The 142,469-nt window shown below is 48.2% G+C and overlaps 2 protein-coding genes across 3 annotated transcripts; one reads left to right on the forward strand and one right to left on the reverse strand.

The window, feature by feature from the left end:
* The first annotated feature begins 5,662 nt into the window (after nt 1-5,662).
* On the forward strand, nt 5,663-71,001 carry LOC149434652 (protein mono-ADP-ribosyltransferase PARP14-like). Of its 2 annotated transcripts, none has more exons than XM_089663564.1 (17): nt 5,663-5,945; nt 7,270-7,403; nt 14,799-14,832; nt 22,267-22,470; nt 24,281-24,517; nt 34,463-36,720; nt 43,431-43,667; nt 50,876-51,097; nt 51,212-51,278; nt 51,631-51,780; nt 52,942-53,004; nt 53,865-54,041; nt 56,841-57,047; nt 59,661-60,290; nt 62,279-62,415; nt 64,124-64,298; nt 67,858-71,001. In XM_089663564.1, the coding sequence occupies exons 4-17, from the start codon at nt 22,359-22,361 to the stop codon at nt 68,145-68,147; spliced, it is 4,962 nt and encodes a 1,653-aa protein (XP_089519690.1). In that variant the 5' UTR covers nt 5,663-5,945; nt 7,270-7,403; nt 14,799-14,832; nt 22,267-22,358; the 3' UTR covers nt 68,148-71,001. The 2 variants fall into 2 exon arrangements, with proteins under 2 accessions (XP_089519690.1, XP_089519691.1); XM_089663565.1 differs by lacking the exon at nt 5,663-5,945 and adding an exon at nt 20,882-20,968 and having other exon boundaries at nt 7,203-7,403.
* A 31,609-nt stretch (nt 71,002-102,610) lies between these two features.
* LOC149434653 (protein mono-ADP-ribosyltransferase PARP15-like) lies at nt 102,611-116,527 on the reverse strand. The gene is made up of 3 exons (XM_089663553.1): nt 116,423-116,527; nt 107,740-107,914; nt 102,611-102,900 (listed from the first exon to the last, which is right to left on the reverse strand). The coding sequence occupies exons 1-3, from the start codon at nt 116,525-116,527 to the stop codon at nt 102,611-102,613; spliced, it is 570 nt and encodes a 189-aa protein (XP_089519679.1).
* Nucleotides 116,528-142,469: the final 25,942 nt, after the last annotated feature.

Raw genomic sequence — 142,469 nt, forward strand, 5'->3', positions numbered from 1 at the left:
CAACCCCCCTCCCTGCATAATGACACAGGGTGGGGCAAACTACATATAGTAACAAGAGACACCAGCAGACAGTCCCATCAGGAGGGAGGGCTGCTGGAGACACCCCCACCAAGCCAATACCCATAAACACATACATCCCATAATAGTTGCTCCCAAGCAAGACACACAATAGAACAATGGGATGCAACCACATGGCACCAAACACTCCACAACCCCCCACCCCAATATTAGGGCAGATCACCCTGTACCCCTAACAGGCACAGGGTGACTTACACATAAGAGGGATATGGGGAGCTGAGAAAGGGGTCTCCCCACCTCTCCAAAGTGAGCTGTGTTCCATGGGCCCCCCACCCAAAGTGACTCCTGTCACACATACCATTATACACATCCCACCATTATACACATCCCACCATTATACACATTATATACATCGTATCATTATACACATCATCCCATCATACACTGTATCATTATATACATCCTATTATACATTGTATCATTATATACAGTGGGGATGGAAAGTTTGGGCACCCCAGCTAAAAATTTGTATTAATGTACATAAAGAAGCCAAGGAAAGATGGAAAAATCTCCAAAAGGCATCAAATTACAGATTAGACATTCTTATAATATGTCAACAAAAGTTAGATTTTATTTCCATCATTTACACTTTCAAAATAACAGAAAACAAAAAATGGCGTCTGCAAAAGTTTGGGCCCCCTGCAGAGTTAATATCTTGTACTGCCCCCTTTGGCAAGTATCACAGCTTGTAAACGCTTTTTGTAGCCAGCCAAGAGTCTTTCAATTCTTGTTTGAGGTATCTTTGCCCATTCTTCCTTACAAAAGTCTTCCAGTTCTTTGAGATTTCTGGGCTGTCTGTCAGCACGGCTCTTTTAAGGTCTATCCATAGATTTTCAATGATGTTGAGGTCAGGAGATTGTGAAGGCCATGGCAAAACCTTCAGTTTACGCCTCTTGATGTAATCCCCCGTGGATTTCGAGGTGTGTTTAGGATCATTATCCATTTGTAGAAGCCATCCTCTCTTTAACTTCAGCTTTTTCACAGATGGCATCAAGTTACCATCCAAAATTTACTGAAATGTTATTGAATCCATTTTTCCTTCTACTCGTGAGATGTTCCCTGTGCCACTGGCTGCAACACAACCCCAAAAGCATGATTGATCCAACCCCATGCTTCACAGTTGGACAGAGGTTCTTTTCATTCAATTCTGTGCCCCTTCTTCTCCAAACGTACCTTTGCTCATTCCGGCCAAAAAGTTCAATTTTACCCTCATCGGTCCACAGAACTTGTTTCCAAAATGCATCCGGCTTGTCTATATGTTCATTTGCAAAGTTCAAACGATGATTTTTGTGGTGAGGACGTAGAAGAGGTTTTCTTCTGATGACTCTTCCATGAAGACCATATTTGTACAAGTATCTCTTCATAGGGGAATAGTGTACCACAACTCCAGTGTCTGCCAGATCTTTCTGGAGGGATCGTGCAGTCAAACGTGGGTTTTGAATTGTTTTTCTCACAATCCTGCGAGCTGTTCTGTCTGATATTTTTCTTGGTCTTCCAGATCTTGCTTTAACTTCCACTGTTCCTGATGACTGCCATTTCTTAATGACATTCCGAACAGAGGATATTGACATCTGAAAACGCTTTGCTATCTTCTTATAGCCTTCTCCAGCTTTGTGAGCGTCAACTATTTTCAGTTTCAGTTTTCTAGACAACTGCTTAGAAGAACCCATGGTGCTGATTGTTGGGGCAAGGTCAGATGAGTCGGGGCATTTAAAACCTTTGAGATTGACATCACCTGGTCTTCCCAGACGAAGATTGAGAACAATCCATGACACTGGCAGGTCTCAGCTTGGCAAAGGGGGCAGTGCATGCTATAAATTCTGCAGGGGGCCCAAACTTTTGCAGACGCCATTTTTTTGTTTTCTGTTATTTTGAAAGTGTAAATGATGGAAATAAAATCTAACTTTTGTTGACATATTATAAGAATGTCTAATCTGTAATTTGATGCCTTTTGGAGATTTTTCCATCTTTCCTTGGCTTCTTTATGCACATTAATACACATTTTTAGCTGGGGTGCCCAAACTTTCCATCCCCACTGTACATCCTATTATACATTGTATCATTATATACATCCTATCTCTCTAACTCCTGGCATAGAGGAGGAAAAAATGTTTAAAAAATAAATAAATATTAAAAAAATAAAATAAAAAATAAAGACAAATACCTAGATGAAGGTTTGTTCTAGTTCAGTGCCAGGGTAAGTGTTAGGGTGAAAGGTCAAGTTTAAAAAGTCAGGATTTTTTTATTTACTATTTTAATTGGTGTCAGTGTGTTTTAGGTAAAAAAAAAAAAAAAAACAACAAAATGCGCACTGTTGTTTCTGGGCTGTACTACAGATACAGACGACAAATAGCATCCACATATTTGGTATCGCTGCGATCATCAAGAGCTGGAAAATGTATTTTGGGTTGTTCTTTGGTGGTCGGTTACGGTAGTAACAAGAAACACACTGCTACATTTAAAAAAATGAATTTTTTTTACTATTTTGGGCCAGTTTTCCTTTGATAAAATATATCCATTACCATTTACAACCAAATGAAAGCCCAATTTGTACTGAAAAAAAATTACGGTGTAATCCACCCGGATGTACGAAGTCGTTGTGATGATACGGACGGTTTTACTAACACAGGTCAACGTTGCAGAATTGTGCTTAGGCATTAAGATTTGTTTCCCCCTCAGGAGTGACGGGGTTAAGGAGGGCTGTGGCCGGGTTGGGGGGGGGGGGGGGGGTAGTGAGTAGGAGAACATAGTAGAGAGGATATGGACAACCTCAAAGCAGCAAGAGTGGGCCACGGGGCAAGGCCACCAAGTATGGAAATGACAGCCAGGGTCGGAGCAGCCCCCTAAAGCAAGCGGAAGGGTAGGAGGGGGGGGGGGGGGGGGATATGTAGCTATCCGAGTGGCAACCATGTACCACCTCATAAGCCCCTTGTAATTGGTTCCTAGGGCCGCTATATTTTGGGGAGCCAATTTTGTATCTAACCAGATATCATCCCAGTCAGTGGGATCCAAGTCAAGACCGAGGTGTCTCTCCCGTCTTGCTGCGTATTGCATAGATGAGGGTGATGGAGGCAATGCTGTATTTAGGTGTATTTCTGTTGCCCCAGGCAACACAAAAATTGGCAACCCCTCCTCCCCCGCAGACAGAGCTTGGCACCGACCAACCCCCGTGGAGAGAGACTGACATTGACCAATAACACCCCTGTCCCCCCACCCAAGAGAGCCTTCCACTACCATCGCCCCTCAAACACCAGACGCCCAACCCCCGGCAAGAGAGAGAAGACACTCGCTTTCACAGCTCCGAACATCCCCGGGCTCTACATACACCATCAAGCAGTCCGCAGTCTCTTTCGGTTCCCACCTGGACCCCATGTTGCGTGTGTGTCCCTTCCTCCGTCTCTTCTTCCAGGGGGTGGTGCTGCCCCCTGAAAAATGTCTCCCTAGGCAAATGCCTTGTTGTAAATTCCTCCCTGGCAAAGGCCACCCGTAGAGCCAGGAAAGAAGCCAGCCCAGCAGAAGGCCTGAAGGCCTAAGGGGAAAAGAGCACTCTAGTGGGAAACTGGATTAGCTCCATACCCGGGACTGTTCAACTTACTGTGTCAGGCACTGGATCCCCTTGCCCAGGGATTCCCTCAGGCAACTGGATAAGAGGAGGATTTATCTGGGATCTGGGGGGGGGGGGTATACTAGGAGAGGCTGGAGAACTCTCCAAGTAACGACACTCTTCTATGGACTTGTAGATATTTGCTAAGGAGTTTTTTTGCTGTTCCTTAGTCTCAGTCTCACTCGATTCCCACCTGGTCCCCATGCCACGTGTGTCCCTTCTTCCGTCTCTTCTTCCAGGGGTGGCGCTACCCCCCCACCTGAAAAATTCCACCTTAGGCAGATGCCTTGTGGTAAATACATCCCTGGATGGAGGAGCTAATAACTGAGAATGAAGTGTAGACATTGGGTCTCGGGCGTGTGGGTCGCTCTTACAGAACCGTTCAGATCTGGACATATCCGGTGAGGAGGAATCAGTTGGTAGGTTGGGTGTGAGGAAGTTCTTGAGTTCAGAGCCTGGAAGACCGAAGGTCTCACATAGGATGGGACGGTTTAGAAGGATTTGGGGTCGTTAGCTTGTGGGCCCGAATGAGATTGTTGAGGGCCAATTGTGGGAGGCAGAAGGGGATGTCCAGGCTGGGGTGAAGGCGGGGCTATGAAGGAAGGACAGGAGAGGATTATGGGACAAGTGGCTGTTTCAGCTCACATGACACAGACTTTGTCCGCTGTTGTCACCATCAGGAAACCCGCCCTGAGAAATGCCAGGCAGCCATCACTGGATTGCATGGAAGAATGAAGTGGCTGCAAAGTGGCTGCAGGAGATCAGCAACACCGAGATGCAACAAACAAAAGGTGACAACATGATTTGTTTTGACAATCCTCCATGACACACAGTTCACAGAACAAGCTAAGAACCATCCAGTTGGGGCCCATTCACACCAGCGTGCGTGCGTTATGCATGGTACAATGTGAGCCCGCAGGTGTGCGCTGTGTAGGGGGTGACATTTGTTGGTAAAAGGAATTGAACTGCTTATCTGTTTGTATTTATAGGTCACAAAATGATATTTCCTTCATCTTTATTAAAGTGTAGCGTACGGTGTGGGGGTGACACCATGGGATGTACGGTGTGGGGTGACGCCATGGGACGTACGGGGGGGGGTGACGCCATGGGACGTACGAGGTGGGGGGGGGGGGTGACGCCATGGGACGTACGAGGTGGGGGGGGGGTGACGCCATGGGACGTACGAGGTGGGGGGGGTGGGTGACGCCATGGGACGTACGAGGTGGGGGGGGGGTGACGCCATGGGACGTACGAGGTGGGGGGGGGGTGACGCCATGGGACGTACGAGGTGGGGGGGGTGACGCCATGGGACGTACGAGGTGGGGGGGGTGACGCCATGGGACGTACGAGGTGGGGGGGGGTGACGCCATGGACGTACGAGGTGGGGGGGGTGACGCCATGGACGTACGAGGTGGGGGGGGGGGGTGACGCCATGGGACGTACGAGGTGGGGGGGGGGGGTGACGCCATGGGACGTACGAGGTGGGGGGGGGTGACGCCATGGGACGTACGAGGTGGGGGGGGGGGGGTGACACCATGGGACATGAGGTGGGGGGGGGTGACGCCATGGGACATACGGAGAACTGCCTTGTCTGTGTGTTGGGGAAGACTTCCCAGCATGCCGTGTAAATGGGTCCATCTGGTTTGTTGTTCTTGTCTGTATCCCAGAATATGTCGCCTTTTAGTTCCTCTTTCTTCTTTATCTGTAACTTGAAACTTTGTAACAAAAAAATAGAACTTTAGAGGAAACAATGTTTCTATTTCCTTGTGTCTGAGGATGGATGAGGATTCTGTGTACTAATACTGAGACCTCCTCCGCCTGTCCATTACACCCTCCCCCCCCCAATGTACCATAATGAACAGCAAGTCCCAGCAATCCCTCATAGAAAGTCAATGCCGGCTGCAGGACCTGACACGGAACCTTTCCTGGAGACAGAAAGTCATGTGACCTGCAGTAAAAGAAAGTGAAACTGTCTTTGGAGTTCATTCTTCATAACTATCCTCGCCCAGAAAACAGCGACCTCCACACCCCACTTGGCTGTACGACCTCACCTACCGCTAACCGACCCCCACCATGGGGGACAGCAGGTACCTGCACCCTGTGGCCCTAACCTGGAGCCAGGGGCCACAGAAACTGAAATAGCTGAAGAATAAACTGCAACTGTATTTCGGGAGTAAAAGTAAATCAGACGGAGGAGAGTGTGAGATCCGAGACAGCGACTGCAGCCCGGGGTACATCACCGTATACTTCAAGGAGGAGAAAGGTAGGTACTGGGGTGGGGGCATTATAATATACTACTAGAAGGAGGGGGCAGGTAAGTACCGAGGACTGGAGGGGATCCTCATACACTACAAGGAGGGGGCAGGTAAGTACCGAGGACTGGAGGGGATCCTCATACACTACAAGGAGGGGGCAGGTAAGTACCGAGGACTGGAGGGGATCCTCATACACTACAAGGAGGGGCAGGTAAGTACCGAGGACTGGAGGGGATCCTCATACACTACAAGGAGGGGGCAGGTAAGTACCGAGGACTGGAGGGGATCCTCATACACTACAAGGAGGGGGCAAGTATTGAGGACTGGAGGGGGATCCTCATACACTACAAGGAGGGGGCAGGTAAGTACCGAGGACTGGAGGGGATCCTCATACACTACAAGGGGGCAGGTAAGTACTGAGGACTGGAGGGGGATCCTCATACACTACAAGGAGGGGGCAGGTAAGTACTGAGGACTGGAGGGGGATCCTCATACACTACAAGGAGGGGGCAGGTAAGTACTGAGGACTGGAGGGGATCCTCATACACTACAAGGGGGCAGGTAAGTACTGAGGACAGGAAGGGATCCCCATACACTACAAGGAGGGGGCAGGTAAGTACTGAGGACAGGAAGGGATCCTCATACACTACAAGGAGGAGGCAGGTAAGTACTGAGGACTGGAGGGGATCCTAATACACTACAAGGAGGGGGCAGGTAAGTACTGAGGACTGGAGGGGATCCTCATACACTACAAGGAGGGGGCAGGTAAGTACCGAGGACTGGAGGGGATCCTCATACACTACAAGGGGGCAGGTAAGTACTGAGGACTGGAGGGGGATCCTCATACACTACAAGGAGGGGGCAGGTAAGTACTGAGGACTGGAGGGGATCCTCATACACTACAAGGAGGGGGCAGGTAAGTACTGAGGACAGGAAGGGATCCCCATACACTACAAGGAGGGGGCAGGTAAGTACTGAGGACAGGAAGGGATCCTCATACACTACAAGGAGGAGGCAGGTAAGTACTGAGGACTGGAGGGGATCCTCATACACTACAAGGAGGAGGCAGGTAAGTACTGAGGACTGGAGGGGATCCTCATACACTACAAGGAGGAGGCAGGTAAGTTCTGGGGACTGGAGGGGATCCTCCAGGCAGGTAAGTACTGAGGACTGGAGGGGATCCTCATACACTACAAGGAGGGGCAGGTAAGTACTGAGGATCAGAGGGGATCCTCCAGGCAGGTAAGTACAGGGGGGAATAGAGGAATGTAGGAAGGACAGGACTGTCTGGATGGTCCAATATACAATATCTGGGAATCTTCTCTATCGCAGCACGAGATCGGGTTCTGCAGAGGAAGGATCATGAACTGAAATTACCAGATGGAACGACATTACAGCTGGAAGTCCGATTACCGGAAGACACACAGAGTACAACGACCTCCCCACCCCCACAGGACAAGCCTGAGGTAAGTGTTGGGGTACGGGGGGGGGGGGGGGAGGGGCTCACAGGGGTGCAGGGGGGGCTCACAGGGGTGCAGGGGTTCAGTCTTGGCCGATGTTGATGCCACCTCCGGTCTCTGAGCTCACATCTTCCATATATATGAGAACTAAATGTCACCACATTGAGGACTTTTATGGCCCATGTATGGAAGGGGCTCATTCTGTATATCTGTCAGAGGGGGGCTCTCCTCTCCTGGATGATGCTGGGCACATTGTGCACCAAACATCAGGCAACATCCATCCGGTCATCGGCTCAAATCCCAACCACGGCACCACCTGCCTGGAGTTTGCATGTTCTCCCTGTGTCTGTGTGAGTTTCCTTCGGTTACTCCAGTTCCCTCCCCCATTCCAAAAACATGCCGGGAGGATAATTGGCTCCGGTCTAAATTGTCCCTACTATGTGTATGTATGAATGTGAGTTAGGGACCTTAGACTGTACGCTCCTCGGGGGCGGGGACCGATGTGAATGTACAATATATACATGTATAGAGCTGTGTGAATTGTTGAAGTGTAGTAGACATGTAGGAGGAAATTGTCCAATACTGAGGAGGAGAGCAGAGAGAGACGTGTTGCCTGAACCATGAATGGTAGAGGGGTCTTCTAGTGCCAGGAAGCAGAAGGATAGCTGGGACAGGGAGTGAACATGGAGAGGGAGCAGACAGGGCATCTGAGCATGCTCACTGAGGGTGTACACCTGACTGGGTATAAGAACCCTCCAGTACTTCTGGGAACGGACAAGAAATGTTCTTTTTATATCCTATAGTTCAGCTTTGTCCCGACCCTTCATACGAAGACAGATATGGGCCGGTCATAAATTGTCACTTTGTAGAAGATGGCGACACCATCGCAATGTAAATGTGAGTCGTCTTTAGTCTGATCCTTCATACATACAGTTGTGCTCAAAAGTCTCCCTCCCCCGGCAGAAATTGTGAAATTTTGGCATTGATATTGAAAATGTGACTTATCTGCCAAAAAATGTTCTTTTATTGAAGGATGGTGATCATATGAAGCCATTTATTATCACAGAGTTGTTTGGCTCCTTTTTAAATCATAATAACAGAAATCTCCCAAATGGCCTGGATCAGAAGTCTCCGCCCCCGGGTTGGAAGTATCCGCCCCCAGATCAGAAGTCCCCGCCCCCCGGAATGTTCGGCCTTGGTACAGACACACAAGGTGACACACACGGGGTACAATGCCAATTAGAGGTTAATGTCCCACATCTGTGGCTTTTTAAATTGCAGTCAGTGTCAGTGTATAAATAGTCGGTGAGGTTGTTAGCTCTCAGGTGGAAGCACTGACTGGGATAGATACTGAGCCATGGGGAGCAAACAAGGTAATGGAACTTTAGAAAGATGGAAAAGGACATAATAAAGATGTCCAGAGACTTGAATATGCCGGTCATCAGTGTTACATCACCTATTAACCCCTCGCCTACCAGGCACTTATACCCCCTTCCTTACCAGGCCAATTTTCAGCTTTCAGCGCTGCCGCACTTTGATTGACAATTGTGCAATCATGCAACATTGTACCCATATGAAATTTTGATCATTTTTTTCTCACAAAGAGAGCTTTTTGGTGGTATTTAATCGCCACTGGGCGCTTTACTTTTTGCGCTATAAATAAAAAAAGTGCAAAAAATGAGGAAAAAAAAAAAAGTTTGTTTCTATTATAAAATTTTTCAAACAGGTAATTTTTCCTCCTTCACTGATGTGCGTTGATGAGGCAGCACTGATGGGCACTGATAGGCGGCACTGATGGGCACTGATAGGCGGCACTGATAGGCGGCACTAATGAGGTGTCACAGATAGGCGGCACTGATAGGTACTGATAGATGGCACTGACTGGCATCACTGCTGGGCACTGACTGGCGGCACTGACTGGCACAACCGCTGGGCTGCACTGGTGGGTGGCACAGGCGGGTGGCACTGGTGGGCACAGGTGTGTGACACTGCAGAGTGGCACAGGTGGGTGCACTGCTGGGCACAGGTGGGCGGAGCTAGTGGGCGCACTGCTCGGCACAGGTGGGTGGAACTTGCGTGTGGCACTGCTGGGCACCGATCATCAGGGCACTGATCATCAGTGCCCTGATGATCGGTGCCGATCCCCGCTCTGACAACTGCCGGTTCTTGGCAGTACTTTCCTCACGATCTGACAGCGTGAGGAAAGTGCAGCCGAGAACCGGCATTTGCATTTTCACGGTGATCAACGTGTTATTGGACACCTCTGATCACGTGGTAAAAGGCCTCTGTGATTGGCCTTTTACCACATCACGTGATCAGCTGTGTCCGTAGGACACAGCGATCACGGAGATCGCCGGGTGCGCGCCCCCTGGGGCGCGCAGGAGAGCGCGTTCTGGGAGGACATCATATGACGTCCACTCAGAACTGGCCGACCGCAGTGTAGCCGTCATTCGGCTATCTGCGGTCGGCAACTAGTTAAGAAGTGGAAAGTTCGGGGATCTCTTGATACGAAGCCAAGGTCAGGTAGACCAAGAAAGATGGCAGCCACAACTGCCAGAAGAATTGTCCGGGAAAAAAATCTTTAAATTTAGGGTAGATGAGAATGAGGTGATTGTAGCCGTATTAGTGCACTTGCGACAGAAACAATGGAGTACTGACGTGATACTTTTTTTTATTTGCACTAACATACAATTTTAAGGACAAGCTTTCGGGGAGTGTCCCCTTCTTCAAGGTCCAAGCAGTGCTATCAGCATCAGTATTAGTACTGCTTGGACCTCGAAGGGGACACTCCCCGAAAGCTTGTCCTCAAAATTGTATGTTAGTGCAAATAAAAAAAGTATCACGTCAGTACTCCATTGTTTCTGGGGTAGATGAGAAGGAATCTTTAAGTTTAGGGTAGTTGATAACTGTCAAAAGTCCTGCGTAACAAGGTAACGGAACTTTATAAAGATGGAAAAGGACATAAAAAGATGTCCAAAGCCTTGAATATCCCAGTCAGTGCCTTTACATCACCTATTAAGAAGTGGAAAGTTCGGGGATCTCCAGATACCAAGCCAAGGTCCGGGAGACCAAGAAAGCTTGCAGCCACAACTGCCAGAAGAATTGTTCGGGATACAAAGGGAAACCCTCCATAGGTCACCACAAGAAAAATCCAGGCTGCTCTGGAAAAAGACGGTGCGGTTGTATTGAAGGAGCACAATGTGAAGACGCTTGAACAAAAATAAGCTGCATGAGTGAGGTGCCAGAAAGAAGCCTTTACTGCATCAATGACACAAAGGCCCGGTTAGGCGTGTCAAGGTGTTGTCAGGCATATTGTAACCGGGCTTTTTTGTGTCATTGATGCAGTAAAAGCTCCACGCAGCTCATTTTTGTTCAAGTATCACCGTATTGTACTCCTTAAAAACAACCTTCTTTTTCCAGAGCAGCCTGCATGTCTCCTGAGGTCACCTGTGGGGGGTTTTTCTTTGAGTCCTGGACAAATCTTCTGTCAGTTGTGGCTGCAATCTTTCTTGGTCTACCTGACCTTGGCTTGGTATCAAGAGATCCCCGAACTTTCTACTTCTTAATAGGTGATTGAACAGTACTGATTGGCATATTCAAGGCTTTGGACATATTTTTATGTCCTTTTCCATCTTTATAAAGTTCCATTACCTTGTTACGCAGGACTTTTGACAGTTCTTTTCTGCTCCCCAGGGCTCAGTATCTAGCCTAGTCAGTGCTTCCACGTAAGAGCGAACAAACTCATTGACTATTTATACACTGACACTAATTGCAATTTAAAAAACCACAGATGTGGGACATTAACCTCTAATTGGCATTGTAACCCGTGTGTCACCTTGTGTGTCTGTACCAAGGCCAAACATTCCAGGGGGCGGAGACTTTTGATCCTGGGGGGGGCGGAGACTTTTGATCCTGGGGGGGGCGGAGACTTTTGATCCGGGCCATTTGGGGGATTTCTGTTATCATTAGGTTTTAAAAAGGAGCCAAACAACTCTGTGATCATAAAGGTCTTCGTATGGTCACCATCCTTCAATAAAAGGATTTTTTGGCAGATCAGTCATATTTTCAATATCAAAATTTTACAATTTCTGCCAGGGGAGGGAGACTTTTGAGTACAACTGTAAATCCCTCAGTGGATGGGTGGTGGACCCAACCCTCAGGAGTGCAATCTCAACTTCTATTAAGATATACTAGACCCCTGAGAAGGCTCGAGGTTTGGGAAAGAAAAGCAGATATCTTGACCAGCCTTTTTCAACAAGGGTGCCCAGGAACAATGGGGTGCCTTCAGGTTTCTTCTGGGGGGGGGGCCTTGGAAAAATGCCTAAAAAATGGCCAAAACGTTGTATACAAGCCAGCGGGGTGGATAAATCAAAAAAGCCAGAGGTCTTTATTGTCCACCGCTGCAGCCTTCCACCTGCTGGTGTCCTAACATCCAATGATGTCATCTGTTGATAAGGAAGACATCAGCACAGCATCCTTGTTTGCCCGTCCCCTGCCCCTCTCCATCAGCTCTGGGGTCACATTAGCTGAGTGAGGGAGAAGAGAAATATTGGATTGCTAGTCAGTACCAGTGTGCAAAGGTGTATTTGCTTTGGAAGAACAAAAAAAAAAATCACATCTAATGTTGGGTGTCCTTCGTGGTCTGATGTAGGTAATACTATTCATTTTGTTTTTTATATCTGTAAGGCCTATGAAATGTGTCGGTCTTGGACCCTTTGTTTCTTGGATCATTTTTACAATAAAGCATCGTTGCCCAATTGCCAGGAACATGAGAAGTGACCGATGTCGTTTCTCTAGGCCAAAGGAACAGTCACAAGACATTAGACTGCTTAAAGCAAGATAAGAACTTGTTTGTGGGATTGAACGTGTTTATGACGTCTAGAAATGTTACATTAGAAGATAAGAACTTGTTTAACCGCCTCCCGCCCGCCCTATAAGGAAGTGACGGGCGCAAGGCGGTTCTCTCATTCTGGGAGGACGTCATATGACATCCTACCATTCTTACCGCGCATGCGTGGCTCCGGGAGCGCGCAACGCGGCGATCGGCAGTGCACTGTGTCCCTCGGATACAGCGGATCACCGTTCAATGGAAAGAGCCGAAGATGTCGGCTCGGTCATGTGATCAGCTGTGTCCAATCACAGCTGATCACATGTAAACAGGGAAATGCCGGTTATCAGCATTTCTCTCCCCACGAGCTGTCACGCTGACAGGAGAGGAGAGCTGGTAATCGACATTCCTCAGGGGGGACATGTACACAGATCATCAGAGTACTGATGATCAGTGTGCCCTGATGATCAGTGTAGCCCCAGCAGTGCCACCTGTCAGTGTCCATCAGTGCCAGCTGTCAGTGCTCATCCATGCTACTTGCCAGTGCCCATCAGTGCCACATATCAGTGCCCATCTGAGCTGCCTTTCAGTGTCACCCATCAGTGCCGCCTATCAATGGTGCCAGTCAGTGCCGCCTATCAGTGCCAGTCAGTGCCGCCTATCAGTGCCACCTTTCAATGCCCATCAGTGCCACCTACCAGTGCCTCCTTATCGGTGCCACCCATCAGTGTCCATCAGTGCAGCCTATCAGTGCCCATCAGTGCAGCCTCATTAGCGCACATCAGTGAAAGAGAAAAATCACTTATTTACAAAAATTTTATAACAAAAACTAAGAAAATGTTTTTTGCTTTCTAAATTTTCAGTGGTTTTTGGTTTGTTTACGAAAAAATAAAAAACCCTGAGGCGATTAAATACCACCAAAAGAAAGCTCTGTCTAAAAAAAAAGATAAATATTTCATATGGGTGCAATGTTGCATGACCGCGCAATTGTCATTCAAATTGTAATAGCGCTGAAAGCTGGAAATTGGCCTGGGCAGGAAGGGGGTAGAAGTGCCCGGTAGGCAGGAAGGGGGTGGAAGTGCCCGGTAGGCAGGAAGGGGGTGGAAGTGCCCGGTAGGCAGGAAGGGGGTGGAAGTGCCCGGTAGGCAGGAAGGGGGTGGAAGTGCCCGGTAGGCTAGTGGTTAAAGATGGCTGCTTGCTTGAGAAGATAGAAATCTTTAAGTTTAGGGTAGATTAGAAGAAATCCTTAAAGTGGAGTTCCACTCATTTTATCAAAAAATAAAAGTCAGCATCTACAAAAACTGTATCTGCTGACTTTTAAATAACAGCCACTTACCTGTCCCTCGGTCCCGCGGTGTGTCCCCCTGCAGCCGTTTCACTGGCCGTTCTGGATTCCTGGAGGGTAGCATCTTCAGTGTGGGCCCCTGGCTGTGACTGCTTGCGGTTTCACAACCGGGTACCCACTGCGCATGCGTGAGTAGAGCTGCGCTTCATGAATGGTCCTGTGGTCTTCTGGGACCTGTCACGTGTCTCAGAAGACTATGGGGAGAGAAGGAGGGAGGACACCTTCCATTTCCGATTGCCTAGGCGATCCGACCGCAATTGGGAGCCAGTACCTGTTATATTTGGGTACCCGCTCCCTCCGCCCCCCGAAGGCGCCAATCCTTAATGGGGAGCAGTCCTTAAAGCGGAACTTCCCCTTTTGGGTGGCGCTCCGCTTTAAGTTTAGGGTAGATGAGAAGCTGATCTAAAGCAAAAATGTGACTCCTTAGATAATGTTGTTTATTCAATATAGTGGCTGGACGTGACTGTTATTATGGAACCTTTCTGTTAGCTCCTCCTAGAGTGGGTGTGGCGCCCGCCCACTTTGGGAAAGCTGCCAGGAAAAAGGGTTTGAAAGCCGAGAGTTTAAACGGGATCAATGGGAGCCTTCCTAGCAGCAGGGGACGCTCTGACACTGGGACTCTTGCCAAGGCTATATGGGCTCATCGATTGGTCGCGTTTACGGCTTCCCCGTGATCCCCTGTGCAGTATGGTTCCGTTGGCGTCTGTTCCTTCCCATCTTCCCATAGCTTTGGCAATGTATTAATTCTATGCTGTGACACTGTCCAATGATGTGTCTATTTCCTGCTGTAATGCTCACATTATTATTGGTGTGTGTTATTATGCAGATTGTGATGACTATAAGATAGATCCTCCTGTGTGTCGTGTGATAATAAAAGTGGAAGTTTTGACAATGCAAGAATATTGCAGTTGGATTCTGTTATTTCTTGGAGTGCCGAGTGAATGCTATGATGTGCCAGGGAAGGTGTTCATTTGGTAGAGGGTCTTTCACATGCTTAGAATAATTAACGGTGTAAATGCTGATTAAAGGTACCTGTGTGACTACCTGTCTATTGTGTGTATATGACTTGCTTTTAGTTATTGCATCCAGCATTGCATTACAATATTTTAGAATGGGGTGCCTCATGACACGTGTATAATTGTAAAGGGTGCCTTGACTGAAAAAAGGCTGAGAATCACTGATCTAGATCTAATGTGATGATTTTATGTTTTTGTTTTTTTTTTTGCAGGCTTCCAAAACTGAGAAGAGCCAGAAACTCCCAGGTAACTGAATATTGAATTTACAGGAGTGCATTCCAACTTATAAACCTCCACAGGAAAGTATCTATAGCAACCTTTCCCCATCAGGGTTCCTCCAGAGGTTGCCCGGGGTTTGTGACTTCTGAGTAGTGATCTGTTGATGCCCATATAATTCTGCCACCAACACAACTCATTCTCTCCACTGACCACCAGTGCAAGGAATCCCTTCACCAACATAGGATGGAAAAGGCACCACAAAGCTGTAGTTATCAATATTAAAAGGGGTTCCCCAAAACTTGAATATTCTTTCAAGGATTGTTCCATAGGAAAAAGGTTGAGGAAGGCTGTATTGTGCTGTGCATATGAAATAAAGACAGTCCTCTGGAGGGTAATATGGTCCCCAAAACAAACACTGAGTAAAAAGGGCAATATGCAGTCAACACACTGGCAATTATGACAATGTACCGGAAATAAATATGTAAATGTCACAATACCCCATTGATGATAATGTGATAATTTGCTGCAATATCCAGGTGATAATAGCAGAACAAGGCAGCCCAGTATGCCTCATGAACCCCCAATCATTCCTTCCCTGTACTCAAGGAACTGTGGGCAGTGTGTGAGCCACTAAGCCCCTCTCCCTCCATATCCTCTCTGTGGCCACAGTGAGGTATTGGAGGAGACCAAAGGTCAATGCCACCATCTCTGTCTTCTCTACCTTGGAATATCGGGAAGTTATAAAATAAAAATGTGTATGGCTGTAGACTGTGGGATGGAGGAAGGCCCAGGAGGTTAGTACCCAGAGGGACGTCGAGAGCGAGAGAGAGAGCGAGAGAGAGAGCGAGAGAGAGGAGGGGGGGGCGGAGAGAGCGAGAGAGAGAGCGAGAGAGAGAGCGAGAGAGAGGAGGGGGGGGCGGAGAGAGCGAGAGAGAGAGCGAGAGAGAGAGCGAGAGAGAGGAGGGGGGGCGGAGAGAGCGAGAGAGAGAGCGAGAGAGAGAGCGAGAGAGAGAGCGAGAGAGAGAGCGAGAGAGAGAGCGAGAGAGAGAGCGAGAGAGAGAGCGAGAGAGAGAGCGGAGGGGGAGCGAGAGAGAGAGAGAGAGAGAGAGAGGAGGGGGGGCGGAGAGAGAGAGAGAGAGCGAGAGAGAGAGAGAGAGAGAGGAGGGGGGGCGGAGAGAGCGAGAGAGAGAGAGCGAGAGAGAGAGAGAGAGAGAGGAGGGGGGGCGGAGAGAGCGAGAGAGAGAGAGAGAGAGAGAGAGAGAGAGAGAGAGAGAGAGAGAGAGGAGGGGGGGCGGAGAGAGCGAGAGAGAGAGAGAGAGAGAGAGAGAGAGAGAGAGAGAGAGGAGGGGGGGCGGAGAGAGCGAGAGAGAGAGAGAGAGAGAGCGAGAGGAGGGGGGCGGAGAGAGAGAGAGAGAGAGAGCGAGAGGAGGGGGGCGGAGAGAGAGAGAGAGAGAGAGAGAGAGAGAGAGAGAGAGAGCGAGAGGAGGGGGGGCGGAGAGAGAGAGAGAGAGAGGGGGGGACGTAGAGAGAGAGAGAGAGAGGGGGAACGTAGAGAGAGAGAGAGGAGGGGGGAACGTAGAGAGAGAGAGGAGGGGGGGAACGTAGAGAGAGAGAGGAGGGGGGGAACGTAGAGAGAGAGAGGAGGGGGGGAACGTAGAGAGAGAGAGGAGGGGGGGAACGTAGAGAGAGAGAGGAGGGGGGGAACGTAGAGAGAGAGAGGAGGGGGGGAACGTAGAGAGAGAGAGGAGGGGGGGAACGTAGAGAGAGAGAGGAGGGGGGGAACGTAGAGAGAGAGAGGAGGGGGGGAACGTAGAGAGAGAGAGGAGGGGGGGAACGTAGAGAGAGAGAGGAGGGGGGGAACGTAGAGAGAGAGAGGAGGGGGGGAACGTAGAGAGAGAGAGGAGGGGGGGAACGTAGAGAGAGAGAGGAGGGGGGGGACGGAGAGAGAGAGGGGGGCGTAGAGAGAGAGAGAGAGAGAGGAGGGGGGAACGTAGAGAGAGAGAGAGGAGGGGGGAACGTAGAGAGAGAGAGAGGAGGGGGGGACGGAGAGAGAGAGGAGGGGGGGACGGAGAGAGAGAGGGGGGCGTAGAGAGAGAGGGGGGCGTAGAGAGAGAGAGAGAGGGGGGGGGACAGAGAGAGAGAGGGGGGGGGACAGAGAGAGAGAGGGGGGGGACATAGAGAGAGAGGGGGGGGGACATAGAGAGAGAGAGGGGGGGGACATAGAGAGAGAGAGGGGGGGGACATAGAGAGAGAGAGGGGGGGGACATAGAGAGAGAGAGGGGGGGACATAGAGAGAGAGAGGGGGGGACATAGAGAGAGAGAGGGGGGGGACATAGAGAGAGAGAGGGGGGGGACATAGAGAGAGAGAGGGGGGGGACATAGAGAGAGAGAGGGGGGGGACATAGAGAGAGAGAGGGGGGGGACATAGAGAGAGAGAGGGGGGGACATAGAGAGAGAGAGGGGGGGACATAGAGAGAGAGAGGGGGGGGACATAGAGAGAGAGAGGGGGGGGACATAGAGAGAGAGAGGGGGGGACATAGAGAGAGAGGGGGGGGGAGACATAGAGAGAGAGAGGGGGGGGGACATAGAGAGAGAGAGGGGGGGGGACATAGAGAGAGAGGGGGGGGGACATAGAGAGAGAGAGGGGGGGGACATAGAGAGAGAGAGGGGGGGGACATAGAGAGAGAGAGAGGGGGGGGACATAGAGAGAGAGAGAGGGGGGGGACATAGAGAGAGAGAGAGGGGGGGGACATAGAGAGAGAGAGGGGGGGGACATAGAGAGAGAGAGAGGGGGGGGACATAGAGAGAGAGAGAGGGGGGGGACATAGAGAGAGAGAGAGGGGGGGGACATAGAGAGAGAGAGAGGGGGGGGACATAGAGAGAGAGAGAGGGGGGGGACATAGAGAGAGAGAGGGGGGGGGACATAGAGAGAGAGAGGGGGGGGGACATAGAGAGAGAGGGGGGGGGCATAGAGAGAGAGGGGGGGGGCATAGAGAGAGAGGGGGGGGGACGGAGAGAGAGAGAGAGAGAGAGAGAGGGGGGGACGGAGAGAGAGAGAGAGAGAGGGGGGGGGACGGAGAGAGAGAGAGAGAGGGGGGGCGGAGAGAGAGAGAGAGAGAGGGGGGGCGGAGAGAGAGAGAGAGAGAGGGGGGGGGCGGAGAGAGAGAGAGAGGGGGCGGAGAGAGAGAGGGGGGGGGCGGAGAGAGAGAGAGAGGGGGGGCGTAGAGAGAGAGAGAGAGATGGGGGGCGTAGAGAGAGAGAGAGATGGGGGGCGTATAGAGAGAGAGAGAGATGGGGGGCGTATAGAGAGAGAGAGAGAGGGTGGGGGCGTATAGAGAGAGAGAGAGGGTGGGGCGTAGAGAGAGAGAGAGAGGGTGGGGCGTAGAGAGAGAGAGAGAGAGAGAGAGGGTGGGGCGTAGAGAGAGAGAGAGAGAGGGTGGGGCGTAGAGAGAGAGAGAGAGAGGGTGGGGCGTAGAGAGAGAGAGAGAGGGGGGGGGCGTAGAGAGAGAGAGAGAGAGGGGGGGGCGTAGAGAGAGAGAGAGGGGGGGACGTAGAGAGAGAGAGAGGGGGGGACGTAGAGAGAGAGAGGGGGGGGGGACGTAGAGAGAGAGAGAGAGGGGGGGCGTAGAGAGAGAGAGAGAGGGGGGGCGTAGAGAGAGAGAGAGAGGGGGGGCGTAGAGAGAGAGAGAGAGGGGGGGCGTAGAGAGAGAGAGAGGGGGGGCGTAGAGAGAGAGAGAGAGAGAGCGTAGAGAGAGAGAGAGAGAGAGAGAGAGAGAGAGGGGGGGCGTAGAGAGAGAGGGGGGACGTGGAGAGAGAGAGAGAGAGAGAGAGACACACACACACGTCGAGAGAGGGACGTCGAGAGAGGGACGTCGAGAGAGAGAGAGACGTCGAGAGAGAGAGAGACGTCGAGAGAGAGAGAGACGTCGAGAGAGAGAGAGACGTCGAGAGAGAGAGAGACGTCGAGAGAGAGAGAGAGGGAGAGGGAGAGGGAGAGATGAACAGCGACTGGCAGTGCCTGGCCGCAGAGAGAGGCTCGGAGGCAAATGCAGTAAGCACAAGTTCTCCAAGGAGCTTTGGCAACAATCCCTGTGCTGTCCTTCTTCCTCTGGAACCTTTTCCTACTCTAAGCACATTCACCCTATCAAGTGAGCTCCTGTCCCTAACCCAGCCACATGCAGAATGCGTGCCAACTGCAGTGAGCCAGAGCTTTTTGTAAGTTCTGCCCTCACTAAAGATGGCCACAGAGGTCACCCTGGTGGAAGTGTCCAATTGGACAGCAGTCCACCTCATGATACATACAGAGGCCTAAGAATGGATATTCCTCCCAGGGGCGGACTGACCATTTGAAATCTCGGACACTGCCCGAGGTCAGTAGTTAGGGGTCCCATGAGATGCCTCTGGTACCTTTTTCATAGGCTTTTTTGAGTTTGGGCAAGAACACAGGGGCCCCATGATCCCCTATTGCCCGGGGGCCCCATGAGTTGTCAGTCCGCCCCTGATTCCTCCTGTCCTCCACTCTCCCTGCAAGGTGGATGCAACAGCATCTGTGTAGGGAAGTCAACTTGCACCTGCCTACATGGCAAGCAAAGAACTTGCACATGCTCAGTAGCAATTTTATGGACTAATTATGTAAAATGCACAAATGATGTTGTGTTTCCTAAGACTGTGTGCTAAGAGATGGTTGGCCACCCATTTTGTGCACCACTCATGTCCGTTTGCCAAATCACATGTCACAATGAGCATATACCCCCCCAGTCGCCATCTTGGACAAACCTCTTCTTATCCAAGGAAAACCTGACCATTTGAAATAGTAACCCTTGTAGAAGAAGAATATTTTGTCAGGAATAGTGAAAGTGATTTTCAATTTTTAGGAGGAGGCAGGATAGACATCCCTAAAGAGGTTTCCAAGTATCCACTAAAGGTGGACAGAGTAGGACAGATTGCGGTAGAGAGTTCCAGAGGATGGAAGATGCTCTGGAGAAATCCTGGAGATGGGCATGAAAGGAGGTGATGAGGGAACTAGTGAGCAGGAGGTACTGGGAGGAACAAAGAGGATGGTTTGAGTGATATTTGGAGATGTGGCTGGTGATGTAGCTCGGGGAAGCCTTTGTATGTTGTTCTTAGTAGTCTGAATTTTATTCATTAGGCAAAGGAAAGCCAGTGGAGGGATAGGCAGAGAGGAGAGGCCGACACTGAATGGTTGGTGAGGTGGATGACTGGCAGGAGCATTCATGATGGACTGAGGGTGGGATGGCTTGTGTAGAGGAGGCCAGTAAGGAGGGAGCTGCAATAGTCAAGGTGAGAGATAACAGGGGAGCAGATTAGTATATTGCTGGTGGAGTTGGTTAGGAAGGGATGTAGTTTGGAAGGTTATGGAGCTTAAGGCGGCAAGATTTCGGCATTGATTGGATGTGAGGCTGGAAGGAGAGGTCAGAGTCCAGGGTTACACCTAACATCCTGGCATTAGAGAAGGAACTAATAGGTTTTGATCTTCATGAAAATGTTGGGGGAGGGGGCAAATATCATGAGCTCAGTGTGTGACCTCCATACTGATATGTCAGATTTGCGTGTCATCAGCATAGAGATGGTATTGGAATCCACACATTGTTATCACGTTTCATACACCATAGAATGTTATCACTTGTCCATAATTATCAGCAGTGGTTGTGGTGACCTTCAGTATCTGCAAATTTCAAGCAAATGGGCAAGATTTCTAAGCTGTCCACATACGGTCAGGGTGGTGGGAAGCGGGTTGGGGTAACAAATGTAGAACTACCCCCTCAAGGGTTGCTTAGTCATTTTTGGGTTCCCTCTCAATCTGGACCTCTTGTTGAAAGCCCAACCTCTGCTGACACCACCGTGCTCTTGTGACCAAAGTAAATCGCACCTGTAAGATGGACTCACACACAAGTCAGTATAGACCAATATGAACTTTATATTGGAATTAAAGGTAACTTGGTCAAAAAGAACAAAATGACACTGATATATGCAGCAAATATAATCACTCTTAGTAATTGTGAGCAAAAGTAACAACATTCATCATAAAGCAACAATAACTAACTATAATTATCAGGCCGGCTTTCAGAATCAGTCCACTACCTCCAATCTGAGGAGACTGCTGAATCCCCCAGTGAGCAGAAAAACAACCAACAAGAAACAGGTAAGCTCACTGAGGGTCCTCAGAACTAGATGGCAAGGATTAGATGTGAAGGAAAGAGAATTCTCATTTGAAATTGAGCACTGTCCCTTTAAGAACACTACAATGTGTTCTGCGTGCTCGTTGAGGCCCAGTTGGTATGAAGTTGAGTTGAGGTGTGGAATATAGTTCCTTAGGACAGCAACACAAAGATAGCGATGGAACAAAGGAGATTTAACACTTTTCCTCTTGATGGTAGCAAATTAGGGTGGGGTCCCCTTTAAAGCACTAAACACAGGGCAGGCTTGAAGTAATGAATAGCAACAATTGGCATACCTGTCAATGGAAAAAAAGACAACTCCCTCTGAATATCAAAGGCAAAATGATCAGTAGAAGGAATCCTGCTTTGTTGGCATTGCTGTATCCTGGCCTGCAACTGTATGTCCTGCGGTCAGCTTGTAGAAATAAACTGTATTGCAGATGTGTCCCAACAATGGCGGCTGGGAGAACTAGGCCACAACCTGAAGGGATATATGTAATGTTCACAACTATGTGTAGGCAGATAGCTGAGGTGGCAAACTGTCAGTATTCACTCGGTTAGTGGGTGCATGGGTCTCTCACCCGGTCAGAGTAGTCTGGTAGATTGTAGCGGTCTGTCTTTCTCTACAAACGGGGTCAGTCCCTGGACTCTCCGGCTCAGACTCGGCATCCCGTCTGGTCTCCTGCTCTCAGATTGGCCTGCTGGGCAGCGTGGCGGACCTGGTGGTCAGTAGTCTCTTTCCGCTCTTCCTCTCTCCAATCCTGGCTCCATGGCTTAGTTCAGCACACCTCCTTCTCCTTCCATCTCTCCCCACGCTCTCCTGACCAATCTCCCGGGCTTTTGATATTTATATGCCCCGCCCACACGCTACCCTTCCTGGGAAATGTAGTTCCTGACTGCCCTGCTCACCAGCCGAGTTCTGCTATTTAGCTTACTAGTCCCAGAGGGATGTTCTGTCCATGTGAGTGACCCTGAATGGCAGGCCACCATCATCTAATGTCCATTTTAATGTATTGCAAGTAATAACATTTCAATGGGTTCCACAAATGACAGGTAGAAAATGTACTTCCAGAAAAATAAAATAAACTGCCAACTGTTCTCATGGGAAACAGACAAAGCCGAGTATGTTCTGGAGGAGGAAGGAGGACGTTACCACGACCCATGGCTGAGCTTTATATGTACATAACGGGAAGGATAACTATGGATGGTTGGAGATAGTTGGGACAGAGCAGTAATATGTCCATGTTTAATGCAGTTTTATCATTCCTTCCAATTTTTACAGGGAAGCCAACTCCAGAGAAAGAAGAGGTGTCACCCAGCCACTCGTCCTCTCTGGTTCTGATTGAGAATATCCAGGACAGCCACAATCCTGAGATGTTAATCCTCCTGGTGGAGAATATCAGTGACAGATCCATGGACACGGACTTCTACATAGAGAGGATTCCGGAGATCCAATCTGCCGTCATCACCTTCACATGTGATATAGGTCAGACACCCAACAAAGTCAACGATTTATGAACAACTCCATACCAAAGAAACAAATTCCATGTTTTATCTTAGAGTTCTTCTTAGAGAGCAGAAGATGACATGTGATTGGTTGGTTTGGGCTGTGGAAATATTTTTTTCCTCCATTTTACATTAATCAGTGACTTGATGTGAGGGAAGTTGCAGGGCCAACATTTGGAGAAGGACCCTCCTGTGAACTGCTCACTAATTCTTTACCATGCTAGACAGTCTTGTGAAGGCGTCCAACCCTAACAGGCCTTACCTTGTGCGGCCGATGTTTGCACCATTATGGGGGTAAAATAAATAGAATAATTGCACATATGAACTGCACTCCACAGATTGGGAACCACTATTGACGTATCGCTACCACCGGCATCCAATCAGTACCAAACCAGGCAGGAGGCATGCATGTATTGTAATGGGGTTTGCTCAGCAGCAGGTGTGTGTGACCCCCTGGGAGAGTTCACAACACAAAAAAACAGGCAGAGCAAAACAGCAGTGTAGGTGCAAAACAAAAAGGTGCAGTTTCTTTACACTATTTACAAGAAAAACATCAAACAAAAAAGAAACATGAAATTAAATCTTTGCCAACTTGGCCACTTACTATACAATAGCTTCCCTTGCTATTCACTAGGTACAGCCTAATGCTACACCCAGTCCCTATCAGTTGGGGGCTGCCCACACAGGCCTTTGTCTCACCGCACAGACAAGTCTGGCACTCCCCAGTCTACTCAGGCACAGATCTGGTTCCAGGATGGAGCAACTCCCTAAGCAGGCTGGGAAGTTTTATAGAGGCCCTAATGAGCCGACTACCTTCAGCTGGGCTCATAACCTCCCTGCTGAAGGCTCAGCACTTCCCCTAGTGGAACAAATCCACATATAGCCTGAATCTCAGACAGATATAAATGCCGTCCTGGACGCAACCAGGTGATTTTACCTGACTACTGTAACAGTATAAAAGCCATATAGTGATGGCTTTTATCCATTTTATGAAGCCCATCAGGCCCAGTAATGGGACCTCTCTGAGGCTTCAGACAGCAACTTTCAGGGCCGATTCGTACCGGAACATGCTCCTTCCCGTGTGTTTCCTACATGTTCCCATGTGGTCCAGTTTTGCAGCCCATTCATTTGAATGAGCTACAAAATGCACTGGAATGTGGAAAAAGTACTGCAAGACCTACTTGTTCAGCACACACTGCACCAAATTGCATGGAACTACCGTACCATAATGCACTGCATTTGTGAGATGCATTTGGGGCGTCATTAACAATTCATTGGCCCCCACACACTGTGTTTTGGTGTGCACTGGCCCTCAGGCTAGATGGAGAAACTGAGCAAAATGTAAAAATGCACATCAGGACAAAATAGAATACAAAACATAGTCAGTACATCTACCCAGTACATACACTTTTCCTTTTCCCTTTTTTTTTTAAACCCTTGGCACTGGCACCTCCCAGGCCTTTCAGGGGGTTTCAGATGCCAGGAGGCGGGGTTACTGATCATGTGACCACATGTCACATGATCAAAAAGCTCCTGCATAAATGTTGTTTTATTACGGACAGTAAACTACCACATTATGGCCATTAGATGGAGCTGGGGAGCAAAGGAAATACATACATCTTTGTAATAAGAGATACAATGTAACAATTCTAGAGAACACTAGAGGGAATCAGCACATAAATGTAACCCAATAGTTCCATGATCTGTAAGCAAATGCCAGAATACTAAGGCTGGGCTGGGAATATATGTGTATCTACGTATTCACTGGGATGTGATGTCTCTATTCACAGATATTGCAGATTTCATTGAAAAATTCTCTGGTAACCCAAGAGTAAAACAGTATAAACTAACAGCAAACAGTCTGGAAGAAACCAGAAGTGTCCGAGTGGAGGGGATCCCCCCCAATACCCTGGAGGACATGATCACACTTTACTTCGAGAGCACAAAGAACGGAGGAGGGAGTGTAGAAGATGTGAAGATGTTATCGGATGAAAGAGCCGCGCTGGTCACATTTCACCAGGCAGGAGGTGAGAGGGATAGACGTTGAGGGCACTGGGGGTGGGGGATGGTAATGTCTGGGGCAGGAAGGGGCAGACCTGATACTGTATATTGTCACGCTCAGGGCCAGGACAAGGGGTGGTCGGGAGGGGTGGCTGCTCTGGGCGCAATGGTTTGCTGTAGGGATGGGGATGCCCTCCTTCTGTTACAAGGCTGACAGGAGTAGTGACAGCGGCATCACCACTCCTGTCAGCCCAGCGCTGGGAGTGGCGAAGGGAGAACCAAGAGGCAGCACGGGCTGTGTTCTCTCTCCCACTCCTTCCTACCTCTTGTGGTGGGACCGCATTGCGAAAAACTGCGCACTTCCAGGTCGATGCAAAACCTGATCAGGAGCTGCACAGCGATTTTGACAATTGACAGCTGTGCATTGGATCCCCTAACCTTGTACATCATGAAATGGGGGGAGGGGGTGCATTTTGGCGTCTTTGCCCTGGGCACTGGATGACCATGTCCCGGCACTGGATGACCATGTCCCGGCTCTGGATGACCATGTCCCGGCACTGGATGACCATGTCCCAGCACTGGATGACCATGTCCCAGCACTGGATGACCATGTCCCAGCACTGGATGACCATGTCCCAGCACTGGTCATGCTCTGCAAGAAATCAAGCACTGGCAGCAAGGGCCACAGAGTTCCACCTACTTACTGCATATTTAAGTGCTGAACACATTCTTTATTGAGGAGCCATAGCTGTACTTTATGTTTCTTTTCTCTTTAACTTCCCCAGAACATCACTGCAAAGGACACCTAAATCTCTAGTAGCCTAACCTCCCAGAAGTGCTATGGTAAAGGCTAGAGAGAAAACAGAGAGGCTTCATTGTATTAGACTTTGTATTACTATTCCAAAACTTTACTAAAAGCTTCACCAATACAAAAAAGCCAATATTTTCCAACTTCTTCATTTTCAGCTTGTTTTGCTACAAAAATGATACTATAGAGCCGGGTCTCCAAGCTTTCTAAGCAAAGGGCCAGTTTGCTGTCTTTCAGACTTTAGGGGGCCAGACTGTGAAAATGTCCCGGCATCAGTGAGAGTAAACAATGCCCCATCCTCAGTGTCATTGCTCCCCATCATTGGTGTCGTTGGGAGGAATTGTGCCCCATCATCACTGCTAGAGATGAGCGAATTATTCAAAAATTCGGTTCGGCTGATTCGCCGAATTCGCCGAATAAATTCGCTTCGAGCCGAATATATTCGCTGCGAATTTAACTTATAAAAAGGGTGTTTCTAGGCTTCAGAGAGCCTTTATATTAGTGCAGAACACTGTACCTTTAATTTAAATGCCCTTGGAGTCTGCTGGGGAAGAGAAATAATACTGTCAGTCAGTATGACATGCAGATGAGTGCCGTCGATCTTAGAATCACCGCACACTTCACTCATTTGGGCAGTCACGGGGCCAAAACCAGAGTGTGGAGCCACAGTGTGGCGGTGGAGGCAGCAGCAATGGGAGGCCATACAGCACCCTATGACAAAATGGAACCCACCAGCAGTGTGAGGAGACCTGAAAGTGGCACATGGCAGAGTGTGGCGATGGAGACAGCAGCAATGGGAGGCCATACAGGGACCCATGACACACTCTGGACCTGGCAGCAGCATGAGGAGGCGGTACAGGGGCCCATGACAGATTACGAGCCTGGCAGCAGCATGAGGAGTCGGTACGGGGGCCCATGGCAGATTACGGGCCTGGCAGCAGCATGAGGAGGCGGTACAGGGGCCCATGGCAGAGTGGCGGTGCGTAAGCAGCTAAAATTGAAGGCCATACAGAGGCCTATGTTAAAAAGTCCCCCCAGCAGCAGCGTGGGGAGACGACTATCAAGAGTCCAATGGCAGAGTGGCGGAGCAGAAGCAGCTTCAATTGAAGGCCATACACAGGCCTAGCTTTAAAAGTCCCTCACAGTTAATTCCAATAACGAACTCTACTCCTCCGTGCAATCTACTTACGAGACCCTGGGCAGGTCTGGGTCCAATTTGTGGTAGAGACTGGTTTTGTTCAGCCATGCTTGAGCGAGTAATAACAGGTCTGTGCTGCCCTTTGGTGTCTGGCTTAATGCGCACAACACTGAACGTCCCAGCGTTTGTCAACGATTTGCCGTTAAGTGATGCAAACCCGCTGAACCACGTTCATGAGGAGCCGGTACAGGGGGCCATGAATCAGTATGGACCTGGCAGCAGCGTGAGCAGACGACAGAGGCACATGGCGCAGGGTGGCGGTGTAGGCAGCATTATTCTGAAGCCATACACAGGCCTAGGTTAAAAAGCGGAAGCCGTCAGCAGCGTGAGCAGACGACAGAGACACATGGCGCAGGGTGGCGGTGGAGGCAGCAGCAATGGAAGGCCATACAGCACCCTATCACAAAATGGAACCCACCAACAGTGTAAGGAGACCTGAAAGTGGCACATGGCAGAGTGTGGCGATGGAGACAGCAGCAATGGGAGGCCGTACAGGGACCCATGAGACACTCTGGACCTGGCAGCAGCATGAGGAGTCGGTACGGGGGCCCATGGCAGATTACGGGCCTGGCAGCAGCATGAGGAGGCGGTACAGGGGCCCATGGCAGAGTGGCGAAGCGTAAGCAGCTTAAATTGAAGGCCATACAGAGGCCTATGTTAAAAAGTCCCCCCAGCAGCAGTGTGGGGGAGACGACTATCAAGAGTCCAATGGCAGAGTGGCGGAGCGGAAGCAGCTTCAATTGAAGGCCATACACAGGCCTAGGTTAAAAAGTCCCCCCAGCAGCAGTGTGGGGAGACGACTATCAAGAGTCCAATGGCTGAGTGGCGATCCGGGAAGTCAGCGTTGTGATTGCAGATGCAATGCAGAAATTCTATGAGGTGATGCCGTGGGTGCGAAGAAGATCATATACCGTCGTACTTTCATCCATAAGACGGAACAACCTGCGAACCGGGAGCTTTATTGCCCTGACCCGCTGAGCAGCTTCTGGGATACCCAAGAGTTTGGCTTCTGTGGGGAATATGGTTGAAAACTGAAACTTAAAGGCATGTTGACGGAAGGGCACCAGTGTCAGTGCTCCGGAGGGAATATAGCTTCAAAGCTGACACTTAAAGGTATATCGACGGTCAGAGACCACAGGAAGTGGAGCTTGCGTCTTAAATCGACTGAATGTGGCAGACGTGAAACGTCTACGGGCCGTATATGAAACGGGTTGTTCCTCTTTCTGGAATAAGTGTTGGAAATGGCCACTCTTTTTGGTGTGGCGTTTTGTCTATTTAATTCCAATAACGGACTCTACTCCTCCGTGCAATCTAGTTACGAGACCCTGGGCAGGTCTGGGTCCAATTTGTGGTAGAGACTGGTTTTGTTCAGCCATGCTTGAGCGAGTAATAACAGGTCTGTGCTGCCCTTTGGTGTCTGGCTTAATGCGCACAACACTGAACGTCCCAGCGTTTGTCAACGATTTGCCGTTAAGTGATGCAAACCCGCTGAACCACGTTCATGAGGAGCCGGTACAGGGGGCCATGAATCAGTATGGACCTGGCAGCAGCGTGAGGAGACCTGAAAGTGGCACATGGCGCAGGGTGGCGGTGGAGGCAGCAGTATTCGGAAGCCATACACAGGACTAGCTTAAAAAGCGGAAGCCGTCAGCAGCGTGAGCAGACGACAGAGGCACATGGCGCAGGGTGGCGGTGGAGGCAGCAGTATTCGGAAGCCATACACAGGCCTAGGTTTAAAACTGGAACCCAGCAGCGTGAGCAGACGACAAAGACGCACATGGCAGAGGATGGATCTGGCAGCAGTATGAGAAGGCGGTACAGGGGCCCGTAACACAGTGTGGTGATGGGGGCTACAGCAACTGGATGCCAGAAAGTGGCCGATTGGGCTATATACTGCATGGAATTATAAAGTTGTAAAGACAGCGGCCTATAAGGCTATACACACTATAACAATCATGACTTGATTGACCATTGGCCTGTAAGGCTATACACAGCATGAATATCATGACTTATTCTGAGAGTGGTTTGGAAGGCTATATACAAAAAGTAATTCATGAGCTGTCCGGACAGCGGACAATAAGTACATATATACAAATCAATTCATCAGCTGTCCAGCCAGCGGCCTCAAAGGCGACACATATAGAAAGCAATTCATGAGCTGTTCAGACAGCGGCCTCTAAGGCGACAGATATACAAAGCAATTCCCGAGGTGTTCAGGGAGCGGCCTGAACGGCTAGGTTATTACTAAATATATTTTTGTGGCCAAACATCGGCCTATAAATAGATGTCTACACAGTGACAAAAAATTATGTCACCAGACAGCGGCCCCTAAGGCGACAGATATACAAAGCAATTCCCGAGGTGTTCAGGGAGCGGCTTGAACGGCTAGGTTATTACTAAATATATCTTTCTGGCCAAACATCGGCCTATAAATAGATGTCTACACAGTGACAAAAAAGTAGGTCGCCTTACAGCGGCGTATCCTACAAATTGACATTATAAGAAATGGTTTAGACCAAAAAAAAAAAAAAAAAAAAACTTTGATGCGATGCTATACCTTAGTAGATTGTGGAAAGTCGACAAGTCAAGCGTAACTGTGTACATTACAGAAAATCTTAACAAGACAACCAAACATGTGGCCAAACCGTGACCGATACAACAAGTTAACAATGTAAGAAACAGGAGGGGGCCAAACCGTGGCCAATAAATAAACAGTCCATCTCATTGATGAGATGGACAACACGTGTCAAATAAATATTTAAAAAAATTGCTATTCCATCGGTCTGGAACTGGTCGACTATAAATAATTAAAAAGTTTAAATTCATGTGACAGTCGTCCAGCGACGTATAAATAATTTAAAAACACCAATTCATGAGGGGCCCGACCAGCAGAGTATAAGTCATTAAAAAGGTTCAATTCATGTGACGGTCGTCCAGCGAAGTATAAATAATTTAAAAACCCCAATTCATGAGGGGCCCGACCTGCAGAGTATAAGTCATTAAAAATGTGCAAAACATGAGTCAACCGACCAGCAGCCTCTCAATAAAATATATATACAAATGTACGGATCAGGTGGAGGTCTTCCATTTGTCCCTAATAACATGTTTGGGGCATGATTCATGGCGGATTTAGTCAGTTGTGTCAGGAACTGGTGGTTTGAAATCCAGACTAATCCACGCCTGATTCATTTTCACAAACGTGAGTCTCTCCACACTTTGGGTGGACAGTCGTGTCCTCCGCGGAGTTACCATACCTCCTGCCGCACTAAACACGCGCTCCGATGCCACGCTACTGGTCGGGCATGACAGCCTTTCAAGGGCAAATTCAGCTAGTTGGGGCCAAAGGTCAAGTTTCGTTGCCCAGTAGTCAAGGGGATTGTCTACCTCGGTTGGCAGGGTGCTGTCCAAGTAGGCCCAAGCCTGTTGTTTGAGGTCCTGCTCCAGGTCCACTTGATGCTGCTGCTGCTGCGGCTGGTTAGTAGTTTCCTCACTGCGCTGGTGAAGAAAGCTACTCATCATCGACTGCAGACTGAGGCAGCCGCTGCTGGTGGAGCTGCCACTGCTCCTACCACCCCACCCCTCCCCTGCTGCCATGGCAGCGGAACGCGAGCGCACAGGGCCCACAGTGTCTGAGGATGGACGTTGGCGCAGAAAGGCAGAGACCAACTGACTACATAGGTGGTTTTTATAGTACTTTATTTTGGCCTCCCTCTCAGCAGGTGTGAAAAAGGCCACCATTTTTGAACGGTAGCGAGGGTCCAACAAGGTGGACAGCCAAAAGTCATCCCTCTGTCTGATGGTTATTATTCGGCTGTCGCTACGCAAGCAACCGAGCATGCTATGGGCCATTTGTGCCAAGGAATGCGAGGGACTCCCTGCCTCCATCTCCACAGCATACTGCCACGGTGCGTCTGGGTCCTCTGTCTCCTCCTCCTCCTCTACCAGATGCTCCTGCTCCTCCACTCCTGTCCGCTGAGTGGAAAAACCACCCATTTCACTCAATAATTCCTGAGCACCAATGTCCTCCTCTACCTCCTCCTCTTCTTCCTGTCCTGCCCCCACAGGGGTCATGTGGCGTTGAGATCTGTGCGCCACGTCTACCGCACCCTGACCAGCCATTGTTAACAGCATTTGTTCCAGGACGTGCAACAGAGGAATGACGTCGTTCATCCCATAGTCCTGCCGACTCACGAATAGCGTGGCCTCCTCAAAGGGCCTGAGCAAGCGGCAGGTGTCACGCATGAGCTGCCAATGGCTGACATCTAAGTTACACAGGGAGTACCTTTATCCGCTTGTAACATCAGGAAATCGGTGATGGCCTTTCGCTGTTCGTAAAGGCGGTCTAACATGTGTAGGGTTGAATTCCACCTTGTTGCAACGTCGCAGATCAGGCGATGCTGTGGAATTCCGTTCTGCCGCTGCAGCTCAATGAGGGTGTGCTTTGCGGTGTAGGAATGGCTGAAATGCATGCAAAGTTTACATGACATTTTAAGGATGTCTTGCAGTGGGATGGTGGATTTTAGGAACCGCTTGACAACCAGATTGAACACGTGAGCCATGCATGGCGCATGGCACAACCTTCCTTGACGCAGAGCAGACACCATGTTCTTTCCGTTGTCAGTCAACATGGTTCCGATTTTCAGTTTGCGCGGAGACAGCCATCTGTCGATTTCTCTGTTCATTACACTCAGAAGTTCCTCCCCTGTGTGACTACGTTTGCCAAGGCATACCAGGTGCAGCACAGCGTGACACCGTTGCGCCCTGCACATGTGATATGCCGGTCGGGTAATGGGACTTGGCACGGGGGTGGTGGCTGAGGACACGGCGGAAGAAGAGGTGGTAGAGGCGGACATCTTTGCTGGACCAAGGACGTGCAAACGTGGAGGCAAAAGCGGCGTGACCTGTCCAAGTTGCTGGTGCGGCTGTGCCGGCACCACGTTCACCCAGTGGGCCGTAAATGACATGTACTGTCCCTGACCGTAGTTACAGCTCCACACGTCGGCGCTGCCGTGCACTTTGGCAGAGACCGACATGCTCAAAGACTGGCCCACCATCTCTTCTACATGTGAATGCAGGGCTGGCACTGCCTTTTTGGCGAAGAAATGCCGGCTTGGCACTCTCCACCGCGGCTCGGCACAAGCCATCATTTCTCGGAAAGGTGCTGAGTCCACCACTTGGAAAGGGAGGGACTGCAGCACCAGCAACTTGGACAGGAGGACGTTCAGCTTTTGCACCGTCGGGTGCGTGCTCGCAAACTGTTGTCTCTTGGAAACGGATTCCAAGAAAGACTGCTGACGGAATCCGTGAAGAGGAGTAGCAGGAGAAGGAGCATCTGAACGAGCGGAAGATGCCAACGAGCGACAACTCCCCTCAGCAGAGGTGTTGGAGCCTTGACTGGCTGATAGAGGGCGATTGACGTTGGGTGACGGAGCAAGTAACGGAGCGGGTGATGGAGCGGGGGCTGGGGCAGGCAGAACCGCCGTATCTTTATCACGGTTTTCCCAGGCCACCGAATGGCGACGCTGCATATGCTGACGCAACGCTGTAGTCCCAACATGGACCCCCTGGCCACGCTTGACTTTCTGGCCACATAGTCGACATACGGCTACGTTTACTTCCTCGGGCGGCTTGACGAAAAATTGCCACACCGCCGAGTAGGAAACTTTGCCCCCGCTACTCCTCACTGGCTGACTGCTACTTCCTCCGTGCACACCGGCACCACTACTGGCCGTGGTGGTAGGCTGCAGTGGAGCTGGTGCTCTACTCCGTGGCCGTTTGGCTCCACTGACACTGCTGCGACCCTGCTGCCTCCTGGGCAACCCACCGACTGTTTTGCTCGCTGGCAAGCTGGCACCCTCTTCTCCTGATGATGCGGAAGCAATAGCCTGATGACGACGAGGCTGCCAAGTGCGATCAACCTCATCATCATCAATTAGGGTCTCCGCGTCACTACTAGCCCCCTCAGCTGCGTGTGGGTCAGGAGACAGACCTGTCTCTAGACCGGCTACCGAGCCACTCTCCTCGCCACTACTTCTTCGCCTGGCTGCTGAAGAGGCGGATGTCTCCCCCCGTTCCTGACCGCCCTCTGTTAGCTCTTCCTCACTGTACAATGGGGCTGAGCCCACAGCATGCGATACTTCGCTTGGTGAGGGAACACCAAAGGACAGGGGCAGGTCGAGGACACGTGATTTCAGTGGGCTTGCTCCCGGGCCATGCCAACTAACGGTTGTGTCTGACGTACCCACCGACCGTTGGCTGTAGGTGTCAGAGGTGACCTGGGAAGAGGAAGACGACCGAGTCAACCAATCGATGACGGCAGGGTTGTCGGTGGAGACACGACCGCTGGATGACACCGGGAGCACTGGCCTCTGGCTGCGACTAGTGCTGCCTCGAACCCTTCCTCTGCTGCCACGTCTGCTCGCTCCTGAAACATTGCCTCCTCTGCCACTCCTCTGCGTGTTGTCTGACATACTCTTTAATTCAATAAGCACCCCAAAAATAAAACCGGATTTAACTCTTTGAACGTACAATAGTGGTTGTGAAGCAGAAAGTCAGTTTATTTAGCACAATCGGTCAATTGCAGCTTGCCGTTGGCTGTAAACTGTACGTTTATGTCACTGGAATGCACTAATCACCCAAAAAATATTACCGCCACCCGGCGTGTATATGGATTTAACTCTTTGAACGTACAATAGTGGTTGTGAAGCAGAAAGTCAGTTTATTGTACACAATCGGTCAATTGCAGCTTGCCGTTGGCTGGAAACTGTACGTTTATGTCACTGGAGTGCACTAATCACCCAAAAAATATTACCGCCACCCGGCGTGTAAATGGATTTAACTCTTTGAACGTACAATAGTGGTTGTGAAGCAGAAAGTCAGTTTATTTTGCACAATCGGCAAACTGCAGCACCAACTGTGCACGACAGCCACCAAAAAAAAAAAGGGTGTATGTCACTTTAAATTTTCGATTCTTTGATAGCTGTGGCCCTAAGTAACGATTCTGTGTCCCTGAGTAACGATTCTGTGTCCCTGAGTAATGATTCTGTGTCCCTGAGTAACGATTCTGTGGCCCTAAAGTCTCTGTGGCCCTAACTCTGTCCCTTAATACACACAGGTCTGTCTCTCTTGAATGACCGGAGGCTAATGGAGAATTCTAAGATGGCCGCGATTTATAGCTCCACCATTACACAGTGCTGGCTGGCTGCTGATTGGCTAATGCGATCACATGTCATGAATGCATTATGGGTCAGCGCGCCTTGTCTGCGCGCCTTCCCAGAGATCCCCGCCCCATCTTCTCTGTCCATTTTCTCCGTCGCCACACATGTCGCCGCCATTTTTGGGAAAATTCGATTCGTGCATCCGAAGTTTGCTAATCTTCGGATTCGTCGCGAATAGAATTTTTCCAAATCTTCGGAACGAATTCCACTTCGTCATGTTCGATTCGCTCATCTCTAATCACTGCCATTGCTCCCCATCATTGGTGTGATTGGGAAGAATTGTGCCCCTTCGTTGGTGACAGTGGCGGGAAGTATACCCTATTATTGGCACCAATGGATGAAATATTGCCCCAAGGACTGGATAAAAGCAAGACCCCTACTATAGAGCAGTCGTTCTCAACCTTTTTGCTCCAGAGAAAACCTTGAATTCATTTTCAGGTCTTTGGAGAACCACTACTTATACCAATTAATTTATGACAGCAAAAAATATAATTGGCGTCATGAAGCTGGATCTGTCAGGTGGCGTTGGACCCGGAACTAGGCAGGCATCATGGAATGTGAGTTTAATCAGCCAAAAGTTCATGGAACCCCTAGCAGCCTCTCAAGGAGCCCTAGTTGAGAATGACTGATATGAAATAATAATCGTATTATATGTGTTGCCAAGAGGGCTAACACTACTTCTGATGTATCCCTGATTATTGCTGCCTCTCTTATCCTCTAACAAGCATTTTATTTATTTTTATTGCAGTTCTGAGGACGGTGATGACAAAGCAGCATGTGCTAAACAAAAAGACAATATCCGTGTACCCATATTACCCATCCATTGGTCACTGCTTGTATGGGAAGGAAGGCCCTCATGTGGAAATACCTGATCCAGTAGAAATCCCCATCAGTCCACATATACTGGCATTTATTTTGAAGGATGAACAGATAAAACTAAATATTGAAAAAGAAATGTCCGATGTTTACTGTGATATCACTTGGCCAAATGTAGACCACCCCACTCCTGTCATCAAACTGTCTTTGCCCAGCACTCTCTCCAGTCATCTCCAAACCTTGGCAAAGATAGTTCCAACATGGAGCGATAACGTCCACAAAAAGTTTAATTCTTTTATTTCTAAGTATAAGGCTGCTGAGTGTGACCTGAAACCACCAGTGTGGGAAGCCATCAAAGAAAAGATGTCTAGCTCATCATATGATAGAGTCCTCATAAAACCCAACTTAGTTGCAGAGAAGGCTTTCATTGTGGGTATTTTAGAAGATGTTACAAAGATTGAGCCAATATTCAGAAAACTGGTAGAAGAAGCCACTAGACAACTGAGCAGATTGGAAGAGGATGTGGCTCTTGAACCCGAAGCTTATAAATTAATGTTTGCACATGGTCTGGAGAAAAACTTCTTGAAAGATTATCCACATGTGAAGATTCGTTATGATGGAACATCTAAGGGAGCTAAACTTTACGGACCAAGAGATGAAGTTCTCACTGCTAAATCCAAAATTCTAAATATTACGCAAGACCTAAAGTATAAATTCATCCAGCTAGATTCACACATCATCAAGTTTCTGGAGGCAGTGGACAATGAAGAATTGTCATGTAGTCTTCTTATGAAAAACAACATAAAAGCAGCTTTTCAGATGAAAGGTAGTGCAGTCATGTTAGCTGGTTACTCCGACAATGATCTGAGAAATGGTGAAAAAACCATGAAGAAGGAATTGGTCTGTAAGCGGATTTCTGTTGAGGATAAAAGTGTCACTCAGAGTCCGGAGTGGGGAAATCTGAAGAGCTTCCTAAAGGAGATGTTTAATATTGATGGGATGAAAATTTCCATAGAAGAGTTCCATGTGAGGGATGGAGTTGAGATGGTGATCACTGGTCTATCCTCACCTGCAGAAGAAACCTACAAGCAGATCCATGACTTTGTGGAAAAGAACACTTTGGTGGAGAAGGACATCAAGCTGAAGTCAGTGGCGGTTTTGCAGTTTATGGAGGAAAAAAGAACGCAGGAATGGAATGAAATAATACGGAATATGAAGGTTGTGAAGAAACAGAACTTCATCTCCTTGTCTGGCCCAAAGCGGTATGTAGAGGAGGCAGAAACCAGCATAAGACAAATGATTTCAAAAATGTATTCTGACACCTTATACATTGATAAGCCCGGGGTCAAAAAATCCTTTTTTGAAAATGAAGATATGTATGTTACTACAGTATGGAACAATCACAAATGTGTGATACAACTACAGAAGGAGGCAGATGACAGAATTTCTAATCAAAATGAGCTCCATTGCCAAGTCAGCCTCCAGAATGGAGCCACAATGGTTATATATAAAGGTGATCTGTGCCAACACAATGCTGATGTCATCATAATTGCCTCAAATAAGAATTTAAAGCCGACTGGGGAACCAGCACTGGCTTTGGTGAAAGCAGCAGGACCCAGTTGTCAGAAAGAATGTGAACGCATTGTTCAAAAGGAAGGAGAGCTGGAGCCGGGAGAGTGTGTCATAACAGATGTGAGCAATTTATCATGTAAGAAGGTAATTCATGCAATTGGTCCAAAACTGGATAAAAAAGAAAATTCAAAATGTGAGCGTCTTCTACGGAAAGTGATATCCGACAGCTTGAAGATGGCTGCAGATAATGGTCAAAGCTCTGCTGCACTTTCTGTTGGTGATTTCATTACTTCTGGGTGTCCTTTGGACCGTTGTGCCCATAACATTGTAAAATCAATAAAATCATACACAGAAAGCCAAGAAGGCTTCAACACCATCAAAAACATCCATCTCGTAGACAGTGATGAAGGCACTCTAAAGACTATCACTGAAATAGTGAATGAAGAGTTTGAAGGAAAACATGTCCAGGTTCCTTCGAAACATGGCATGAAAAACCAGAAGAAGAAGAAGAAGAAGAAGAAGAAGGAGGAAATTATGAACAAAGCCAACGACCAAATGGTGACCACCAAGGAAGGGTTGAACATCAATATAAAACAAGGAAATATTGAAGATGCGATGGTAAGTTCTATTCAGTTCAGATTTCTCATCATAGTAAACATATAAGATAACAAAATATTAATCTCTGTAATGATATAGATGGCTGTACATAGGTAGAACTGTGACTACATTTTCAAGGGGGCCACATTATGTCTGCTGAGGGCCACACCTGATTAAATCCAGTAAAAGTTTATGGCACTTTTGAAACCTAAACCTGTTTTCCAGGTATGGCAATTTGTACATAGGTAAATTAGTCCAGCTTGGACCAATGTATGTATGTGCCAAACGTATGGGATCCCCGTTGAAGCTGCAAGTCGGTGTATTAGGTTGAATATAAATTTATTTGCATTTTCAAAACAAGAAAAAGGGCAATGACTCTACAACACAAGAGTATGGCAGCAGTTGTATCGGTAAAAAAGAGTCAAATGATGACAACAGCATACAGATACATCCTGGGAAGTAGAGGGGCCTCTGTTGGTCACATTGGGTATATATGCCATCTTGGTGCATAAACAAGTAATAGGCAAAGGGCCCACAGGTGACCAAAGGAAGAAAACATCATAACCAGAACCAAGAAGAAAGGGGGGAGATTGAGGAAGGAAAGAAAGAGAATAGAGCTAAACTTCTGGAGGATAAGCTTCATATGAACATGCGTTAAAAAAAGGAGAACAAATATATCAAAATCCATCAACAGAGGCAAGTTGAAGTGCTTTCAGGGGAGTGATGTCCAACCTTCAGCAACAGAGGAGGGGCCAAGGGAGGAGATCCCGGTGGGAGCAAACCAATGAGGAATTACGTAAAAATCAGGTTTTTCAGTTTGTCAGAGGAATACAGCCATATGTACTGTACCTCATGTGCCACAGAGTGGTGAATTTGTCCTAGGCATCCATCTCTCATGTCAGCATTTCCTCCATCAGCATTGTGTAATTTACGATGTTCACCCAAAGAGTCAAGAAAGGTGTAGAAGAAGACTTCCAGAACCTGGATGTAAGCTGCTGGGCAGCAGAAAAAAAAATTTGCAATAAGCTTGCCTGACAGATCCCAGTAATATAGACAACAAGGCCATGGTAGGCAACGGGGATAGAGACACATCGTAGATTTCATCGTATATCTTAAGTATCTTTTTCCAAAAAGGTTGGCTCAAGTCACACTACCATACGTGCAAATACATCCCCTTGCCATTATGACTCCAGCAACTATCTCAAGTCATAGGAAATATACAGTAGAGAGAGACTGGGTCCCTATGTCACCCAGAGAGCAGTTTGTAGGTTCTTCTATTGGGCATACCAAGAAATAGAGGATTTGTGGGTGAATGTAAAGCTGTGTGCCAGTCTCCAGGGGAGATCCCGTAGCTCAGGTCTGTAGACCATATTTTGGTAAAGGTAGGGAGGGTCCCATGGGTATGAATTACAACAGATTTGTATACAGTGAAAAGGGTGTGATGAGGGGCCTCCAAGAGAAGAGACAATTTTTTGAATTTCGTAGTTGGCCTATTCACTAAGGCAAGGAGAAAAGAGAAAACAAGGAAAGTACTCCCCTAGTGTAAAAACGTCTTTTTATCAAGGACAAAACATAAAGTAGTCCATTAAACTCACATTTCCCCAATGTACACAAGCCTGTCACAAAGAGCTGGTTGTCTGCGTCCCTCTGATCCATCCATCCCTGCTGTGTAGTTTTTCAGTGTTCCTCCAGTGGCGGACCAAGAGGACTGAGTCGGGGAAAGTCCACAGAAGAGGCTGGGGAGACCACAGGAGCCCCTGGGTGTAAAGGCACCCGGTAACTGTCAAATCACCGGAACATGTGTGTTCCGAACCAGCAGACAATACAAACAGCACAGCACGTGCAAGCTGTGGGACGGTGAGCCTGAAGCAGCAGTGTAGTTTGCCAGGGATACTGCAACGTTTCTGAGAGCGCGCTCAGTGTGCTCCTCTACTTCCAAAGTTTGGGAACAGCCCAACACAGCTTGGCTGAGGCCACACCTCAAGGCAACACCTCGCTCTGCCCAACTCTTCCCTGGTGAAGATGGCAGAGTCCTCCTCAAACCAGGGCGGAGGAGTGCGGAAAAGTGCAAAGTGCTCTGTGATAGCATCCATGCTGAGCTGGCAACCCCCTGTGGCTACTATGCAATTGGGCAGCTAGCCAAGGGACCTGGAAGACATCGGGGATCACTGTAGCAGTGGAGAATAGAACAGTAATTCTCCACTCCCACAGTAATTCCTCAGGTATGGCACATACATACTTCCATTGATCCAAACTCAACCAACATAGCTATTTAGTAAAATCTATACCTGGAGTTCAGCTTTAAATCCCTAAACCACTGAGGACCACACATAGTTTGCATTAGATGGACTACTCTGTGCAGAAGAGGAGAGGCAAGGAGAGTGAGGATGTGGGACCTCACTAGATGTACAACAAAACAGAAACTATAAGAAAGTCAGTAGGTGGCATTCTATCATCTTATCTCTGTGCTCTCAGAACGTATTGATGTGTAGGAACTACCTTCATGATTATCAGTGGACAATATGTACCACGGGGTCTTGGGGGTTTGGTGCAGAACTACAAGTATGACTAAAATGTGCAAAAATACAGTATTAGATTTTTTAAAAGGTAGGAGACCTCTCTCAAATACTGTATCTATATCTTCTGTAGCACCCTCCTAGATAGCTAGAGGGAGCTAGCTGATTATTTTTCTAGACAGAAAGGCTGAGTAGCATCCTGGGCAATAGTCAGATGGGTCAAATTCTGGTCAGGGCTGAGAGACTCTGCAGATCAGTACTTTGATACCTCCCCCTGCTCTAGAATCTTGGAAAAGATTCTAGCAGCAGTGGGCAGGGGTGAGGAGGGGCTGGTCTGCATGCTCAAAGGACTCTGGCCACTCCCCAAGCAGGAGGCTTGGCTTGGGACCAGAGCAGCCCTCAATTACTGAGCCTACTCAGCAGCAGGAGAGTTCAGGTGGAAGATGTGAGGAAGGCTGAGATGCAGGAGCCTGGGAGGGGGCCCAGTGGGAAGGGCCTAACTACCAGCGGGAAACTGGAAAGGAGGATCGCTCAGCCTTACTGACCCCCAGAGCGAGGGCCAATGGTGTATTTAGGTTTTGTGCTGCCCTAGGCAACACAAAAATTGGCCACCTCTCCCCTGCAGAGAGAGCTTGGCACCAGACCAACATCCCCAACCCCCGTGGGGAGAGACTGACACTGACCAATAACATCCCTGTCTCCTCATGCAAGAGAGCCTTCCACTACCATCACCCCTCATTCACCAGATGCCCAACCCCCGGCAAGAGAGAGAAGACACTCACTTTCACAGCTCCGGACATCCCAGGGAACGAGAGTCGGGCTCTACATACACCATCAAGCAGTCCGCAGTCTCTCTCAGCTCCCACCTGGTCCCCATGCTGTGTGTGTCCCTTCTTCCGTCTCTTCTTCCAGGGGGTGGTGCTGTCCCCCCTGAAAAATGCCGCCCTAGGCAAGTGCCTTGTTTGCCTTGTGGTAAATACGCCCCTGGCGAGGGCCACTTGCAGAGCCAGGAAAGAAGCCAACCCAGCAGTAGGCCTCAAGGAAGCCACCTACATACACCAGCTCACAGAAGTGAGAGACGGGAGTAAGTAATCCTACACCCCCTGGGCCAGTTAAGGGGAAAAGAGCACTCTAGCTGGAAACTTGATTAGCTCCATACCTGGGACTGTTCAACTTACTGTGGCAGGCACTGGATCCCCTTACAAAGGGATTCCCTCAGGCAGCTGGATAAGAGGAGGATTTATCTGGGATCTGGGGGGAGGGGGGTATACTAGGAGAGGCTGGAGAACTCTCCAAGAAGGGAAACCTTTCTATGGACTCGTAGATAGTTACTAAGGAGTTTGTTTGCTGTTCCTTGGGCTTCCCATACACCCCTTACACCATCCAAGTTCAATACCCCTAATTAAAAAAAAAAAAAACAAGCTCAAGGACCGTTTACTGTCTCCAGAATGCAAGTCTGAGAACATGTGTGTTGCCTGGCTGTGCAGGACTATAGGGGGACCCAAATCTTCAGCAACTCTTAAGAGGGTAGTGCTACACCTGTAATAACTTATCACAAGATGTAACATTATGCAGGACTTCTAATATACGTCCATTCCATATCAAATGTGTGAGCCAAGGAATATAACGACCCCGAGCCTATATTTATATATACTGTGTACCTCTACACACACACACTGTACATATGTTTTATGAAAATGTTTCACTATCCTGGATAGCCTACAGTTATGGTCATGTGAAAAAATAAGTACACCCTTTGTGGAAATTGTTGACTTTTTGTGATAAATTAGAGTAGGTAAAGATTGGATCTTTATTCATACAGTGCCTTCAGATATAACGTGATATACTTGAACAAGAACACTGGAGAAATTTGCCTTTTCTATTATTTATTCAATAACAATATCAATAGATATAATGGCATAATGTGGAAAAAGTAAGTACACCCTTGGCCCTTGGTATTGCCACTTTAGCAGAAATTACTTGTTGGTCCCCTGAGAATGTCTAGTGTGATGAAACACATCAGGGCGGAGCTTGTGCTGACGTCATCATGCCCCCGGAGATGTTAGTTTGGTCTTATACAAATCTATGCTTGTGGGTAATTCTTTCGATTTTAAAGCAGTAAACCTGGAGGTTCTCACTATGAGGTTTGTTATGTGTTCTCTTGCTGGATACATGTTTTAGGCTGAGTGGAGGTGAGAATCATTTCTAATCCCTGCTGGCGCTATCTGTGGCTCCCGATGTTTGTGATATGATCACTGCAAGTGATCTCATGCGAGTTAAAACCTCCTATATGCTGGGGTCCTTCCTGTTTGGTAAGAGGGCGATTGCCGCAGTGGTGTTGGTATTCACCTGGGATTTCACAGAAATTTTAAAAGTTGATTTTCTACACATATATGGTTCTGGGGGACCAGAACTTTGCGCTATTACTTTGATTTAGTTGCCACACACCCTTATGTTCATAGTGGAATTTACACATACAGCACAACAAGATTTTTCATATATATATAGTTTGTCTAACTGCCTGCCAGTCTTTGGTGGACTGGCCCTGACAGGCCTTGACGCAGCAAAGCAATCTAAAACCATAACATCTGTACCACCATAATTCACAGTTGTTATGATGTTCTCATAAAATGCTGTATTCGGTTAGCGTCAAGCATATCTACTATTACTGCGACCAAACAACTCGATCTTTGATTGATCAGTCTTCAGGACATTGTTGTAGAAGGTCTGGTGTTTGATTGATCAGTCTTCTGCACGTTGTTCTAGAAGGTCTGGTCTTTGATTAAGCAGTCTTCAGCATACTGTTCCAGAAGACCCGGGTCTTTGATTGATCAGTTTTCAGCATATGGTTCCAGAACGTCTAGTCCTTGATTGATCAGTCTTCAATATATTGTTCTAGAAGGCCTGGTTCTTGACTGATCAGTCTTCAGCACATTGTTCTAGAAGGCCTGGTCTTTGAGCAGCCTTCAGCAAATTGTCCTGGAACGTCTGGTATTTGATTGATCAGTCTTCAGCACATTGTTCCAGAAGGCCTGGTCTTTGGTCAGTTTTCAACATATTGTTCTAGAAGGCCTGGTCTTTGATTGATCAGTTTTCAAAACATTGTTCTAGAAGACCTGTTCCTTGACTGATCAGTCTTCAGCATTGTTCTAGAAGGCCTGATGTTTAATGGATCAGTCTTCAGCATACTGGTTTAGAAGGCATAGTCTTTGAGCAGCCTTCAGCATATTGTCCTGGAAGGTCTGGTCTTTGATTTATCAGTCTTCAGCACATTGTTTCAGAAGGCTTGACATTTGATTTATTAGTCTTCAGAATATTGTTCCAGAAGGTCTGGTCTTTGATTGTCCAATTTTCAACACATTTTTCCAGAAGGCTTTGTCTTTGATGGATCAGTCTTCAGCACATTGTTCTAAAAGGCCTGTTCTTTGATGGCTCATTCTTCAGCATGTTATTCTAGAAGGCCTGGTCTTTAATGGATCAGTCTTCAGCACATTGTCCTGGAAAGTCTGGCCTTTAATTGATCAGTCTCCAGCACATTGTTCCAGAAGGCCTGGTCTTTGATTTAGTATTCTTCAGCATATAGTTTTAGAAGGCCTGATGTTTGATTGATCAGTCTTCTATCATCACATAGTCAGAATTTGGGCTACATTTGCTGGGTCAGCTAGTTATTAAAAAATTAGAAAATGTTTGAATTCTACACCCTTGCCAGACTGGTAAGCATCCAAAACCTTCTTTCGGGGGGCCTTGGAGATCTTGGAATGATGACACCAAACACACCAATAGAAAAGACCAGACCCTAGATATCCAAGGTTTAAATAAGACTTGTACCTACATACTCTCCAAGAAAGTTCTAATCATTATCACCTAATCGGAAACAACTGTTTCTAACTTCAAGGATTTGAAATGGTGGTAGGGTTGTCAGTTTTTACTTTTTCCATGTGGCAGATCTACATTTTTGTTTATTTAGATTAGAAGAATAAATAAACCATGCTAATTGCATGTATCTCTTGTTCAAGCATATCACCTTTGTCTGTAGGCACTTTTTGAATGAAGATCTAATGTCTGCCTGTTCAAATATGTTGAAAATTTCAACAATTTCCATGGCGTTGACCTACTAATTTACATGACTATAAATCGGCAAACTTTTACTTCGTAACTTGTCTGAACGCTTCTTCCAATTGGATTTGTCAGTAATGATCTGTCTTCTTTCTGTAGACCAATGTGGTGGTAAACAGTGTGGGAACAGACCTAAATCTTGGTTCTGGAGCTGTGTCGAAGGCTTTGAACAGGAAGGCTGGAAACAACCTCCAGGATCTTCTGAATACAGAGAGACAGGGGAAGCAGGTGGAAGACGGCTCCATATTTGTTACTGATGGCTGTAAACTGTCCTGTGACATGGTTATCCATGCTGTGGTTCCAGAGTGGAATGGTGCAAATGGTTCTTCTGAGAAGGTATGGAAATGGAAGAGATTATTCCTCCCAGCTAATAGAATGTGTGACAATTTTTCCAGAAGTGGTCTAGCTGTACTGCCTGGCAACATTCAGTCCACTAGGAAACCATTATATAAGCAATTTATGCCTCTCAATATAGTAGCAGTGAATAATGACACACTTACACACAACTAAAAAGAAGGAAAACTACAATCTCTAGCTTAGTAACAGATAACGGGTTATTAGCAGTCTCAGGTCCAGTCCATTCCTTAGCAGGGCCTGACCTGCAGTCATCTCACTCTGCAGCCTGTTGAGTTGCAGTGGTCACAATGGCAGCCTAAGGTCACAGTTTAATTATTTCAAACTAACCATCTCCCTTCACCTTCTGACTGATTGATTCCTCTTCGCTCAATATGACATTTTCCAGATAAGACATGTCATATGCAAGATCTGAAGAATAGAACCCTTCCATAATTGTCACGTACCTGATTGGAGGCTGCAATAGAGAGAGGGCTCCCCTTATGGCTAAGTGCAGTGTGCCCCTGGAGGTGGAAACAGGAGGTGCAGTGCCCAAAGAAGCACGGGTTGCCAGTGGTGTTGCTGCTCGGAAATGCCTGATGAAATAGAACCCCTAGGTGCTCCAGTTGCAGGATGAGGTTCTCTAGAGAACACGTGGATCCCGGAGGATGGGTAGAGTAGTCAGTAGCCAGAGCCAGGATCAATATGGAACAGCAGACAAGAGCAACGTCAGAATCAAGCCGGGGTCATACACAGAGTAGCAGCAGACAGGAACAAGGTCAGGATCAAGTCAGGTCCATAATGGGTAATCAGCAGGAAACTCAGGAACGCAGGCACACAGGAACAGGAGGGGCTGACAATAATCCAGCAATCGCTGAGCAGAGGTGCAGTCCTTATAAAGGCCACTGAGTGTCAGCAATTAGTCCACCCTACGTGTGCTGGTGCGTTTTCGTGCACAGCAACGCATGATTACGTGTCACCCGCCTATGCGCATGTGCACTTCTTTGTGCGAATTGGTGTGGCCAAATTGCATATTGGCGCATTTGCCCGGGCTTCCTCGTCTTTTCCTCTGACAATAATGCTGTCATGGTGTTGCATTTCTTGTCTTGTGCTTCGCATTATGACATTTAAAGTGACCTTTGACATATCCATCTTCAACAACCAAACTCAACTAACCTGGAACAAAGATGCTCCTGGTGTGCACAGAGTGACATGTACAAACCTCCAATGACACATCAATTTACCTTTCCTAATAGAAAAATATTTCCTAAAGTGGACCTGAACTCAAAAAGTAAGAGTTTGCTGTGTTATAGGGAACATCTAGAAAGGTTTATGATGGCCAAGGATGGCCATGAATACATATCTTTTGTCTTGAGTTCCTCCTGAAAATTAGCAGTTAGATACTCCCGATAGCAGTGCACTTTCTGTGTCCAGGTTCCTCTGTTCTGTAGGCTCATAGCTTTATATCAGCAGCAAGAGATCATCTAAGACACTGATTTGGAGTGAAATCTGGTGATGTCACTACTGTGCTGCTCACGGTTCTCCTTGCTGCAGAGAAAGCTGTACCTGAGAGCTCCCAGTGCAAGAATCTCCCTGCTACTGCTTCCTCCATTCTGTGGACCTGTGCTTCTTCCACCTCTGTCATTACCCACCTGTCATCACATCACCAGTCATGGGGATGGGGGCAGCCCTGACATGAGGAAACAAAGTTCTGCCTGTACCAAGATGGCCATCTCCACATAGAGATAGAGAGAGGGCAGAACAAGGAATGGTAAGTCAGCTGCAGGAAGAGCACAGAAAATACTGATGACTAGTCCTTCATCCTCTGCTTGTCAATGTTGGGCCTTGCTTTCAGAGTACAGGTCCTCCCTAAATACCTTCTTAAGTCCAGTAGGTGTCTTTACCATGCTAACTTCACACATCTACATCTTTCTCTGCCATTCTTTAATTTGAAGCCATAGTACCATATTATTTATTGATTGTTCTGCTTAAATCTGTTATGTACACATACTGTATACAGTGAAGGAAATAAGTATTTGATCCCCTGCTGATGGTGAATGTTCGCCCCTCACACAGAAATGATCGGTCTAACAATGGAATGTTCGCCCCTCACACAGAAATGATCGGTCTAACAATGGAATGTTCGGTGTAACACTGAGAGACAGAATACAACAACAAATTCAGCAGGAATGCGTCTAACAAATGATGACTGATCTGCATGTTCATGAGGGAAAGAAGGATTTGATCCCCTTCACAAAACATGACTTAGTACTTGGTGGCCAATCCCTTGTTGGCAATCACAGAGGTCAGACGTTTCCTGGAGTTGGCCCCCAGGTTTGCACACATCTCAGGAGGGATTTTGGCCCACTCCTCTTGGCAGATCCTCTCCAAGTCATTAAGGTTTGGTGGCTGACGTTTGACAACTCAAATTTTCAGCTCCCTCCACAGATGTTCAATCGGATGAAGGTCTGGAGACTGGCTAGGCCACTCCAGGACCTTAATGTGCTTCTTCTTGAGCCGCTCCTTTGTTGCCTTGGCCGTGTGTTTTGGGTCATTGTCATGCTGGAACACCCATCCACGACCCATTTTCAATGCCCTGGCTGAGGGAAGAAGGTTCTCAACCAAGATTTGATGGTACATTGCCCCGTCCATCGTCCCTTTGATGTGGTGCAGTTGTCCTGTCCCCTTAGCAGAAAAACACCCCTAAAGCAGAATGTTTCCACCATCATGTTTCACCGTTGGGATGGTGTTCTTGGGGTCATAGGCAGCATTCCTCCTCCTCCAAACACGGTGAGTTGAGTTGATGCCAAAGAGCTCATTTTTGGTCTCATCTGACCACAACACTTCCCACCAGTCCTCCTCTGCATCATTCAGATGTTCAGTGGCAGACTTCAGACGGGCCTGGACATGGGCTTTCTTGAGCAGAGGGACCTTGTGGGCACTGCAGGATTTCAGTCCTTGTCGGCGTAGTGTGTTACCAATTGTTTTCTTGGTGACTGTGGTCCCAGCTGCCTGGAGATCATTGACAAGATCCTCACGTGTAGTTCTGGGATGATTCCTCACTGTTCTCATGATCATTGACACCCCACGAGGTGAGATCTTGCATGGTGCACCAGACCTAGGAAGACTGACACTTGTTTTGTGTTTCTTCCATTTGTGAATGATTGCACCAACTGTTGTCACCTTCTCACCAAGCTGCTTGGCCATAGTTTGGTAGCCCAGTCCAGCCTTGTGTAGGTCTACCATCTTGTCCCTGACATCCTTGGACAGCTCTTTGGTCTTTGCCATGGTGGAGAGTTTGGAATCTGATGGTTTGATGGCTCCTGTGGACAGGTGTCTTTTATACAGGTAACCAGGGGTGGACTGATCATTTGGAAACTCGGGCACTGCCCTAGGGTCTGGGGTCAGTAGATGGCCCTATGACATGCGCCCTGGTACCTTTTTCATAGGCTTTTTTGAGTTTGGGCAAGGACACAGGGACCCCATGATCCCCTATTGCCCGGGGGCCCCATGAGTTGTCAGTCCGCTCCTGCATGTAACAAAATGAGATTAGCAGCACTCCCTTTAAGAGACTGCTTCTAATCTCAGCTTGTTACCTGTATGAGAGACACCTGGGAGCCAGAAATCCTGCTGAATGATAGGGGATCAAATCCTTCTTTCCCTCATGAACATGCAGATCCGTCATCATTTGTTAGACGCATTTCTGCTGAATTTGTTGTTGTATTCTGTCTCTCAGTGTTTCAAAATCAGCAGGGGATCAAATACTTATTTCCTTCACTGTAGATGAGGAATATTTCCATGCCTGATTGCATTACCCCACAAACTTCATCTCCCCCAAATGTTCCCAGTATCAGATCTGTGTAATTAACACTTTATAAATCATGTACATTGCTAAAATATATTTAAATTGTTACCATTGGCTCTTAACATCCATCCATTTATCCACCTGTCCACCACCCACCAATCCATTTACCATCCAACTGTCTATCTGTCCACCACCCATCCATCATCCATCTGTCCACCATGCATCCATTCATCTTTCCAACACTCATCCTTCATCCATTAGTCCTTCCATCCACCACACAGCCATCCATTCACCATCCATCCACCCATCCGTCCATCATCAAACTACCGTATTTTTCGCCGTATAAGACGCACCTGACCATAAGACGCACCTAGGTTTTAGAGGCAGAAAACAGGAAAAAAAAATTCTGAACTAATGGACTGCAGACACAGTACAGGGGATGACCAGAGACTGCGGACAGCACAGGGATGACCAGAGACTGCGGACACAGTACAGGAGATGACCAGAGACTGCAGACACAGTACAGGAGATGACCAGAGACTGCGGACACAGTACAGGAGATGACCAGAGACTGCAGACACAGTACAGGGGATGACCAGAGACTGCGGACAGCACAGGGATGACCAGAGACTGCGGACACAGTACAGGAGATGACCAGAGACTGCAGACACAGTACAGGAGATGACCAGAGACTGCGGACACAGTACAGGAGATGACCAGAGACTGCAGACATAGTACAGGAGATGACCAGAGACTGCGGACATAGTACAGGAGATGACCAGAGACTGCGGACACAGTACAGGAGATGACCAGAGACTGAGGACACAGTACAGGAGATGGTCAGAGACTGCGGACACAGTACAGGAGATGACCAGAGACTGCGGACATAGTACAGGAGATGACCAGAGACTGCGGACACAGTACAGGAGATGACCGGAGACTGCAGACACAGTACAGGGGATGACCAGAGACTGCGGACACAGTACAGGAGATGACCGGAGACTGCAGACACAGTACAGGAGATGACCAGAGACTGCGGACATAGTACAGGAGATGACCAGAGACTGCAGACACAGTACAGGAGATGACCAGAGACTGCGGACACAGTACAGGAGATGACCAGAGACTGCGGACATAGTACAGGAGATGACCAGAGACTGCGGACACAGTACAGGAGATGCCCGGAGACTGCAGACACAGTACAGGAGATGACCAGAGACTGCGGACACAGTACAGGAGATGACCAGAGACTGCAGACACAGTACAGGAGATGACCAGAGACTGCGGACACAGTACAGGAGATGACCAGAGACTGCAGACACAGTACAGGAGATGACTGGAGACTGCAGACACAGTACAGGGGATGACCAGAGACTGCGGACACAGTACAGGAGATGACCGGAGACTGCAGACACAGTACAGGAGATGACCAGAGACTGCGGACACGGTACAGGAGATGACCGGAGACTGCGGACAGTACAGGAGATGACCAGAGACTGCGGACAGCACAGGGATGACCAGAGACTGCGGACACAGTACAGGAGATGACCGGAGACTGCGGACACAGTACAGAAGATGACCGGAGACTGCGGACACAGTACAGAAGATGACCGGAGACTGCGGACACAGTACAGAAGATGACCGGAGACTGCGGACACAGTACAGGAGATGACCAGAGACTGCGGACACAGTACAGAAGATGACCGGAGACTGCGGACACAGTACAGAAGATGACCGGAGACTGCGGACACAGTACAGGAGATGACCAGAGACTGCGGACACAGTACAGGAGATGACCAGAGACTGCGGACACAGTACAGGAGATGACCGGAGACTGCAGACACAGTACAGGAGATGACCAGAGACTGCGGACACAGTACAGGAGATGACCAGAGACTGCGGACATGGTACAGGAGATGACCAGAGACTGCAGACATAGTACAGGAGATGACCAGAGACTGCGGACACAGTACAGGAGATGACCAGAGACTGCAGACATAGTACAGGAGATGACCAGAGACTGCGGACATAGTACAGGAGATGACCAGAGACTGCGGACATAGTACAGGAGATGACCAGAGACTGCGGACATAGTACAGGAGATGACCAGAGACTGCAGACATAGTACAGGAGATGACCAGAGACTGCGGACATAGTACAGGAGATGACCAGAGACTGCGGACACAGTGCAGGAGATGACCAGAGACTGCGGACAGCACAGGGATGACCAGAGACTGCGGACAGTACAGGGATGACCAGAGACTGCGGACAGTACAGATGACTGCTGACCTTTGGGGAGGGAGGGGGGGAGGTACCTGAATTTGACAGGTACCCGCTCCCACTTCCGCAGAGTTGTTCTTTGATCTTACCTGTTCCTCTATCCAGCGGCGCGCTGTCTTCCCGGCTTCTCTAATGGCGCTCGGCATGACAGCCGGGTGCCCAGTGCGCATGAGCGAGAAGCACTTGTGCTTTGTGATTGGTCCGGCGGCTTCTGGGATCTGTCATGTGTCCCAGGTACCGCCTTACCATTCACAAAAAGCACCGCTTCTTGCGCATGCGCACTTGGCACCCGGCTGTCATGCCCAGTGCCCACACTACAGAAGCCGGAAGACAGCGCGCCGCTGGATAGAGGAACAGGTAAGGTCCCGCTGCAGAGCTGAGCGGCCGGCCCGGTATTCTGACACGGCCGCGGTGGAAATACCGGACCGGCCGCTCCATATTCGCCTTATAAGACGCACTGACATTTCCCCCCCAGTTTTGGGGAAGAAAAAGTGCGTCTTATACGGCGAAAAATACGGTATGTATTTATCAATCCACTTATCCCTCCATCCTTCCATCTGCCATCTATCCATCCATCTGTCCACCACCCATCCATCTGTTCACCATGCATCCATTCATCTGTCCAACCCTCATCCTTCATCCATTATTCCATCCATCCAACACCCATCCATCTGTTCACCATGCATCCATTCATCTGTCCAACCCTCATCCTTCATCCATTATTCCATCCATCCAACACCCATCCATTCTTCCACCTTCCATCCATGCACCATCCATCCACCATCCATCCTTCAATCTACCATCCATCCATCCGTCTATCCATCTACCATCCATCCTTCCATCTAACATCCATCCATCTAACATCCATCCATCCGTCCACCATCTGTCCTTCTACCACCCATAAATCCATCCATCCACCATACATCCATCAATCCACCATCCATCTACCATCCATCCATCTCTCCATCCTTCCATCATCCATACATTCATCCCTCCACCATCCATCCACCATCCATACATCCATCCATCCACTATCCATCCATCTGTTTGTCCATTCATCCATATTCATACAACTCTGCTGCACCATCACCCGCCTGTATTATTAGCTGATCTTATCTGTTGACAGATCCTGAGAAAAATTGTGAGTGACTGTCTGACCACCACAGAAACCAAACAACACAGATCCATCACAATCCCAGCCATCGGAACGGGGATTCTGGGATTTCCCAGGAATACTGCGGCTGCCTTAATGTTCGAGGAAATTCTCGAGTTCAGCAGCAAAAATCAACTCCAATATCTGAAACAAGTGGATCTCATGCTGCACCCGAGTGACACAGAAAATATAAAGGTAATGAAGAGTATTCATGGAATTGTAGTTAGAAGAGTGAAGTAACAGAAAGTTGTGCGATTTTATGGTTCTCCACTTTAATGAGAAAATCTCATCCGCTGTTGTTGGTTTCAGGCTTTTAACTCTGAGCTGGAGAAAAAGATCAACACTGGAGGACAGAAGAAAGAAGACAAACCCCAATGTAAGTAATATCCGTGCTATGTACAGGAACATCATAGACTCCTCACACTGCAGACATTGTGCCTCATTGTAATGATGGAATGTGCAAAGCCACCAATGGGTCCAAGTGTCCTGGACTGAATGTAGGTTGCTTCAATACATTTCAGCAGTAGGTTTTGTGGAATTGATTCCCAACAAAAACTCTGATAACTGTTTTTGGGGTCACGCAGGGTATATTTTTGGTCAAAACCAGTAACATATAATATTTATTCTTTAAAAATAAAGGCGCACAAAAACAGACTTCATAGTGAATCTGGATGATCTGGAATACAATAACGGGTGATTATCTCTTCCAATTGTGATCTGTTTTGTAGCTTTATTGGGGAATGTGAAAAGCCCGGCACAGGATGTCTATGAAATGAAGATCGGATCCCTCACCTACCAGGTGAAAACTGGAGATATAACAAAGGAAAAGTGTGACATCATTGTCAACTCCACCAATAACACGTTCAACCTCAAATCAGGTATTCACTAGAATGTTGCTGGGACCATGAAATGTGAAAATCTTTTTGAGAACTGTGAGATGATCAGAACAACCTCACCAAAAGAACACACACAGCAGAGCCTACAGTACAACCCATTCAGCCATTGAGTATTTTCATACCATATGGAGGGTCATGTTGGAGGTTTGTTATCCTGGTGGTGGGTGTAATCAGAAAGGTAGATAAAAGGTGAGAAGCAGAGTATGTTCGACCTTATGGAGGGTCATGTTGGAGGTGTGACATCCTGGTGGTGAGTGTAATCAGAAAAGTAGAGAGAAGGTCAGGAACAGAGAGTATGTTCTACCTTATGGAGGGTCATGTTGGGGTTGTGACATCCTGGTGGTAAGTGTAATCACAAGGCTAGTGAGAAGGTCAGAGGCAGAGTATGTTCTCCCTTATGGAGGGTCATGTTGAAAGTGTGACATCCCGGTGGTGAGCGTAATCAGAAAGGTAGAGAGAAGGTCACAACCAGAGTATGTTGTACCTTTTGAAGGGTCATGTTGGAGTTGTGACATCCTGGTGGTGAGTATAATCCCAAGGCTAGAGAGAAGGTCAGAGGCAGAATAAGTCCTACTTTATGGAGGATCATGTTGGAGGTGTGAAATTCCAGATGTGAATGCAATTGGAAAAGGTAGAGAGAAGGCCAGGAGCAGATTATCTTCTATAATATAAAGGGTCATGATGGAGGATGTGACATCCTGGTGGTGAGCGTAATCAGAAAGGTAGATAGAAGGTCAGGAGCAGAGTATGTTCTGCCTTATAGAGGATCATCTTGAAGGATATGATATCTCAGTGGTGAGTGTACTTAGAAAGGTGAAGGGATGAATATGTTCTATGCTATTGGGGGGTCACGGCAAAGGTATGATATCCTGGTGGTTAGTGCAATTAGAAAGGAAGAGAGAAGACCAGGAGTAGAGTATGTTCTACCTCATGGAGGGTCATGTTGGAGATTTGATATCCAGGTGGAGAGGTCTGTTTGACATCAGTTATCTCCAATAACAGTCTCTCCCATAGGACCCTTTATTCACAGACAAATGTAATCCATCATGCTTGAAGGAAATAAATTAGTATTTCTCGGCTTCAGTTGAACAAATCCCGAATTTCATTTTGACAATTAGAAGCTGATATGTTGTGTTGTTGCAGGAGTTTCTAAAGCCATCCTGGAAGGAGCGGGGCCTCAGATAGAAAGTGAATGTGCCAGGCTCGGTAAGAAATTTTATGAAGAATTTATTACATGTGGACAGAGAACCAGATAGAGAGCATGTGACCTATAATATATGAAACAAAACGTGAAAGCTTTGGTAAATAATTCATACAGAAATGTAGATCTCGTGACAAGGAACCAATCCAGGAAATTTGATGATGGCCGTACAATAAGTTAAATAGAGAAAAGAAAGTAATTATTTTAATAGGAAACAGGAATTGTATCTTCAGTTCAGAAGTTCTTAAATGTCATTGGTACACGGTACAGCCACCAGATCTGATCCATGTTCCATCCAATATACAACTGATCTGAAGCACATGTTCAGAGTTGGCGGCCTGTTTCACTTTTTTTCACCCCAAGTCCCACCATGCCATTTGATCTTGAGTTTAGTTCTTCCTTGAGGAACATGGGACCATTTCATCTTTGGCAGAAAGAGATTTTATGATACAAAACCAATATCAATTCAAAACTTAATTTTTTTAGGAAAGACAACATTTTTAAGTGTTGGAAATGAGCCCAGTTTAAATTGAAAATGAACGGTGAATGCAGCAATTTCCCCCTCCTTACTCTTCAATTTGGCCATAAATTCTCACCATTTAGCACTTTTGGGTCCCTCCAATCTCTTTTTCATTACAGCCGCCATACAGGCCAGGATCTGCATGAAGCAGAGGTTCTGATTGGCTGCTCAGGTAAAGGTAGCTGGGAAAAGGGGTATCTTTTCCTCCTGGTACCTCCAGCAGCTAAGATACAATGAGTTCTATGAGGTTATGTTTTTATGTATGTGCTTTTCATCAGATGATCCCAATATCCAAAGATAAACTCCTTCATCATTGCTCACAAAGTTTCCTTCTTTTTTTTCCAGGAACCCAACCCAACAATGGGTACGTGGTGACGCTAGGAGGAAACCTTCACTGTAAAAATATAATACATATTTTTGGCCAAACTAAACCAGATTTAATAGGGAAGTGTGTAATGGAAGCCCTGCACGTATGTGAGAGACAACAAGCAACCTCAGTGGCCTTCCCAGCCATGGGGACAGGTGAGAGATTCCCAGAGCTCCCGAGTTATCTGTGTCTGAAATAAAAGCTGTCTGCCATCTTGTCTCCCATAGCCATCCAACCGTATTTGTGTTCCACCTGTAATTTCCTAGGGCGGGTTTGGTTGAAATTTATTTTAGACAGTTTGGAAAGGAGAAATGTTTTTATTTCACAGTCTGGACACATTAGTGCATAGCAGAACCTGTGTGTGAAAAGGCGTTCATGATTTTTGTTGGCAGGAAAGAAAAGAGCAGCTTCAGTGGACTGGTGATCACAACTGGTGGCAGCAAGATGGACCGTTGATACCGGTAAGTACTAGTGTGTCTTAGGGGCTTTATTTACAATAAAAGACTTACATATTCAGTCTTAAAGGCCAACTCAAAAACTTAATAGTGACGACCCCACTCACAGGCAATATGCAAGTCTTTTTTTGTCAATAAAGCCCCTAAGATACACTAGTACTTACCTTAATCAATGGTCCATCCTGCTGCCAGCCGGTTGTGATGACCGGTCCTCTGAAGCTGCTCTGCACGCTGGTCTCTGACCAATCTTCTTTTCACTCCTCTTATTGACGTCATCACTCCAGTGCAGAACCAGAAACCACGTCATCAGGTAGGACATAGCGGCTGCTAGAGGTGCCCCACCAAACACAATACATACAGTATATAAATAGACAGATAATTACATTTACATGTTTTATTCTGCTTCATTGTTGTAAGCCAGTATTGCTGTAGAAGTGATAGCATTACTTTACAATTGTTACAAGCAATGGAATCTGCAGTTTCATTTTAAAAATGTAAATTAATGCACTTAGAAAGCAAGAATTCTTCCATAGAACACAGTATTGGGGGTAAAGTGACAGAATTATAGAGAAATAAAGATTTGGGGGTTCTTAGTTAAGATATTTGTAGAATTATTATTATTATATTATTATACAGTACTTATAAAGTGCCGATAGTTCGCTCAGCGCTGTACATTACAAAGGGGGACAGAACATGTGACAGAACAATACCAATACAATGCAAAACATGAGGGGATGGAGGGCCCTGCTCTTTCGAGCTTATCTAGAATGACCTAACAGTGTGGCCTAGCAGTGGGGAAAACAGAATTCTGGGGTTCCTCACTAAAGGGGTCACCGGCGGGAGGAAGGAGGTCCCAATTCCTCTATATGGATCTTTATATCGCTAGAGGGGTCACCGGCAGGAAGAAGGAGGTCCTGATTCCTCTATATAGATCTATATATCACTAGAGGGGTCACCGGCAGGAGGAAGGAGGTCCTGATTCCTCTATATAGATCCTATCACTAGAGGGGTCACCGGCGGGAGGAAGGAGGTCCTGATTCCTCTATATAGATCTTTATATCACTAGAGGGGTCACCAGCAGGAGGAAGGAGGTCCTGATTCCTGTATATAGATCTATATATCACTAGAGGGGTCACCGGCGGGAGGAAGGAGGTCCTGATTCCTCTATATAGATCTATATATCACTAGAGGGGTCACCGGCAGGAGGAAGGAGGTCCTGATTCCTCTATATAGATCCTATCACTAGAGGGGTCACCGGTGGGAGGAAGGAGGTCCTGATTCCTCTATATAGATCTTTATATCACTAGAGGGGTCACCAGCAGGAGGAAGGAGGTCCTGATTCCTCTATATAGATCTATATATCACTAGAGGGGTCACCGGCGGAAGGAAGGAGGTCCTGATTCCTGTATATAGATCTATATATCACTAGAGGGGTCACCGGCAGGAGGAAGGAGGTCCTGATTCCTCTATATAGATCTTTATATCACTAGAGGGGTCACCGGCAGGAAGAAGGAGGTCCTGATCCCTCTATATAGATCTTTATATCACTAGAGGGGTCACCGGCAGGAGGAAGGAGGTCCCGATTCCTCTATATAGATCTATATATCACTAGAGGGGTCACCGGCAGGAGGAAGGAGGTCCTGATTCCTCTATATAGATCCTATCACTAGAGGGGTCACCGGCAGGAGGAAGGAGGTCCTGATTCCTCTATATAGATCCTATCACTAGAGGGGTCACCGGCAGGAGGAAGGAGGTCCTGATTCCTCTATATAGATCTTTATATCACTAGAGGGGGTCACCAGCAGGAGGAAGGAGGTCCTGATTCCTCTATATAGATCTATATATCACTAGAGGGGTCACCGGCAGGAGGAAGGAGGTCCTGACTCCTCTATATAGATCCTATCACTAGAGGGGTCACCGGCAGGAAGAAGGAGGTCCTGATTCCTCTATATAGATCTATATATCACTAGAGGGGTCACCGGCAGGAGGAAGGAGGTCCTGACTCCTCTATATAGATCCTATCACTAGAGGGGTCACCGGCAGGAGGAAGGAGGTCCCGATTCCTCTATATAGATATTTAGTTAGACCTCATTTAGAATACTGTATTCAATTCTGGAGACCTCAATTGTTAAGAGACAAAACAAGTCCAGAGATGGACAACAAAAATGGTGAAAGGTCTGAGAGACAAACATTTCAGGAGAGACTGTAGGAAGCTAATATATACAGCCTGGAGCCTGGAGGAAAGAAGGGAGAGGGAGAACAAGGCTGAATCCTGTCAATATATGAGGGTTCAGAAGGGCAGTATTTCCAACATGAAGCAGAGACAAAGAACATGACCGAGGAGAAGGAAAGTTCAAAAACTAATCAAGAATGATTATGGATGTGATAGCTGATTGTAGAAGCCACGTGTTTGTGGAACAATGGTGAGGAGGGTGAGGAAGTCCTCCATAATGTGTCCTCTTGGTCACTCTCTGCTCTTCTATCGCACTCTTTGTCCAGGCGCTGGCAATGTCTCCTCTGCAGATGTGGCCGATGCAATTCTAGACGCCGTGGTGGATTTTGTCAAATCTAATTCAGCCGTGACCGTCCAACACGTGACGATGGTGATATTCCAGCAAACCATGTTAAAAGATTTCCATGACAGCATGAAGAAGAAGGAGCCACAAGCTGCAGCCAAACAACAGTCCTGGTATTCTAGGATCACATGTAAGTGTCGGCGTTTTTTTCACATACTGCACCAATCACTCTTTGATGTTCTTTGGATAAGGCTTCGGGTTCGACCATGGCCGGATCTGAGGGGGTGCTGGTTCCCTTGTGCCCCACCAAAGCCATCCGCTCCCCCCTAAGCCCTTTGTCCCATAAGGTCTGCGCGGGGGGCTGGCAAGGAGGCTGTACACACAGGCTACAACTAAGCCACTTTGTCACATTATGTTCACTTCTGTCACCAGCACGGTATAGCATTCTGTGCCGCCATGATGGTTCTTTGTCATTGTTTGCACCCTTTCACCTGTTTTTTTGCGTATGTTGTGTTTACACTCGGATGAGGGGCATACGTGTATTCATTATATATTTATTTTGTGCATTTTTATGTTTTTTTTGTTCATGCACTAAAAGTAGCGCAACACCCATTCACTTTTTATTTGATTTCACTATTTTGCAACATAGTTAGGTGTTTGTGGCCACTTTTTTTGGGGGGTCATTGCAGTTAGGGAGGTAGTGCAGGAGGACCATCCTTTTACCGTCCTGTAGACATGTTATCCCCCCATATGGAAGAAAAATATATTTGAAATATATTTTAAAAATATTCTTCTCAAATAGCTGTAAAAATGCTCTAACGTGGTAAAACGCTGTGAAACGCCGCAAACCTGTGTTTTTGGACTTTTTTTACCAAAAAAAATAATTTTTTGGGTAAAAAAAAACGAAACAAATGCTAAAATACACAAACGCAGGAAAAAGCAGCTAAACGCAGCTAAGTACAAATGCAAAAACACTAAAAGAAGCTGAAAAACTCATGTTTTTAATGTGACTTTACACAACTAACGTTACCAGCACCCCTCCACCCCCCCCCCCCCCCCCCGGTGTGTAAGAGGACTTAGAGTTCAGCTAAGTAGCTAATGTCGGACATTCCGGAGGCCATCCTGCCAAACATGTGCGTTTTTTTCCTTCTTTGCCAAACGGCAGTTTGCGGAACTGCCCCGTTGACTTGAATGCAACAGTTTTACAGCCCGTCAGCTCAACATGCCGTGTTAAATTTGCCGCAGCATGTGAACAGCCTCAAGACTGTCCATAATTATAAAGGGTGCCTCAAGACCGTCCATAATTATAAAGGGTGCCTCAAGACCGTCCATAATTATAAAGGGTGCCTCAAGACTGTCCATAATTATAAAGGGTGCCTCAAGACCGTCCATAATTATAAAGGGTGCCTCAAGACCGTCCATAATTATAAAGGGTGCCTCAAGACCGTCCATAATTATAAAGGGTGCCTCGGGACCGTCCATAGTTATAAAGGGTGCCTCAAGACTGTCCATAATTATAAAGGGTGCCTCGGGACTGTCCATAATTATAAAGGGTGCCTCAAGACTGTCCATAATTATAAAGGGTGCCTCAAGACTGTCCATAATTATAAAGGGTGCCTCGGGACTGTCCATAATTATAAAGGGTGCCTCGGGACCGTCCATAATTATAAAGGGTGCCTCGGGACTGTCCATAATTATAAAGGGTGCCTCAAGACTGTCCATAATTATAAAGGGTGCCTCAAGACTGTCCATAATTATAAAGGGTGCCTCGGGACTGTCCATAATTATAAAGGGTGCCTCGGGACCGTCCATAATTATAAAGGGTGCCTCGGGACCGTCCATAATTATAAAGGGTGCCTCAAGACTGTCCATAATTATAAAGGGTGCCTCAAGACTGTCCATAATTATAAAGGGTGCCTCAAGACCGTCCATAATTATAAAGGGTGCCTCAAGACTGTCCGTAATTATAAAGGGTGCCTCGGGACCGTCCATAATTATAAAGGGTGCCTCAAGACTGTCCATAATTATAAAGGGTGCCTCAAGACTGTCCATAATTATAAAGGGTGCCTCAAGACTGTCCATAATTATAAAGGGTGCCTCAAGACTGTCCGTAATTATAAAGGGTGCCTCGGGACCGTCCATAATTATAAAGGGTGCCTCAAGACCGTCCATAATTATAAAGGGTGCCTCGGGACCATCCATCATTATAAAGGGTGCCTCGGGACCATCCATCATTATAAAGGGTGCCTCGGGACTGTCCATAATTATAAAGGGTGCCTCGGGACCATCCATAATTATAAAGGGTGCCTCGGGACCATCCATAATTATAAAGGGTGCCTCGGGACTGTCCATAATTATAAAGGGGGCCTCGGGACCGTCCATAATTATAAAGGGTGCCTCAAGACTGTCCATCATTATAAAGAGTGCCTCGGGACTGTCCATAATAATAAAAAGGGTGCCTTGGGACTATCCATAATTATAAAGGGTGCCTCAAAACTGTCCATAATTATAAAGGGTCCCTTGGGACTGTCCATGATTATAACAGGGGCCTCGGGACTGTCCATAATTATAAAGGGGGCCTCGGGACCGTCCATAATTATAAAGGGTGCCTCAAGTCTAATTTTAGAATGTGCCTTGACTGAAAAAAGGTTGAGAAACACTGATCTAGACTACAGAAACGTTTCCCTCACTTCCTTTACCATTGACAATGTTGTATCAGGCAGGAGGTCTTCCTTTATGTATCGCTGTCCTTCTACATGGCGCACAAATTCTGTAAATATTCTTCACCTTCTCTTTATAACAGCTTTTCTTGGTATGACCCAACCCGACAAAAAGGACATCAAGGAAGAGGAAGAAGAAGAAGAAGAAGAACTCAAAGTTTTCGAGCTGAGAGAAAACATCGATCCGGCCATTTTCCACCTGTGTGCAGAAAGCCCCAAATCTGTGAAAGCGGCCTCAGACTGGCTCCAAGACCTCATAACAAAGGACCAGCATGACAATACTATCACAGATAACTGGATACAGGACTTAGATGATAAGGACCATGGTGACCTGGCTCAGGTTCAAAGAGACAATGGAGTTTCTATTAATATTGACTCAACACAGTCCACTATTAAGGTGACGGGCCGCACCAAGGATGTCCTGAAGGTCAGTAATAAAATCCAGGAGATGATAAAGGGTGTGCGAGATAAGAAGACGCAAGAACGAGAGGCGGAGCTGTGCAGTAACGTGGTGGAGTGGGGATATTACCAAGGCACCAACTTTATTCCCTTCGACAAAATGACAAACCTAAAGCTGGAAAAGGCTTATGCTGACAAGATAAGTTCTATGGATATTGATATCGGCGGTGTAAAACACAAGGCAATTATAGAGCTGAAAACCGCAAGGGATGCCAAAGGAACCACGATCAATCTTCAACGTAATCCAAAAAATGGTAAATTCCATTCTTTGTTGTTCATATCCTTATCAATCATCAAATAAATATAGTTAGTTAGTATTGGACAGCTCCAGCTAACAGAAATATAAATGGATTGACAGCCTTGGGAGTCCTCGTAGGTTACAGTGGTGAGGGCTCTTTATTCTGTATTACTCTGGAGAGATGTTTTCAGGCTGAGAACCAATCTGGAAGTCTAAGATACAGTGCAATGCAGACCCCCCGACATGTATCCCTAGACATGACATGGCAGTCTCCCAATACTCCTGACTGGAATGGGCTAGAATTGAATGTCTAAAGGTCAGCTCCTGACAGTCCTGACTGACTTATCTTGGGGGACAAAGTGATTGGACAGGTTAGAAAATATTGATTTATCCAAGGCCAAGGACAGGACTGTATGTATGTGCTCCCCCCTGCTTCCCCCAATGCCAAGCCAGGAATGTTGGGTGACTAACCTATCCTGTATGGGGGAGCCCCCAGGCCAAAGACACCATGAGACAGAATGTATGACCTGCATGTTCGACTGTACTCTGATGTCTACAGCCAGTCCACAGACACCTCTACTCCAATGATCCACCATCCTTCTCACTTTCAATGTTCTGCTGAGAGCAAAGGCCTACACCCATCTCCTTTCACTTTCATGATGTGCCAGGTCTAAACATGCTTGGCAATTCTGCTTGAACTAAGTACTAATATGTCTGCAGGAAAAGGCAGGGCTTGAAAATGGAAGAATGTCATCTGACACAAGTGGCAAGAGGTCTTCCAATTTCTTGTGGCTGTCTCCCCATTTATGAGCCTCCACATCTGGCAGTGTGAATACTGGAGCTGGGACAACCCAAGCCCAACACCTCGCATGGCTGCCTGCCTTGTGTGGCACAATCTAGACAGACTTAGCTCCATATAAAGGCCAAAACAACCATGTTGCAGTAGAGCACCTGTGAGTGGCATTAGGCAAGGGTCTGCTCAACGATGCCACTCAACATGCTGACTGGTAGGAGTCTGGACGGGTGGACCCCTGCCACTCAGCAATGAGAGGACATACCAACTAGACTTAAAGTAAACCTGACACAAAATAGGCACAAAATAACCTCATTTAACATCAGGCATTGCACAGGAGCAGGCAGGGGTGTATTCAGGTTTTGTGTGGCCCTAGGCAACACAAAAATCCTCTGCCCCCACAGACACCAACCAGCACCACCCCCCTCTTCCCCCTCCCATGGAGAGAGCCTGACATCGAACAAAAACACCCCTGCCTCCCACCTGGGAGAGCTTCCCATAACCCCCTATCCCTGGCGATAGAGAGAAAGACACTCATCTTCACAGCTCCAGACATCCCTGGGAACTAAAGTCAGGTTCTACATACACCATCAAGCAGCCTGGCCGCCTCTATCGGATCCACCTGGTTCCCATGGTACGCGTGTCCTTTCTTTCATCCCTTCTTCTGGGGGAAGGTGCTGCCCCCCTGAAAAATGCCGCCCTAGGCAAGTGCCTTGTTTTCCTTGTGGTAAATACGCCCCTGGGAACAGGAGTACAGTTTTCTACAGAAATATCATCATCCATGTGATTCTTCTGCTGTTGAACAAGAGAGAATCCAGATCATTGGAAATGGAGGACACAATCTGTTTACTGCAGGAGAAAAGAAGAAGCCGGTCCCGTCTCCGGTACATTCCCCTGCTAAACCAAGGATTTTCTCTTGTCCAACAGTATCTGGTCCTGATGAAAGTTAGACCCCTGGAACACATTGGATGTTTTTACTTTGCCTAATAAATTACTTCTGGATATCAATACTCTCCTTCCTGTACTTCCCAAACGAATCCATCCATGGTGGAGGTCTAGGTCAGTAGGATGACTGAGGGAGGTGTGTAATGAGGTCTGCAGGGTGTGACAATCATGGTGGTCTCTTGGTCTCTGAGATTCCTATCAATGTACACTGATGGGTGATAATTATGTTCTACAATGAAACAAAAATGTAACTCTTCATATTACAGAAGAGTCCCTCATAATCCCTCCATATTGGGATGCCATGGACAACATCCAGCTGAAGGTGGTACCGCTGAGCAGCAGCCCGGAGTACTCAGAGGTGGAGGGACTCTTTACACAGACGTGTCAAATGAGGATCATTAAGGTAATACTGAAGGGCAAACTCCATGCTTTTTAGACACAATCCCCTCCACGTCACATATGCAGATTACAAGGATCATAGCAAAATCGAATACGCATTCCCTCCCGCTTCTGTAATGGAAATAACGAGACATGATGACTAAGTAGAAAAAATAAAAAAAGATGTAAGCCAATCACATGAGCAGGGGGATGAGGACAGTGTACATTTGCTATGGTTGCAAAAGGAGCATTTTTATGGCAGTCATATAAAATCATAGCTGCTGCAAAAAAAAAAAAAAAATGGCAAGGTTACTTCTGAAAAAAATGGGCTTGTGTAATAATTATATATTACAGGAGTACCTCGGGGTACGAACGCCTCGGTTCTCGGAATTTTAGGTTTACAAATGAAAATCCATTTAAAATAACCCCTCGGTTTACAAATTTTTTACAATTTGTTTCGCCGATTTTTAAATGCAATTGCCGGCTTTTTTTTTTTCTTCACTATAGCTCACAGAATTAGCTGTCACTTTCCCCGGAGCTAAAGGAAACTTTGTTTCTTTTATCTCAGTAAACAAACTGAAAGGAAACTGAATGGAGTTCAGTGAAGGGATTGGCAGAGAGGGGTGGAGGACACTGAGTGGAGACCAGTGGAGTGATTGGCAGAGAGAGGTGGAGGACACTGAATGGAGGCCAGTGGAGGGATTGGAAGAGAGGTTTGGAGGAGACTGAATGGAGGCCAGTGGAGGGATTGGAAGAGAGGTTTGGAGGACACTGAGAGGAGGCCAGTGGAGGGATTGGCAGAGAGGGGTGGAGGACACTGAGTGGAAGCCAGTGGAGGGATTGGAAGAGAGGTTTGGAGGAGACTGAATGGAGGCCAGTGGAGGGATTGGCAGAGAGGGGTGGAGGACACTGAATGGAGGCCAGTGGAGGTATTGGCAGAGAGGGGTTAAGAACACTGAATGGAGGCCAGTGGAGGGATTGGCAGAGAAGGATGGAGGACACTAAATGGAGGTCAGTGGAGGGATTAGCAGAGACTGGTGGAGGACGCTGAATGGAGGCCAGTGGAGGGATTGGCAAAGAGGGGTTAAGGACACTGAGCAGTTGATAAGTTAGATGAGTCTGGCAGCAGTATTCATAGACTGAAGAGGGGAAAGCCTGCAATGAGGTCGACCTATGAGAAGGTAGTTTCAATAGTCAAGGCGAGAGATAACAAGGGAGACAATGAGGAACTTGGTGGTTTCATTAGTTAAAAATTAGCCAATTTTAGAGACGTTACGGAGGTGAAGTCTACAAACTGTTGACAGCTATTAAATTTGGGTCTGAAATTAAATAAAGGAACTCATATACTAAATATCATTACAGGTATACTCCATCCGGGTAGTAGAATAGATATTTTTTACTAAAGTGGCCGTTTAATTCAGGGAGAGAAGTTGCAGGAGATAATGGAAGTCCTGCTAGGTGCACCTTGTAGAAAATCTCCTGTGGACACCCATGATTAGTTCACATCTGTTCTTTTCCCCCTGGAAGCACCTCAGTAGTGTCACCCCCCCATCCAGCATAGTGTAGATCCCTCCAGTTAGATCCCATACAGTGCAGGAGAAGACCTTTCACATCTGATTTTCTAAGTTATGAGATGAAATTGGTGTGAACGCTCTTCCGGCTGAATGGATTGGGGAACATTAATGGTGATTTTGTCCAAAACTTATCAGCAATTTTATTTTATTTTCTCCCAGATTGAAAGAATACAGAACAAACAATTGTATCAAAATTACCAAATTAAGAAGAGCAGTATCGATACCAAAAACGGTACCAGGACCAATGAGAAGAGGATCTTCCATGGCACCGAGAGCGGGACAGCCGATAATATAAATCACTATGGGTTCAACAGATCCTACGCCGGGAGAAATGGTGAGAAGAGACCTCCCCCTCCCCCTTCCCATAACCAAACTGCAAAAAGTATGATATCATTGGGGCAGTATAATACCTGTTTGATTCTGTGGTATTCTGGGTTCAATTCTCAGCAAGGCTATAATATATCTGCATGGAGTTTGTTTGCTTTGTGATATTTGGGGGTCTGGATCACTAGCCAGCTGTTTTGTTAAAGTGAACAGTTGTTATTTCTTTTAAAAACAGGCAAACAAAAACTAGTTTTTCTTCAGCATAGATCAAACAAAATGGTCCACCAACCTCAGGTACAAAGCAAAACTTTGGCTCACCGCCAGCATAAACGTGTCCCATAACAGGGATTAGTGTCCCCGCTTGCTCCAGGGGTCTACAGAAAAAGTCACCACAGCTTAGCAGCGTCTTAGTAGCCGAACAGCACACAGCCGTCTCCCACAAGTGTGTCCTGCTCCACATCACTCCTCATGGACACCTGCTGGCTGTTTCCTTCCCTTTTCAGACCCTTCTTGCAGGCACGTTAATCTTATAAGGTTCAAAGTACCGGTAGACAGGGTTGGAGGCCCTTTTCCAACCAAAAACTCTTCGAGCCTCCAATGTCTGGGACCCATATGAGGACTTATTCAAATCGGCAAATCAGTTTTCCTGCTTTACGGATCACCCCAGGGGCCAAGATGCGTTCACCCACATGGATGTCACATTGGGAGCAGCGACTGTGTCTGTGCAACCACTGCATTTAGCTAGAGCACTCCTGAGGTGATATCATGGGTGGGTTAGCGCCCCTATATAAGCCAGGTTGGGGGGAGTCTTAGAGCCGTTAAGCATGGGAACCAGAGACCCCACCAGCATGCAGATGTAGGCAGCTAAGTGGAGGCCCTGGACAGGGCTGGAGGAAAGGGCGAGGTAGTCCTGCACTCAGAAAAGCCAGCTGTTGTCATCCTGTCTCTTATGGGTGTGGGGGCTTGAACAGGTTGCAAAAGGCATTTTTAGGCCAGGCCAAGTGTTCCCTGAAGGGAGGCTATCCCCCGGAAGGACCTGGAAGAAGTACACTAAAGCAGAGGTGAACTGCCGTGATCCTGTCTTAGGAGCTAGCTGTGAGGAGTTGTGAGCTGGACACAGACGGCCTAAGGCAAGCCAGAGCCTTATGAGTGAGTACTAGTGGCCCTCGGATGGAGAGAGACTGTACAACGGAAGATGGTCTAATAGAAATATGCTGTGTGCTGCTTTCACATGTGACTGCTGCGGATCGTCCAGTATAGGTGATTGACAATGTACTGTCGAGTGACCCCCAGATAGTGTCTATGTGATTTGACTGTAAATGCCATCCTTGAAGTAGCATCAGTAAAATGCAACGACTTTCATGTGGACATTCCTTCCTTAGGATATAAAGGGTAATGGCTGGGAATGTCATGAGAAGGCCTCTGGCATGGAGATGGGCACAATATGGCGGAGGGCTAAGGCTTCAAGCAGGAGGGTCGTTGTTCTAGCAGGAAGGACTTGTGCTCCTGGCACCAATCCACAGCCATTCACAAGCCCCCTTATATGCGTCCTAATTGGCAGCAATGGAACTGCCTGCGAGGGGATGCACGGAGCACATGTTCATCCCCATACGGGTAAACACCGTCCCCATGTGGGGTATGGACCAGGACCATCTTAACTGCATCATAGGCCCCTGGGCAAAGTAATGCAGTGGGGCCCCTACCAGCCTGCCCCGCACCTACTCTCAAGAATTAAAGTATAAATAGTTGATAGAAATTAAACATTTATGTATTTGTAGTTTCAATAAAATAGATTTTAAACAATAGGAAAGCATGCCATAAATCAAAAAATAATGAACACAAAGGGCAAAGTATGGGGTGGGGGAGGCAAAACGGGAGTTTGGGGAAGTCAGGAGGACACAATACTAGGATCAGGACTACACAGTACAGGTTCCAGGACACACCCGTGACACGGTCATCCCGGGACATCTTAGTAAAAAGCATGACTGTCCCGGCAAATGCGGGACAGTTGGCAAGTATGATGTAATGCAAGGTCATCATGGGGCCCCCATGCACCTGAGGCCCCTGGACAGTGCCCAGGGGTGCCCATGCATTAAAACAGCCCTGGTACGAACTCACACGCCGCATGGGGATGAGACCATAGAGGAGGTCTGTTGCAGAATAGAGAGCAGAATGGTTAAAGTGGGGAGGGTTTCTATAAGTAAATGTTCGGGGGTTGGAGGGAAAGGAGGTGGATGACAGGGAGAGGGTGGAGCTAATAAGGTGGTGATCAGTGAGAGGAAAAGGATTGTGGGAGAAGGTTGCATGGAGTGCAGAGGAAGGAGAATATCAGGTCAAGTAGAAGCTCCATGTTTCCATGGTGTTAGGTCACACGAGGAGGTTAGGCTGAGAAGTTTAGAAGTAGCTGGAGGTAATAATAGGGATTTATTATATCTCAGACATGACATGCAGTATCTCCCAGAAGTGAGCCCCCCCCCCCCCTCACATTTGTGTAAATCTTTGATTCTCTCTTTCCATGTGACAACACTGAAGAAATGACACTTTGCTACAATGTGACGTAGTCAATGTACAGCTTGTATAACATGTAGATTTGCTGTCCCCTCAAAATAACTCAACACACCGCCATTAATGTCTAAACTGCCGGCAACAAAAGTGAGTCCCCCCCGAAGTGACAAGGTCCAAATTGGGCCCAAAGTGTCAAAATTTTGTGTGGCCACCATTATTTTCCAACACTGCCTTCACCCTCTTGGGCATGGAGGTCACCAGAGCTTCACAGGTTGCCACTCTTCCACTCCTCCATGATGTCATCATGGAGCTGGTGGATGTTAGAGACCTTGCTCTCCTCCACCTTCCGTTTGAGGAGGTCCCACAGATGCTCAATAGGGTTCAGGTCTGGAGACACGCTTGGCCAGTCCATCACCTTTACCCTCAGCTTCTTTAGCAAGGCAGTGGTGGTCTTGGAGGTGTGTTTGGGGTCATTATGTTGGAATATTGCCCTGCGGCCCAGTCTCCGAAGGGAGGGGATCATACTCTGCTTCAGTATGTCACAGTACATGTTGGCATTCATGGTTCCCTCAATGAACTGTAGCCCCCCAGTGCCGGCAGCACTCATGTAGCCCCAGACCATGACACTCCCACCACCATGGGGCCCCAGACCATGACACCACCACCACCATGCGGCCCCAGACCATGACACCCCCACCACCATGCTTGACTGTAGGCAAGACACACTTGTCTTTGTACTCCTCACCTGGTTGCCGCCACACACGCCTGACACCATCTCAACCCAATCAGTTGATGTTGGTGTCATCAGACCACTCAGAGTGGGAATGTCCTACAATGTGAATGTCAGACCCCTCCATGATGGAGAAGTGGGAGAACTTGCAGAATCGCAGGGTGTTCAAATACTTCTGTTCCTCACTGTAGGTAGATATCCTGTATATTCCGTGTTCCCTCATATGTAGATATCCTGTATATTCCGTGTTCCCTCATATGTAGATATCCTGTATATTCCGTGTTGTATTTCTGATCTCAGGATAATCATTTCCTTTCTCTTTCTATGAGTCCAGCTGCGAAGTTGGGAAGAGGGACGTACTTCGCTGTTGATGCCATTTACTCTGCGGATGACACGTACTCCAAACCGGATACAAATGGATACAAATACATGTACCTGGCCCGTGTCCTCACCGGTGTGTACTGTGTTGGGAATGAAGCAATGGTTTCACCTCCACCCAAGAGCCCATCGAACCCCACCGACCTGTATGACAGCGTCACAGACAACGTATCAGGACCCTCGGTGTTCGTGATATTTAGTGACATCCAGGCCTATCCGGAATACCTCATCACCTTCACCAAGTGACCTCAGAGAGCACAACGAGGGCTATGGGGAAGTGTCAAGACTCTCAGCAGCTTCCCTGCGCAGCTCACGGCATCACCTGATTGGATCACTCCTCTTGGCGCACACTCTTTTTTTTTCTTGCGTGTCTTTCTACATTTTCTTTTAGTGCCTATTGGCTTCCTTGAAGGAACTCTTCTCATCAAGCAGAATCCCTCTCTGACCAGCTTCAGATGACACCGTCCAGCATTAAAATGAATCCGTATCCAGGCTATACAACAGCAATACAGAGTAGAGAAGGACAAAGCAAGAGCCTGGGCCAGCTTTGATTTTTCTCTCACTCTCTGTCTGGTGACACCATTGTCCGTAGGACAGGAAGTGAGGGAAATTCTCTTTAATGGAATTTCATATAGCATTAAAAACCTAACAGAGGTGCTATTCCATCCTCACTACCCAAAACACCAACAACAAAAATTGGCTTGACATACGCTTTCACTTTCAGGGGTCTACTTTTTATTTCCTGTGATCGTCCACTCCATCTACTGGTCATAATGTGGTATTTTCCCGAAATACCTCAATTAACTGCTTCTGGAGCGCTCTATAGCAGAACTACTGCTACTGGGCGGTAGGACTGCGCAAAATCACATATATATATGCGTGATTTTGCATCTCCGGTTAGGGGGCACGCATGCGCTGTCCTACCCGCGCTGCCATTGTCAGCTACAGGTGACGATCACTGGATCCCAGCTGGAGATTTCCCTATCGATGAAGAACACTGACAGGGGAGAGGTCGGTATGTAAACAACACAGGTCTCTCCCCCATCAGCACCAACATGCCGCTTTGTATGGCTCTGCATAGCAGCATGTCTCCCTATAAAAACACTCCCAGCACACAGGTAACCCTTTGATCGCCCCTCATGTTAACCCCTTCCTGTCCAATGCAATTAGTACAGTGTTGGGGCTTTTTACTAGCACTGATCACTCTATTGGTGTCACTGGGGATGTCAGTGACACCAAGTCAGTTCCCCCCCCAGTGTCAGAATGCCCTCCACACTCCCGCTGATCACCGCCATTACTAGTACGAAAAAAAAATATCCCAGTATCTATCCCGCCATTTGTAAACGCTATAACTTTCACGTAAACCAATTAATTTACACGTATTGGGATATTTTTTTAGAAAAGACACGGAGCAGAATATATTTTGGCCAAAATTTATGACTAAATTTGATTTTTAAACTTTTTTTACTGCACATGTTTACAATGCTTCAGTTATGAATGAACACAGTGAGTGATTGGTAACAATCACTCAGTGGGTTCATCCAGTTCAATCAGATCTTATATGACTCCTAATCTTTCATACAGGGCTGCTATTAGAAACCAGGAGGCCCCATACAGCCAACCTGACAGCCCCCCCCCCAAAAAAAAACAGTTTACAATACTTCAAGTTATGAATGAACACAGTGGGTGATCGGTAACAACCACTCGTGTTCATTCAGTTCAATCAGGTCTTATATGACTCTTAATCTTTCATACAGGGCTGCTATTAGAAACCATGGGGCCCAATACAGCCAACCTGTCAGCCCCCCCCCCCCCCCAAAAAAAAACTGTTTACACTGATTCAGTTATGAATGAGCACAGTGAGTGATTGGTAACAATCACTCATTGTGTTCATTCCAGAAAGAAAGGGCTGGCAAATGTGACATATTTACTGGACCCTTCCCCCACTCTCCATCTTGAAGGATCCTATTGTGTGCTGCCTGTAGGAAGGAGAGGAGGGAACCCGGCAGCACTGCGGGGGTGGGGACACACGGGGGGGCTTGGGCAGTAGAGGGAAGCATACGGAGGGGGCACACGGGGGGCCTGGGCAGTAGAGGGAAGAATATGGGGGGGCTTTACTGGACCTGATTCCTTGCATGCCTCTCTCTGCAGCACCTGAAAGCAAACGGGAGGGGGAGGAGAAGAAGCCAACTATCAGCTGCTGCAGAGAGCCATAGAGGGGATCGGTCCCAATAATTTTCCCCCCTAGCATGCCAATCACCCTCCCTGCCCACATCTGTTTCACCCAGCTGCCTGGGCCCCCGTGCTGGCCTGGGTGGACAGGTGGCACCCCCTTATCCACAGACCTGCCTTCATTTATAACTTGGGGTACCCTACGGGGTCAGATACTCTTCCGATCCTCACACCGGGCTCTCACCTATGACTAGGGAGCAGGGGCAGACTGACAACTCATGGGGCCCCCGGGCAATAGGGGATCATGGGGCCCCTGTGTCCTTGCCCAAACTCAAAAAACCCTATGAAAAAGGTACCAGGGGCATCTCATGGGGCCCCCTACTGACCTGAGTGCCCAAATTTCCAAATGGTCAGTCCGCCCCGGCTAGGGAGGCCACCTCATCCCCGTAAAACCGAACACATATGAATGACACGGGTTCTGGGGACCATTTATTGCACATAAGGCACCACGTAAGTTTAATTACCGCCTTCGTCAGCCACAGAACCCGTGTCATTCATATGTGTGCGGGTCTACAGAGATGAGGTGGCCGAGGAGTCCCAGGGGTCTGAGGAACGAGAGTTGAATGGAACAGGAAAGGAAAAGCCGGAGAGAAAGAAAGAATGGAAAGAAGAGGAAGAGATGATCAGAGAGAAGTACAATAGATGTGGACTGGAGTGGTGGAAAGAAATGGGAAGGGGTACATGGACTGGGGTCAGTTGAGGGGTGGGTGGGGAGAAGGGAGCGGAGGATGCAGGGAAAATGTTTGTGTTTTTTATGAATTTGTTATACTGTTTTCCTATCTTTGTTTTCCTTTGTAATGAAAAATGTAATAAAAGATTCAAATAAATAAATAAAGGTATGAGGCCACCCAACTTATAATAAATCAAATGTTGCAGCGCTAACCTGTAAATAAACTATTAACCAAAATGATACTAATATAACTACATACGTGACAAAAAACGTGAACTTGATCCACTCTGGGATCTACAGTGAAAAAAAGTGGTTGACCATAATAATCAGAAAGTGAAATCAAACAAGTCCAAATGGGACTAGGATAAAGTGAACAAAGCGAACTGATCCTACCCAGGGATCCAAAGTGACATCCACAAAACAGGGGTGGACTGACAACTCATGGGGCCCCGGGCAATAGGGGATCATGGGGCCCCTGTGTCCTTGCCCAAACTCAAAAAAGCCTATGAAAAAGGTACCAGTGGCATCTCATGGGGCCCGCTACTGACCCCGGGCCCTCAGGCAGTGCCCGAGTTTTCAAATGGTAAGTCTGCACCTGACTGGGAGTGATCCTGGGGGATTGGGAGATGCAAGGTATGAGTGGGACCAGGGCAAGTTGTACAGGGTCTACGGGGGACTGGGGGTGGGCGCTGTCCAAATACCTCACCGGCAGATGGTAGTACCGAGGAAGTATCGGCGTGATCTCCTCCAGATTGCGCATGATATTCCCCTTGCTGGGTGTCACGATTGCGGCGTCAGACCCCAGACCTTCTCACCAACCTCGTGACCGAAGGACTGGCCGATCTAAAACTGCGATGTGACGCGCGTAACAATGCCACGCCCAGCTGCACCCTGCAAAGTTTCCAAATGGTCAGTCCGCCCCTGCCACAAAGTGATTGAGCGCGGCGACTTAAAAAGAAATATATCATGAATCCAAAAAAAAAAAGTCCAACTGAGACTGAAAATGTGAAAACACAGAATAAATAATGTGTCACAGATCCCTTAAGTTGGGATTAATGTCATTCAAACAAAACACAATCACAGTGACCAACGCTTGTCTAAAAAGAAATAAAAAATTCAAGTGACAGATAAGTGAATCCCTAATAGGGGACAAATCTCCTCTATAGAGGTGCGTGCTGTTAAATCTTCAAAACACTCTAGTGATAATATAAAAGATAATCATAGAAAACAGCACAATCCCTTAACTACCTGCCGACCGCAGATAGCCGAATGACGGCTTCACTGCGGCCGGCCAGTTCTGGGTGGACGTCATATGACGTCCCCCCAGAACGCGCTCTCCTGCGATCTCCGTGATCGCTGTGTCCTACAGACACAGCTGATCACGTGATGTGGTAAAAGGCCAATCACAGCGGCCTTTTACCACCTGATCAGTGGTGTCCAATGACACGCTGATCAGAGGGAAATGCAAGTGCCGGTTCTCGGCTGCACTTTCCTCACGCTGTCAGATCGTGAGGAAAGTACTGCCGAGAACCGGCAGTTGTCAGAGCGGGGATCGGCACCGATCATCAGGGCACTGATGATCGGTGCCCTGATGATCGGTGCCCAGCAGTGCCACCCGCAAGTTCCGCCCACCTGTGCCCAGCAGTGCGCCCACTAGCTCTGCCCACCTGTGCCCAGCAGATCACCCACCTGTGACCAGCAGTGCACCCACCTGTGCCCAGCAGTGCACCCACCTGTGCCACTCTGCAGTGCCACCTACCTGTGCCCAGAAGTGCCACCTACATGTGCCCAGCAGTGCCACCCACCTGTGCCCACCCACCTGTGCCCACCAGTGCCACTCACCTGTGCCACCCACCTGTGCCCACCCACCAGTGCTGCCCACCAGTGCCACCCACCAGTGCAGCCCAGCAGTGCTGCCAGTCAGTGGTGCCAGTCAGTGCCCAGCAGTGATGCCAGTCAGTGCCATCTATCAGTACCCATCATCAGTGTCACCTATCAGTGCCGCCTATCAGTGCTGCGTATTAGTGCCGCCTATCCGTGACACCTCATTAGTACTGCCTATCAGTGCCCTTTAGTGCTGCCTATCAGTGCCCATCAGTGCCGCCTATCAGTGCCCATCAGTGCTGCCTCATCAATGCACATCAGTGAAGGAGAAAAAATGCCTGTTTGAAAAATTTTATAATAGAAACAAAGAAACTTTTTTTTTTTCTCTAATTTTTTGCACTTTTTTATTTATAGCGCAAAAAGTAAAGCGCCCAGTGGTGATTAAATACCACCAAAAGAAAGCTCTATTTGTGAGAAAAAAATGATCAAAATTTCATATGGGTACAATGTTGCATGACCGCGCAAATGTCAATCAAAGTGCGGCAGCGCTGAAAGCTGAAAATTGGCCTGGTAAGGAAGGGGGTAGAAGTGCCCGGTAGGTGAGGGGTTAATTGTGGATAATTATATATATATATACCAAACATAAAATCGAATGTAAATAATAAAGGATAATTAAAATAGAAAGTTATAAAGAACCGTACCAAAAAAATTAAGAATATACACAAATATATATAAAGTTCAAAGGTGCATAAACACCAGGTGGTCCAACGATTTTTCAAACGTGCATGTGATATGGTGGATGTGCAGACAACCAATGGGAAATAATCCTTAACCCCCCCGGCGGTATTCCTGAGTGTTGCTCGGGGTAAACTTTCAGTATCAAAAGCGGTAACTTCAAGCTACACTCGGGAATACACTGCAGTGCTGCTCTGGGATCCCTCGATCACTTACCTTGTCCTGCGCTCCCGCGATGTCCCTCCTGCAGTGTCCCCGGCAATGTCCTCCGGCCGATGCCGGCATCTGTCTTCCGGGTTCCGTCCCCTGCGAGCGTCGGGACATACGAAGGACGGAACTGGCGGGAAATTTAAAAATGTTAAAAAAGTGACATTCACTAAATACACTAAAATCACATAGTATAACATTCCTGTATCAAACCATTTCACATACATTGTGTCCCGAGTGCTTTGTCCGGCGCCCTGCCTGCATTTTTACCGCCCTTTCTGCCTGGAAACTGAGAAACGTCCATGGCGTCCAAAAAGCGTCCCTTTAGGTCAGACGCGGTTTTAGACCGGCTAGAGAACAGCGATAGTAAATCAGAACCACTTGCAGAATTGAGTGATAATGATTGGTGGGGGAAATTCCTCATCAGACACTGAAAACGATTCTGTGACTGAGCTCAGCGATGTGCGAACTTGGCGCTCTATTTCACATTTCAGTGTTTTTGGTTTGATTATATTATTGAATGACATTTATTATTTTTATAGTATTATTATTTATGATTATTTATTATATTATAATTTATGATTTCGTGTTTCAAATTTTATCCTCCCCGGGATGTTTACTAGACTCTTGTCCGGACAGATTTCAGCGAGTTATTTCTAAAAAATGACAGGCCGACAATTAAAAAAACTACATATTTCCATGCAAAAAAATGTACCACTATGAGCACAGAAATATGGACATCATCAGACCGCTAGGGAGGTTAAATGGCTGAATTGCCCCCTCACCTCCTTGCAGCGACCCAAACGGGCCAAAACGTTTGTAGGATCACAAAAGGATCCTCCACGATAAGAATCTCCTCTGCGGATGATATCCTCCCAAAGCAGTGATATCCCCTTCAGTTATGTGTGTTTAGGGCAGCAGGATCCCCTCCAGGTATGTATAGAAGTAATACAGCCAACTCACACTGTAATCACGGTAACACATAAAAGAGATCTTCCATAGTGTAAAACCAATATAAAAGATAGTGAGCGTTCTCATAAATATCAGCAGCTAGAACACTTTAGGCAACCACAATGCCTTAAAAATAACAATATAATTAGAGATGAGCGAATCGAACCAGGCGAAGTGGAATTCGATTCGAATTTCAGGAAAGATTTTTCCCGATCAGCCGGCAAAAGTGTCCCTGCAGAGAGCTCCACTATTTCTGACAGTTCTCTGACAGTTCCTTCACATGTACAGCGGTTGAAACATTGTATCTATTTGTTTCCATTTAGGATACAGATGTTTTTATTCGGAAACAGATACAATGTTTCAACCGCTGTAAATGTGAAAGTCAGAGAACTGTCAGAAATAGAGGAGCTCTGCAGATACACTTTTTGCCGGTTTGGAATTATTCTTATTTTCATCCTACTTCTTCTTCTTCTTCTTCATCCTCATCCTCAGAAGAAGAAGAAGAGGATGAGGATGAGGATGAAGAAGAAGAAGAAGAAGTAGGATGAAAATAAGAAGAATTCCAAGCCGGCAAAAAGTGTATCTGCAGAGCTCCTCTAAGTGTATCTGCAGAGCTCCGCTATTTCTGACAGTTCTGTGACATTCCCTCCATACAGCGGTTGAAACATTGTATCTATTTGTTTCCTTCTCCTTCTTCTCATCCTTCTCCTTCTCCTTCTTCTCATCCTTCTCCTTCTCCTTCTTCTCATCCTTCTTCTCATCCTTCTCCTTCTTCTCATCCTTCTCCTTCTCCTTCTTCTCATCCTTCTCCTTCTTCTCATCCTTCTCCTTCTTCTCATCCTTCTCCTTCTTCTCATCCTTCTCCTTCTCCTTCTTCTCATCCTTCTCCTTCTCCTTCTTCTCATCCTTCTCCTTCTCCTTCTTCTCATCCTTCTCCTTCTCCTTCTTCTCATCCTTCTCCATCTTCTCATCCTTCTCCTTCTCCTTCTTCTCATCCTTCTCCTTCTCCTTCTTCTCATCCTTCTCCTTCTTCTCATCCTTCTTCTCATCCTTCTCCTTCTTCTCATCCTTCTTCTCATCCTTCTCCTTCTTCTCATCCTTCTCCTTCTTCTCATCCTTCTTCTTCTTCTCATCCTTCTTCTTCTCATCCTTCTCCTTCTTCTCATCCTTCTTCTCATCCTTCTCCTTCTTCTCATCCTTCTTCTCATCCTTCTCCTTCTTCTCATCCTTCTCCTTCTTCTCATCCTTCTCCTTCTTCTCATCCTTCTCCTTCTTCTCATCCTTCTCCTTCTCCTTCTTCTCATCCTTCTCCTTCTCCTTCTTCTCATCCTTCTCCTTCTCCTTCTTCTCATCCTTCTCCTTCTCCATCTTCTCATCCTTCTCCTTCTTCTCATCCTTCTCCTTCTCCTTCTTCTCATCCTTCTCCTTCATCTCATCCTTCTCCTTCTCCTTCTTCTCATCCTTCTCCTTCTTCTCATCCTTCTCCTTCTTCTCATCCTTTTCCTTCTCCTTCTTCTCATCCTTCTCCTTCTCCTTGTCCTTCCTCATCTCCAAGGGCATTTAAATTAAAGGTACAGTGTTCTGCACTAATTTAAAGGCTCTCTGAAGCCTAGAAACCCTTTTAATAAGTTAAATTCGTAGCGAATTAATTTGCATCGAATCGAATTTCTTCCTCAAATTCGGCAAATCAGCCGAATCGAATTTTTGAATAATTCGCTCATCTCTAAATATAATCTTAAAACAACAGAGTGCAGCGCTTAGCAAGGTAAAAGAGTCAATAAGATAATAATCAAGTATCCACAATGATTCACTGTAGAAATACGAATTCCCACGGCCTCCACTCTGTCAAATAACAGAAATGCGCACTCACCGGAAACGCATGGGTTATGCGCATGTGTGATCATGCATCACAGGCAATGGACATGTAGGGAACTGTTATTTTATACACTAGTTGTGGTTTGTTTACATCCATATACAGCCACTACCTAGAGGTCCCATTACAGACAAGTCCCTAGGTGTGCTTCCTGCCCCTACAAGGAGGTCAAGAAACCCCAGGATGTTATATACCGTATTTGCCGGCGTATAAGACGACTTTTCAACCCCTGAAAATCTTTTGAAAAGTCGGGGGTCGTCTTATACGCCGGTATACGGCGAGCCGGTGTCAGGGCGGCACTTTTTCAAGGGGTGGCGCCGCCCCCCCTCCTCCTCCAACGGACACCAAGTACAGGGGTGGGCAGAGGGGCTGCTGTACCTTACCTGGCTCCGGTCCCGGTCCCACGACGATCCGGTCCAGGAAGCGCGGCTGCTCCTTCTTTCAGTTCGGCCACTCGATGGTTCCGCCACCCGCTCGGCTCCGCCTCCTCACCGGTGATTGGGCGCCAGCACTGGAAAGGCACACAGGCGACCAATCACCGGTGAGGAGGCGGAGCCGAACGGCCCCGCGAAAATCAAGCGGCCAAACTGAAAGAAGGAGCAGCCGCTCCTCTCCCCCACTGACACTAATGATGGGGCACTATTCCTCCTCCACACTGACACCAACGATGAGGTACTGTTCCTCCCCCACTGACACCAACGATGGGCCACTATTCCTCCTCCCCACTGACACCAACGATGGGGCACTATTCCTCCCCCACTGACACCAATGATGGGGCACTTTTCTCCCCACTGATACCAATGATGGGGCACTATTTCTCCCCCACTGACACCAATGATGGGGCACTATTCCTCCCCCACTGACACCAACGATGGGGCACTATTCCTCCTCCCCACTGACACCAATGATGGGGCACTATTCCTCCTCCCCACTGACACCAATGATGGGGCACTATTCCTCCTCCCCACTGACACCAATGATGGGGCACTATTCCTCCTCCCCACTGACACCAATGATGGGGCGCGTTGGAAGAGGGGTAGTCTTATACGGCGAGTATAGCTCAAACCCTATATTTTAACAGGAAAAGTAGGGGGTCGTCTTATACGCCGGCAAATACGGTAGTTGTTTTCCAGGAAGTATCAGGCAGAGGGTGTCAGCCTGCCATGTGCTATGTATCTGGGGAGAACTGTATGGGGATTCTGTGAGTAATGATCCAGATTAACAAGGCTGCTATCTATGTAGTTGTTACTGAAGCAGATTAGGTCTGCCTGTTATATTTCAACTTCTGTATAGGAACCCTAATACCTCTGTAAGAGAGAGAGACTTGTGGTTCATTATCATTATTCTATTTACACTGCACAATCCTTATAGTTGTCTCTATATATATATAGATCCGTGTTGTCACCTGCATAAGACTGTCAGGGGAACTTTCTGTTAATTGCAGTGTATCTTTGCAGCCTCTTGGCTTAAAGCCATAGCACCCTTATTGGTCTGGATCTCCCTTTAGCTGGGATTAGCATAGGGAGCGTTGGATAGATTAGGCTAGAGGTAGGTTAGGCATCCGACGGTCACTTAGACAGATAGAGGCCCGGTTGCAGTGACAGCCCAGTTTAGGGATAGGGACTAATGCAGGCCATAGATGGGGAGAAAAACTGCAGATTTTTCTTTTAAAAAACGAAAAATCGGTTGTTCAAGTGGCCGACGTTACCATCAATGGTAAAAAAAATCGGCCGATTTTCTACCCGTCTAGAGCCGGCAAAAAGTGTCCCTGCAGAGAGCTCTGCTATTTCTTTGACAGTTCTCTGACAGTTCCTTGACATTTATAGAAGTTGCAACATTGTATGTATTTGTTTCCATTTAGGATACAGATGTTTTTATTCGGAAACAAATAGATACAATGTTTCAACCGCTGTAAATGTCAAGGAACTGTCAGAGAACTGTCAGCAATAGCGGAGCTCTCTGCAGATACACTTTTTGCTGTACTGGAATTCTTCTTATTTTCATCCTACTTCTTCTTCTTCTTCATCCTCATCCTCTTCTTCTTCTTCATCCTCATCCTCTTCTTCTTCTTCTTCATCCTCATCCTCTTCTTCTTCTTCTTCTTCTTCCTCATCCTCTTCTTCATCCTTATCCTCTTCTTCTTCATCATCCTCATCCTCTTCTTCTTCATCATCCTCTTCTTCTTCTGCATCCTCATCCTATTCTTCTTCTTCATCATCATCCTCATCCTCTTCTTCTTCATCATCATCATCCTCATCCTCTTCTTCTTCATCCTCATCCTCCTCTTCTTCTTCTTCTTCTTCATCCTCAGCCTCTTCTTCATCCTCATCCTCTTCTTCTTCTTCTTCTTCTTCTTCATCATCCTCATCCTCTTCTTCATCCTCATCCTCTTCTTCTTCATCATCCTCATCCTCTTCTTCTTCTGCATCCTCATCCTATTCTTCTTCATCATCATCCTCATCCTCTTCTTCTTCATCATCATCCTCTTCTTCTTCATCATCCTCATCCTCCTCTTCTTCTTCTTCTTCTTCTTCTTCTTCATCCTCATCGTCTTCTTCTTCTTCATCATCATCCTCATCCTCTTCTTCTTCTTCTTCTTCTTCTTCATCTTCTTCATCCTCATCCTCTTCTTCATCTTCTTCTTCTTCATCCTCATCCTCTTCTTCTTCCTCATCCTCTTCTTCTTCATCATCCTCATCCTCTTCTTCATCATCATCCTCTTCTTCTTCATCCTCATCCTCTTCTTCTTCTTCTTCTTCATCCTCATCCTCTTCTTCTTCTTCATCCTCATCCTCTTCTTCTTCATCCTCTTCTTCTTCCTCTTCTTCTTCTTCATCCTCTTCTTCATCGTCTTCCTCTTCTTCTTCTTTTTGTCTTCCTCTTGCAGGTCACTGCTCATGCGCAGATTTTTTATCGGTAAAAAATCGGCCGATTTGCCCACTAATTGCCGCGAAAATCGGCCGATCGGCAAAATCGGCCGATTTTTTTCCAACTTTACCGGAAAAAAAAAACGGCCAAAATACCGAAAAACGGCCGACCAAATCGCTCACTAACGATCCGAAAATCGGCCGATTTTATTTTCGGCCGAAAAATCGGCCGATTTTCGACCCATCTATGGCCTGCATAAGAGTAAGGAGAGATGGGACATTTTATCCTTTTAGGTGATGCATCGCTGATCTTCAGACAAGCAGTGCAATCATCCGCATAGAACGTGTTACTTGGACGCCATCGCAGCATCTGAAGTGGAAGCGTGCATCTTATTGACTCTCACCTCTCCAGGGGCCCCGGCACCCGGACTGCACTATAACCCATGGTTGGAGGTATTCTGTATACTACATATACCCGGGGATAACTGCAACCTCCCAATTTATGGTGAATGGTCATTCCTGAATGTTATTCTTATGCCTCCTGTTTTATGTGGCTGCTTTATATAAACTTTGCATTCATCTCATACAGGTGGGTGACATGTTTCCATGTTAGAGATATAAGCCGGGGGCATTAATACTGCTATGTATAGTTACTGTAAGTTGTCTACATGTTACATTCCTAGACAGGGGGGAGTCCCCTCAATTGCAGGATCCCTATTCTAGGTGGAGGCACTGCCATTTGTATTATCACAACCCCCTCTTCCATACAGCGAAGGCTCAGGATTGCCTCCTCATATACAGGTTAGCGCCATAGCGTGTTTGGTGTGGGCCATTTCACATAACCCCCCCCCCCAAAACAGGGCTACAGATACATCAGAGGTTAGGCAGCAGGCATCTCCCTCACGGTGGGTCATCACAGACTCTTTAGTCAGGTCCAGGGGGTCCCCTTAAGGTCAGCCAGGTGCTCCATGCAAAAAACTTCCTCTCAGGGTGGCAAAGTGCTTTCTCTGTGGGGATGATAGCTCCACGCAGGAGCCCCAGAAAACAGATGCCAGAGATAGTGTAGTATGTCCAAAAGGTAAATATTTATTTATAAAACAGCCTCCCCTCTGATGATGTGCCTGTAGCACGAAAGGCCTAAGGAGGAGCTGCGCAGAGCGTGACGTCATTCCACCGCCGGAGCCACGAGGAGGACCGGCGGCCATCATTACTGGGGTCAGTACTGCTGCATATCTATGTTTTTGCATGATGTATAATATGCAGCAGTACTGACCCCAGTAATGATGGCCGCCGGTCCTCCTCGCGGCTCCGGCGGTGGAATGACGTCACGCTCTGCGCAGCTCCTCCTTAGGCCTTTCGTGCTACAGGCACATCATCAGAGGGGAGGCTGTTTTATAAATAAATATTTACCTTTTGGACATACTACACTATCTCTGGCATCTGTTTTCTGGGGCTCCTGCGTGGAGCTATCATCCCCACAGAGAAAGCACTTTGCCACCCTGAGAGGAAGTTTTTTGCATGGAGCACCTGGCTGACCTTAACCTCCTTGGCGGTATTCCCGAGTGTAGCTCGGGGTAACATTTCAGTACCAAAAGCGGTAACCCCGAGCTACACTCGGGCTTACCATGCGGCGCTGCTCCGGCATGTGTTCTTCACTTACCTTACCCTGCGCTCCCACGATGTGTCCCCTGCAGCGTCCCCGGCCATCTCCTCCGGCCGATGCCGGCATCCGGCTTCTGTGTCCTGTCCCTGTGACGTCGGGACGTACAGGCGCCGCCGCCGCCGGCGGGAAATTTAAAAATTTTAAAAAATGTCATTTTTTTTTTTTTACATTTTACACAGTAAAACATTGCTGTTTCAACCTATTTCACATACATTTTGTCCCTAGTGCTTTGTCCGGCGCCCTGCCTGCATTTTGTCTGTTCTTTCTGCCTGGAAACTGAGAAATGTCCATGGCGTCCAAAAAGTGTCCCTTTAGGTCAAAAGCGGTTTAGACCGGCTAGAGAACAGCGATAGTAAATTAGAACCACTTTCAGAATTGAGTGATAATGATTGGTGGGGGAAATTCGTCATCAGAAACTGAAAACGATTTTGCGACTGAGCTCAGCGATGTGCGAACTTGGCGCTCTATTTCACATTTCAGTGTTTTTGGTTTGATTATATTATTGAATTAAATTTTTTATTATTTTTATATTATTTTTATGATTATTTATTAAATTATAATTTATGATTTTGTGTTTCAAATTTTATCCTCCCCGGGATGTTTACTAGACTCTTGTTCGGACAGATTTCAGTGAGTTTTTCCTAAAAATTACAGCCTACAATAAAAAAAATACATATTTCCATGCAAAAAAATGGTACCGCTTTCAGCACCAAAAATCTGAAATAATCAGACCGCCAGGGAGGTTAAGGGGACCCCCTGGACCTGACTAAAGAGTCTGTGATGACCCACCGTGAGGGAGATGCCTGGCTGCCTAACCTCTGATGTACCCATTGCCTGTGATGCATGATCACACATGCGCATAACCCATGCGTTTCCGGTGAGTGCGCATTTCTGTTATTTGACAGAGTGGAGGCCGTGGGAATTCGTATTTCTACAGTGAATCATTGTGGATACTTGATTATTATCTTATTGACTCTTTTGCCTTGCTAAGCGCTGCACTCTGTTGTTTTAAGATTACATAGTGTAAAACCGTTTAATATAGAAATCAATTTGAACCAATTTCCCACTCACTTTGTGTAAAATAAACTCAAGCATTAAAACCACATGCTATGGGTGTACTTTGTAAACAAAACAGGATGAATGAGCGCAACTAGAAAGGAAAATAGAATAAGAAGCTGCTAGCATAAAAGGTATACCTCAGCACCTCAGTATCAAAAATTCAAATATTAGATATTGAGGGATTCCCCTGACATGTTTCGTGCCCACCGCACGTTTTCAAAGGGGTAAAAAATCACTATACCATTACTACGTGGAATACTGATTATTAACCGCATGCCGCCCAGGCACTGTACATATACGGCGGCAGGGCGGCACTCACAGGCAAAACCACGTTTTAAAACGCATGTTTTGTAAACAAATAGGGGGCGCACGCGAGGTGCGCTGCCGCCCTATTTGTCCTGTGGATCACCGCCGCAGACGTCAGTTGCCGGGTCACAGCCGCTCATTAGCAGCCAAGTCCCGGCGATCGGCGGTAAACGGTGACAGAGAGCACAGCTGCAGTAGCTGTGCTGTCTGTCACTTCCCTGTCAGCTGGATGATGAGCTGATCGAGAAAGAACAGTTTCACTTTCTCGATCAGCCTTGTCCCGCCCAGTACACACCCCGCCCCGCCCCCTAGTAAAACACTCCCCCTCACTCCTATAACCCTTCCCTGCTAAATAAAGTTAACCCCTCCCTCCCCAGTGCCATTAGTACAGTGTCAGTGGTTTTTTTTGCACTGATCACTGTATTAGTGTTTTTGGGGATGTCAGTGACCCCAAGTCAGTACCCCCCAATGTCAGAATGTCCGCCGCAGTCCCGCAGTCCCACCATAAGTCGCTGATCGCCGCCATTATTAGTATAAAAAAAACCCTAAAAATCCCAGTATCTTTCCCGCCATTTGTAAACGCTATAACTTTCACGTAAACCAATTAATTTACACATATTGGGGTTTTTTTTAGCAAAGACATGTCGCAGAATGCATTTTGGCAGAAATTTATGACTAAATTTGATTTTTGCATTTTTTTTTTACAGGACATGTTTTATAGCAAAAAGTCCAAAATATTGTTTTTTTTCCCTCAAAATTGTCAGCCTTTTTTTTTATAGCGCAAAAAATAAAAACCGCACAGGCGATCAAATACCACCGAAAGAAAGCTCAATTTGTGAGAAAAAAAAGGATGTAAATTTCATTTATGTACCATATTGCATGACCGCGCAATTGTCCGTTAAACTAGCGCAGCGCTGTATAGCAGAAAAATGGTGTAAATTGCAGTCTCTCTCCCATAGTTTGTAGACACTATAACTTCACACAAAGCAATCAATATACACTTATTGGGATTTTTTCTACCAAAAACATGGAGCAGAATACATTTTGGCCTAAATTTATAACCAACTTTGAGTTTACTATATATTTTTTTATAGCTGAAAATAAAAAATATTGTTTTTCTTCAAAATTTTTGGCGTTTTTTTGTTTATAGCGTGAAAAATAAAAAGCGCACAGGTGATCAAATACCACCGAAAGAAGGCTCTATTTGTGTGAAAAAAAGGACGTAAATTTCGTTTGGGTGCAGCATTGCATGACCGCGCAATTGTCAGTTGAATTAGTGCAGCGCCGAGTAGCAAAAAGAGGCGTGGTCATTAAGGGGGGTAAATCCTCAGGAGGGGGAGGGGTTAAGGTATATAACCTAACAAGATCAGCTATTGGCATCACCTATTGAATGTCTGGTACCAACATAAAGAGTCTGATAAGTTCAGCTAGTGGAAGGCTTTTACTCTGGGACTGACTTAAAGCTGATGAACATTTCTACAAACATACAAAAATATCACTCTGTATGTTAATATTTAGCGCTGCATATCTAATATTTGAATTTATGGGTGTACTTGCATGGGTTTTGGGTGTAGCAAGATGGCGTCCGTGCCAGAAATACGTCACCACGTTCCTACACCTTACGTCCCGTTATCACGTGACTTCCTCACCCGGCGTATGATCCTCCATGGGGTGACTCTGTGTACGTAGCAATGGCCTCTGTCTGGAGTCTAAGCTATCGCCCCCCAACCCCCAACACACAACATATAAACAGCGATTGAAAGCAAACCATCAGACCTCTGAGCGAGGAGAGTCCTGTCCGAGGCCCTTCGTTGGGGATCCACTCAAACTTTGACTTTGACTTTTATTAACTTGTAAACCATCAACATTCCATAACCAACCAACAACCCAACACCATCCATCATGGTGAGATCTTCACTGGCACGTTGGTAAGAAATTCTGAGAAAAAAAAAAATGTTTCGTCAGAGCGATCGATGATGCCGTCGTTGGGTCAGATGATTTTCATTGGAAACGTTTCACCCCGACCCGCTACTGGAATGGATTCCCAGGAGGAATAAACACGTTTCTTTTATTATTGATGACATTAACAGCTTTAGGGCTACCAGATACACCGCCACAGGGAGGCCACAGGGAGGCATCTGTGCGCAGGATCACGTATGTATACAGCATCTCCCAGAAGTGTGTCCCCCCCTCCCCCAGGCTGTATACAATGTGTGTATATATATATATATCTCCCAGAAGTGAGTCCCCCCTCCCCCGGACTGTATACAATGTATATATATACCTTATCTCCCAGAAGTGAGTCCCCCCCTCCCCCGGACTGTATACAATGTATACAGTCAGGTCCATAAATATTGGGACATGGACACAATTCTAACATTTTTGGCTCTATACACCACAATGGATTTGAAATAAAACAAACAAGATGTGCTTTAACTGCAGACTGTCAGCTTTAATTTGGGGTTATTTACATCCAAATCAGGTGAACGGTGTAGGAATTACAACAGTTTGCATAGGTGCCTCCCACTTGTTAAGGGACCAAAAGTAATGGGACAGAATAATAATCATAAATCAAACTTTCACTTTTTAATACTTGGTTGCAAATCCTTTGCAGTCAATGACAGCCTGAAGTGTGGAACGCATAGACATCCCCAGACGCTGGGTGTCATCCCTGGTGATGCTCTGCCAGGCCTCTACTGCAACTGTCTTCAGTTCCTGCTTGTTCTTGGGGCATTTTCCCTTCAGTTTTGTCTTCAGCAAGTGAAATGCTCAATCGGATTCAGGTCAGGTGATTGGCCATTGCAGAACATTCCACTTCTTTGGTGGCTTTTGCAGTCTGCTTTGGGTCATTGTCCATCTGCACAGTGAAGCGTCCAATGAGTTGTGAAGCATTTGGCTGAATATGAGCCGATAATATTCCCGAAACACTTCACAATTCATCCGGCTGCTTCTGTCAGCCGTCACATCATCAATAAATACAAGAGAAGCAGTTCCATTGGCAGCCATACATGCCCACGCCATGACACTACCACCACCATGATCACTGATGAGGTGGTATGCTGAGGACCATGAGCAGTTCCTTCTCCATACTCTTCTCTTCCCATCACTCTGGTACAAGTTGATGTCGGTCTCATCTGTCCGTAGGATGTTGTTCCAGAACTGTGAAGGCTTTTTTACATGTCGTTTGGCAAACTCTAATCTGGCCTTCCTGTGTTTGAGGCTCACCAATGGTTTCCATCTTGTGGTGAACCCTCTGTATTCACTCTGGTGAAGTCTTCTCTTGATTGGTGACTTTGACACACATACACCTACCTCCTGGAGGGTGTTCTTGATCTGGCCAACTGTTGTGACGGGTGTTTTCTTCACCAGGGAAAGAATTCTTCGCTCATCCACCACAGTTGTTTTCCGTGGTCTTCCGGGTCTGTTGGTGTTGCTGAGCTCACCGGGGCGTTCCTTCTTTTTAAGAATGTTCCAAACAGTTGTTTTGGCCACGCCCAATGTTTTTGCTATCTCTCTGATTGGTTTGTTTTGTTTTTTCAGCCTAATGATGGCTTGATAGTGACAGCTCTTTGGATCTCATCTTGAGAGTTGACAGCAACAGATTCCAAATGCAAATAGCACACTTGAAATGAACTCTGGACCTTTTATCTGCTCATTGTAATTGGGATAATGAGGGAATAACACACACCTGGCCATGGAACAGCTGAGAAGCCAATTGTCCCATTACTTTTGGTACCTTAAAAAGTGGGAGGCACATATGCAAACTGTTGTAATTCCTACACCGTTCACCTGATTTGGATGTAAATACCCTCAAATTAAAGCTGACAGTCTGCAGTTAAAGCACATCTTGTTTGTTTCATTGCAAATCCATTGTGGTGTATAGAGCCAAAAATGTTAGAATTGTGTCCATGTCCCAATATTTATGGACCTGACTGTGTATATATATATCTCCCAGCAGTGAGTCCCCCCTCCCCCGGACTGTATACAATGTATATATATATATATATACAGCATCTCCCAGAAGTGATTCCACTCCTCCCTCGGTATTTTTAAAGACATTCTGTATATTTGAAATTTATTTTTAATAATATTTTTCTTATGTTTCGGAATAAAAACAAATTTCAACATACAATGTATATATATATTTATTGAAATACATTTTGAAATATATTGAATGCCAAAATTGTAGCATTTCAAATATATTTTTCTTCCATATGGGACATCTCAACTATGGGGTTTTACTGCCCCCAAACCACAAATGTAAAAGAGCCCTTACTGTCCTGAGCACCCATAAGGCTGCTTCCTCACTCATGCGCTGCAGTTTCCTCGCACCGCTGCATTTGTGGGTTAGCTGCACTCTGCCATAGGCTTCTATTACATCTTGCGGGGGTGGGGCACTCTGCCATAGGCTTCTATTACATCTTGCGGGGGTGGGGCACTCTGCCATAGGCTTCTATTACATCTTGCGGGGGTGGGGCACTCTGCCATAGGCTTCTATTATATATTGCGGGGGTGGGGCACTCTGCCATAGGTTTCTATTATATCTTGCGGGGGTGGGGCACTTTGCCATAGGCTTCTATTACATCTTGTGGGTGTGGGGCACTCTGCCATAGACTTCTATTACATCTTGCGGGTGTGGGGCACTCTGCCATAGACTTCTATTACATCTTGCGGGTGTGGGGCACTCTGCCATAGGCTTCCATTATATCTTGCGGGGGTGGAGCACTCTGCCATAGGCTTCCATTACATCTTGTGGGTGTGGGGCACTCTGCCATAGGCTTCTATTACATCTTGTGGGGGTGGGGCACTCTGCCATAGGCTTCTATTATATCTTGCGGGGGTGGGGCACTCTGCCATAGGCTTCTATTATATATTGCGGGGGTGGGGCACTCTGCCATAGGCTTCTATTATATATTGCGGGGGTTGGGCACTCTGCCATAGGCTTCTATTATATCTTGTGGGGGTGGGGCACTCTGCCATAGGCTTCTATTACATCTTGTGGGGGTGGGGCACTTTGCCATAGGCTTCTATTACATCTTGCAGGGTGGAGCACTCTGCCATAGGCTTCCATTACATCTTGTGGGGGTGGGGCACTCTGCCATAGGCTTCTATTATATATTGCGGGGGTGGGGCACTCTGCCATAGGCTTCTATTATATCTTGTGGGTGTGGGGCACTCTGCCATAGGCTTCTATTATATCTTGTGGGTGTGGGGCACTCTGCCATAGGCTTCTATTATATCTTGCGGGGTGGGGCACTCTGCCATAGGCTTCTATTATATATTGCGGGGTGGGGCACTCTGCCATAGGCTTCTATTATATCTTGTGGGTGTGGGGCACTCTGCCATAGGCTTCCATTATATCTTGCGGGTGTGGGGCATTTTCAGAAAGCTCAGCAAACTTGCAGGATATAATAAAAATCTGTAGCTCGGTGCAGGTAGCCCACAGGAAAGCCTGAGGTTCACAGCGCCGTACCCGCGGATCAGTCTGGATGCAGCCTAATAGTTGCAAACCCTTTCATAGGTGCTAATATGCCCATTGCAAAAGCGCATTGTATGTGCTGTTTAACCCCTTGGTGCCTCCTGGCCCTTTAAGGGGTTTGTGACATTGGGAGGCTGTAAGGAAATATGTCTGATTAACCTTCATCCATGTTGTATAATGCCTCCATTTCTGGACGTGTGTACACATAGTTTCAGTTTTGTAACTTCTCTCTCGTTTTCTTACAATAGTTTAATTCCTGTAAAAGGAACTCCCTTATATGGTCTCCCTCAACTACTTGCAGTTTCTGTTCTTCACGTAACTATATTGCTAAGAATGGAATGTTTCATTGGTCATCCTGAGATTAAGCCACGCCCACTGAGTTCAGTATAACCGTTCTTGTGATGCATTCAACTTTCAGAGATTTAGCTTGCACACTTCTGTGTCTTTATTTCTCCCAGGCCTGAGGGTAAAAATAACGAGGACAAGGGGGCTACAGACATAGGTTGAATCCTTGCAATCTGGTGTCAGAAGTGGGATTAAAGGCGTGGCAGGAAGTAAGCTGAGTCAGTCTTTACCTGGATTGTCCCCCTTTAAGACCCAGGGATAGTAGCCCAAAGTTTCCGTTTGAGATCACGGAGAGTCTTTGAGGTGGGTCCTCAAAGGGAATTCAGAGGTTTTGGGAACCTCTGGGGAAAAATTGCCTAGGAGGGTATAATTGTGAATTCACAGGAGTCCTTGTTTATTTTTGCCATCTTAGAAGTATAAGTGCTTATTTGCTGCGTGTTAAGAAACTGTTAAGTAGTAATTTGTGTTACAGTATACGGATATTACAAGGTCCGCACCTTTAGGTGTTAATCTCCTGAAATGTTGAGAAGGCTTTGTCGGCGTTACAGCCTCTCCGCTTGCTTTGCCTTACAGCTGTTTTTGCATCAAGTATGGGTACATCTAAGGTGAGAGATCTCTACCCAAACATTTTTAGGCTGCTGTGTAAAGTGTTAAGTGAAATTGCTAAAAAAAAAAAGACAATAAATCCTAAATTGTCTAGAGCTCCACCCAAAAGGGAAAGTTCCGCTTTAGGACTGCTCCCCCGTTACCCATTAAGGATTGGCACCTTTGGGGGGTGGGAGGGGAGCGGGTACCCAAATTTGACAGGTACCGACTCCCACTTCCGGTCCGATCGCCTAGGCCAGGGCTTAAAATTTTGAGTCTAGACCAACTAGCCAGGCACAAACCTTACTCTCCACCAGTTGCCCCACCCAACCTTGCCCAGGTCCACCTCGAAACCTGCCCCCAGCCATGCCAACCAACCACGCCCCCTTAAAGCTTATGAAATTACCTCGTGTCTCCCAAGAGGTGGAGAGCGGACCTCTCCTCGTGTCACCCAAGGCGGTGGAGAGCGGGCCTCGTGTCCCCCAAGGCGGTATAGAGTGGGCCTCATGTCCCCCAAGACAGCGGAGAGCAGGCATCTCCTCATGTCCCCCGCGGCGGTGAAGAAGAAACCGGAAGTCGGAAGCCTGAGGTCAGTTTCACAACGAGGCTTGGAGCACATGTGGAATGCAAATCGATCCCCGCACCATTGCAAGCCCCCCGACTCCATCTGTGCTCGCCACAAAGAGATTTCCCCTTGCATTTGGCAAGCGGGCGAGCGGAAATTTCAAGCCCTGGCTTAGGCAATTGGAAACAGAAGGTTTCCTTCCTCTCTCCCTCGCTATAGTCTTTTGGAAAATGTGACAGGTCCCAGAAGACTACAGGACCATTCATGAAGCGCAGTGCTACCCGCGCATGCGCAGTGGGTATCCAGCTGGGAAGCCGCAAGCTATCACAGCCAGGTGCACACACTGAAGATGCAAGCCTCCTGGAATATAGGACGGTCGGTGAAACGGGCTGCGGGGGACACACCACGGGACCAAGGGAGAGGTAAGTGGCTGTTTTTTAAGAGTCAGCAGCTACAGTTTTTGTAGCTGCTGACTTTTATTTTTTGACAGGTGAGTCGAACTCCACTTTAACTTGTAAGGAATATGTGATAATGGAATTGTTATGGGATACAGTATCTGAAAGCAGCAGGTTTTCACTGGCTGAAATATGTGTCTGGTTACACTCCAGAGCAGCTTTTCTCAACCAGGGTGCCCAGGCACCCTGGGGTGCCTTGAGGTTTCTTCAGGGGTGCCTTGGCAAAATGTCTAAAAATTGCCCAAAACTTGTACACAAGCCAGCGGGTGAAGCAACCTTCATGTTTTTGCAGCGCACCATTTATGGCCTTCTTGCCACCGGTGTCCTGACAACCAATGACATCATCAGTTGAGAAGGAAGATGTCAGTTGCTTGCACAACATTCTGGTTTGACCCTCCCCCGCCCCTCTCCATCAGTGCTGGGGTCACATTAACTCAGTGATGGAGAAAAACCGAGGAAGAAGAGAAACACTAGAATACTACTCAGTACCAGGGTGCAAAAGTGTGCTTGCTTTGGAAGAATAAATCCCCTCTAATGTTGGGTGTCCTACATGCGTAGATGTTGCTGCGTTATATAAAATTATTAGATAGTTTTTCACATTTTAGAATGAGGTGCCCTTTTAAAATTATAGACAGTTTCGAGGCACCCTTTAAAATTATGGACAGTCCTGAGGCACCCTTTAAAATTATGGACAGTCTTGAGGCACCCCATTCTAAAATGGGGTGCCTCAAGACTGTCCATAATTTTAAAGGGTGTCTTGGGACTGTCCATAATTTTAAAGGGTGCCTTGATTGAAAAAAGGTTGAGAAGCACTGCTCCAGAGCACAGTAGCTTGAGTCTCCACTCTTTACCCCCCACCATCGGCTCCGACACGTTATACAGAAGTATATCCAGCTTTGCCTAAAAGGGAGGATGATTTTTTTTCTCCTCAGACCTTCAAGGACAGACAGACCATCACAATCTCCCTTAGTTCAGGCAGAAAAACACAGAGTCCTGATAGTACAGAAAGGGAGAAGGGAGGGGTAGAGAAGGGAGGAGGAGGAGAAGAGAGCCATACGAGACAGACAGTGTTCACAGCAGAACATGAAATTAATAATTGATGGAATTTTGGGATATGACATGGACTCAGGATTTGACTGGACAAAGGTGTCTACAATACATGTTCTCGTTGATCCTGGAACCCCGGAAGCCACTCATGCATGGCTGAAGGAAGACATTTAGAGAAAGGTGTGGGAGGAGGTGACAGCCGAGATGGAGAGAATATGGAAGAGTAGGATATCATTAGTGTAACGGAACCCGACCACTCTTGGGTATATTCCGTTATACCGCAGCTTCCCTGTCCGAACACCATCCATGGACCACACCCTTGAAATCCCTCAGGAAATAGACAACACCCAGCTCTTCTTAAAACAGGAAGTCAAACTCCTTTATTTTCCACAAACATGTTTTATACAGAGGGTGGGGAAAGACAACCAGGAACAGGAAACACATCATCAGCCCGCCCCATCAGTGGGAAGAGCTACAGGAAACCACCCCAACCAACTCAAGACACAGAACAATGGGGCAGCACATGGCAAACAAACAATGGACAGCCATGTGGCCGAGAACAAAGGAATAGCCACATGGCAGTAGACAATGGGCAACCACATGGCGAACAAAGGAACACACACTATACACAAGACTCGGACAGTCACATACACATCCTGTACCCCTTAACAGGCACAGGGTGCCTTAAACATAATGGGAATTTGGGAAGATGATGCAGAGGTCCCCCCACCCCCAAAAGTCACTCCCGTCACAATTAGCAACTGCTGTTCTTTGCAAGCGAGAAACAAAAGAGACAGTGACAGAGTACATGAAAAGATTTAGAAAAGTTTGGAAGGAAGAAGCTGGGATGGATATGGTTAGTGCAGAAATGGGCACTATATATATCCAAACCTTGACGGCAGGATCAGTGGTGTCTTTAAGTTTTGTTCTACCCTAGGCAACACAAAAATTGGCACCCCCCCTGCAGAAAGAGCCTGACATTGACCAAGAGCACCCCTGCCCTCCACCAGAGCCTTCCACTACCACTGAACCCCATACAGCAGCCACCATCCCCCATGGTGAGAGAGAGAAAGACACTCACCTTCACAGCTCTGGACATCCCCGGGAACAAGAGTCGGGCTATTCATAACCCGTCATGAAATCCACAGCAACTCTCAGAACCCACCAGGTCCCCATGCTGCGTGTGTCACTTCTTCCGTCCCTTCTTCCAAGGGGCAGTGCTGCCCCCCCCCCCTGAAAAATGCTGCCCTAGGCAAATGCCTTGTTTGCCTTGTGGTAAATACACCCCTGGGCAGGAAACAGATTTGAAATTTTGCTGTTGGTAAGACAGCCTATTTCAAACTGAACAGAGATGGATGCAGGTACGTTTGAAAAACAAGTGAAGGAGAAAGACGCCACTGAATGTTTTGAGGTTGTGACGGGAGTGACTTTTGGGGGTGGGGGGACCTCTGTATCATCTTCCCAAATTCTTATGTTTAAGTGACCCTGTGCCTGTTAGGGTGCAGGGTGTGTATGTGAATGTCTATTGTGTATTGGTTTGTTGTCCTTTGTTCTTGGCCATGTGGCTGTCTATTGTCCTTTTGCCATGTTCTGCCCCATTGTTCTGTGTCTTGGTTGGATGGGGAGGGGTGATGATGTGTTTCCTGTAGCCCTCCCCACTAATGAGGCGGGCTGATGATGTGTTTCCTGTTCCTGGTTGTGTTTCCCCGCCCTGTGTATATAACTTGTTGTGTGTGTAAAATAAAGGAGTTGACTTCCTGTTCTAAGAAGAGTCGGGTGCTGTCTATTTCATGAGGGATTTCAATGGTGTGGTCCGTGGATTTGTGTTCGGACAGGGAAGCTGCGGTATAATGGAATATACCCAAGTGCGGTCTGGGGACCGGTTCCGTTACAGAGGTCTCCTAGATTGTAAGCTCCAAGGAGCAGGGCCCTCAAATCCCTCTTGTATTGAACTGTATTGTTACTGTATTGTTTCCCTTTATATTGTAAAGCGCTGAGCAAACTGTTGGCGCCATATAAATCCTGTAGAATAATAATAATAATTTACCAACAAAGCACATTTTCAAGGGTTACAACTAGAGATGAGCGAATTTTTCAAAAATTCGATTCAGCTGATTCGGCGAATTCCAGGAAGAAATTCGATTCGATGCGAATTAATTCGCTACGAAGTTAACTTATAAAAAGGGTTTCTAGGCTTCAGAGAGCCTTTAAATTAGTGCAGAACACTGTACCTTTAATTTAAATGCCCTTGGAGATGAGGAGGAGAAGGAGAAGGAGAAGGAGAAGGATGAGAAGAAGGAGAAGGAGAAGGATGAGAAGAAGGAGAAGGATGAGAAGAAGGAGAAGGAGAAGGAGGAGAAGGAGAAGGATGAGAAGAAGGAGAAGGATGAGAAGGAGAAGGATGAGAAGAAGGAGAAGGAGAAGGATAAGAAGAAGGAGAAGGATGAGAAGAAGGAGAAGGATGAGAAGAAGGATGAGAAGAAGGATGAGAAGAAGGAGAAGGAGAAGGAGAAGGAGGAGAAGGAGAAGGATGAGAAGAAGGAGGAGAAGAAGGAGAAGGATGAGAAGAAGGATGAGAAGAAGGAGAAGGATGAGAAGAAGGAGAAGGAGAAGGATGAGAAGAAGGAGAAGGATGAGAAGAAGGATGAGAAGAAGGAGAAGGATGAGAAGAAGGACAGTTCTGTGACAGTTTCTGTCTATTTCTGACAGTTCTGTGACATTCACTCCATACAGCGGTTTCAACCGCTGTATTGAGGGAATGTCCCAGAACTGTCAGAAATAGTCTATTTCTGACAGTTGTGGGACATTCCCTCCATACAGCGGTTTCAACCGCTGTATGGAGGGAATGTCCCAGAACTGTCATAAATAGTCTATTTCTGACAGTTCTGGGACATTCACTCCATACAGCGGTTGAAACATTGTATCTATTTGTTTCCATAAATGACATTCTGCAGATACACTTAGAGGAGCTCTGCAGATACACTTTTTGCCGGCTTGGAATTCTTCTTATTTTCATCCTACTTCTTCTTCTTCTTCTTCTTCATCCTCATCCTCTTCTTCTTCTTCTGAGGATGAGGATGAGGATGAAGAAGTAGAAGAAGAAGAAGAAGTAGGATGAAAATAAGAATTCCAAACCGGCAAAAAGTGTATGTGCAGAGTTCCTCTATTTCTGACAGTTCTCTGACAGCTTCTTCACATGTACAGCGGTTGAAACATCTGTATCCTAAATGGAAACTAATAGATACAATGTTTCAACCGCTGTACATGTGTTCCTTCTGTCAGAGAACTGTCAGAAATAGCGGAGCTCACTGCAGGGACACTTTTGCCGGCTGATCGGGAAAAATCCGATTCGCGCACCCGAAGTAGGCAAATATTCGGATTCGACGCGAATCGAATTTTTCCTGCAATTCGTATCGAATTCCGGTTCGCCTGGTTCGATTCGCTCATCTCTAGTTACAACATAGTTATAATCCTAGAGAAAGAGGCAGCAACAGAAATAGGGGACAAGAGGAGAATGTGAACCTTCAGATGCTGACACTGGGCCATGTGCCAAAACCTGGGAAACACCCCCTTTGAGTATTTCAAACTCTCACAGGAAAGGTTCCATAGTGAAACATTCTTTCAAGATCATATCAGGATGTCCTGTGAAGTTGCTATTTGTTGGGAAAATTGAAGGCCACAATCAGAGTAAGTGAGAAGGGAGGGGTGCACATGGAGTCATCTCACTGTTTTGTGAGCATGAGGATTTAGACAAAGAAAAGCCTGAAGTTTGTGCCAACACTACGCCCCATGTAGGGTATATTCTCTGTATACCTTACAAGGCCAGACTCAAACCTGGAGTTGGTCCAGTATATCAAAAGCAGTACCCTTTGTCATAAGGAGATTGATGGTACTTACCATTTAGTGCAAGATCTCAGGGCCATTAACAATCTCATTATTCCAATTGCACCCATTGTCCCAGATGTGCCCTCATTGATTACCTCCATTCCACACGATATACAGTATTATACTGGGATCGATTTAAGCAAAGTTTTTTTTATTCCGTCCAAGTTGACGAAGAGTCACAACTACTGTTAAGTTTTACTCTGGCCAACAAACAGTTAACCTGGGCCAGATTGCCCTAAGGCTATGTGAATTCTCTGGCTGTATATTCCATGGCCCTCCAAGAATCCTTAAAGGGTTGGGCACCCCACCATGGTTCCACATTGCTCAAGTACGTGGATGACTTATTACATTGTTCACCCAACCGGGAGGCTTGTGGGCAGGACAGTATATCTCTGTTACATTTTCTGGGTACAAAATGACACAAGGTGGCAAGGCAGAGGGTACGTTGTCAAATTTCAGTGGATTACTTGGGTTTCACTTTGTTACAAGGCACCAGAACGGTGAGCCAGTCCCGGATCCTAGCCATTACTGTAGCTGCTGACTTTTAAAAAAACAGCCACTTACCTGTCCCTTGGTCCCGTGGTGTGTCAGCTCGTTTCATCAGCCGTCCTGTATTCCAGGAGGCCGGCATCTTCAGTTTGGGCACCCGGATGTGATAGCTTGCGGCTTCACAGCCAGATACCCACTGCGCATGCGCGAGTAGTGCTGCACTTCGTGAATGGTCCTATAGTCTTCTGGGACCTGTCACATGTCCCAAAATACTACAGGGAGGGAGGAAGGGAGGACACCTTCCGCTTCCGATCACCTAGGCGATCGGACAGGAAGTGGGAGCGGGTACCTGTCAAATTCGGGTACCCACTCCCCAAAGGTGCCAATCCTTAATGGAGAGTGGGGGAGCAGTCCTTACAGCGGAACTTCCCCTTTTGGGTGGAGCTCTGCTTTAGGTAACTGTTCTTGTCATGCATTAAACTTTCAGAGATTTAGCTTGCAAACTTCGGTGTCCGGAGCTTTATTTCTCCCAGGCCTGGGGGTGAAAATAACGAGGACGGGGCTACAGACATAGGTTGAATCCTTGCAGAGGCCGGGGCGGGGTTTAGGGTCATGTGACCACCGTGACTGGCTGTCACAGCGGTCACGTGACCAGAAAGGTCCAGATAGCAAGTAGCGATCGGGATGTTCTCGTGAGGCACTGGTAAATATGCTGGGAGCGCGCTTTTGGCACATTTTTGTTTACTATGGATATGCAAATATGCGGCTTCTCGGGGTCAAGGCCCAGCCGCCAAGAGGATGCATATTTGCGAACTGTCGGCGCCAACAGGTTAATACACAGACCTTTTTTTCCCTCTTCCAGCTTCTGCTGGCATTGCTCTCAAGGCTGCTAGGAAGGTCGCAGGAGAAGTGCACTTGGTATCAGTCCACCTGGAACAGTCCACCAGTGCTACAGAGGTGGTTGCTGTTCTCTCCGCGGCCATCTGCTTCCTCCGCTGCTGCCGAAGGCTCAGTGCACTCTGATGGTCTGGGATGGCAGATCAGGAAGCCTGGATCATGATCAACAAGGGGCTGACCCCAGGCATACACTTCCTTGGTTTGAGGCTGAGGGTCACATCAGAGGGCTTTGTGAGCCACATGTGTTCCATGGGCCACGGGTTGAGCACCCCTGACTCCGGTAATGGTCATGTCTGTGCAGCTCTCTACATGAAAAAAACTGGCCTTTCAACAATTACAACTGGGATTAGGAGACTGCTGTTATCCAGGTCCATGTGCTTTGGCTGGGGGGTGGGTGGTGGCAAGCGGGCACCGGGGGATGGGGGGGGGGGGAATAGCTCTGTGACATTTACCAACGCAGAGCTCTCCAGCTTCCCATGACCCGTACGGTTACTAACGTACAGAGTGAGGAACAGCAGTATTTGAACCCCCTGCGATTTTGCAAGTTCTCCCACTTAGAAATCATGGAGGGTCTGACATTCACATTGCAGGGGATTCCCACTCTGAGGACAGAATTCAGGAGATCACATTGTATGATTTGTAAAGAATGTATTTGTCTCGCACGGCTGAGCAGAAGTATTTGAACCCCTAAGAAACAGCAAGAATTCTGCCTCTCAAAGACCTGTTACTGCGCCTTTATAAAGTCCCCCTCTACTCCACTCATTCATCTCACTTAGTAGCACCTGTCTGAGCTCTTTAAAGACACCTGTCCACCCCACAGTCAGTCAGACGCCAACTACTACCATGGGCAAGACCAAAGAGCTGTCAAAAGACACCAGAGACAAAATTGTGGACCTCCACAAGGCTGGAAAGGGCTACGGGGCAATTGCCAAGCAGCTTGGTGAAAATAGATCAACTGTTGGAGCAATTGTTAGAGAATGGAAGAGGCTAAAGACGACTGTCAGTCTCCCTCGGACTGGGGCTCCATGCAAGATGTCACCTCGTGGGGTATCACTGATGAGAAGAAAGGTGAGGAATCAGCCCAGAACTACAAGGGAGGAGCTGGTCAATGACATGAAGAGAGCTGGGGCCACAGTTTCAAAGGTCATTGTCGGTAGAACACTACGCTGTCATGGTTTCCAATCATGCATTGCACGGAAGGTTCCCCTGCTCAAATCATCACATGTCCAGGCCCGTCTGAAGGGGTTCCCCTGCTCAAGTCATCACATGTCCAGGCCCGTCTGAAGGTTCCCCTGCTCAAGTCATCACATGTCCAGGCCCGTCTGAAGGTTCCCCTGCTCAAGTCATCACATGTCCAGGCCCGTCTGAAGGTTCCCCTGCTCAAGTCATCACATGTCCAGGCCCGTCTGAAGGGGTTCCCCTGCTCAAGTCATCACATGTCCAGGCCCGTCTGAAGGTTCCCCTGCTCAAGTCATCACATGTCCAGGCCCCTCTGAAGTCTGCCAATGACCATCTGGATGATCCAGAGGAGGCGCGGGAGAAAGTCATGTGGTCAGATGACACCAAAGAAGAACTTTTTGGTCTAAACTTCACTCGTCGTGTTTGGAGGAAAAAGGATGAGTTGCATCCCAAGAACACCATCCCTACTGTGAAGCATGGGGGGTGGTAACATCATGCTTTGGGGGTGCTTTTCTGCGAAGGGGACAGGACGACTGCACTGTATTAAGGAGAGGATGAATGGGGCCATTTATTGTGAGATTTTCAGCAACAACCTCCTTCCCTCAGTCAGAGCATTGAAGATGGGTCATGGCTGGGTCTTCCAACATGACAACGACCCGAAGCACACAGCCAGGAGAACCAAGGAGTGGCTCCATAAGAGGCATATCAAGGTTCTGGAGTGGCCTAGCCAGTCTCCACACCTAAATCCAATAGAACATCTTTGGAGGGAGCTGAAACTCCGTGTTGCTCAGCGTCAGACCCGAAACCTGACAGATCTAGAGGAGATCGGTGTGGAGGAGTCGGCCAAAATCCCTGTTGCAGTGCAAACCTGGCCAAGGACTACAGGAAACGTCTGACCTCTGTAATTGCAGACAAAGGCTTCTGTACCAAATATTAACACGGATCTTCTCAGGGGTTCAAATACTTCTGTTCAGCCGTGCGAGACAAATACATTCTTTACAAATCATACAATGAGATTTCCTGAATTCTGTCCTCAGAGTGGGAATCCCCTGCAATGTGAATGTCAGACCCTCCATGATGGAGAAGTGGAAGAACTTGCAGAATCGCAGGGGGTTCAAATACTTCTGTTCCTCACTGTATATACCATCATGAAGGATAGTACCTTCGGAAGTGACAAGGATAATGATTGATGATAATACTAAACTGATACAGGATTAGCACTGTGTCATTCTTACACATGATATGTACAACATGACAACACTTGAACAAAAATAAGCTGCATGGTCAAGTTGTCAGAAAGAAGCCTTTACTGCGCCAATGCCACAAAAAACCGGCGCGTCCAGGTATTGTCAGTGATATTGTAACTGGACTTTTTTGTGGCATTGGTGGAGTAAAGGCTTTTTTCTGGCAACTCGGCCATGCAGCTCATTGTTGTTCAAGTATCGTCTTATTGTGCACCTTGAAACAACCACACCATCTTTTTCCAAAGCAGCCTGTATTTCTCCTGAGGTTACCTGTGGGCATTTCTTTTTATTCCAAACAATTCTTCTGGCAGTTCTGGCTGCAATCATTCTTGGGCTATCTGACATTGGCTTGGTATCAAGGGATCCCTGAATTTTCCACTTCTTAATGAGTGACTGAACTGAACTGACTGGTATATTCAAGCCTTTGGATATCTTTTTATATGCTTTTCCATCTTTATAAAGTTCCATTCTCTTGTTAAGCAGGTCTTTTGACAGTTCTTTTCTGCTCCCCATGGCTCAGTATCTATCCTGCTCAGTGCATCCACGTGAGAGTTAACAAAGTCGCTGACTATTTATACACAGACACTGATTGCTATTTAAAAAGCCACAGATGAGGGAAATTAACTCTTTAATTGCCATTGTAACCACCTGTGTGTGTCCCCTTGTGTGTCTGTACCGAGGCCCAACATTCCAGGGGAGGTAAAATTGTGATCCGGGGGGGGGAGACGTCTGATCCAGGGGGGAGAGAGACTTCTGATTTGGGCCATTCAGGGGATTTCTGTTATCAATAGGGTTTAAAAAGGAGCCAAACAACTATGTGATCATACATGGCTTCATATGATATCAAGCCAAGGTCAGGTAGACCAAGAAAAATTGCAGCCACAACTGCTAGAAGAATTGTTCAGGATACAAAGAAAACCCCCCACAGGCCACCTCAGGAGAAATATAGGCTGCTCTGGAAAAAGATACAATACCACGACACTTGAACAAAAATGAGCTGCATGGTGGAGTTGCCAGAAAGAAGCCTTTACTGCGCCAATGCCACAAAACAAGCCTGGTGAGGCAAGTCAAGTTGTTGTCGGGCATATTGTAAACAGGCTTTAATTGTCATGGTAACCTGTGTGTGTTACCTTGTGTGTCTGTACCAAGGCCAAACATTCCAGGGGGCGGAGACTTCTGATCTGGGGGGTGGGGACTTCCGATATGGGGGCGGAGACTTCTGATCCAGGCCATTCGGAGGGATTTCTGTTATCATTAGGATTTAAAAAGGATCATAAATGGCTTTATATCATCACCATCCTTCAATAAAAGACAGTTTTTTGGCACAATCAGCCAAATTTTCAATATCAATGACAAAATTTCACCATTTCTGCCAGGGGAGGAAAACTTTTGAGCAAAACTGTGTATGTGTATATTTATAATATTCCATTTAATTTTCTATTCTTCAGTTTTAATAGTTTTTCTCACTGTGGTGTAAAAAGGAAGCAGCGGACCTGAATTTATTTATCCCATATACTGTGTATATATGCATATATTTTAACTTTTTTTTAGTTATTTCTTGATATATCTTGTATCGTATCATACTTATGACACTGTGATACAGGGGGGAAAAAAGTATTTAGTCCGCCACCAATTGTGCAAGTTCTCCCACTTACAGAGATGAGAGAGGCCTGTAATTGGCATCATAGGGAGACCTCAACTATGAGAGACAAAATGAGAAAACAAATCCAGACAATCTCATTGGCTGATCTGGAAAGAATTTATTTGCAAATTATGGTGGAAAATAAGTATTTGGTCACCTACAAACAAGCAAGATTTCTGGCTCTCACAGACCTGTACCTTCTTCTTTAAGAGGCTCCTCTGTCCTGCACTCATTACCTGTATCAATGGCACCGGTTTGAACTTGTTATCAGTATAAAAGACACCTGTCCACAACCTCAAACAGTCACACTCCAAACTCCACTATGGTGAAGACCAAAGAGCTGTCGAAGGACACCAGAAACAAAATTGTAGACCTGCACCAGGCTGGGAAGACTGAATCTGCAATAGGCGAGCAGCTTGGTGTGAACAAATCAACTGTGGGAGCAATAATTAGAAAATGGAAGACATACAAGACCACTGATAATCTCCCTCCATCTGGGGCTCCACGCAAGATCTCACCCCGTGGGGTCAAAATGATCGCAAGAACGATGAGCAAAAATCCCAGGACCACACGGGGGGACCTAGTGAATGACCTGCAGAGAGCTGGGACCCACGTAACAAAGGCTACCATCAGTAACACACTACGCCGCCAGGGACTCAGATCCTGCAGTGCCAGACGTGTCCCCCTGCTTAAGCCAGTACATGTCCGGGGCCCGTCTGAAGTTTGCTAGAGAGCATTTGGATGATCCAGAAGAGGATTGGGAGAATGTCATATGGTCAGATGAAACCAAAATAGAACTGTTTGGTAGAAACACAACTCGTCGTGTTTGGAGGAGAGAGAATGCTGAGTTGCATCCAAAGAACACCATACCTACTGTGAAGCATGGGGGTGGCAACATCATGCTTTGGGGCTGTTTCTCCGCAAAGGGACCAGGACGTCTGATCCATGTACAGGACAGAATGAATGGGGCCATGTATCGTGAGATTGTGAGTGCAAACCTCCTTCCATCAGCAAGGGCATTGAAGATGAAACGTGGCTGGGTCTTCCAACATGACAATGATCCCAAACATACCGCCCGGGCAACGAAGGAGTGGCTTCGTAAGAAGCATTTCAAGGTCCTGGAGTGGCCTAGCCAGTCTCCAGATCTCAACCCCATAGAAAACCTTTGGAAGGAGTTGAAAGTCCGTGTTGCCCAGCGACAGCCCCAAAACATCACTGCTCTAGAGGAGATCTGCATGGAGGATGGGCCAACATACCAGCAACAGTGTGTGCCAACCTTGTGAAGACTTCCAGGAAACGTCTGACCTCTGTCATTGCCAACAAAGGATATATAACAAAGTATTGACATGAACTTTTCATATTGACCAAATACTTATTTTCCACCATAATTTACAAATAAATTCTTTCCAGATCAGCCAATGTGATTGTCTGGATTTGTTTTCTCATTTTGTCTCTCATAGTTGAGGTCTCCCTATGATGCCAATTACAGGCCTCTCTCATCTTTGTAAGTGCGAGAACTTGCACAATTGGTGGGGACTAAATACTTTTTTGCCCCACTGTATATGGGAATGATAGTGCTGTGATCCTTTCCTTTGTATCTTTTGATGGGTATTTTCCCAGACCACAGCTGATGTCACATCCAATACTGTACTGATGGGGAGGGCACATTCGCTCTATATTTCCTGTCCTGCTGACAATGGTTTCAGCAGACAGGAAGTGAAGGAAAAATCTGGAACAGGAACGCAGACAGATATACAAATCTGACCGGGAATGCAGCCTGCACAAGTCTGCTCTGTATTGCTGTTGCCGATCAGGGCTGTCTTAATGCATGGGCACTGTCCAGGGGTCCCAGGTGCATGGGGGCCCCATGATAATCCTGCATGACATCATACTTGCCAACTGTCCCGGATTTGCTGGGATAGTCATGCTTTTTATTAGGCTGTCCCAGGATGGCCGTGTCCCGGGCAGCGTCCTGGAATCTGTACGGTGTACTCCTGATCACAGTATTGTGCCCTTATGACCCGCCCTCCCCGTACTGTGCCCTTCTGCCTCCCCCATCCGCCATATTGTGCTCTTTGTGTTGAGTAGTCTTTGATTTGTGGCATGTTTTCCTACTACTAGTAAATATATGTTTAATTCTATCAACTATTTATAGTAGAATTCTTGAGAATAGGTGCAGGCCAGGCTGGTAGGGGCCCCAGTGCATTCCTTTGCCCAGGGGCCTATGATTCTGTCAAGATGGCCCTGTTGGCGATGTATGGTCAAATCAGAGATGGAACTTTAAATCAGAGAGGGATTTCGCTTGATGATACGAGTTCCTTTTAAAGAAGCCAAAAGTTACTTAATGGGAATTTGGTGCAGGCCAGAAGACGGAGAAAGATGCACGCAGCATTCAGTCAACAAAGGAGTGTGCCAAGAGGAACGAGGTCCTCAGATGATGTTGCAAGCTGTTCAGGAAAGCTGCTGAGAGTCTTGACACTTCCCCGTAGCCCTCGTTGTGCTCTCTGAGGTCACTTGGTGAAGGTGATGAGGTATTCCGGATAGGCCTGGATGTCATTAAATATCACGAACACTGAGGGTCCTGATACACGGTCTGTGACGCTGTCATACAGGTCGGTGGGGTTCGATGGGCTCTTGGCTGGAGGGGCGATCATTGCTTTATTCCCAGCACAGTACACACCGGTGAGGACACGGGCCAGGTACATGTATTTGTATCCATTTGTATCCAGTTTGGAGTACGTGTCATCCGCAGAGAAAATGGCATCAACAGCGAAATACGTTCCTCTTCCCAACATCGCAGCTGGACTCATAGAAAGAGAAAGGAAATGATTATCCTGAGATCAGAAATACAACACGAAATATACAGGATATCTACATATGAGGGAACACGGAATATACAGGATATCTACATATGAGGGAACACGGAATATACAGGATATCTACATATGAGGGAACACGGAATATACAGGATATCTACATATGAGGGAACACGGAATATACAGGATATCTACATATGAGGGAACACGGAATATACAGGATATGTGCATATGAGGGAACACGGAATATACAGGATATCTACATATGAGGGAACACGGAATATACAGGATATCTACATATGAGGGAACACGGAATATACAGGATATCTACATATGAGGGAACATGGAATATACAGGATATCTACATATGAGGGAATACGGAATATACAGGATATCTACATATGAGGGAACAGAATATATATCTACACATGAAGAAACCTACACTATATAGCCAAAAGTATTGGGACGCCGGCCTTTACACGCACATGAACAGCATCCCAGTCTTAGTCTGTAGGGTTAAATATTGAGTTGGCCCCGCCCTTTCCACACACATGACCTTTATTGGCCCCCCAGTCTTAGTCTGTAGGGTTCAATATTGAGTTGGCCCCGCCCTTTCCACACACATGACCTTTAATGACCCCCCAGTCTTAGTCCGTAGGGTTCAATATTGAGTTGGCCCCGCCCTTTCCACACACATGACCTTTATTGGCCCCCCAGTCTTAGTCCGTAGGGTTCAATATTGAGTTGGCCCCGCCCTTTGCAGCTATAACAGCTCCAACTCTTCTGGGAAGGCCCCCCACAAGGTTTAGGAGGGTGTCTATGGGAAGGTTGGACCATTCTTCCAGAAGCACATTTGTCAGGTCAGGCACTGATGTCGGGGGAGGAGGCCTGGCTCACAGTCTCCGCTCTAATTCATCCCAAAGGTGTTCTATGGGGTTGAGGTCAGGACTCTGTGCAGGACAGTCAAGTTCCTCTACTCCAAACTGGCTCCTCCATGTCTTTATGGACCTTACTTTGTGCACTGGGGGGGCAGTCATGTTGGGACAGGAAGGGGCCATCCCCAAACTCCTCCCACAAAGTTGGGAGCATGAAATTGTCCAACATGTCGCCTTAAGATTTCCCTTCACTGGAAGCCCAACCCTGAAAAACAACCCCACACCATAATCCCCCCCTCTACCCAACCTTTAAACTTGGCACAATACAGTCAGGCAAGTGCCGTTCTCCTGGCAACCGCCAAACCCAGACATGTCCATCGGATTGCCAGACAGAGAAGCGCGATTGGTCAATCCAGAGAACACATCTCCACTGCTCTAGAGCCCAGTGGGCGGGGAGCTTATTGGGATCCGGAAGCGCCCTTTAACAAGGGGGCTTTCCAGCTTGCTGCAATAGGTTACCTTGCTTCCTAGTAGCCTGTGCGTACCCCCGCTTTCCTGACCTGCCTCGAATAAGGGTCTGGTATGGATTTTGGGGGGACCCCCGCACCCTTTTTCTTTACATTTTGGTGTGGGGGTTCCCCTCAAAATCCATACCAGACCCAAAAGGCTTGGTATGGATTGGAGGGGGAACCCCATGCCATTTAAAAAAAAATGTTTAATTGTCGGGCAATGCCGACAATTCTTTTGACATTCAGCCATCAGTGGGGAATCCCACTGACAGCTGAAGCATTAAAGAATGTTTTCACTACAAAAATACCGCAACACTTAGGCTACGTTCACACTAGCCTTGTGTGCAGGCGGCAGAGAGGCGTTTGGGAAGCGTTTTTACCGCTTCCCAAATGCCTCTGCCAATTCTGCACATTACAGCACATGGTGCTGTTCTAACAGGAGCGTTTGCGTCGCGTCGCGTTGCGTCGCGGCAAAACGGACGCCTCTGGTCGAGTCAGGAGGCTTTGAAGCCTCCTATTCTCGTCTATGGTGCCACTCCGCAAACGCCCGGCTGGCGTTTGCGGTGCGGTTGCGACGCGGTTGCGGGGCGTTTGCGGAGCGGTAACACCACTCAAATGCATTATAGGCGTTTGTGGGGCGTTATTAACGCTCGGCAAACGCCTAGCAACCGCCGCTAAACCGCGCATGCGGCGTTTGCGGAGCGTTTGCCGAGCGTTAAAAACGCTCCGCAAACACCGGACCAACGCTTGCCAAACGCTATAGGGGCGTTTGGCAAGCGTTGGCAAAACAGCCTAGTGTGAACGAGCCCTTAGTAATGTAACTCCCGCTGTATTTTAGTAGCTGAGCGGTATCTTACCACATACTCAGATACGGTAAGATACCGCTCAGTACGTTGTTCATGTTCGAAGTTCGCGGTCGAGCTTTCAGTAGGTTCGAATGATCGACTGCAAACTGAACAGGGGGGTGTTTGGCCCATCATTATCGAACACTAGCACGCAGACCTAATCAGGGCCGTGGATAAGGGGGTATCACCAGTCCTCCTGTACGGGGCCCAGGCCAACAGGGGGCCCCAGGCAGCTGGGATAAGTGGATGTGGGCAGGGAGGGTGATCAGTACGAATTACTGGAACCGATCCCCTGTATGGCTTTTCCTGCAGCAGCTGAAAGCTGGATTCTTCTCTTATCCCTCCCAGTTGCTGCAGAGATAGTCATACAGGGGATAGGTTCCAGTAATTGATCCAGCCCCCGCTGCACCCACCACCCTTCCTGTGCACCATATGTTTTCCTCTGCTGCCCAGGCCCCCCCCCATGTGCCCCCACCCCCTGCAGTACTGCTGACTTACCTCCTCTCCTTCCCTCCGGAAGCTGCAAGCACACAATAGGATCCTTCAGAATGGAGAGTGGGGGATAGGTCTGGTAAATATGTCACATTTGCCAGCCCCTTTCTTTCCTGAATGAACAAAATGAGTGATCAGTACTGATCTCTCACTGTGTTCATTCATAAATGAAGCATAGTAAACTGTTTTTTTTTTTTTTTTTTTTAGGGGGCCCTGTCAGGTGTGCTCTGTGGGGCCCTTTGGTTTCTAAAAGCAGCCCTGGGCTTAGTAATACCTACGTTCAGGGCAGATAGGCAGGAACCCAAGTAACTCGGACAGGAGGAAAAACCTGGTGCTTGTTCGATGTGCACAGAAGCGTGACAAGAGTGGTATGTGACGGGAGTGACTTTGGGTGGGGGGCCCATGGAACACAGCTCACTTTGGAGGGGTGGGGAGACCCCTGTCTCAGCTCCCAATATCCCTATTATGTGTAAGTCACCCTGTGCCTGTTAGGGGTACAGGGAGGAATGTCCTGATATTGTGTAGACATGTAAAGGTGGGGGTTGTTCAATGTTTACTGCCATGTGGTGCATCCCATTGTTTTATTGTGTGTCCTTCTTGGGAGCAAACTATTATGGGATGTATGTGTTTGTGTATTGGTTTGGTGGGGGGTGTCTGCTGATGTTTCTCTGGTTGCTAGATTTGGTTTGCCCCGCCCTGTGTCATTATGCAGGGAGGGGGTTTTTTCCCTTGAATGTTTATATCTTGTGTCTGTGTTAAAATAAAACAGTCTATTTCCTGATTTTACTTTGAGTCTGGTGCTGTCTCGTCTTGTATGGCCAGCGGTGGTGTCCGTGGATCTGTGTTGGGACAGGGAAGCGAGAGTTTAACGGAAATACCCTAGTGCAGTCGGGGTCCGGTTCCGTTACATGGTATTTTCTTTGTAATGCAATATCAGTTAGAGTTGTCAGGGAACATCGCTCACGTCTCTTTATGTTCCTCTTGTTCCCCTTCCTACTCCATAGTTTCTCCAAATGCTCGTCCTCAGGCGTGAGAGTATAGTGGACTCCGGGTCATAGTCTAAATTGGCGGGGGGTGAATGTATCGAGGACACATTGGATGCCTTCAGCTGCTATTGTGCTCCTGCTGGGCGTCATGGGCATTCCTTTGATTTCAAAGAGGAGTGGGCTCCCTCCAGGCATAGCTGCCCTTAATTTATCCACCGCTATATGTGCTGCAACTTGAAGACTCTCCAAACCATAGATTTAGGATACAGAGGAACCTTGGTGAGGCAATATATTTGCAAATGTGTTCTGTTATGAACATGAATTGTTAGAGAGGGTCAATTTGGGTTTTTCTCAGGCAGCAGTCAGCCAATGCCAATTTGTAGTCAATGTTTGCTCGACCTTCTTCTAAGTCCAGCCTGGCTGTCAGTTCTTCCTTCTGTCAGTAGGTGGGACCTCTGATTTTGGTGGGAGATCACACAGTGGGCTTCAACTATAATTATTCATATCTTATCACAGCCAACCAATAAGAGTTTCTTTGCCAGTGGAGCATCATGGGTAAGGGTATGATTTGGGGTGAACTGATGCAAGCTCTCTTCCCCCCTGAGCTGTGGCTGTGGGGAGGGTGCATGTTCTGGAACTTCCTATTTCGAGCTTGCCTGCCTGAAGAGGCCTATAATTGATTGGATTTGGAAGCTGGCCCTGTGAAGAAGCAGCATGCAGTCTAAAGGAGGCTGGATGACTCTCCTGCAGAAGACTGGGAATAGGATGGAGTCCCAGTTGGTGCTGGTTGACTCTCTCAAAGAAAGATGGCTGTTGAGCATAATGTCTACAGAAGGCTCCTAAACAGGGGAGTGTCAGCATGTGAAGTATTGGAGTTCTGCTTTAATCTGCAGCATCTGAAATCCTTACCCTCTTCCTCATGGTTGTGTGAGTAATCAACCTACTTTACTTCATCTTAAAGTGACTGGTGCCTAATTCTTTCCAGACCCCCCCCCCCCTTCCCATCACCACCATGGATCAGCTCTGAAGTGAATCATCAGCCCACCCTGTCTCTGTGGGTGCCACCATGCCTCCAGCAAGGCATGAAGGATAACGGGGGGGGGGGTCACTTCTCACCATTGCTCCCAACGTAGGCTTTGTTGAACCCATTACGATTTATATCGTCTGTTGTCCCGCTCTCGGTGCCATGGAAGAGCCTCTTCTCATTGGTGTTGGTGCCATTCTTGGCATCGATACTGTTCTTCTTACTTTGGTAGTTTTTATATAGAGGCTTGTTTTGTATCCTTTCAATCTGGAATGATAGAAAATAAAATCGCTGACACAACAAAATATTGATATGCATTCACTAATCTTGGTGCTCAGCTGGCAAAGGTAAGGTCGAACAAAGACACTGGTTCATTCAGTTCTATGTGTGAGTCTGTTTATGTCACTACCGTTTTCCATGTCCCTGTACATTGTGTTCTCTAAGAAACACATCTAAAAGTTTTTTTTTAATTTATCTACACTCCCTGGTGACACCACCAGTTGTGGAAGGGAGTTCCACATCCTTACTGCTATGACAGTACGCAGTTCAAGACTGAACTAATCCTAGTCCAATTTCATAGTTGGTGTCTTCTTTAGAGACCTAAGATTGAATAGCTTCCTCCCAATGCTAGGGTCAAAAGATTGCAATTATCCCATCTTAAGAGTCCTTTTTTCAGAGATAATAAGTTTATCTTTTGTAGTCATTCTTCATAACTGAGGTCCTCCAGCCGGCATAACTGTGGTCCTCCATCTCTCATAACTGAGGTCCTCCATCCCCCATAAATTAAATTCCCCACCCCCCATAACTGAGGTCCTTCAGTTCCCGTAACTGTTGTCCTTAATCTCCCATATCTTAAGTCCTCCATCCCCCTTAGCTGAGGTCCTTCAGCTCTAATATCTGTGGTCCTCCATCCCCCATAAATGAGGTCCTCCAGTACCCATAACTCTGGTCCTCCAGTACCCATAACTGTGGTCTCCATCTCCCATAACTGTGGTCTTCATCTCCTATAACTGTGATCCTCCATCCCCCATAACTGTGGTCCTCCATTCCCCATAACTGTGGTCCTCCATTCCCCATAACTGTGGTCCTCCATTCCCCATAACTGTGGTCCTCGAGTACCCATAACTGTGGTCCTTCAGTACCCATAACTGTGGTCTCTATCCCCCATAAATGTGGTCCTCCAGTACCCATAACTGTGGTCTCCATCCCCCATAACTGAGGTCATACAGTACCCATAACTGTGGTCCTCCAGTACCCATAACTGTGGTCTCCATTCCCCATAACTGTGGTCTCCATTCCCCATAACTGAAGTCCTCCAGTACTCATAACTGTGGTCCTCCAGTACCCATAACTGTGGTCTCCATTCCCCATAACTGTGGTCCTCCAGTACCCATAATTGTGGTCTCCATCCCCCATAACTGTGGTCTTCATCCCCCATAACTGTGATCCTCCATCCCCCATAACTGTGGTCCTCCATCCCCCATAACTGTGGTCCTCCATTCCCAATAACTGTGGTCCTCCATTCCCCATAACTGTGCTCTCCATTCCCCATAACTGTGGTCTCCATTCCCCATAACTGAGGTCCTCAAGTACCCATAACTGTGGTCTCTATCCCCCATAACTGTGGTCCTCCAGTACCCATAACTGTGGTCTCTATCCCCCATAACTGTGGTCCTCCAGTACCCATAACTGTGGTCTCCATCCCCCATAACTGTGGTCCTCCATTCCCCATAACTGTGGTCCTCCATTCCCCATAACTGTGGTCCTCCATTCCCCATAACTGTGGTCTCCATTCCCCATAACTGTGGTCTCCATTCCCCATAACTGAAGTCCTCCAGTACCCATAACTGTGGTCCTCCAGTACCTCCAGTACCCATAACTGGGTACCCATAACCATTCCCCATAACTGTGGTCTCCATTCTCAGTACCCATAACTGTGGTCCTCCATCCCCCATAACTGAGGTTCTCCACCCCCCTTAGTTGTGTTGCCCTTTTCTAGACTCTCTCTAGTTAAAGAACATTTTTCGTGTACATTTGCGACCAGAACTAGACGGCATAGTCTACATGTGGCTGGTCCAGAATGCTGTAAAGTGGTAGAATAGTCTCATCTCGGGAGTTAATACCCCTTTTAATGCATGATAATTAATCTGCTGGCCTTGCTTGTTGCCTCTTGGCATTGCATGCTGTTGCTGAGTCTGTGGTCTACTAGGACCTCTAGATCCTTTTCCATCCTTGATTTCCCCAGAGGTTCTCACCCTAGGGCTTGAACTATTTATTCCAACTGTGTTTATGAGCTAGTTAAACAGAACTGGTCCCAGAACAGAGCCCTGGATACCCCACTCACAACTCCAGACTATTCAGAAAACAATGCCATTTATCTCCACCCTTTGGACCTGCTGCTGCAACCAGCTTTCTATCCAGATCCATACAATATTATCAATACCAAAAGACCTCAGTTTGTAAATTGTGTTTATGGGGTACCGTATCAAACGCATGAGTGAAATCTATAAAGACTAAGTGCCCGGTCATACTGGTGTGATTTCAGGTGCCATTTGCAAACTGAATTTGCATCCAATGAATGTGAATTTCAGTGTCTTAACACGTGCGATTTGCTGCAGCGAGATTTCTAAAGTAGTTCTCGCATTACCTATTCTGCAGTTTTGTTGCGATTTCACATGCATAGAATAGAATGGAAATCACACCGCAAATCGCAAGAAATCAATGAAAATCTTCACAAGTAGCAATAAAGTCTTCAGACATCGCACCTGAAGTCACGCTGAAATTGCACACAAATTGCAAGATTTTAAATCACAGAGGTGTGACTGGTGACTAAATCTACATATCACAGAATATCATGAAATCTAGATGTCTATATAAAATGGTTAGGATTAGAAAGGTGCGATTCGCTTTGTTACGCATCGAAATTCGGAAACTTTTTTTGTAATTTAGAGATTCCGATATCCAACTTTCCAAATCACAATAGTAATGAATTTCAACAAAACCAAAATAAATTATAACGAAACAAATAATCTAAATTTGAATTCAAATTTGTGGCGGGAGTCACTTTGGGTGGGGGGCCCATGGAACCCAGCTCACTTTGGAGAGGTGTGGAGACCCCTGTATCAGCTCCCCATATCCTTCTTATGTGTAAGTCACCCTGTGTCTGTTAGGGGTACAGGGTGGTCTGTCCTAATATTGGGATGGGGGATTGTGGATTGTTTAATGCCATGTGGTTGCATCCCATTGTTCTATTGTGTGTCTTGCTTGGGAGCAAACTATTATGAGATGTATGTGTTTGTGTATTGGCTTGGTGGGGGGTGTCTCCAGCAGCCCTCCCTCCTGATGGGACTGTCTGTTGGTGTGTCTCTTGTTACTAAATGTAGATTGCCCCGACCTGTGTCATTTTGCAGGGAGGGGGGGTTGTTCCCCTGAGTGTATATATCTTGTATCTGTGTTAAAAATAAACTAGTCTACTTCCTGGTTGTACTTCAAGACTGGTGTCGTCTAGTCTTGTATGGTCTGCTGTGGTGTCAGTGGTCGGTGTTTGGATGGGGAAGCGGTATCCAAACAGAAGTACCCAAGTGTAGACCAAGGTCGGTTCCGTTACAAAAATTAATTCAAATTCAGAAACAAATTTGAACTTCAAATGGAAACATATTGTAATAAATACAGTAAGGTTTATAAGTGAAATAAGATCATGATTCTTACTTAGGCTGCTTTATAGAACAGAAAAAAAAAAAGAATAAAATAGAATAGAATAAAACAGAATAGAATAGAAATGAAAGGAATAGAATAGTAAAAAATAAAATAGATTAGAATATGATAAAATAGAATGAATATAGTCATCTTCTGAAATTCAAATTTCAAAATTCAAAAATTTCTCATTTCAAATTTCGAATTTGAATTTCGAATCGATTTGGAAATAATGAATATTCAAAATGAATCCGAATTTGTGAACCAAATTCCAAAAACAAATCATTCTAACATAATAAATATGACAAATCGAAATTATGACCTTATTGCATGAATATGAAATGAATTTTTCTATCCAGCACATCTTTTGTAATGATCCTCTCCCACTGCTGGCTTGCAGTTGAACGTGCTGCAACCCCTAGGGGACTGGAATGAAAGCACCCCTAGATCCCAAAAAGGGCAAAAGTCCTTAACATATCACAGCGATATTCATTCTGCGGTTCCCACCCGGTATATAGGTTGGGACAACCCCTATCCAGAGGTCTTCTCTCTCCCAGTGGACATCCTCCCTAGGGAGTATTCAGGGACAGGGTTCCACCAGGCGGACCTGTAGACCATTTCATTTTCATCGAAAGTCCATTTAAAAGATACCAAGTATAGCTTGTTCATTCCTTGATAGTATTCTGGGGCCCCCAAATCCTGGGAGACTGTGAACACCAAAATCAGCTTAGAACACTTTTTTACTTCCATCCATTGTGCCTATTGGACCTGTAGTGTCATGGCAGCCTCTCTGACCAATAGCAAGGCTTCGGAAGTGGAAGGGGGTGGGCCAGAACAGCAACTCAGAATGGTCCTCAGTAGTCTGTGTGGCCCCCACGTGCTTGTATGCATGCCTGACAACATCCGGGGAGGCTCCTAATGAGACCACGGATGGTGTTCTGGGGAATTTTCTCCCAGATCTGGACCAGGGCATCACTGAGCTCCTGGAGAGTCTGAGGTGCAACCTGGTGGTATGGACCAAAACATGACATCCCAGAGTAGTTCTATTGGATTTAGGTCAGGCGAGCGTGGGGGCCATTCAATGGCATCAATTCCTTCATCCTCCAGGAACTGCCTGTATACTCTCCCCACATGAGGCCGGGCATTGTCGTGCATCAGGAGGAACCCAGGACCCACTGCACCAGGAGGAACCCAGGACCCACTGCACCAGGAGGAACTCAGGACCCACTGCACCAGCGTAGGGTCTGAGAATCGGTCCAAGAATTTCATCTTGATACCTAATGGCAGTCAGGGTGCCATTGTCTAGCCTGTAGAGGTCTGTGCGTCCCTCCATGGAGATGCCTCCCCAGACCATCACTGACCCACCACCAAAACAGTCTTGCTGAACCATGTTACAGGCAGCATAACATTCTCCACGGCTTCTCCAGACCCTTTCACATCTGTCACATGTGCTCAGGGGGAACCTGCTCTCATCTGTGAAAAGCACAGGGCGCCAGTGGTGGACCTGACAATTCTGGGGTTCAATGGCAAATGCCAATCCAGCTATTTGGTGCCGGGCAGTGAGCACAGGGCCCACTAGAGGACGTTGGGCCCTCAGGCCACCCTCATGAAGTCTGTTTCTGATTGTTTGGTCAGAGACATTACCACCAGTGGCCTGCTGGAGGTCATTTTGTAGGGCTCTGGCAGGGCTCATCCTGTTCCTCCTTGCACAAAGGAGCAGACACTGGTCCTGCTGATGGGTCAAGGACCTTCTACGGCCCTGTCCAGCTCTCCTAGAGGAACTGCCTGTCTCCTGGATCTCCTCCATGCTCTTGTCTCCTGGAACCTCCTCCATGCTCTTGAGACTGTGCTGGGAGACACAGCAAACCTTCTGGCAATGGTACGTATTGATGTGCCATCCTGGAGGAGATGGACTGCCTGTGCAACCTCTGTAGGGTCCAGGTATGGCCTCATGCTACCAGTAGTGACTTGTGTACAAGAATTAGCTTCCATCTTTACTTTTGTTGTTCTTTCATCTTTCACTTCTCAGTAGATGTCGTCTCCATGTCTACTTGAAGAACACAGGAGGAAATGTGTATTAACCCCTTCTTGTCCGGCCACTGTAAATAAAAACAACCTCCCCACACCCTGCTTGTGCGTGCTTCCTGGGAGCACGCAGCACCGCGATCAGGTGCCGCGATCAGGTGCCCACTGTGTCCGAAGGACCCAGCGGAACACCGATCATCGGACCGGACCTCTGTGATCACATGCAGAGTAGTAAGCAAGATGTTACTTCTGACATCATTGCTTACTACTTGTGAAATCTGTGAATGTTCACAGAGGTTCACAGAGGTCACATGGCACAGGGCCATTCACAACAGCCTTGTACCATGTGACAAGCTGTGACCAATCACAGCTCACACAGTAGTTCTCAATGGCTGCAAGAATGCAGCCAGAGAGAAGGAGAAATTATTGCTTTTACAGCCTTTATGGGTGTAAAAGCATTCAGTGTAAAAAAAAAAAAAAAAATCTTCATCACCCCCAACAAGTAGTACAGTGTCACCATGGTGACCCCACACTGCTAGGGTGCCAGTATGTAAAAAATAAATAAATAATAACATAAAAAAAAAATAAAAATGTAAAAAAAATGGTGAAAATTATAATTTTTGGTTATAAACTAATTTGGGTTATTTTTTTTTTACTAAAAAGATAACGGAATACATTTTGGCCAAGATTTATAATGAAATATTATTTATTTGCAAAATTTTTCATTTATATAGCAAAAATAAATAAAACTCCCAGCGGTGAATAAATACCACCAAAATAAAGCTTTATCTGTCCCAAAAAAATGCTAAAAAATTCATATGGGTACAGTGTTGCATGACCGCGCAATTGTCATTCAAAGTGTGATAGCGCTGAAAGCTGGAAATTGGCCTGGACAGGAAGGGGGTGAAAGTGTCCGGACTGGAAGGGGGGTGAAAGTGTCCGGACTGGAAGGGGGGGGAAAGTGTCCGGACTGGAAGGGGGGGAAAGTGTCCGGACTGGAAGGGGGGGAAAGTGTCCGGACTGGAAGGGGGGGGGAAGTGTCCAGACTGGAAAGGGGGGAGTGTCCGGACTGGAAGGGGGGGAGTGTCCGGACAGGAAGGGGGTGAAAGTGTCCGGACTGGAAGGGGGGAAAGTGTCCGGACTGGAAGGGGGGGAAAGTGTCCGGACTGGAAGGGGGGGAAAGTGTCCGGACTGGAAGGGGGGGAAAGTGTCCGGACTGGAAGGGGGGAAAGTGTCCGGACTGGAAGGGGGGGGGAGTGTCCGGACTGGAAGGGGGGGAAAGTGTCCGGACTGGAAGGGGGGGAAAGTGTCCGGACTGGAAGGGGGGGAAAGTGTCCGGACTGGAAGGGGGGGACAGTGTCCGGACTGGAAGGGGGGGAAAGTGTCCGGACTGGAAATGGGGGAAAGTGTCCGGACTGGAAGGGGGGGAAAGTGTCCGGACTGGAAGGGGGGGGGAAGTGTCCAGACTGGAAAGGGGGGAGTGTCCGGACTGGAAGGGGGGGAGTGTCCGGACAGGAAGGGGGTGAAAGTGTCCGGACTGGAAGGGGGGAAAGTGTCCGGACTGGAAGGGGGGGAAAGTGTCCGGACTGGAAGGGGGGGAAAGTGTCCGGACTGGAAGGGGGGGAAAGTGTCCGGACTGGAAGGGGGGGAAAGTGTCCGGACTGGAAGGGGGGAAAGTGTCCGGACTGGAAGGGGGGGGGAGTGTCCGGACTGGAAGGGGGGGAAAGTGTCCGGACTGGAAGGGGGGGAAAGTGTCCGGACTGGAAGGGGGGGAAAGTGTCCGGACTGGAAGGGGGGGACAGTGTTCGGACTGGAAGGGGGGGAAAGTGTCCGGACTGGAAATGGGGGAAAGTGTCCGGACTGGAAGGGGGGGAAAGTGTCCGGACTGGAAGGGGGGAAAGTGTCCGGACTGGAAGGGGGGGGAGTGTCCGGACTGGAAGGGGGGGAGAGTGTCCGGACTGGAAGGGGGGGAAAGTGTCCGGACTGGAAGGGGGGAAAGTGTCCGGACTGGAAGGGGGGGAAAGTGTCCGGACTGGAAGGGGGGGAAAGTGTCCGGACTGGAAGGGGGTGAAAGTGTCCGGACTGGAAGGGTGGGAAAGTGTCCGGACTGGAAGGGGGGGAAAGTGTCCGGACTGGAAGGGGGTGAAAGTGTCCGGACTGGAAGGGGGGGAAAGTGTCCGGACTGGAAGGAGGTGAAAGTGTCCGGACTGGAAGGGGGGTGAGAGTGTCAAGACTGGAAGGGGGGTGAGAGTGTCAAGACTGGAAGGGGGGTGAGAGTGTCAAGACTGGAAGGGGGGTGAGAGTGTCAAGACTGGAAGGGGGGTGAGAGTGTCAAGACTGGAAGGGGGGTGAGAGTGTCAAGACTGGAAGGGGGGGAAAGTGTCCGGACTGGAAGGGGGTGAAAGTGTCAGGACTGGAAGGGGGTGAAAGTGTCCGGACTGGAAGGGGGGGAAAGTGTCCGGACTGGAAGGGGGTGAAAGTGTCCGGACTGGAAGGGGGGGAAAGTGTCCGGACTGGAAGGAGGTGAAAGTGTCCGGACTGGAAGGGGGGTGAGAGTGTCAAGACTGGAAGGGGGGTGAGAGTGTCAAGACTGGAAGGGGGGTGAGAGTGTCAAGACTGGAAGGGGGGTGAGAGTGTCAAGACTGGAAGGGGGGTGAGAGTGTCAAGACTGGAAGGGGGGGAAAGTGTCCGGACTGGAAGGAGGTGAAAGTGTGTGGACTGGAAGGGGGGGAAAGTGTCCGGACTGGAAGGGGGGGAAAGTGTCCGGACTGGAAGGGGGGTGAGAGTGTCCGTACTGGAAGGGGGTGAAAGTGTCCGTACTGGAAGGGGGGGAAAGTGTCCGGACTGGAAGGGGGGGAAAGCGTCCGGACTGGAAGGGGGGGAAAGTGTCCAGACTGGAAGGGGTTAAAGTTATCTAAGACCCTGGAAATTTGCACATGTGATGTGGAGGGGATGTGATGTGGAGGGGATGTGATGTGGAGGGGATGTGATGTGGAGGGGATGTGATGTGGAGGGGATGGGGTTCTCAACAGAAGGAAGGTTAACCTCTAGTATTACCTTCATGATTCTCATGTGACACGTCTGTGTAAAGAGTCCCTCCACCTCTGAGTAGTCCGGGCTGCTGCTGCTCAGCGGTACCACCTTCAGCTGAGCGTTGTCCATGGAATCCCAATACGGGGGACTGTGAGGGACTCATCTGTAATATAAGAAGTTACATATTGGTTTCATTCCATCCATGTGGAACACAAATATCACCCATCGGTGTACACTGATAGGAATCTCAGAGTTAAAGTGTTATTAAACCCCGGACCCTGTAGTGTCAGGGGAGAGCGGATACAGTGAATGCGAGGTCCGGGGAGAGTGGATATAGTGAATGCGGGGTCCGGGGAGAGCGGATATAGTGAATGCGGGGTCCTGGGAGAGCGGATATAGTGAATGTGGGGTCCGGGGAGAGCGGATATAGTGAATGCGGGGTCCGGGGAGAGGGGATATAGTGAATGCGGGGTCCGGGGAGAGGAGATATAGTGAATGCGGGGTCCGGGGAGAGCGGATATAGTGAATGCGGGGTCCGGGGAGAGCGGATATAGTGAATGCGGGGTCCGGGGAGAGAGGATATAGTGAATGCGGGGTCCGTGGAGAGCGGATATAGTGAATGCGGGGTCCGTGGAGAGCGGATATAGTGAATGCGGGGTCCGGGGAGAGGGGATATAGTGAATGCGGGGTCCGGGGAGAGCGGATATAGTGAATGCGGGGTACGGGGAGAGCGGATATAGTGAATGCGGGGTCCGGGGAGAGCGGATATAGTGAATGCGGGGTACGGGGAGAGGGGATATAGTGAATGCGGGGTCCGGGGAGAGGGGATATAGTGAATGCGGGGTCCGGGGAGAGAGGATATAGCAGCGGTTCTCAACCTGTGGGTCGCGACCCCTTTGGGGGTCGAACGATGCTTTCACAGGGGTCGCCTAAGACCATCGGAAAACACATATTTCCGATGGTGTTAGGAACCGAGACACCGCTCCTCTATCTGTCTCCAGGTGTGGGCGGGATGACATGCCACCCCTGTCATCTGGCCACACCCCCGGGATCAATCCTTGTCGGTGATTGGCCGCCGGAACTGTAGCTCAGGAGAGGCACACAGGTGGCCAATCACTGGCGAGGAGGTAGAGCTTGGAGAGGAGGAGCCGAGCGGCACCGCGAAGATCGAGCGAGTGAAGAGGAGGCGAGCGGCCGGAGAAGGCAGACAGCTGACCGGTAAGTGTCTGTACCACGGGAGAGGGAGCGAGCGAGCGAGCCCAGGCTGGAGCAGGGGTCAGCAAGGTAAGTATCATTGGTGTCAGTGGGAGGAATAGTGCCCAATCATTGGTGTCACTAATACCAATGATGGGGCACTATTCCTCCCACTGACACCAACGATGAGGCACGATTCCTCCCCCAAATGACACCAACGATGGGGCACGATTCCTCCCTCCACTGACACCAATGATGGGGCACGATTCCTCCCCCCACTGACACCAATGATGGGGCACGATTCCTCGCCCCACTGACACCAATGATGGGGCACTATTCCTCCCCCCACTGACACCAATGATGGGGCACTATTCCTCCCCCCACTGACACCAATGATGGGGCACTATTCCTCCCCCCACTGACACCAATGATGGGGCACTATTCCTCCCCCCACTGACACCAATGATGGGGCACTATTCCTCCCCCCACTGACACCAATGATGGGGCACTATTCCTCCCACTGACACCAGTGATGGGGCACTATTCCCCCCACTGACAACAATGATGGGGCACTATTACTTCCACTGACACCAATGATGGGGCACTATTCCCCCCACTGCAAAATTACAGTTATGAAGTAGCAACGAAAATAATTTTATGGTTGGGGGTCACCACAACATGAGGAACTGTATTAAGGGGCCGCGGCATTAGGAAGGTTGAGAACCACTGGGATATAGTGAATGTGGGGTCCGGGGAGAGCGGATACAGTGAATGCGGGGTCCGGGGAGAGCGGATATAGTGAATGCGGGGTCCGGGGAGAGCGGATATAGTGAATGCTGGGTCCGGGGAGAGCGGATATAGTGAATGCGGGGTCCGGGGAGAGCGGATATAGGGAATGCGGGGTCCGGGGAGACCGGATATAGTGAATGCGGGGTCCGTGGGAGAGGGGATATAGGGAATGCGGGGTCCGGGGAGAGGAGATATAGTGAATGCGGGGTCCGGGGAGAGCGGATATAGTGAATGCGGGGTCCGGGGAGAGCGGATATAGTGAATGCGGGGTCCGGGGAGAGAGGATATAGTGAATGCGGGGTCCGTGGAGAGCGGATATAGTGAATGCGGGGTCCGTGGAGAGCGGATATAGTGAATGCGGGGTCCGGGGAGAGGGGATATAGTGAATGCGGGGTCCGGGGAGAGCGGATATAGTGAATGCGGGGTACGGGGAGAGCGGATATAGTGAATGCGGGGTCCGGGGAGAGCGGATATAGTGAATGCGGGGTACGGGGAGAGGGGATATAGTGAATGCGGGGTCCGGGGAGAGCGGATATAGCAGCGGTTCTCAACCTGTGGGTCGCGACCCCTTTGGGGGTCGAACGATGCTTTCACAGGGGTCGCCTAAGACCATCGGAAAACACATATTTCCGATGGTGTTAGGAACCGAGACACCGCTCCTCTATCTGTCTCCAGGTGTGGGCGGGATGACATGCCACCCCTGTCATCTGGCCACACCCCCGGGATCAATCCTTGTCGGTGATTGGCCGCCGGAACTGTAGCTCAGGAGAGGCACACAGGTGGCCAATCACTGGCGAGGAGGTAGAGCTTGGAGAGGAGGAGCCGAGCGGCACCGCGAAGATCGAGCGAGTGAAGAGGAGGCGAGCGGCCGGAGAAGGCAGACAGCTGACCGGTAAGTGTCTGTACCACGGGAGAGGGAGCGAGCGAGCGAGCCCAGGCTGGAGCAGGGGTCAGCAAGGTAAGTATCATTGGTGTCAGTGGGAGGAATAGTGCCCAATCATTGGTGTCACTAATACCAATGATGGGGCACTATTCCTCCCACTGACACCAACGATGAGGCACGATTCCTCCCCCAAATGACACCAACGATGGGGCACGATTCCTCCCTCCACTGACACCAATGATGGGGCACGATTCCTCCCCCCACTGACACCAATGATGGGGCACGATTCCTCGCCCCACTGACACCAATGATGGGGCACTATTCCTCCCCCCACTGACACCAATGATGGGGCACTATTCCTCCCCCCACTGACACCAATGATGGGGCACTATTCCTCCCCCCACTGACACCAATGATGGGGCACTATTCCTCCCCCCACTGACACCAATGATGGGGCACTATTCCTCCCCCCACTGACACCAATGATGGGGCACTATTCCTCCCACTGACACCAGTGATGGGGCACTATTCCCCCCACTGACAACAATGATGGGGCACTATTACTTCCACTGACACCAATGATGGGGCACTATTCCTCCCACTGCAAAATTACAGTTATGAAGTAGCAACGAAAATAATTTTATGGTTGGGGGTCACCACAACATGAGGAACTGTATTAAGGGGCCGCGGCATTAGGAAGGTTGAGAACCACTGGGATATAGTGAATGTGGGGTCCGGGGAGAGCGGATACAGTGAATGCGGGGTCCGGGGAGAGCGGATATAGTGAATGCGGGGTCCGGGGAGAGCGGATATAGTGAATGCTGGGTCCGGGGAGAGCGGATATAGTGAATGCGGGGTCCGGGGAGAGGGGATATAGTGAATGCGGGGTCCGGGGAGAGGAGATATAGTGAATGCGGGGTCCGGGGAGAGCGGATATAGTGAATGCGGGGTCCGGGGAGAGCGGATATAGTGAATGCGGGGTCCGGGGAGAGAGGATATAGTGAATGCGGGGTCCGTGGAGAGCGGATATAGTGAATGCGGGGTCCGTGGAGAGCGGATATAGTGAATGCGGGGTCCGGGGAGAGGGGATATAGTGAATGCGGGGTCCGGGGAGAGCGGATATAGTGAATGCGGGGTACGGGGAGAGCGGATATAGTGAATGCGGGGTCCGGGGAGAGCGGATATAGTGAATGCGGGGTACGGGGAGAGGGGATATAGTGAATGCGGGGTCCGGGGAGAGGGGATATAGTGAATGCGGGGTCCGGGGAGAGAGGATATAGCAGCGGTTCTCAACCTGTGGGTCGCGACCCCTTTGGGGGTCGAACGATGCTTTCACAGGGGTCGCCTAAGACCATCGGAAAACACATATTTCCGATGGTGTTAGGAACCGAGACACCGCTCCTCTATCTGTCTCCAGGTGTGGGCGGGATGACATGCCACCCCTGTCATCTGGCCACACCCCCGGGATCAATCCTTGTCGGTGATTGGCCGCCGGAACTGTAGCTCAGGAGAGGCACACAGGTGGCCAATCACTGGCGAGGAGGTAGAGCTTGGAGAGGAGGAGCCGAGCGGCACCGCGAAGATCGAGCGAGTGAAGAGGAGGCGAGCGGCCGGAGAAGGCAGACAGCTGACCGGTAAGTGTCTGTACCACGGGAGAGGGAGCGAGCGAGCGAGCCCAGGCTGGAGCAGGGGTCAGCAAGGTAAGTATCATTGGTGTCAGTGGGAGGAATAGTGCCCAATCATTGGTGTCACTAATACCAATGATGGGGCACTATTCCTCCCACTGACACCAACGATGAGGCACGATTCCTCCCCCAAATGACACCAACGATGGGGCACGATTCCTCCCTCCACTGACACCAATGATGGGGCACGATTCCTCCCCCCACTGACACCAATGATGGGGCACGATTCCTCGCCCCACTGACACCAATGATGGGGCACTATTCCTCCCCCCACTGACACCAATGATGGGGCACTATTCCTCCCCCCACTGACACCAATGATGGGGCACTATTCCTCCCCCCACTGACACCAATGATGGGGCACTATTCCTCCCCCCACTGACACCAATGATGGGGCACTATTCCTCCCCCCACTGACACCAATGATGGGGCACTATTCCTCCCACTGACACCAGTGATGGGGCACTATTCCCCCCACTGACAACAATGATGGGGCACTATTACTTCCACTGACACCAATGATGGGGCACTATTCCCCCCACTGCAAAATTACAGTTATGAAGTAGCAACGAAAATAATTTTATGGTTGGGGGTCACCACAACATGAGGAACTGTATTAAGGGGCCGCGGCATTAGGAAGGTTGAGAACCACTGGGATATAGTGAATGTGGGGTCCGGGGAGAGCGGATACAGTGAATGCGGGGTCCGGGGAGAGCGGATATAGTGAATGCGGGGTCCGGGGAGAGCGGATATAGTGAATGCTGGGTCCGGGGAGAGCGGATATAGTGAATGCTGGGTCCGGGGAGAGCGGATATAGTGAATGCGGGGTCCGGGGAGAGCGGATATAGGGAATGCGGGGTCCGGGGAGAGCGGATATAGGGAATGCGGGGTCCGGGGAGACCGGATATAGGGAATGCGGGGTCCGGGGAGAGCGGATATAGTGAATGCGGGGTCCGGGGAGAGAGGATATAGTGAATGCGGGGTCCGGGGAGAGCGGATATAGTGAATGCGGGGTCCGGGGAGAGCGGATATAGTGAATGCGGGGTCCGGGGAGAGCGGATATAGTGAATGCGGGGTCCGGGGAGAGCGGATATAGTGAGTGCGGGGACCGGGGAGAGCGGATATAGTGAGTGCGGGGTCCGGGGAGAGCGGATATAGTGAATGCGGGGTCCGGGGAGAGCGGATATAGGGAATGCGGGGTCCGGGGAGAGCGGATATAGTGAATGCGGGGTCCGGGGAGAGCGGATATAGTGAATGCGGGGTCCTGGGAGAGCGGATATAGGGAATGCGGGGTCCGGGGAGAGCGGATATAGGGAATGCGGGGTCCGGGGAGAGCGGATATAGTGAATGCGGGGTCCGGGGAGAGAGAATATAGTGAATGCGGGGTATGGACCTCGTTCCTCGTAGTATGGACCCCATGCATACATCTTTTGATGCCCATAGCAAGTTATTCATCTCTGTAGGCACTGAACCTTAAAGAAGATCTTTAGTCTTAAGAAAAAAATAAACTTCAGTAACTACAAATACTGCATCTGATGACCTTTTAAAAAGGGGCACTTTTTTTTTTTTGTTTCTCCATTTGCATCTAGTGTTTTTGGACCACCCCGGTCTGTAGAGGGCAGCAAGCAGTGCCTATTCCAGAATATTCCAGAACATCCCTATTGGGTCTACTGATGTAGCAATATGTTATATGCTGTGTATGGCCTCTAGGGGTCTCACTACTTACATACTGGTACAACTGTGTTATTGCCTCTCTTTGGTTGTAGTTCTAGGGCAGACACATGTATAATGGCAGCTAGGAGCACCTAATAAAAATGTCTCCTACTAACTACAGTGTGTGAGCATCTGAGCAGGATGGACTAACAGAACAACTGAGTCCATTCCTAGCGCAGGACAAAAGTGTTTGTTGTGTTGAAAAAGAAGCACTCGCCTGTCCAGGGATCCACAGGTTTCTAAAGGGTTCTCCTCATCAGGGATCGATACTGCTGGACAAGACAGAATTCTTGGTTTGGCAGACTCCCACCCAGACACTGGACTGGCCTCTTTTTCTCAGTTCAATTTTTGAGGCTAAATCAAGGTTTCTTACCCGTCCAAATATGTTGTCCCCCCGAGAACAGTCAATCGGGACTACAAGAGGTTGTCCCCTGAGGTTGTCCCCCCGAGGTTTTCCCCCGAGAACAGTCAGTCAGGACTACGAGAGGTTGTCCCTTGAGGTTTTCCCCTGAGATTGTTTCCCGAGAACAGTCAGTCGGGACTACGAGAGGTTGTCCCCTGAGGTTGTCCCCCGAGGTTGTTCCCCGAGAACAGTCAGTCGGGACTACGAGAGGTTGTCCCCTGAGGTTGTCCCCTGAGGTTGTTCCCTGAGAACAGTCAGTCGGGACTACGAGAGGTTGTCCCCTGAGGTTGCCCCCGAGGTTGTCCCCCGAGGTTGTTCCCCGAGAACACTCGGGACTACGAGAGGTTGTCCCCTGAGGTTCTCCCCCGAGGTTGTTCCCCGAGAACAGTCAGTCGGGACTACGAGAGGTTGTCCCCTGAGGTTGTCCTCTGAGGTTGTTTCCCGGGAACAGTCAGTCGGGACTACGAGAGGTTGTCCCCTGAGGTTGCCCCCGAGGTTGTCCCCCGAGGTTGTTCCCCGAGAACACTCGGGACTACGAGAGGTTGTCCCCTGAGGTTGTCCCCTGAGGTTGTTCCCCGAGAACAGTCAGTCGGGACTACGAGAGGTTGTCCCCTGAGGTTGTCCCCTGAGGTTGTTCCCCGAGAACAGTCAGTTGGGACTACGAGAGGTTGTCCCCTGAGGTTGCCCCTGAGGTTGTCCCCTGAGGTTGTTCCCCCGAAAACACTCGGGACTACGAGAGGTTGTCCCCTGAGGTTGTCCCCCCGAGGTTGTCCCCCGAGAACAGTCAGTCGGGAATACGAGAGGTTGAATTATAGACATTACATTTTTATAGGTTGTGGCAGTGCGGTATCTGGCATCCTGCCACGGTCTAAATCGAGGTTATAACTCAGGGTTCTCAGCTATACAGGTTGAGGGGCTCCAGGCTGTTTGCGTAATGCAGGGGAAACTGGTTTTTAGTTTCTTTGTTGATTTGTAAAGCCCATTTTGGGACCTGGGGCCTGGAGATTTCGGAGTGATTTGGGCAGGATGAAATTTCCAATCCTGGGTCCGTGTTTTCAGAACCCCCAGCACACTAATTGTACAGGTGTGTGCAGGCCTTTTTGTAGAGGCCAAACCATGGTTCTGGGCTCCACCCCGACAGACAGGAAGTCATTGCCCAGGAGTCAGGAGGGCTCCACCTAGGAGAGGTGGGAGCCAGAGCAGCAAGGGGGCTGTATACCTGAGAGAGCCAGGAGGCTATTTGTTTCGTTTGCATTGACGGTGGATACTGAAAGGTTGTCGATAGCCCCTGGCTATCAGTCTTTATCAGGCTGCTGAGGGTACGACGCGTCGGGGAGATTGACTTCATCTCAGAAAAAAACAGACATACACACAGTGATAGTTGAAATCAATCTCTCAAGTTTATTAGCGGGAAGAAAATTAATATAACAGAAAAAAGAAAGGTGGGGGGCACAGAGTATCAAAAAGCTGAGCTGTCAGTAATTGATTGGCTGAATACAAAAAGACAACATTGACGTCAATTCTGAAAAGTGATGAGAAGTGGAGTTTAACTTTCCCAGGAATAAAAGTTTCTACATTGTTTTAAAACACTTATCTACTACATACAATAGAATCTCGCTAGATACTTGTCAAGGCTATGAACATGACTTTCTCAGGCCTTGAAATCAGTTACAAGTAGAGATGAGCGAATCGAAGTAGGCGAAGTGGAATTCGTTTCGAATATTAGGAAAATTTCGAAATTTTTCCTAAAATGGCGGCGACATGTGCGGCGACGGAGCGGGGATGTCTGGGAAGGCGCGCAGACAAGGCGCGCTGACCCATAATGCATTCATTCATGACGTGATCGCATTAGCCAATCAGCAGCCAGCCAGCCAGCACTGTGTAATGGTCGAGCTATAAATTGCGGCCATTTTAGAATTCTCCATTTGCCTCCAGTCATTCAACAGAGGCAGAGACCTGGCTGTATGCAGGGAGAGAGTTAGGGACAGAGAAACGTTACTTAGGGCCACAGAGAAACGTTAGTTAGGGCCACAGAATCGTTACATAGGGCCACAGAAATGTTTACTTAGGGCCACAGAATCGTTAGTTAGGGCCACAGAAACGTTACTTAGGGACACAGAATTGTTACTCAGGGACAGACAGAATTGTTACTGAGGGATACAGAATTGTTACTGAGGGCCACAGAATCGTTACTTAGGGCCACAGAATTGTTACTTAGGGACAGACACAGAATTGTTAGTGAGGGACACAGATTTGTTACTGAGGGCCACAGAATCGTTACTTAGGGCCACAGAAACGTTACTTAGGGCCACAGAATTGTTACTTAGGGACAGACACAGAATTGTTAGTGAGGGACACAGATTTGTTACTGAGGGCCACAGAATCGTTACTTAGGGCCACAGAAACGTTACTTAGGGCCACAGAATTGTTACTTAGGGACAGACACAGAATTGTTACTGAGGGCCACAGAATCGTTACTTAGGGCCACAGAATTTTTACTTAGGGACAGACACAGAATTGTTAGTGAGGGACACAGATTTGTTACTGAGGGCCACAGAATCGTTACTTAGGGCCACAGAAACGTTACTTAGGGCCACAGAATTGTTACTTAGGGACAGACACAGAATTGTTATTGAGGGACACAGAATTGTTACTGAGGGCCACAGAACCGTTACTTAGGGCCACAGAAACGTTACTTAGGGCCACAGAATTGTTATTTAGGGACAGACACAGAATTGTTACTGAGGGACACAGATTTGTTACTGAGGGCCACAGAATCGTTACTTAGGGCCACAGAATTGTTACTTAGGGACAGACACAGAATTGTTATTGAGGGACACAGAATTGTTACTGAGGGCCACAGAACCGTTACTTAGGGCCACAGAACCGTTACTTAGGGCCACAGAAACGTGATTTAGGGACAGACACAGAATTGTTACTGAGGGACACAGATTTGTTACTGAGGGCCACAGAATCGTTACTTAGGGCCACAGAATCGTTACTTAGGGCCACAGAAACGTTACTTAGGGCCACAGAAACGTTACTTAGGGCCACAGAAACGTTACTTAGGGCCACAGAATTGTTACTTAGGGCCAGACACAGAATTGTTACTGAGGGCCACAGAATTGTTACTGAGGGCCACAGAACCGTTACTTAGGGCCACAGAAACGTTACTTAGGGCTACAGAAACGTTACTTAGGGCTACAGAAACGTTACTTAGGGCCACAGAATCGTTACTTAGGGCCACAGAATCGTTACTTAGGGACACAGAAACGTTACTTATGGCCACAGAAACTTTACTTAGGGCCACAGAATTGTTACTTAGGGACAGACACAGAATTGTTACTGAGGGACACAGAACCGTTACTTAGGGCCACAGAAACGTTACTTAGGGCAACAGAAACGTTACTTAGGGCCACAGAAACGTTACTTAGGGCCACAGAATCGTTACTTAGGGCCACAGAAACCTTATTAGGGCCACAGAAACGTTACTTAGGGCCACAGAATTGTTACTCAGGGACAGACACAGAATTCTTACTCAGGGACAGACACAGAATTGTTACTCAGGGACAGACACAGAATTGTTACTGAGGGACACAGAATTGTTACTGAGGGACACAGAATTGTTACTGAGGGACACAGAATTGTTACTCAGGGACACAGAATTGTTACTGAGGGACACAGAATTGTTACTGAGGGACACAGAATTGTTACTGAGGGACACAGAATTGTTACTCAGGGACAGACACAGAATTGTTACTCAGGGACAGACACAGAATTGTTACTGAGGGACACAGAATTGTTACTGAGGGCCACAGAACTGTTACTTAGGGCCACAGAAACGTTACTCAGGGACACAGAATTGTTACTCAGGGACAGACACAGAATTGTTACTCAGGGACAGACACAGAATTGTTACTCAGGGACAGACACAGAATTGTTACTGAGGGACACAGAATTGTTACTGAGGGACACAGAATTGTTACTGAGGGACACAGAATTGTTACTGAGGGCCACAGAACTGTTACTTAGGGCCACAGAAACGTTACTCAGGGACACAGAATTGTTAATCAGGGACAGACACAGAATTGTTACTGAGGGACAGACACAGAATTGTTACTGAGGGACACAGAATTGTTACTGAGGGACACAGAATTGTTACTGAGGGACACAGAATTGTTACTCAGGGACAGACACAGAATTGTTACTCAGGGACTGACACAGAATTGTTACTGAGGGACACAGAATTGTTACTGAGGGCCACAGAACTGTTACTTAGGGACACAGAAACGTTACTCAGGGACACAGAATTGTTACTCAGGGACAGACACCGAATTGTTACTCAGGGACAGACACAGAATTGTTACTGAGGGACACAGAATTGTTACTGAGGGACACAGAATTGTTACTGAGGGACACAGAATTGTTACTGAGGGCCACAGAACTGTTACTTAGGGCCACAGAAACATTACTCAGGGACACAGAATTGTTAATCAGGGACAGACACAGAATTCTTACTCAGGGACAGACACAGAATTGTTACTGAGGGACACAGAATTGTTACTGAGGGACACAGAATTGTTACTGAGGGACACAGAATTGTTACTGAGGGCCACAGAATCGTTACTTAGGGCCACAGAAACGTTACTTAGGGCCACAGAAACGTTACTTAGGGCCACAGAAACGTTACTTAGGGCAACAGAAACGTTACTTAGGGACACAGAATTGTTACTCAGGGACAGACACAGAATTGTTACTCAGGGACAGACACAGAATTGTTGCTCAGGGACACAGAATTGTTACTCAGGGACACAGAATTGTTACTGAGGGAAACAGAATTGTTACTGAGGGACACAGAATTGTTACTGAGGGACACAGAATTGTTACTGAGGGACACAGAATTGTTACTCAGGGACACAGAATTGTTACTCAGGGACAGACACAGAATTGTTACTCAGGGACAGACACAGAATTGTTACTGAGGGACACAGAATTGTTACTGAGGGCCACAGAACTGTTACTTAGGGCCACAGAAACGTTACTCAGGGACACAGAATTGTTACTCAGGGACAGACACAGAATTGTTACTCAGGGACACAGAATCGTTGAATTAAAGAGTATGTCAGACAACATGCAGAGGAGTGGCAGAGGAGGCAATGTTTTAGGAGCGAGCAGACGTGGCAGCAGAGGAAGGGGTCGAGGCAGCACTATTCGCAGCCAGAGGCCAGTGCTCCCGGTGTCATCCAGTACAGTGAGGAAGAGCTAACAGAGGGCGGTCAGGAACGGGGGGAGACATCCGCCTCTTCAGCAGCCAGGCGAAGAAGTAGTGGCGAGGAGAGTGGCTCGGTAGCCGGTCTAGAGACAGGTCTGTCTCCTGACCCACACGCAGCTGAGGGGGCTAGTAGTGACGCGGAGACCCTAATTGATGATGATGAGGCTGATCGCACTTGGCAGCCTCGTCGTCATCAGGCAATTTCTTCCGCATCATCAGGAGAAGAGGGTGCCAGCTTGGCAGCGAGCAAAACAGTCGGTGGGTTGTCTCCATCGCCACACTCTGCCATGTGCCACTTTCAGGTCTCCTCACACACTGCTGGTGTGTTCCATTTTTTGTCATAGGGTGCTGGCAGATTACGGGCCTCCCATAGCTGCTGCCAGGCCCCTAATCTGCCATGGGCCCCTATACCGCCTCCTCATGCTGCTGCGAAGTCCAGAGTCTCTCATGGGTCCCTGTACGGCCTCCCATTGCTGCTGTCTCCATCGCCACACTCTGCCATGTGCCACTTTCAGGTCTCCTCACACACTGCTGGTGTGTTCCATTTTTTGACATAGGGTGCTGGCAGATTACGGGCCTCCCATAGCTGCTACCAGGCCCCTAATCTGCCATGGGCCCCTATAGCGCCTCCTCATGCTGCTGCCAGGTCCAGAGGGTCTCATGGTTCCCTGTACGGCCTCCCATTGCTGCTGTCTCCATCGCCACACTCTGCCATGTGCCACTTTCAGGTCTCCTCACACACTGCTGGTGTGTTCAACTTTTTTGACATAGGGTGCTGGCAGAATACGGGCCTCCCATAGCTGCTGCCAGGCCCCTAATCTGCCATGGGCCCCTATAGCGCCTCCTCATGCTGCTGCCAGGTCCAGAGTGTCTCATGGGTCCCTGTACGGCCTCCCATTGCTGCTGTCTCCATCGCCACACTCTGCCATGTGCCACTTTCAGGTCTCCTCACACTGCTGGTGTGTTCCATTTTTTGTCATAGGGTGCTGGCAGATTACGGGCCTCCCATAGCTGCTGCCAGGCCCCTAATCTGCCATGGGCCCCTATACCGCCTCCTCATGCTGCTGCGAAGTCCAGAGTCTCTCATGGGTCCCTGTACGGCCTCCCATTGCTGCTGTCTCCATCGCCACACTCTGCCATGTGCCACTTTCAGGTCTCCTCACACACTGCTGGTGTGTTCCATTTTTTGACATAGGGTGCTGGCAGATTACGGGCCTCCCATAGCTGCTGCCAGGCCCCTAATCTGCCATGGGCCCCTATAGCGCCTCCTCATGCTGCTGCCAGGTCTAGAGTGTCTCATGGGTCCCTGTACGGCCTCCCATTGCTGCTGTCTCCATCGCCACACTCTGCCATGTGCCACTTTCAGGTCTCCTCACACACTGCTGGTGTGTTCAATTTTTTTGACATAGGGTGCTGGCAGAATACGGGCCTCCCATAGCTGCTGCCAGGCCCCTAATCTGCCATGGGCCCCTATAGCGCCTCCTCATGCTGCTGCCAGGTCCAGAGTGTCTCATGGGTCCCTGTACGGACTCCCATTGCTGCTGTCTCCATCGCCACACTCTGCCATGTGCCACTTTCAGGTCTCCTCACACTGCTGGTGTGTTCCATTTTTTGTCATAGGGTGCTGGCAGATTACGGGCCTCCCATAGCTGCTGCCAGGCCCCTAATCTGCCATGGGCCCCTGAACCGCCTCCTCATGCTGCTGCCAGGTCCACAGTGTCTCATGGCATGTGCCACTTTCAGGTCTCCTCACACACTGCTGGTGTGTTCCATTTTTTGTCATAGGGTGCTGGCAGATTACGGGCCTCCCATAGCTGCTGCCAGGCCCCTAATCTGCCATGGGCCCCTATACCGCCTCCTCATGCTGCTGCCAAGTCCAGAGTCTCTCATGGGTCCCTGTACGGCCTCCCATTGCTGCTGTCTCCATCGCCACACTCTGCCATGTGCCACTTTCAGGTCTCCTCACACACTGCTGGTGTGTTCCATTTTTTGACATAGGGTGCTGGCAGATTACGGGCCTCCCATAGCTGCTGCCAGGCCCTTAATCTGCCATGGGCCCCTGAACCGCCTCCTCATGCTGCTGCCAGGTCCACAGTGTCTCATGCCGTGTGCCACTTTCAGGTCTCCTCACACACTGCTGGTGTGTTCCATTTTTTGTCATAGGGTGCTGGCAGATTACGGGCCTCCCATAGCTGCTGCCAGGCCCCTAATCTGCCATGGGCCCCTATACCGCCTCCTCATGCTGCTGCGAAGTCCAGAGTCTCTCATGGGTCCCTGTACGGCCTCCCATTGCTGCTGTCTCCATCGCCACACTCTGCCATGTGCCACTTTCAGGTCTCCTCACACACTGCTGGTGTGTTCCATTTTTTGACATAGGGTGCTGGCAGATTACGGGCCTCCCATAGCTGCTGCCAGGCCCCTAATCTGCCATGGGCCCCTATAGCGCCTCCTCATGCTGCTGCCAGGTCCAGAGTGTCTCATGGGTCCCTGTACGGCCTCCCATTGCTGCTGTCTCCATCGCCACACTCTGCCATGTGCCACTTTCAGGTCTCCTCACACACTGCTGGTGTGTTCAATTTTTTTGACATAGGGTGCTGGCAGATTACGGGCCTCCCATAGCTGCTGCCAGGCCCCTAATCTGCCATGGGCCCCTATAGCGCCTCCTCATGCTGCTGCCAGGTCCAGGCGAACGTAGTCACACAGGGGAGGAACTTCTCAGTGTAATGAACAGAGAAATCGACAGATGGCTGTCTCCGCGCAAACTGAAAATCGGAACCATGTTGACCGACAACGGAAAGAACATGGTGTCTGCTCTGCGTCAAGGAAGGTTGTGCCATGCGCCATGCATGGCTCACGTGTTCAATCTGGTTGTCAAGCGGTTCCTAAAATCCACCATCCCACTGCAAGACATCCTTAAAATGTCACGTAAACCTTGCATGCATTTCAGCCATTCCTACACCGCAAAGCACACCCTCCTTGAGCTGCAGCGGCAGAACGGAATTCCACAGCATCGCCTGATCTGCGACGTTGCAACAAGGTGGAATTCAACCCTACACATGTTAGACCGCCTTTACGAGCAGCGAAAGGCCATCACCGATTTCATGATGTTACAAGCGGATAAAGGTACTCCCCTGTGTAACTTCGATGTCAGCCATTGGCAGCTCATGCGTGACACCTGCCGCTTGCTCAGGCCCTTTGAGGAGGCCACGCTATTCGTGAGTCGGCAGGACTATGGGATGAACGACGTCATTCCTCTGTTGCACGTCCTGGAACAAATGCTGTTAACAATGGCTGGTCAGGGTGCGGTAGACGTGGCGCACAGATATCAACGCCACATGACCCCTGTGGGGGCAGGACAGGAAGAAGAGGAGGAGGTAGAGGAGGACATTTGTGCTCAGGAATTATTGAGTGAAATGGGTGGTTTTTCCACTCAGTGGACAGGAGTGGAGGAGCAGGAGCATCTGGTAGAGGAGGAGGAGACAGAGGACCCAGACGCACCGTGGCAGTATGCTGTGGAGATGGAGGCAGGGAGTCCCTCGCATTCCTTGGCACAAATGGCCCATAGCATGCTCAGTTGCTTGCGTAGCGACAGCCGAATAAGAACCATCAGACAGAGGGATGACTTTTGGCTGTCCACCTTGTTGGACCCTCGCTACCATTCAAAAATGGTGGCCTTTTTCACACCTGCTGAGAGGGAGGCCAAAATAACGTACTATAAAAACCACCTATGTAGTCAGTTGGTCTCTGCCTTTGTGCGCCAATGTCCATCCTCAGACACTGTGGGCCCTGTGCGCTCGCGTTCCGCTGCCATGGCACCAAAGGAGGGGTGGGGTGGTAGGAGCAGTGGCAGCTCCACCAGCAGCGGCTGACTCAGTCTGCAGTCGATGATGAGTAGCTTTCTTCACCAGCGCAGTGAGGAAACTAGTAACCAGCCGCAGCAGCAGCAGCATCAGGTGGACCTGGAGCAGGACCTCAAACAACAGGCTTGGGCCTACTTGGACAGCACCCTGCCAACCGAGGTAGACAATCCCCTTGACTACTGGGCAACGAAACTTGACCTTTGGCCCCAACTAGCTGAATTTGCCCTTGAAAGGCTGTCATGCCCGGCCAGTAGCGTGGCATCGGAGCGCGTGTTTAGTGCGGCAGGAGGTATTGTAACTCCGCGGAGGACACGACTGTCCACCCAAAGTGTGGAGAGACTCACGTTTGTGAAAATGAATCAGGCGTGGATTAGTCTGGATTTCAAACCACCAGTTCCTGACACAACTGACTAAATCCGCCATGAATCATGCCCCTGCCATGTGCCACTTTCAGGTCTCCACACACAGCTGGTGTGTTCCATTTTTTGTCATAGGGTGCTGGCAGATTACGGGCCTCCTATAGCTGCTGCCAGGCCCCTAATCTGCCATGGGCCCCTGTACCGCCTCCTCATGCTGCTGCCAGGTCCACAGTGTCTCATGCCGTGTGCCACTTTCAGGTCTCATCACACTGCTGGTGTGTTGAATTTTTTGACATAGGGTGCTGGCAGATTATGGGCCTCCCATAGCTGCTGCCAGGCCCCTAATCTGCCATGGGCCCCTATACCGCCTCCTCATGCTTCTGCCAGGTCCAGAGTCTCTCATGGGTCCCTGTACGGCCTCCCATTGCTGCTGTCTCCATCGCCACACTCTGCCATGTGCCACTTTCAGGTCTCCTCACACTGCTGGTGTGTTGAATTTTTTGACATTGGGTGCTGGCAGATTACGGGCCTCCCATAGCTGCTGCCAGGCCCCTAATCTGCCATGGGCCCCTGTACCGCCTCCTCATGCTGCTGCCAGGTCCACAGTGTCTCATGCCATGTGCCACTTTCAGGTCTCCTCACACAGCTGGTGTGTTGAATTTTTTGACATAGGGTGCTGGCAGATTACGGGCCTCCCATAGCTGCTGCCAGGCCCCTAATCTGCCATGGGCCCCTATACCGCCTCCTCATGCTGCTGCCAAGTCCAGAGTCTGTCATGGGTCCCTGTACGGCCTCCCATTGCTGCTGTCTCCATCGCTACACTCTGCCATGTGCCACTTTCAGGTCTCCTCACACTGCTGGTGTGTTGAATATTTTGACATAGGGTGCTGGCAGATTACGGGCCTCCCATAGCTTCTGCCAGGCCCCTAATCTGCCATGGGCCCCTATACCGCCTCCTCATGCTGCTGCCAAGTCCAGAGTCTGTCATGGGTCCCTGTACGGCCTCCCATTGCTGCTGTCTCCATCGCCACACTCTGCCATGTGCCACTTTCAGGTCTCCTCACACTGCTGGTGTGTTGAATTTTTTGACATTGGGTGCTGGCAGATTACGGGCCTCCCATAGCTGCTGCCAGGCCCCTAATCTTCCATGGGCCCCTATAGCGCCTCCTCATGCTGCTGCCAGGTCCAGGCGAACGTAGTCACACAGGGGAGGAACTTCTCAGTGTAATGAACAGAGAAATTGACAGGTGGCTGTCTCCGCGCAAACTGAAAATCGGAACCATGTTGACCGACAACGGAAAGAACATGGTGTCTGCTCTGCGTCAAGGAAGGTTGTGCCATGCGCCATGCATGGCTCACGTGTTCAATCTGGTTGTCAAGCGGTTCCTAAAATCCACCATCCCACTGCAAGACATCCTTAAAATGTCACGTAAACCTTGCATGCATTTCAGCCATTCCTACACCGCAAAGCACACCCTCCTTGAGCTGCAGCGGCAGAACGGAATTCCACAGCATCGCCTGATCTGCGACGTTGCAACAAGGTGGAATTCAACCCTACACATGGTAGACCGCCTTTACGAACAGCGAAAGGCCATCACCGATTTCATGATGTTACAAGCGGATAAAGGTACTCCCCTGTGTAACTTCGATGTCAGCCATTGGCAGCTCATGCGTGACACCTGCCGCTTGCTCAGGCCCTTTGAGGAGGCCACGCTATTCGTGAGTCGGCAGGACTATGGGATGAACGACGTCATTCCTCTGTTGCACGTCCTGGAACAAATGCTGTTAACAATGGCTGGTCAGGGTGCGGTAGACGTGGCGCACAGATCTCAACGCCACATGTCCCCTGTGGGGGCAGGACAGGAAGAAGAGGAGGAGGTAGAGGAGGACATTTGTGCTCAGGAATTATTGAGTGAAATGGGTGGTTTTTCCACTCAGCGGACAGGAGTGGAGGAGCAGGAGCATCTGGTAGAGGAGGAGGAGACAGAGGACCCAGACGCACCGTGGCAGTATGCTGTGGAGATGGAGTCAGGGAGTCCCTCGCATTCCTTGGCACAAATGGCCCATAGCATGCTCGGTTGCTTGCGTAGCGACAGCCGAATAAGAACCATCAGACAGAGGGATGACTTTTGGCTGTCCACCTTGTTGGACCCTCGCTACCGTTCAAAAATGGTGGCCTTTTTCACACCTGCTGAGAGGGAGGCCAAAATAACGTACTATAAAAACCACCTATGTAGTCAGTTGGTCTCTGCCTTTGTGCGCCAACGTCCATCCTCAGACACTGTGGGCCCTGTGCGCTCACGTTCCGCTGCCATGGCAGCAAAGGAGGGGTGGGGTGGTAGGAGCAGTGGCAGCTCCACCAGCAGTGGCTGACTCAGTCTGCAGTCGATGATGAGTAGCTTTCTTCACCAGCGCAGTGAGGAAACTAGTAACCAGCCGCAGCAGCAGCAGCATCAGGTGGACCTGGAGCAGGACCTCAAACAACAGGCTTGGGCCTACTTGGACAGCACCCTGCCAACCGAGGTAGACAATCCCCTTGACTACTGGGCAACGAAACTTGACCTTTGGCCCCAACTAGCTGAATTTGCCCTTGAAAGGCTGTCATGCCCGGCCAGTAGCGTGGCATCGGAGCGCGTGTTTAGTGCGGCAGGAGGTATTGTAACTCCGCGGAGGACACGACTGTCCACCCAAAGTGTGGAGAGACTCACGTTTGTGAAAATGAATCAGGCGTGGATTAGTCTGGATTTCAAACCACCAGTTCCTGACACAACTGACTAAATCCGCCATGAATCATGCCCCTGCCATGTGCCACTTTCAGGTCTCCTCACACTGCTGGTGTGTTCCATTTTTTGTCATAGGGTGCTGGCAGATTACGGGCCTCCTATAGCTGCTGCCAGGCCCCTAATCTGCCATGGGCCCCTGTACCGCCTCCTCATGCTGCTGCCAGGTCCACAGTGTCTCATGCCGTGTGCCACTTTCAGGTCTCCTCACACTGCTGGTGTTTTGAATTTTTTGACATAGGGTGCTGGCAGATTACGGGCCTCCCATAGCTGCTGCCAGGCCCCTAATCTTCCATGGGCCCCTATACCGCCTCCTCATGCTGCTGCCAAGTCCAGAGTCTGTCATGGGTCCCTGTACGGCCTCCCATTGCTGCTGTCTCCATCGCCACACTCTGCCATGTGCCACTTTCAGGTCTCCTCACACTGCTGGTGTGTTGAATTTTTTGACATTGGGTGCTGGCAGATTACGGGCCTCCCATAGCTGCTGCCAGGCCCCTAATCTGCCATGGGCCCCTGAACCGCCTCCTCATGCTGCTGCCAGGTCCACAGTGTCTCATGCCATGTGCCACTTTCAGGTCTCCTCACACTGCTGGTGTGTTGAATTTTTTGTCATAGGGTGCTGGCAGATTACGGGCCTCCCATAGCTGCTGCCAGGCCCCTAATCTGCCATGGGCCCCTATACCGCCTCCTCATGCTGCTGCCAAGTCCAGAGTCTGTCATGGGTCCCTGTACGGCCTCCCATTGCTGTTGTCTCCATCGCCACACTCTGCCATGTGCCACTTTCAGGTCTCCTCACACTGCTGGTGTGTTCCATTTTTTGACATTGGGTGCTGGCAGATTACGGGCCTCCCATAGCTGCTGCCAGGCCCCTAATCTGCCATGGGCCCCTGTACCGCCTCCTCATGCTGCTGCCAGGTCCACAGTGTCTCATGCCATGTGCCACTTTCTGGTCTCCTCACACTGCTGGTGTGTTGAATTTTTTGACATAGGGTGCTGGCAGATTACGGGCCTCCCATAGCTGCTGCCAGGCCCCTAATCTGCCATGGGCCCCTATACCGCCTCCTCATGCTGCTGCCAAGTCCAGAGTCTGTCATGGCTCCCTGTACGGCCTCCCATTGCTGCTGTCTCCATCGCCACACTCTGCCATGTGCCACTTTCAGGTCTCCTCACACTGCTGGTGTGTTGAATTTTTTGACATAGGGTGCTGGCAGATTACGGGCCTCCCATAGCTGCTGCCAGGCCCCTAATCTGCCATGGGCCCCTATACCGCCTCCTCATGCTGCTGCCAAGTCCAGAGTCTGTCATGGGTCCCTGTACGGCCTCCCATTGCTGTTGTCTCCATCACCACACTCTGCCATGTGCCACTTTCAGGTCTCCTCACACTGCTGGTGTGTTCCATTTTTTGACATTGGGTGCTGGCAGATTACGGGCCTCCCATAGCTGCTGCCAGGCCCCTAATCTGCCATGGGCCCCTGTACCGCCTCCTCATGCTGCTGCCAGGTCCACAGTGTCTCATGCCATGTGCCACTTTCAGGTCTCCTCACACTGCTGGTGTGTTCAATTTTTTGACATAGGGTGCTGGCAGATTACGGGCCTCCTATAGCTGCTGCCAGGCCCCTAATCTGCCATGGGCCCCTATACCGCCTCCTCATGCTGCTGCCAGGTCCAGAGTCTCTCATGGGTCCCTGTACGGCCTCCCATTGCTGCTGTCTCCATCGCCACACTCTGCCATGTGCCACTTTCAGGTCTCCTCACACTGCTGGTGTGTTGAATTTTTTGACATAGGGTGCTGGCAGATTACGGGCCTCCCATTGCTGCTGCCAGGCGCGTAATCTTCCATGGGCCCCCGTACCGACTCCTCATGCTGTGACGTTGCAACAAGGTGGAATTCAACCCTACATATGTTAGACCGCCTTTACGAACAGCAAAAGGCCATCACAGATTTCCTGATGTTAAAAGCGGATAAAGGTACTCCCCTGTGTATCTTAGATGTCAGCCATTGGCAGCTCATGCGTGACACCTGCGCTTGCTCAGGCCCTTTGAGGAGGCCACGCTATTCGTGAGTCGGCAGGACTATGGGATGAACGACGTCATTCCTCTGTTGCACGTCCTGGAACAAATGCTGTTAACAATGGCTGGTCAGGGTGCGATAGACGTGGCGCACAGATCTCAACGCCACATGACCCCTGTGGGGGCAGGACAGGAAGAAGAGGAGGAGGTAGAGGAGGACATTGGTGCTCAGGAATTATTGAGTGAAATGGGTGGTTTTTCCACTCAGCGGACAGGAGTGGAGGAGCAGGAGCATCTGGTAGAGGAGGAGGAGGAGGAGACAGAGGACCCAGACGCACCGTGGCAGTATGCTGTGGAGATGGAGGCAGGGAGTCCCTCGCATTCCTTGGCACAAATGGCCCATAGCATGCTCGCTTGCTTGTGTACCGACAGCCGAATAATAACCATCAGACAGAGGGATGACTTTTGGCTGTCCACCTTGTTGGACCCTCGCTACCGTTCAAAAATGGTGGCCTTTTTCACACCTGCTGAGAAGGAGGCCAAAATAACGTACTATAAAAACCACCTATGTAGTCAGCTGGTCTCTGCCTGTCTGCGCCAAGGTCCATCCTCAGACACTGTGGGCCCTGTGCGCTCGCGTTCCGCTGCCATGGCAGCAGGGGAGGGGTGGGGTGGTAGGAGCAGTGGCAGCTCCACCAGCAGCAGCTGCCTCAGTCTGCAGTCGATGATGAGTAGCTTTCTTCACCAGCGCAGTGAGGAAACTACTAACCAGCCGCAGCAGCAGCAGCAGCATCAGGTGGACCTGGAGCAGGACCTCAAACAACAGGCTTAGGCCTACTTGGACAGCACCCTGCCAACCGAGGTAGACAATCCCCTTGACTACTGGGCAACGAAACTTGACCTTTGGCCCCAACTAGCTGAATTTGCCCTTGAAAGGCTGTCATGCCCGGCCAGTAGCGTGGCATCGGAGCGCGTGTTTAGTGCGGCAGGAGGTATTGCAACTCCGCGGAGGACACGACTGTCCACCCAAAGTGTGGAGAGACTCACGTTTGTGAAAATGAATCAGGCGTGGATTAGTCTGGATTTCAAACCACCAGTTCCTGACACAACTGACTAAATCCGCCATGAATCATGCCCCAAACATGTGCCACTTTCAGGTCTCCTCACACTGCTGGTGTGTTCCATTTTTTGTCATAGGGTGCTGGCAGATTACGGGCCTCCCATAGCTGCTGCCAGGCCCCTAATCTGCCATGGGCCCCTGTACCGCCTCCTCATGCTGCTGCCAGGCCCGTAATCTGTCATGGGCCCCTGTACCGACTCCTCATGCTGCTGCCAGGCCCGTAATCTGTCATGGGCCCCTGTTGTCGCTTGTTGGCATATTCCGCTCGTTCAGATGCTCCTTCTCCTGCTACTCCTCTTCACGGATTCCGTCAGCAGTCTTTCTTGGAATCCGTTTCCAAGAGACAACAGTTTGCGAGCACGCACCCGACGGTGCAGTAATTGAACGTCCTCCTGTCCAAGTTGCTGCTGCCAGGCTCGTAATCTGTCATGCGCCCCTGTACCGCCTCCTCATGCTGCTGCCAGGTCCAGAGTGTGTCATGGGTCCCTGTACGGCCTCCCATTGCTGCTGCCAGGCCCGTAATCTGCCATGGGCCCCCGTACCAACTCCTCATGCTGCTGCCAGGCCCGTAATCTGTCATGGGCCCCTGTACCGCCTCCTCATGCTGCTGCCAGGTCCAGAGTGTGTCATGGGTCCCTGTACGGCCTCCCATTGCTGCTGTCTCCATCGCCACACTCTGCCATGTGCCACTTTCAGGTCTCCTCACACTGCTGGTGGTTTCCATTTTGTCATAGGGTGCTGTATGGCCTCCCATTGCTGCTGCCTCCACCGCCACACTGTGGCTCCACACTCTGGTTTTGGCCCCGTGACTGCCCAAATGAGTGAAGTGTGCGGTGATTCTAAGATCGACGGCACTCATCTGCATGTCATACTGACTGACAGTATTATTTCTCTTCCCCAGCAGACTCCAAGGGCATTTAAATTAAAGGTACAGTGTTCTGCACTAATATAAAGTCTCTCTGAAGCCTAGAAACACCCTTTTATAAGTTAAATTCGCAGCGAATATATTCGACTCGAATCGAAATTTTTCCACGAATTCGCCGAATCAGTCGAATCGAATTTTTGAATACTTCGCTCATCTCTAGTTACAAGTATCCAACAATTATTTTCCCATGGGACAGAAGTATTTGACTTTTAATTATATCATAACAGAAACAGGTGCTGTTAGTACAAAGAAATAATTGGATACTATCTCCTCTACCAAGGCTAAGCTAGAAATAGAAGAATATTGTGAGTACAATTCTATAACACATAACTGACAGCATATTTTCATTAACTCATTCTGGGTATAATACAAAACAATTAATCAACATGTTAGTAGAAAATATGGAATGGAGTTGGAGGGAAACAAAATGACAGACCTAAAAAACATATATTTCCCTTCAATCCCCTCTTAAAATCATTATTTACATACATGATTTTTATTCCCCCTTATACAACATTGTTCTTTTTCTGCTTCTTTCTATATTTGGCTAGATAACTGCGGTACTTTTTAGGTTTTGGGTTCAGTGGGGCAGTTTGTTCTTAGATCTCTTCCTCATACATAGTCATACCTATACCTTTGTTCATAAGCTTCTTAATACACGGGAGAATGCAGCAAACTACAAAACCTATGGTAACTAATATAACACTGTTCAACAAATTTTTATTTTTTGCCAGTTTTGGAAACAAAAGGATCCATTTCTTAATGAATTTCACATTCTGAGTTCAAATATAACAATGAAATTTGTCAATTGGCTCTAGTTGTTCTGTAAACGGAAAGTTTTCTACTATAGGCGTAATGACTACATAATGCACAATAATTATATAGATAGATGTCTTTCCACAAATATAAAGCAAGTGATATGACTACATAACAAAGCCTAAATGGCATAATATATTGCATAGGATTACCAAGAAAAATTATAGCCATAAGCTAAGTTGAATCATTTTAATACTTAGGATTCTCACTAGTTTTGTCTTCAGTTTGTGTCGGTTTTGCTTCTCTTGGCTTTTCTCTTGTATTCGAGGAAAGGGCTATCTCTTACAACTGCACGTGACTACACGCTTCAGGTTCTTCCTCACTTGACTCAACCACGAAGGATTCTGGGGCTTTAGGAATTGGTAGCCCCTCTCCATGAGGAACTGGACGTATTGCCGATGGAATATTTGGATAGTGCACAGATAACTTTTTCTTCTTATTTAGCCCTTTTACAATTGGAGGCACCATACAAAAGTAACAATTACTAACATGATCTGTTGGCTCTCTCCAAATCATTGGCACAGCGAAAGGCATAGATGCCTTTTTTCCATTCAACCATTGCTCCAGTGCCGTCCCACAAGAATTGCAGCATATATGTGGTGCCCGGCTCTTGTCCTGGTCTCCTATCTTGCAGCCAAAATACAAGTTGTAGGCTTTCTTAATCATTCCTGTTATCCTCTTTTTTTGTGAGATAAAAGTTATTTCACCGCAGATATAGCAGAAATTATCTGCTTTATTCACACAAGTTGGAGGCATTACTGAGTAGCCTATATAAGCAGAAAACCAAATGTAAAGACGAACTCCAATCAGCTACAGATACTGCAGCTTTTATGCAGTGAAGTGATGCAATTAAAGGCTAATATTGCATCATCTCAGTATACATGACATTTTCTATTGGTCACCAGTATCAATTGCGCAATATGCAGCTGAAGTTGCATCATAATTTTGAATGGCTTACGTCATTAGATGGGGGAATATATCATGGAAACTAGAGCCAATCAACATTTTTTAGGGTCATTTTCGTTTTCAGCACCCCAAAATTATGTAAGATTAGCTAATTTTATGCCCAAAACTTTTTACCTGTTGAACAGTGATAATCAGGATAATAATAACAAACTGTACTAGTGTCTGTTTCCAGGTGGTGAACCACTTAAAATACTGATCCTAAAAGTTGTCTAAGCTGGAGTTCTTCTTAAACTCTATAGACAAGTCTTCAAGTTTCTTTATGACTAATGTGACTTTGCCATTTGGGCCTTTGTTGTCTAGGATGTAAGTGCAACAAATGTCTACCATGTCTATGTATTTTGCATGTACCACTCTTCTCAGCTAGAATCATATCTAGAGCCATCCTGTTCTGGAATGTCATCTGTGAAATGGCTTCTAATTGTTCAGCAGTTCCCTTTAGGGCATCCCTAGTATAATTAACAAATCTTTGTTGATTATAAGAGATATAATTTATCCAATTAACGTTCTTGTTTACGGTGACAATGAAAAATATAGACTCAAATCCAGTTGCTGCTTGGTTTTTGACCTTGAACTTGTATGGAACCCCTCTTGGTACCCCTATGGCATCTATATATACAGTGGGGATCGAAAGTTTGGGCACCCCAGCTAAAAATTTGTATTAATGTGCATAAAGAAGCCAAGGAAAGATGGAAAAATCTCCAAAAGGCATCAAATTACAGATTAGACATTCTTATAATATGTCAACAAAAGTTAGATTTTATTTCCATCATTTACACTTTCAAAATAACAGAAAACAAAAAAATGGCGTCTGCAAAAGTTTGGGCCCCCTGCAGAGTTAATATCTTGTACTGCCCCCTTTGGCAAGTATCACAGCTTATAAACGCTTTTTGTAGCCAGCCAAGAGTCTTTCAGTTCTTGTTTGAGGTATCTTTGCCCATTCTTCCTTACAAAAGTCTTCCAGTTCTTTGAGATTTCTGGGCTGTCTGTCACGCACGGCTCTTTTAAGGTCTATATATAGATTTTCAATGATGTTGAGGTCAGGAGATTGTGAAGGCCATGGCAAAACCTTCAGTTTACGCCTCTTGATGTAATCCCCCGTGGATTTCGAGGTGTGTTTAGGATCATTATCCATTTGTAGAAGCCATCCTCTCTTTAACTTCAGCTTTTTCACAGATGGCATCAAGTTACCATCCAAAATTTGCGGAAATTTTATTGAATCCATTTTTCCTTCTACTCGTGAGATGTTCCCTGTGCCACTGGCTGCAACACAACCCCAAAGCATGATTGATCCAACCC

Source organism: Staurois parvus, unplaced genomic scaffold (genome assembly GCF_062004578.1).
Source record: "Staurois parvus isolate SC_StPar_1 unplaced genomic scaffold, SC_StPar_1.0 ptg001719l, whole genome shotgun sequence".
NCBI lineage: Eukaryota > Metazoa > Chordata > Amphibia > Anura > Ranidae > Staurois > Staurois parvus.

Excerpts from the sequence above, each read along its gene's own strand:
- LOC149434653 (XM_089663553.1), bottom strand. The coding sequence starts at position 116,527 with ATGGACAACGCTCAGCTGAAGGTGGTACCGCTGAGCAGCAGCAGCCCG. Across the intron at positions 107,915-116,422 it reads GTCACATGAGAATCATGAAG|ATTGAAAGGATACAAAACAA; the intron begins GTAATACTAGAG and ends CTATCATTCCAG. Across the intron at positions 102,901-107,739 it reads AGCCTACGTTGGGAGCAATG|CTGCGATGTTGGGAAGAGGA; the intron begins GTGAGAAGTGAC and ends CTATGAGTCCAG.
- LOC149434652 (XM_089663564.1), top strand. The coding sequence starts at position 22,359 with ATGTTAATCCTCCTGGTGGAGAATATCAGTGACAGATCCATGGACACG. Across the intron at positions 62,416-64,123 it reads GTCAAATGAGGATCATTAAG|ATTGAAAGAATACAGAACAA; the intron begins GTAATACTGAAG and ends ATTTTCTCCCAG. Across the intron at positions 64,299-67,857 it reads ATCCTACGCCGGGAGAAATG|CTGCGAAGTTGGGAAGAGGG; the intron begins GTGAGAAGAGAC and ends CTATGAGTCCAG.